The following is a 144,179-nucleotide window of genomic DNA, read 5'->3' as shown; positions in this document are numbered from 1 at the left end:
AGGTCCTGCTGCAACTGTATAGGGTATTGGTGAGGCCGCACCTGGAGTACTGCGTGCAGTTTTGGTCACCTTACTTAAGGAAGGATATACTAGCCTTGGAGGGGTTACAGAGACGATTCAAGAGGTTGATTCCGGAGATGAGGGGGTTACCTTATGATAGATTGAGTAGACTGGGTCTTTACTCATTGGAGTTCAGAAGGATGAGGGGTGATCTTATGGAAACATTTAAAATAATGAAAAGGATAGACAAGATAGAGGCAGAGAGGTTGTTTCCACTGGTAGGGGAGATTAGAACTAGGGGGCACAGCCTCAAAATACGGGGGAGCCAATTTAAAACCGAGTTGAGAAGGAATTTCTTCTCCCAGAGGGTTGTGAATCTGTGGAATTCTCTGCCCAAGGAAGCAGTTGAGGCTAGCTCATTGAATATATTCAAGTCAGATAGATAGATTTTTAACCAATAAGGGAATTAAGGGTTATGGGGAGCGGGCGGGTAAGTGGAGCTGTGTCCACAGCCAGATCAGCCATGATCTTGTTGAATGGCGGAGCAGGCTCGAGGGGCTAGATGACCTACTCCTGTTCCTAATTCTTATGTTCTTATATTATCTGCCATGTTGCTGGCTGCTTTTTCTATGCAGCATTGAGCTGGAAGGCGGCTTATTCAAAAGCATTTTGAGCGTAATCAAAGAGCTCGCAGACATTATGGGGAGGAGGTCTTACCCCCAACGAGTTTACAGGGAACAGCGCTCATATCTATAGCTGTCTTGGGCACGGTGCTTACGAAGGCTGCGCTTCTGAAAAGAGGTGGTCATAGAGATATGTCAGCTGATAAATGCAGACCTACAGCCGACCTGCAGCAACAGCACTGCACTGCCTGTCGAGGTGAAGGTGACTGCGGCATTGGCCTTCTATGCCTCCGGCTCCTTTCCGACATCAGCAGGGGACATATGCTCCATCTCACAGTTCGTTACACGTCGCTGCATTCGCCAGGTGACTGCTGCACTGTATGCACGCAGGATGGACTTTATAAAGCTCCCAATGACCAACGAGGCACAGAATGAGAGGGCTGTGGGTGTTGCATGAATTGCTGGCTTCCCCAAGATTCGGGGTCATTGACTGTACGCACATCGCCCTGCGAGCACCTTTAGAAGAGCCAGAGGTTTACCGAAAGAGATTCCACTCCCTGAACGTACAGATCGTTTGTGAACATACTCAGCACATCATGGCAGTCAATGCCCAGTTTCCAGGGAGCATCCATTCTGCACTTATTTTGCGTGTGAGCAGTGTCTCTGATCTGTTTGAGCGTCAACCAATGGCCAGAGCTGGATGCTTGGGGACAAAAGTTACAGCCTCGCCACCTGGCTCATGTCGCCCCTCCAGAACCCTCAGACACAAGCCGAGCATCATCATCGTAGGCAGTCCCTCGAAACGACGATGATTTGCTTCCACGCCAAAAAGTGATAAGTTCCCAGGTCTTTCAATGAAGGACCTAATATTCCAGATCCCGGACTACATCCTGAAGGGTGGAAGATGCCTGTGGGTGGATTGTTTTAACGTGGGGTGGCCGTTGCACACCAGCCACCACACGGGATTGTCAGAGCTAGGTCTTGGTCCAGTGGCAAGGGTTAACCAGGACGACTGGAGACCTGCTCTGCTGCACGGGCCTAGTGTGCTCACATATCGCAGTGTGGGCTGGGCCCGTGCTGCCCCTGAGCCCTTGCCTCTTCTGGGCCCCGAACTCACGCCTCTCCTGGGCCTCGATTATGTCCCTCGACAATCTCTCGCCGCTCCTGCTGTACCTGCTCACGCTCCAATCACCGACCTGGACCTTGATGATGTCACTCTTCGCTGCCGTCGCCCTCCTGCACCAGCTCGCGCTGTCACGCTGCCCATGGCCGCCGCTTGCCGCTCCTTTTATGGCCCCGACCTGCCGCTGATGTTCTCTCGCAGGTTGGGGCCGCCACGCTGACCATGGCCGCCGCTCCAAGCCGAACATCGCTATCATGACAGCCATATAACCACACACAACATTGTCAAAAAGACAATTGGCGTGCTCAAGCACTTCCGATGCCTGCAACTCTGGAGGCTGCCTGCAATACTCCCCTCAGCAGGTCTCTGAGTTCATTGCGGCGTGCTGCATGCTACACAACTTAGCCTTCATGAGGGGACAGGAATTGCCACTGGGGACTGCAGGACCATCTCAGGAGAGAGGGGAGGAGGACAAGGAGCCTGGCGATGAACCCATGCCACCACCACAGCTGAGGCCTCGTGGAGCTTTCGTTGTTGCAAAAGTCTTCCATCAGCAGCTGATAAATCAACACTTTGCTTGATGAGTGAACGGCACGTTTCATCGTTGTTTGGTCACTGTCCCTCCATGTTGATTATTCCACCTCTTATTCTGCAAATGAGACTGAGACACTGCACAAGAATGGTAAAGGTGAACAAAAGAATTTATAAAACATTTGTAAATTTATGAAACATTTGTACATTTTGAAACTTTGTAAACTTCAATTTTGAAAGTTAAATAAATTTTTAACGAGCACAATTTGTAAAATTTTATAAAATAACGAAAACAGGAAAACTACGGCCAAACAATAACCCCTGCACCGAACTTCTTTTCACTATGGCCACCTTTTCCCACCTGATCTTAAACCACCCCCCTCCCCTCGCAGCAAGGCGGGCAGAGCGCTGCTATTTTGGGGGAGAGACAATGGAGACTCTATTGGACCCCCTGGAGAAGCTCGGGGTATGGAAGGCCCGGCTTTTGAGTGGGAAGGCTCTTGTTTGGCCTCCCCACTCCCAGGTGCTGTTGGTCTGGGTGGTACGACACTGGGGACTGCAGTGCCAACAGTCGAGACCATCACTTGCCGCGGGGCATTGACCGCCTCGGTGTTCTCCCAGATCGCAGCAGCAATCTGCGACATGCTCGCCCTGATGTCTCGCAGATTGTGCCGTAATGTTGGCTGAAATGCCACCCAGGGCCTGGAGGAGCTCGCTGTCAAGTTCGACACTCTCCCTTGACAGTCCCACCATGTCACCATGTGTGTCTGCCTGTCTTTCAGCAGACCGGCTTTGCTGACTCAACCTCCGCAGAGACGGCATACGGGGTTCAACCGTGGGGGTGCGTTGCTGCACACCACTTGGACCCGCTGCCTCGGATTGGGCGAAGCCTCCGAGGAACTTGCGACTCAGCTAAAAAACATGCTGACTACATCGCCCCCTGCACCCCAGCATCCCCATCCCTACCAACCCCTCCATCTCACCTTTCCCAGCACCATCTTCACCCCCACCCCCCCGGCAACAGCTTCATGATGTTATTCCTCCCATGCAGGGTCCTCAGTGTGGCCCTCCTCTTCCTCCTCGACCCACACACGATGGACTGAGGTGGAGGTTTGCATAGGACGATGTGGAACCTCAGAATCCTCACCTGCAAAATAAAAACAACATACGAGTGGTTAGCAGCAGGGGAGGGGGCAGGGTGACATGAGGAAGGTCACATCACGCAGGCTTACTTGAAGAACCACCACTACTGCATTATATGTGGTCGAGAGACACTGCATCACATTGCCCCAACCTTAGTCTGCAGACACAGCATTACATGTCCCTAACCTAGCTCGGGGATTTTTCAGGACTTACCGTCAGTTCGGAACATGGGCTCAGCATCCATAGAAACAGATAAAATAGGTGCAGGAGTAGGCCATTTGGCCCTTCGAGCCTGCACCACCATTCAATAAGATCATGGCTGCTCATTCCCTCAGTACCCCTTTCCTGCTTTCTCTCCATACCCCTTGATCCCTTTAGCCATAAGGGCCATATCTAACTCCCTCTTGAGTATATCCAATGAACTGGCATCAACAACACTCTGTGGCAGGGAATTCCACAGGTTAACAATTCTCTGAATGAAGAAGTTTCTCCTCATCTCAGTCCTAAATGGCTTACCCCTTATCCTTAGACTGTGACCCCTGGTTCTGGACTTCCCCAGCATCGGGAACAAACTACTCGCATCTAACCTGCCCGTCCCATCAGAATCTTGTATGTTTCTATGAGATCCCCTCTCATTCTTCGAAACTCCAGTGAATAAAGGCCTAGTTGATCCAGTCTCTCCTCATATGGCAGTCCAGCCATCCCTGGAATCAGTCTGGTGAACCTTCGCTGCACTTCCTCAGATTAGGAGACCAAAACTGAACACAATATTCCAGGTGAGGCCTCACTAAGGCCCTGTACAACTGCAGTAAGACCTCCCTGCTCCTATACTCAAATCCCCTAGCTATGAAGGCCAACATACCATTTGCCTCCTTAACCGCCTGCTGTACCTGCATGGCAACTTTCAATGACTGATGAACCATGACCCACAGGTCTCGTTGCACCTCTCCTTTCCCTAATCTGCCGCCATTCAGATAATATTCTGCCTTTGTGTTTTTGCCCCCAAAATGGATAACCTCACATTTATCCTCATTATACTGCATTTGCCCACTCACCTAACCTGTCCAAGTCACCCTGCAGCCTCTTAGCATCCTCCTCACAGCTCACACCGCCACCCAGCTTATTGTCATCTGCAAACTTGGAGATATTACACTCAATTCCTTCATCTAAATCGTTAAAGTATATTGTAAAGAGCTGGGATCCCAGCACTGAGCCCTGCAGCACTCCACTAGTCACTGCTTGCCATTCTGAAAAGGACCCGTTTACCCAACTTTCTGCTTCCTGTCTGCCAACCAGTTCTCTATCCACGTCAGTACATTACCCCCAATACCATGTGCTTTGACTTTGCACACCAATCTCTTGTGCGGGACCGTGTCAAAACCTTTTGAAAGTCCAAATACACCACATCCACTGGTTCTCCCTTGTCCACTCTGCTAGTTACATCCTCAAAAAATTCCAGAAGATTCGTCAAGCATGATTTCCCCTTCATAAATCCATGCTGACTTGGACCGATCCTGTCACTATTTTCCAAATGCACTGCTATTTCATCCTTAATGATTGATTCCAATATTTTCCCCACTACTGATGTCAGGCTAACCGGTCTATAATTACCTGTTTTCTCTCTCCCTCCTTTTTTAAAAAATGGTGTTACATTAGCTTCCCTCCAGTCCATAGGAACTGATCCAGAGTCGATCGACTGTTGAAAAATGATCACCAATGCATCCACTATTTCTAGGGCCACTTCCTTAAGTACTCTGGGATGCAGACTATCGGGTCCCAGGGATTTATCGGCCTTCAATCCCATCAATTTCCCTAACACAATTTCCTGCCTAATAAGGATATCTTTCAGTTCCTCCTTCTCACTAGACCCACTGTCCCCTAGTACATTCGGAAGGTTACTTGTGTCTTCCTTCGTGACACAGAACCGTTCAATTGGTCTGCCATTTCTTTGTTCCCCACTATAAATTCACCTGAATCCGATTGCAAGGGACCTACGTTTGTCTTCACTAATCTTTTTCTCTTCACATATAAGCTTTTGCAGTCAGTTTTTATGTTCCCTGCAAGCTTCCTCTCTTACTCAATTTCCCCCCTCTGAATTAAACCCTTAGTCCTCCTCTGTTGAATTCTAAAATTTCTCCCAGTCCTCAGGTTTGTTGCTTTTTCTAGCCAATTTATATGCCTCTTCCTTGGTTTTAACACTATCCTTAATTTCCCTTGTTAGCCACGGTTGAGCCACCTTCTCCGTTTTATTTTTACTCCAGTCAGGAATGTACAATTGCTGAAGTTCATCCATGTGATCTTTAAATGTTTGCCATTGCTTATCCACCGTCAACCCTTTAAGTATCCTTTGCCAGTCTGTTCTAGCCAATTCACCCCTCATACCGTCGAAGTTACCTTTCCTTAAGTTCAGGACCCTAGTTTCCAAATTAACTGTCACTCTCCATCTTAATAAAGAATTCTACCATATTATGGTCACTCTTCCCCAAGGGGCCTCGCACAACAAGATTGCTAATTAGTCCCTTCTCATTACACATCACCCAGTCTAGGATGGCCAGCTCTCTAGTTGGTTCCTCGACATATTGGTCTAGAAAACCACCCTAATATACTCCAGGAAATCCTCCTCCACCGCATTGCTACCAGTTTGGTTAGCCCAATCAATATGTAGATTAAAGTCGCCCATGATAACTGCTGTACCTTTATTGCACACATCCCTTATTTCTTGTTTGATACTGACCCCAACCTCACTACTACTGTTTGGTGGTCTATACACAACTCCCACTAGCATTTTCTGCCCTTTGGTATTCTGCAGCTCCACCCATACAGATTCCAAATCATCCAAGCTAATGTCTTTCCTTACTATTGGATTAATTTCCTCTTTAACCAGCAACGCCACCCCGCCTACTTTTCCTCTCTGTCTATCCTTCCTGAATGTTGAATACCCCTGGATGTTGAGTTCCCAGCATTGGTCACCATGTCTCCGTGATGCCAATTACATCGTATCCGTTAACTGCTATCTGCGCAGTTAATTCGTCCACCTTATTCCGAATACTCCTTGCATTGAGACACAGGGCCTTCAGGCTTGTCTTTTTAACATACTTTGACCCTTTAAAATATTACTTACTCTCATGACCCTGCAATGGTGATTCCACCTTTTCCTGCATTGTTGGTAGTCCCTGGGCATGACATCAACTGAGGAAACCTCCTTAGCAACACAGATCCAAAATCTGCTTATCACGGCTGGGGGCGGGGCTGACTTCGACCCCTCCTATTAAACTCCCCCAATCTACTCTTAATTGTGGTGATCAATGCTTCATTGCCATCGGAACTAAATCTCCTGGCCTTCTGCCTGCTATGATCACCCTGTCTGTGTAAAATGGCAGATTACGAGCTGGGCGTATCGCGCATGCGCACCCTGACACCTGACCAGGATCGCTGGGCCGGGGGGGAAATATCACAAGAAAAAAAACCAGCAAGGGAAAAAAAAAATGTGCATGCGCAGCAGGTCGGTTTATTTTCCAGATCGCTGATTTCAGCTCTGGCCGGATTTTAGCGCTATAGCTAATCACTGTTTGCCGAATTTTGCAGCCTCCGGCCATAGCGGTGGTCCAGCGCTTTAAAAAAAAATCAAAAGCCACAATTATCGCCCAAAAACCAGTCCCAGTGCTAATTATGGAATTTCTAGCCCTAAGACTTAAAAATATACATATATAAAAAGTAGATATATCAGTGTTTATCAGATATCACACCCTCTCCAATGTTTATCAGATATCTCACCCTCTCCAATGTTTATCAGATATCACACCCTCTCCAATGTTTATCAGATATCTCACCCTCTCCAATGTTTATCAGATATCACACGTTTATCAGATATCTCACCCTCTCCAATGTTTATCGGATATCTCATCCTCTCCAATGTTTATCAGATATCTCACCCTCTCCAATGTTTATCGGATATCTCACCCTCTCCAATGTTTATCAGATATCTCACCCTCTCCAATGTTTATCGGATATCTCACCCTCTCCAATGTTTATCAGATATCTCACCCTCTCCAATGTTTATCGGATATCTCACCCTCTCCAATGTTTATCAGATATTTCACCCTCTCCAATGTTTATCAGATATCACACGTTTATCAGATATCTCACCCTCTCCAATGTTTATCGGATATCTCACCCTCTCCAATGTTTATCGGATATCTCACCCTCTCCAATGTTTATCAGATATCTCACCCTCTCCAATGTTTATCAGATATCTCGCCCTCTCCAATGTTTATCAGATATCTCACCCTCTCCAATGTTTATCGGATATCTCACCCTCCAATGTTTATCAGATATCTCACCCTCTCCAATGTTTATCAGATATCTCACCCTCTCCAATGTTTATCGGATATCTCACCCTCTCCAATGTTTATCGGATATCTCACCCTCTCCAATGTTTATCGGATATCTCACCCTCTCCAATGTTTATCGGATATCTCACCCTCTCCAATGTTTATCGGATATCTCACCCTCCAATGTTTATCAGATATCTCACCCTCTCCAATGTTTATCAGATATCTCACCCTCTGCAATGTTTATCAGATATCTCACCCTCTCCAATGTTTATCAGATATCTCACCCTCTCCAATGTTTATCGGATATCTCACCCTCTCCAATGTTTATCAGATATCTCACCCTCTCCAATGTTTATCAGATATCTCACCCTCTGCAATGTTTATCGGATATCTCACCCTCTCCAATGTTTATCAGATATCTCACCCTCTGCAATGTTTTTCAGATATCTCACCCTCTCCAATGTTTATCAGATATCTCACCCTCTCCAATGCAAATTAAAGGCAGTTGGTTGTAGCATTGGAAAAAACTGTCCTGGAACATAAAGTACTTGAGCCACAATGTCTCCCAGTTCCCAGAAACAAAACTAATGTTCCTAGCTCATGCCTAAATAGTTATTAACCTTCGATTGAACTCTGCCAGTGTTTACTTAACAGCAATTATAACTTGTAGACTCACAGAGACACACCCAGAATAATGCATTGTATTTTGACATGGCGTACTGCTTGCACTGTGCACACTCTCTGGCTTAATGTGAGCAGAATGCCGGGAGAGATTTGCTCAGTATTTGAGGAAAAGAGTGTTTGAAGACCAGGCCCTCAAAACTGCCACCAAGCTCATGGTCTACAGGGCTGTAGTAATACCCGCCCTCCTGTATGGCTCAGAGACATGGACCATGTACAGGAGACACCTCAAGTCACTGGAGAAATGCCACCAACGATGTCTCCGCAAGATCCTGCAAATCCCCTGGGAGGACAGGCTCACCAACATCAGCGTCCTCGTCCAGGCCAACATCCCCAGCATTGAAGCACTGACCACACTTGATCAGCTCCGCTGGGCAGGCCACATTGTTCGCATGCCTGACACGAGACTCCCAAAGCAAGCGCTCTACTCAGAACTCCTTCACGGCAAGCGAGCCCCAGATGGGCAGAAGAAACGTTACAAGGACACCCTCAAAGCCACCCTGATAAAGTACAACATCCCCACTGACACCTGGGAGTCCCTGGCCAAAGACTACGCTAAGAGGAGGAAGTGCATCTGGGAGGGCGCTGAGCACCTCGAGTCTCGTCGCCGAGAGCATGCAGAAACCAAGCGCAGGCAGCGGAAGGAGCATGCGGCAAACCAGTCCCACCCACCCTTTCCCTCAACCACTGTCTGTCCCACCTGTGAGAGTCTGTGGCTCTCATATTGGACTGTTCAGCCACCTAAGAACTCACTTCAGGAGTGGAAGCAAGTCTTCCTCGATTCCGAGGGACTGCCTCATGATGATGATAATGATGATGAATAAAAGCAAATTGTCCAACACCGTTGCACCTTCTATACTCAAATTTCACTTTTTCTTTTTTTTTTTAAAAAAAGCAATCATTTGCAATTTACAGAGAAATGACCCCAGCAACAAGAAAGAAAAAAGAAAGTAAGACTTACATTTCTATAGCGACTTCCATGACCACCGGACATTGGGACTTTACAGCCAATGAGCTAGTCTTTAAAGTGTAGTCACTGTTGTAATGTGGGAAATGCGGCAGCCAATTTGCGCACAGCAAGCTCCCACACACACAATGTGATAATGACCAGATAATCTGTTTTAGTGATCTAGAAAGGGACACAGGAGACATTGTTTCAAACTTCTGATAAACACTTAGTAATCATGCCTTTCGGATGAGACGTTAAAACCGAGTCCTCGTCTGCTCTCTCAGGTGGACGTGGAAGATCTCGTGACCAGTATTTCGAAGAAGTGCAGGAGTTTTCCCCGGTGTCCTGGCCAATATTATTCCCTCAATCAACATCACTGAAACAGATGTTCTGTCATTTATCATATTGTGGGAACTTGCTGTGCACATTTTGGCTGCCGCGTTTCCCACATTACAATAACGACTACACTCCAAAAGTACTTCATTGGCTGTAAAATGCTTTGGGACGTACTGAGGTCTATTATAAATGGATATTTTTTTTTAAGAAAACAAGTTTGAAACAACCCAGGCATTTCAGTGTGAACATAATAAATATGAGCAGGAGTCGGCCATTCGGCCCCTCGAGCCTGCTCCGCCATTCAATACGATCATGGCTGATCTAATCTTGGCCTCAACTCCACTTCCCCGCCAGCTCCCCATAACCCTTGACTCCCTTATTGTTCAAAAATCTGTCCATGTCCACCTTAAATATATTCAATGACCCAGCCTCCACAGCTCTGAGGCAGAGAATTCCACAGATTTACAACCCTCTGGGAGAAGAAATTCCTCCTCATCTCAGTTTTAAATAGGTGGCCCCTTATTCTGAGACTATGCCCCCCTAGTTCTAGATTCTCCCATGAGGGGAAACATCCTCTCTGCATCCACCCTCTACAGTATCCAAACTGGTATATCTGTTTTGGAGGAAGACGCAGGGGACTCCTGCACTACCTTCCTACTCCTGCTCTGAATCAGAATCAAGCCGCCTTAGAATCTTAAACGTCTCAATAAGATCACCTCTCATTCTTCTAAACTCCAATGAGTATAGGTCCAACCTGCTGAACCTTTCTTCATAAGATAGCCCCTTCATCTCCGGAATCAACCATGTGAACCTTCTCTGAACTGCCTCCAATGCAAGTATATCCCTCCTTAAATACGGAGACCAAAACTGTACGCAGTACTCCAGGTGTGGCCTCACCAATACCCTGTACAGTTGTAGCAAGACTACCCTATTTTTATACTCTATCCCCTTTGCAATAAAGGCCAACATTCCATTGGCCTTCCTGATTACATGCTGTACCTGCATACTAACTTTGTGTTTCATGTACAAGGACCCCCAGGTCCCTCTGTACCGCAGCATTTTTTAATCTCTCTCCATTTAAATAATAATTTGCTTTTTTATTTTTCCTACCAAAGTGGATAACCTCACAGTTTCCCATATAATATTCCATCTGCCAAATTTTTGCCGACTCACTTAGCCTATTTATATCCGTTTGCAGATTCTTTGTATCCTCTTCACAATTTGCTTTCCCACTCATCTTTGTATCATCAGCAAACTTGGCTACATTACACTCGGTCCCTTCATCCAAGTCATTAATATAGATTGTAAATAGTTGAGGACCCAGCACTGATCCCTGTGGCACTAGTTACAGTTTGCCAACCTGAATATTACCCATTTATCCTGACTCTCTGTTTTCTGTTAGTTAGCCAATCCTCTATCCATGCTAATATATTACTCTCAACCCTGCGTTCTAGAGCATTCTCCAGTGTTCGAGCGTTCATCCTCTCTCTCTCGCTCCACCAAGATTGATGTGACAAGAAGAAGGACCAGCTGAACAATCGAGACCAACTGGAAAAGTAAAAGAAAGAAGTAAAAAGAAATTGAAGTGTGACGTCACAGCGAAGAGGGTAAGTGATTGGCTGGCTGATTGGTGAGTAGTTTTTCTTTTCTCTTTATCTTTTTTTCTTTATCTTATCAGTAAGAAACCTTTAGCATTTTTGCAAAATTAAGTTAATTTATGGGTTGAGTCGTGGCACGAGAGCCCAGACCCATGTCATGCTCCTCCTGTGCTATGTGGGAAGTCAGGGACACTTCCAGTGTCCCTGACTACTATGTGTGCGGGAAGTGTATCCAGCTGCAGCTCCTGACAGACTGCATTGCGGCACTGGAGCTGCGCATAGATTCACTTTGGAGCATCCGCGATGCTGAGGATGTCGTGAATAGCATGTTTAGTGAGTTGGTCACACCGCAGGTAAAGGTTACTCGGGCAGATAGGGAATGGGTGACCATCAGGCAGAGCAGGAGTAGGAAGGTAGTGCAGGAGTCCCCTGCCGGTCATCTCCCTCCAAAACAGATATTCCACTTTGGATACTGTTGGGGGAGATGACTCATCAGGGGAAGGCAGCTTTAGCCAAGTTCATGGCACCATGGGTGGCTCTGCTGCACAGGAGGGCAGGAAAAAGAGTTGGAGAGCTATAGTGGTAGGGGATTCTATTGTAAGGGGAATAGATAGGCGTTTCTGCGGCCGCAATTGAGACTTCAGGATGGTATGTTGCCTCCCTGGTGCAAGGGTCAAGGATGTCTCGGAGCGGGTGCAGGACATTCTGAAAAGGGAGGGTGAACAGCCAGTTGTTGTGGTGCATATAGGTACCAATGATATATGTAAAGAAACAGGATGAGGTCCTACAAGCTTAATTTAGGGAGCTAGGAGTTAAATTAAAAAGTAGGACCTCAAATGTAGTAATCTCAGGATTGCTACCAGTGCCACGTGCTAGTCAGAGTAGGAATAGCAGGATAGTGACTTGAGGAATGGTGCAAGAGGGAGGGATTCAAATTCCTGGGACATTGGAACTGGTTCTGGGGGAGGTGGGACCAGTACAAATCTGACGGTCTGCACCTGGGCAGGACCGGAACCGATGTCCTAAGGGGAGTGTTTGCTAGTGCTGTTGGGGAGGGTTTAAACCAATATGGCAGGAGGATGAGAATCTATGCAGGGAGACAGAGGACAGAGGGAAGTAAAATGGGGGCAGAAGCAAAAGGTAGGAAGGAGATAATGAAAAGTGGAGGGCAGAGAAATCAAGGGCAAAAATCAAAAAGGGCCACATTACAACATAATTCTAAAAGGACAAAGTGTTAAAAAAACAAGCCTGAAGGCTCTGAGTCTCAATGCGAGGAGCATTCGTAATAAGGTGGATGAATTAACTGCACAGATAGCTGCTAACGCATAGGATATTCTTGGGATTACGGAGACATGGCTCCAGGGTGACCAAGGCTGGGAACTCAACATCCAGGGATATTCAATATTCAGGAAGGAGAGACAGAAAGGAAAAGGAGGTGGGGTAGCGTTACTGGTTAAAAAGGAGATTAACGCAATGGTAAGGAAGGATATTAGCTTGGATGATTTTGAATCTGTACGGGTAGAGCTGCGGAATACCAAAGGGCAGAAAACGTTAGTGGGAGTTGTGTACAGACCACCAAACAGTAGTAGTGAGGTTGGAGTTGGCATCAAACTGGAAATTAGGAATGCATGCAATAAAGGTACAGCAGTTATCATGGGTGACTTTAATCTACATATAGATTGGGCTAACCAAACTGGTAGCAATACTTTGGAGGAGGATTTCCTGGGGTGTATTAGGGATAGACCAATACGTTGAGGAATCAACTAGAGAGCAGGCCATCCTAGACTGGGTGTTGTGTAATGATGGGGGATTAATTAGCAATCTTGTTGTGTGAGGCCCCTTGGGGAAGAGTGATCATAATATGGTAGAATTCTTCATTAAGATGGAGAGTGACACAGTTAATTCAGAGACTAGGGTCCTGAACTTAAGGAAAGGTAACTTCGATGGTATGAGACGTGAATTGGCTAGTATAGACTGGAGATTGAGGGTTGACGGTAGATAGGCAATGGCAAACATTTAATGATCACATGGATGAACTTCAACAATTGTACATCTTTGTCTGGCTTAAAAACAAAACGGGGAAGGTGGCTCAACCGTGGCTAACAAGGGAAATTAGGGATAGTGTTAAATCCAAGGAAGAGGCATATAAATTGGCCAGAAAAAGCAGCAAACCTGAGGACTGGGAGAAATTTAGAATTCAGCAGAGGAGGACAAAGGGTTTAATTAGGAGGGGGAAAATAGAGTATGAGAGGAAGCTTGCAGGGAACATAAAAACTGACTGCAAAAGCTTCTATAGATATGTGAAGAGAAAAAGATTAGTGAAGACAAACATAGATCCCTTGCAGTCAGATTCAGGTGAATTTATAATGGGGAACAAAGAAATGGCAGACAAATTGAACAAATACTTAGGTTCTGTCTTCACTAAGGAAGACACAAATAACCTTCCGGAAGTACGAGGGAACTGAGGGTCTAGTGAGAAGGAGGAACTGAAGGATATCCTTATTAGGCGGGAAATTGTGTTAGGGAAATTGATGGGATTGAAGGCTGATAAATCCCCAGGGTCTGATAGTCTGCATTCCAGAGTACTTAAGGAAGTGGCCCTAGAAATAATGGATGCATTCGTGGTTATTTTCCAACATTCTATAGACTCTGGATCAGTTCCTATGGATTGGAGGGTAGCTAATGTAACCCCACTTTTTAAAAAAGGAAGGAGAGAGAAAACAGGGAATTATTGACCGGTTAGCCTGACATCGGTTGTGGGGAAAATGTTGGAATCAATTATTAAAGATGTAATAGCAGCGCATTTGGAAAACAGTGACAGGATCGGTCCAAGTCAGCATGGATTTATGAAAGGGAAATCATGCTTGACAAATTTTCTAGAATTTTTTGAGGATGTAACTAGTAGAGTGGACAAGGGAGAACCAGTGAATGTGGTGTATTTGGACTTTCAAAAGACTTTTGACAAGGTCCCAGACAAGAGATTAGTGTACAAAATTAAAGCACATGGTATTGGGGGTAATATATTGACGTGGATAGAGAACTGGTTGGCAGACAGGAAGCAAAGAGTCGGAATAAACGGGTCCTTTTCAGAATGGCAGGCAGTGACTAGTGGGGTACTGCAAAGTTCAGTGCTGGGACCCCAGCTATTTACAATATACATTAATGATTTAGATGAAGGAATTGAGTGTAATATCTCCAAGTTTGCAGATGACACTAAGCTGGGTGGCGGTGTGAGCTGTGAGGAGGATGCTCAGAGGCTGCAGGATGACTTGGACAGGTTAGGTGAGTGGGCAAATGCATGGCAGATGCAGTGTAATATAGTTAAATGTGAGGTTATCCATTTTGGTGGCAAAAACAGAAGGCAGAATATTATCTGAATGGTGACAGATTAGGAAAAGGGGAGGTGCAACGAGACCTGGGTGTCATGGTACATCAGTCATTGAAAGTTGGCATGCAGGTACAGCAGGCGGTGAAGAAGGCAAATGGTATGTTGGCCTTCATAGCGAGAGAATTTGAGTTGTTCAGGGCCTTTGTTGAGGTCACACCTGGAATATTGTGTTCAGTTTTGGTCTCCTAATCTGAGGAAGGACATTCTTGCTATTGAGGGAGTGCAGCGAAGGTTCACCAGAATGATTCCCGGGATGGCAGGACTGACATATGAGGAAAGACTGGATCGACTCGGCTTATATTCACTGGAATTTAGAAGAATGAGAGGGGATCTCATAGAAACATATAAAATTCTGATGGGATTGGACAGGTTAGATGCAGGAAGAATGTTCCCGATGTTGGGGAAGTCCAGAATCAGGGGTCACAGTTTGAGGATAAAGGGTAAGCCATTTAGGAGAATTGTGAACCTGTGGAATTCTCTACCACAGAAAGTTGTTGAGGCCAGTTCGTTAGATATATTGAAAAGGGAGTTAGATGTGGAACTTACGGCTAAAGGGATCAAGGGGTATGGAGAGAAAGCAGGAATGGGGTACTGAAGTTGCATGATCAGCCATGATCATATTGAATGGTGGTGCAGGCTCGAAGGGCCGAATGGCCGATTCCTGCACTGACTTTCTATGTCTCAGTGAAGATCTTCCCTCCACAACCACCAACCTCATAGTTCCCCAACCCCACACAGCTCGCTTCTACCTCCTTCCCCAGATCCACAAACAGGACTTCCCATCGTTTCAGCCTCTTCTTGCCCCACGGAACTGATTTCTTCCGATCTCAACTCTATTATTTCTCCCCTTGTCCAATCTCTTCCCACCTACATCCGCGACTCCTCCGACCCCCTCCGTCACTTTAACAGTTTCCTGGCCCCAACCGTCTCCTTTTCACCATGGGCGACCAATCCCTCTACACTTCCATCCCCCACCAGGGCGGCCTGAGGGCGCTCCGCTTCTTCCTCGAGCAGAGGCCCAACCAGTCCCCATCCCCCACCCGGCTGAACCTGTTCTCACATCGAACAACTTCTCCTTTAACTCCACTCACTTCCCCCAAATTAAAGGTGTTGCTATGGGAACCCGCATGGGTCCTAGCTATACCTGCCTTTTTGTGGGATATGTGGAACATTCTTTGTTCCAGTCCTACTCTGGTCCCCTCCCTCACCTCTTTTTCCGGTACCTTGATGACTCTGTCGGTGCCGTTTCCTGCTCTCGCCCTGAACTAGAAAATTTCATTCACTTTGCATCCAATTTCCACCCTTCCCTCTCCCTCACATGGTCCATCTCCGACTCTTCCCTTCCCTTCCTCGACTTCTCTGTCTCCATCGACCAGTATCCTCTATAATCCCACTGACTCCCACAGCTCCCTGGACTGCACTTCCTCCCACCCCACATCCTGTAAGGATTCCATTCCATTCTCCCAGTTCCTCTGTCTCCATCGCATCTGCTCTGACGATGTCACCTTTCACACTACTTGTGCTTCTAACATGTCTTCCTTTTTCCTCAACAGAGGTTCCCCTCCACCCTCGACCGTGCCCGTTCTATTTTCCGCACTTCTGTCCTCACCCCTTCCCCTCCCTCCTAGAACCACGGCAGGGTTCCCCTTGTCCTCACCTTTCACCCCACCAGCCTCCACGTTCAACGGTCATCCGCCATTTCCGTCACCTCCAGCGTGATCCCACCACCAATCACATCTCCCCCTTCCCTCCCCTCTCAGCGTTCCGAAGGGACCGCTCCCTCTGCGACACCCTGCTCCATTCCGCAGTCACCCCCAACACCCCCTCCCCTTCCCACAGCACCTTCCCGTACAAGCGCAGGAGATGCAACACCTGCCCTTTTACCCCCTCCCTTCCCACTATCCAGGGCCCCAAACACTCCGTCCAGGTGAAACAGCTTCTTGCAATGTAGTATACTGTATTCGCTGCTCACTGTGGTCTCCTCTACACTGGGGCGACCAAGTGTAGATTGGGTGACTGCTTTGCAGAACACCTCCGTTCAGTCTGTAAGTGTGGCCCTGAGCTTCCGGTCGCCTGTCACTTTAATTCCCCGCTCCACTCCCACTCTGACCTCTCTGTCCTCGGTCTCCTACACTGTTCCAATGAAGCTCGAGGAACAGCACCTCATCTTTCGTTTAGGCCCTTTACAGCCTTCTGGACTCAACATCCAGTTCAAGAATTTCAGGCCATAACCTCGGCCCATCTTTGGCTCCCTCCCCCTCCCCCACATCTTATGTTTTTTTCTTATTTCTTTTTTTTCTCTTTGTCTCTAATGGCAGCTGGTCATTACCCTGCCATTCACTCCCTATCCAGACTAACCTTTTTCTAACCTCTATCATTACCATTTAAATTTGGCCCATCATCCCTTTTGTCTCTCTAATCTCTCCTGCCTTCCACTCGATCACAGACCTTCCCGTTTGTTCTTTCATCCCCTCCCCCTTTCAGTGCAGGTTAAGAATCTGTTCTTTTCGAACACTCTCCAGTGTTGACGAAGGGTCATCGACCCGAAACAGTAACTCTGCTTCTCTCCACAGATGCTGGCTGACCCGCTGGCTGATCCAGCATTCTCTGTTTTAGAAACATAGAAACTAGGTGCAGGAGTAGGCCATTCGGCCCTTCGAGCCTGCACAGCCATTCAATATGATCATGGCTGATCATGCAACTTCAGTTCCCCATTCCTGCTTTCTCTCCATACCGCTTGATCCCTTTAGCCGTAAGGGCCACATCTAACTCCCTTTTGAATATATTTAGTGAATTGGCCTCAACAACTTCTGTGGTAGGGAATTCCACAGGTTCACAATTCTCTGAGTGAAGAAGTTTCTCCTCATCTCGGTCCTAAATGGCTTACCCCTTATCCTTAGACTGTGTCCCTGGTTCTGGACTTGGCCAACATCGGGAACATTCTTCCTGCATCTAACCTGTCCAGTCCCGTCAGAATGTTAAATGTTTCTATGAGATCCCCTCTCATTCTCCTAAATTCCAGTGAATATAAGCCTACTTTCTTCATGTGTCAGTCCTGCCATCCCGGGAATCAGTCTGGTGAACCTTCGCTGCACTCCCTCAATAGCAAGAACGTCCTTTCTCAGATTAGGAGACCAAAACTGTACACAATATTCAAGGTGTGGCCTCAGCAAGGTCCTGTACAACTGCAGTAAGACCTCCCTGCTCCTATACTCAAATCCTCTTGCTATGAAGGCCAACATGCCATTTGCCTTCTTCACTGCCTGCTGTACCTGCATGCCAACTTTCAATGACTGATGTACCATGACACCCAGGTCTCATTGCACCTCCCCATTTCCTAATCTGTCGCCATTCAGATAATATTCTGCCTTCCTGTTTTTGCCACCAAAGTGGATTACCTCACATTTATCCACATTTTACTGCATCTGCCATGCATTTGCCCACTCACCTAACCTGTCCAAGTCACCCTGCAGCCTCTTAGCATCCTCCTCACAGCTCACACTGCCACCCAGTTTAGTGTCATCTGAAAACTTGGAGATATTACACTCAATTCCTTTGTCCAAATCATTAATGTATATTGTAAAGAGCTGGGGTCCCAGCACTGAACTTTGCAGTACCCCACTAGTCACTGCCTGCCATTCTGAAAAGGACCCGTTTATTCCTACTCTTTGCTTCCTGTCTGCCAACCAGTTCTCTATCCATGTCAATACATTACCCCGAATACCATGTGCTTTAATTTTGCACATTAATCTCTTGTGTGGGACCTTGTCAAAAGCCTTTTGAAAGTCCAAATACGCCACATCTACTGGTTCTCCCTTGTCCACTCGACGAGTTACATCCTCAAAAAATTCTCGAAGATTTGTCAAGCGTGATTTCCCTTTCATAGATCCATGCTGACTTGGACCGATCCTGTCACTGTTTTCCAAATGCGCTGCTATTACATCTTTAATAATTGATTCCAACATTTTCCCCATGACCGATGTCGGGCTAACCGATCTATAATTCCCTATTTCCTCTCTCCCTCCTTTTTTAAAAAGTGGTGTTACATTAGCTACCCTCCAATCCATAGGAACTGATCCAGAGTCTGTAGACTGTTGGAAAATGACCACCAATGCATCCACTATTTCTAGGGCCACTTCCTTAAGTACTCTGGGATGCAGACTATCAGGCCCTGGGAATTTATCGGCCTTCAATCCCATCAATTTCCATAACACAATTTCTGACTAATAAGGATTTCCTTCAGTTCCTCCTTCTCGCTACACCCTTGGACCCTAGTATTTCCGGAAGGTTATTTGTGTCTTCCTTAGTGAAGACAGAACCAAAGTATTTGTTCAATTGATCTGCCATTTCTTTGTTCCCTGTTATAAATTCACCTGATTCTGACTGCAAGGGACCTATGTTTGTCTTCACTAATCTTTTTCTCTTCACATATCTATCGAAGCTTTTGCAGTCAGTTTTTATGTTCCCAGTAAGCTTCCTCTCATACTCTATTTTCCCCTCCTAATTAAACCCTTTGTCCTCCTCTGCTGAATTCTAAATTTCTTCCAGTCCTCAGGTTTGCTGCTTTTTCTGGCCAATTTATATGCCTCTTCCTTGGTTTTAACACTATCCCTAATTTTTATTTACTTTAGCTATTTGTTTCCTTTTTATATCCCCGTAGAAGCTCTTACTGTCTGTATCAAGTTGCTTGCTAGTTCACTCTCATAATCTATCGTCTCTCTCTCTCTTTATTATCTTTTTAGTTGTCCTTTGCTGGTTTCGAAAAATTTCCCAATCCTCTTGTCTACCACTAATCTTCACAACATTGGATGTGTTTGTTTTCAATTTGATACCATCCTTTACTTCCTTAGCTAGCTACAGATGCCTTTCTTTCTCACTGGAATATAACTTTGCTGAGAGTTATGAAATATCTCCTTAAATGTTGGCCACTGCACTCACTGTGTGAGTTCGGACCTACCTGCCAGGCTAAACTTTTACCCACAGTACTAATCTGTAAATGTTCCTTGCCGAAGGGTGATTAAACTCTGAGTGACCTGATTAAAGGAATTGGTAGGGTAGGTGGAAAGAATCAATTTCCTCAGGTGGGAGGGGGATGGGGTGGGGCGGGGCAAGTCCAGAACAAGGGGGCATAACCTTAAAATGAGAGCCAGGCCATTTAGGGATGATGTCAGGAAGCACTTCTTCACACACAGGGCAGTGGGAATCTGGAACTCTCTCCCCCAAATGCTGTTGAGGCCGGGGGTCAATTGAAAAATTTATAACCTAGATTGATATGTTTTTGTTAGGTAAGGATATTAAGGGATTTGGAATCAAGGCGTAGATGGAGTTGAGTTACAGATCAGCCATGATCTAATTGAATGGCGGAACAGGTTCGAGGGGCTGAATGGCCTCCTCCTATCCCCTATGTTACTCACTCTGTTTACTTTATAGCAGTTAGACTTTGGATCCTTAAAGCGACATAGCTTCGCAGAATAATACATTGTAGATCATATGGTACAACTTTCCACATAAGCTGTGCTGGTTCCGCAAAGAGTGTGTGTCATTCACTCTCTAGGCAGTACTGAGGGAGTGCTGCACTGTCGGAGGTGCCGTCTTTCAGCTGAGATTTTAAACCGAGGTCCCGTCTGCTCTCTCGGGTGGAAGAAGAGCAGGGGAGTTAACCCCCGGTGTCCTGGGGCCAATATTTATCCCTCAATTGACATCAGTAAAAAAGATTATCTGGTCATTATTGCTGTGTGTGGGAGCTTGCTGTGCACAAATTGGCTGCCGTGTTTCCAACAGTGACTACACCTCAAAAATGCTTCATTGGCTGTAAATCATTTTGGGACATCCTGAGGTCATGAAAGGGCCTGTAGAAATACAAGTCTTTTAGATGGTCACAATCAAAATGTCACACCTTGTTGCAAATGTAAAAAAAAAATTGTTTTTAAGACGATGTCTGTTATTTATTTACAAACTGCTTCTCTGGCTAGAGGAATGACCACCACGGTATACAACCAGCTACAATTATCTACATTAAGAGCAGTGGTTTTAGTCATAGTGATGGGCCAAATTGGCAGCTAACCTAAACATCACACCATGCTTCATGCTCCAGGCCGGCCCTGAGCCATGCCATGGGAGGGCAACTCGTGCTGTACATATTTTAACTTTGCTTTTTAAAAAAAAAAAGCATACCTGGTCTTTGGCTTCATAAATAGTGACTGAGAGTCCAAAATCAAGGAGGTTACGCTGAACCTTTACAAATCACTGGTGAGGGCCCAGCTGGAATATTGTGGCCAATTCTGGCACCGCACTTTAGGACGGATGTCACGGCCTTGGAGAGGGTGCGGAGGGAGATTTACCAGAATGGTGCCAGGGATGAGGGACTTCAGTTATATGGATAGTTTGGGGTTGTTTTCAGAGCAGAAAAGGTTAAGGGGATAGTAAGAGATGATCAAAAATTAAGAGTGGGTTTGATAAAGTAAACAAGATGCAACTGTCCCCGGGGGCAGGAGGGTGGGTAACCGGAGGGCACGGATTGAAGGTAATCGGCAAATGAACCAGAGGTGGAGATGGGGAGAATGTTTTTACGCAGCGAGTTGTTGTGATTGGGAACGCGCTGCCTGAAAGGGCGGTGGGAGCAGATTTAACAGTAACTTTCAAACAGGGAATTGGATAAATATTTGAAGGGGAAATTTTGCCGGGCTGTGGGGAAAGAGCAGGGGGGAGTGGGACTGATTGGATCGCTCTGTCACAGAGCCGGCACAGGCTCGATAGGCCGAATGGTCGTCTCCTGTGTTGTATGATTTTAACTTCATTAACTGAGACTCTCAGCCAGATCAGTAAATTGCTTCAATTGAAACACCCATAATTTGAACAACTTATTTATGCATTTGCAAGTCTGTCTCTTTAGATGCCTGTCGTGCCAACTGTAAAGGATCCTCTCCATTACCGCAGCTAATTAAGTCTTCCTCCCTGTTCCCCAGTGGTTTGGATAATTGGGGCTAGTCTGCATCTTCACTCAGCTCCAGTATTGCACTAAGGATGGTACAGTACAGGGTGAGTGCTCCCGACTGCTAGGAATTGGGATTGACTGCAAGACTCAGCACTTACTCCTTCATACAGTCCTGTTTGCTGCAATTGTGCAACATTAACAATTTGCATTTCCTACAGCGACTTTAATGTCGCACAACATCCCAAGGCCCTATCAAAGAAATATTTGACACCGAACCATATATTGGGACAGGTGACTAAAAGCTTGGTTGAAGAGGGAGGTTTTAAGGAGCATCTTAAAGGAGGAGGGAACGGTATCAAGGTGGAGAGGTTTAGGAAGAGAGTTCCAGAGCTTAGGGCCCAGGCAACTGAAGACACGGCCACCAATGGTTGGGCGATTATAATCGTGGATGCTCAATAGGGCAGAATTAGAGGAGCGCAGAGATCTTGGAGGGTGGTAGGACTGGAGGAGGTTAAGAGATAGAGAAGGTGGGTGAGGGCTAAGGAGGGACTTGAAAACGAGGATGAGAATTTGAAACGAAATCGTCATTTGCAGAATGAATACCTGGAGTGTGCGGCTGGTTTCAGCCTGATTGCAGCTGGACTAACCATATCCTGCCCGCTATCGCTTCTCCGCCTCATCTGTGGCCTTTGATACTATCGCTCAGGACCACTGCCAAACCCCGCAAATATGCTCTCTGATTCCAGCTTTGGGTCCACGATTGTTGTTGTGTTGCCTGACTGCCAACCGGATGTCAAGCTGTGGATGATCCAGAACTTTCTCCAACTCCCTTCTCTCTTCCACCACCCCAATGCCCCCCACCCCCTCCCCAGCCCATCCCACTCTTCAGCCTGCCCACCACAATAAGCTCTGGAATTCCCTCCCTAAACCTCTCTGCTTTCAGTGTCAGCTGTGGCTCAGTGGGAATCACTCCAGGTCCCACTCCAGGGACTTGAGCACAAAAATCTAGGCCGACACTCCCAGTGCAGTACTGAGGGAGTGCCGCACTGTCGGAGGGGCAGTACTGAGGGAGTACCGCACTGTCGGAGGGGCCAGTGCTGAGGGAGCGCTGCACTGTCAGAGGGGCAGTACTGAGGGAGTGCCGCACTGTCGGAGGGGCAGTACTGAGGGAGCGCCGCACTGTCGGAGGGGCAGTACTGAGGGAGTGCCGCACTGTCGGAGGGGCAGTACTGAGGGAGTACCGCACTGTCGGAGGGGCCAGTGCTGAGGGAGCGCTGCACTGTCAGAGGGGCAGTACTGAGGAGTGCTGCACTGTCGGAGGGGCAGTAGTGAGGGAGTGCTGCACTGTCGGAGGGGCAGTACTGAGAGAGCGCCGCACGGTCGGAGGGGCAGTGCTGAGGGAGTGCTGCACTGTAGGAGGTGCCGTCTTTCGGACGAGACATTAAACCGAGGCCCCATCTGCTCTCTCAGGTGGACGTAAAAGATCCCATGGCACTATTTCAATGAAGAGCGGGGGAGTTATCCCCGGTGTACAGGACAATATCTATCCCTCAATCAACATCATAAAAACAGATTATCTGGTCATTATCACATTGCTGTTTGTGGGAGCTTGCTGTGCGCAAGTTAGCTGCTGCATGTCCCACATTACAACAGTGACTGCACTCCAAATGTATTTCATTGGCTGTAAACTGCTTTGAGATGCCCGGTGATTGTGAAAGGTGCTATATAAATGCAAGTCTTTCTTTTATTTCTCTACCTCTCTTTCCTCCTTCAAGACACTCCTTAAAACCTACCTCTTTGACCAAGCTTTTGGTCACCTGTCCTAATATCTCCCTGTGAGACTCGGTGTCTATTTTTGTCTGCAGATGTTCCCCTGAAGCACCTTTGGGATGTTTTATTACGTTAAGAGTGCTGTATAAATGTGCATTGTTGTTGCAATGACTGCATTTACCTGAGACAGTTGCATCAATTTATCTTTCCCCTTGGAATCATAGAAATTTACGGTGCAGAAGGAGGCCATTCCGGCCCTGCGTGTCCGCGCCGGCCGACAAAGAGCCGCACGGCCCTCGGTCAGCAGCCCTGAAGGTTACATATAAACCCATGAACAATGACAGAAAGGCAAAGAGCACCGGGCCCAACCAGTCCGCCTCACACAACTGCGACACCCCTTATACTGAAACATTCTACACTCCACCCCAACCGGAGCCATGTGATCTCCTGGGAGAAGTAGAAGCCAGATAAAAACCCAGGCCAATTGGGGAAAAAATCTGGGAAAATTCCTCTCCGACCCAACCAGGTGATCACCCTGGCCGTATTCGATTCCCTGCAGTACTTACCATCGTATCTGCGCCGGCCAACAAAAGGTCATCCAGTCTAATCCCAATTACCAGCTTTAGGTCCGTAACCCTGCAGGTTATGGCACTTCAAGTGCCCATCCAAGCATATGGTGAGGGTTTCTGCATCCATCATCCTTCCAGGCAGTGAGTTCCAGACCCCCACAATCCTTTTTGTGAAGAAGCCGCCCCTCAAATCACCTCTGAACCTTCCACCAACCACCTTAAAACTATGCCCCCTCGTAATTGACCCCTCCAACAATGGGAATAGGCCCTTGCTATCCCCAAATCCAGGCTCTTCTGTAGGTTGCTGCTTGTGGGAGCTTGCTGTGCGCAAGTTGGCTGCTGCGTTTCCCACATTGCAACAGTGACTACACTTCAAAAGTACATCATTGGCTGTAAAGTGCTTTGAGATGCCCGGTGGTTATGAAAGGTGCTATATAAATGCAAGTTACTGGAAACTTGCAAGTTACCCCATTGGAAACATCCTTCCAGTCACAAAAACATCCTTAAAACATTACCCTTTGCTTCCTACCTCTAAGCCAATTTTAAAACATAAGAACATAATAAATAGGAGCAGGAGTGGGCCATACGGCCCCTCGAGCCTGCTCCGCCATTCAATACGATCATAATTGATCCAATCATGGACTCAGCTCCACTTCCCTGCCCGCTCCCCATAACCCCTTATCCCCTTATCGTTTAAGAAACTGTCTATTTCTGTCTTAAATTTATTCAATGTCCCAGCTTCCACAGCTCTCTGAGGCAGTGAATTCCACAGATTTACAACCCTCTGAGAGAAGAAATTTCTCCTCATCTCTGTTTTAAATGGGCGGCTCCTTATTCTAACATCGTGCCCTCTAATTCTAGTCTCCCCCATCAGTGGAAACATTCTCTCTACATCCACCTTGTCAAGCCCCCTCATAATCTTATACGTTTCGATAAGATCACCTCTCATTCTTCTGAATTCCAATGAGTAGAGGCCCAACCTACTCAACCTTTCCTCATAAATCAACCCCCTCATCTCCGGAATCAACCTAGTGAACCTTCTCTGAACTGCCTCCAAAGCAAGTATATTCGTAAATATGTAAACCAAAACTGCACGCAGTATTCCAGGTGTGGCCTCACCAATACCCTGTATAACTGTAGCAAGACTGTCCTGCTTTTATACTCCATCCCCTTTGCAATAAAGCCAAGATTCCATTGGCCTTCCTGATCACTTGCTGTACCTGCATACTATCCTTTTGTGTTTAACGCTCAAGTGCCCCCAGGTCCCGCTGTACTGCAGCACTTTGCAATCTTTCTCCATTTAAATAATAACTTGCTCTTGATTTTTTTCTGCCAAAGGGCATGACCTCACACTTTCCAACATTATACTCCATCTGTCAAATTTTTGCCCACTCACTTAGCCTGTCTCTCTCCTTTTACAGATTTTTTGTGTCCTCCTCACTTGCCATTTTGCCCTCTATCCCATGATCTTTAACCTTCATGACCAGTCTGCCATGTGGGACCTTATCAAAAACTTTGCTAAAGTCCATATATACTACATCATACGCACTACCCTCATTGACCCTCCTGGTTACAGCCTGGAAAAATGTAATCAGGTTAGCCAAACACAATCTTCCCTTAACAAATCCGTGTTGACTGTCCCTAATTAGTCCTTGCCTTTCTAAATGTAGATTTGTCCTTCAGGACTTTTCCGAATAATTTTCCCACCACTGAGGTTTGGCTGACAGGCCTGTAATTACTCGGCCTATCCCTTTCTCCTACAAGGGCACTACATTAGCAGTCCTCCAGTCCTCTGGCACCATGCCCAAATCCAAAGAGGACTGGGAAATGATGGTCAAGGCCTCTGCTATTTCCTCTTTTACTTCATTCAACAGCCTGGGATGCATTTCATCCGGGCCTGGGTACTTATCAACTTTCAAAGCTGCTAAACCCCTTAATGCTTCCTCTGTCACTATATTTATTTCATCCAGAATATCACACTCCTCCTCGATAGCAGTATCTGCATTGCCCCTTTCCTTTGTGAAAACTGATGCAAAGTATTCGTTAAGAACCCTACCAACATCTTCCACCTCCACACAAAGATTACCCTCATGGTCTCTAATAAGCCCTACCCTTTCTTTAGTTATCCTCTTACTCTTAATATATTTTATAGAACATCTTAGGGTTTTCCTTAATTTTACTGGCCAAGAATTTTTCATGCTCTCTCTCAGCATTCCTAATATCCTTTTTAATTTTACCTCTGAACTTTCTATATTCCTCCAGGGATTCTACAGTATTTAGCCGTTGGTATTTGACATAAGCTTCTCTTTTTTTCTTTATCCTCTCCTGTAAGTCCCTAAACATCCAGGGGGCCCTAGAATTGTTATTCCCAGCCTTTTTCTTTAAGGGCACATGTTTGGCCTGAGCCTTCCAGATCTCCTCCTTGAATGCCTCCCACTGTTCCTGTTTGGTATCTGTAAAGCATGCACTCCCGTGTTCCGCCACCAGTGAGCTCATCCCCTGAAGTCCCAAGGGATCCCACCCTTGGGAGCACTGTATATAAGCCGGCCTCTAAGGCCTGTTCCTCACTCTGGAGTGTCTTATTAAAGACTGAGGCCACTGTTACTCTAACCTCCCTGTGTGCAGTCTCATCTGTGTTAGGAACACAATAGTTCCGACACTGATTTACCCACAAGTAACTGTTTCCAGTCCACTGCCGCCAAATCACTTCTCAACTTAGCAAAGTTAGCTTTTCCCCAATTTAGGACTTTTATTCCTGGTCTATCCTTGTCCTTGTCCATAACTAACTTGAATCTGACTGAATTATGGTCACTGACACCCAAGTGCTCTCCCACTAATGCCCCTTCAACCTGCCCAGCTTCATTCCCCAAAACTAGATCCAAAACCACCCCCTCTCCTGTTGGGCTTGTTACATACTGACTAAAAAAATTTCTTTTGAATGCATTTTAAGAATTCCACGCCCTCTATACCTTCACATTATATTTGTCCCAATCAATATTAGGATAGTTAAAATCCCCTACTATTATAGCCCTTGGCTTTTGGACTTCACAGAAATTTGCCTACATATTTGCTCCTCTATCTCCCTCTCACTGTTTGGGGGTCTATAATACACGTCCAGCAGTGTGATCGCCTCTTTTTTTGTTTTTCAGTTTGACCCATATGGCCTCATTTAGAAACATAGAAAATAGGTGCAGGAGTAGGCCATTCGGCCCTTCTAGCCTGCACCGCCATTCAATGAGTTCATGGCTGAACATTCAACTTCAGTACCCCATTCCTGCTTTCTCGCCATACCCCTTGATCCCCCTAGTAGTAAGGACCTCATCTAACTCCTTTTTGAATATATTTAGTGAATTGGCCTCAACAACTTTCTGTGGTAGAGAATTCCACAGGTTCACCACTCTCTGGGTGAAGAAGTTCCTCCGCATCTCGGTCCTAAATGGCTTACCCCTTATCCTTAGACTGTGACCTCTGGTTCTGGACTTCCCCAACATTGGGAACATTCTTCCTGCATCTAACCTGTCTAACCCCGTCAGAATTTTATATGTTTCTATGAGGTCCCCTCTCATTCTTCTGAACTCCAGTGAATACAAGCCCAGTTGATCCAGTCTTTCTTGATAGGTCAGTCCCACCATCCCGGGAATCAGTCTGGTGAACCTTCGCTGCACTCCCTCAATAGCAAGAATGTCCTTCCTCAGGTTAGGAGACCAAAACTGTACACAATACTCCAGGTGTGGCCTCACCAATGCCCTGTACAACTGTAGCAACACCTCCCTGCCCCTGTACTCAAATCCCCTTGCTATGAAGGCCAACATGCCATTTGCTTTCTTAACCGCCTGCTGCACCTGCATGCCAACCTTCAATGACTGATGTACCATGACACCCAGGTCTCTTTGCACCTCCCCTTTTCCTAATCTGTCACCATTCAGATAATAGTCTGTCTCTCTGTTTTTACCACCAAAGTGGATAACCTCACATTTATCCACATTATACTTCATCTGCCATGCATTTGCCCACTCACCTAACCTATCCAAATCGCTCTGCAGCCTCACAGCATCCTCCTCGCAGCTCACACTGCCACCCAACTTAGTGTCATCCGCAAATTTGGAGATACTACATTTAATCCCCTCATCTAAATCATTAATGTACAGTGTAAACAGCTGGGGCCCCAGCACAGAACCTTGCGGTACCCCACTAGTCACTGCCTGCCATTCTGAAAAGTCCCCATTTACTCCTACTCTTTGCTTCCTGTCTGACAACCAGTTCTCAATCCATGTCAGCACACGACCCCCAATCCCATGTGCTTTAACTTTGCACATTAATCTCTTGTGTGGGACCTTGTCGAAAGCCTTCTGAAAGTCCAAATCTACCACATCAACTGGTTCTCCCTTGTCCACTCTACTGGAAACATCCTCAAAAAAATTCAAGAAGATTTGTCAAGCATGATTTCCCTTTCACAAATCCATGCTGACTTGGACCTATCATGTCACCTCTTTCCAAATGCGCTGCTATGACATCCTTAATAATTGATTCCATCATTTTACCCACTACCGATGTCAGGCTGACCGGTCTATAATTCCCTGTTTTCTCTCTCCCTCCTTTTTTAAAAAGTGGGGTTACATTGGCTACCCTCCACTCGATAGGAACTGATCCAGAGTCAATGGAATGTTGGAAAATGACTGTCAATGCATCCGCTATTTCCAAGGCCACCTCCTTAAGTACTCTGGGATGCAGTCCATCAGGCCCTGGGGATTTATCGGCCTTCAATCCCATCAATTTCCCCAACACAATTTCCCGACTAATAAGGATTTCCCTCAGTTCCTCCTCCTTACTAATCCTCTGACCCCTTTTATATCCAGAAGGTTGTTTGTGTCCTCCTTCGTGAATACCGAACCAAAGTACTTGTTCAATTGGTCTGCCATTTTTTTGTTTCCCCGTTATGACTTCCCCTGATTCTGACTGCAGGGGACCTACATTTGTCTTTACTAACCTTTTTCTCTTTACATATCTATCGAAACTTTTGCAATCCGTCTTAATGTTCCCTGCAAGCTTCTTCTCGTACTCCATTTTCCCTGCCCTAATCAAACCCTTTGTCCTCCTCTGCTGAGTTCTAAATTTCTCCCAGTCCCCGGGTTCCCCGTAGTGATACCCGCCCTCCTCTATGGATCTGAGGCATGGACGATGTATAGAAGGCACCTCAAGTCGCTAGAGATATATCACCAACAATGTCTCCGCAAGATCCTGCAAATCCCCTGGAAGGACAAGCGGGCCAACATCCGTGTCATCGTCCAGGCTAACATCCCCAGTATTGAAGCACTGACCACATTCGATCAGCTTCGCTGGGCAGGCCACATAGTTCGCATGCCAGATACGAGACTCCCTAAGTAAATGCTTTATGTGGAGCTCCGTCATGGTAAACGAGCCAAAGGAGGACAGCGGAAACGTTATAAGGACACTCTCAAATCCTCGCTGGTAAAGTGCGACATCACCACTGACACCTGGGAGACCCTGGCCGCAGACAGTCCATCCGAGATGACATTGAGCTCTTTGAGTCTCGACGCAAGGAGCGTGAAGAGGTCAGGCGCATGCAGCGGAAGGAGCGCGCGGCAAACCAGCCCCACTGACCCCTTCCCCCGACGAATGTCTGTCCCACCTGTAACAGGGTCTGTGGCTCTCGTATCGGACTGTTCAGCCATCAAAGAACTCACTTTGGGAGTGGAAGCAAGTCTTCCTCGATTCCGAGGGACTGCCTATGATGATGAAAGAGAGAGAGAGAGAGAGTGAGTGGGAATAGAGAGAGAGAGAGTGGGAATATAATATATATATATATTATAGAGAGAAAGTGGGAATAGAGAGAGACTGGGAATATATATATATATATATATATATATATACATGTGTAGAGATGTGTAGAATAGAGAGATAGACAAAGTAGAGACTAGGACCAGATGGAGTTTGGGAATGGAGAGAGAGTGTGAGCACAAACAGAGGGAAGGGGAGAGGCTGGGATTAGCGCCACTAACATTGGGAATAGTGGGAGGGAGGCGGGCTGAGCTTGGGATTTTCGGAAGAGAGGCGAGAGCGGCAGGGAGAGGGAGCCCGAGAGAGGGAGAGGGAGCTGGGAGCGGCGGCCAGACACAGTGCGAGCAGCGAGAGGGAGAGAGAGAGAGACCGGCTCTGTCTCTGTCCCGGCCCCGGGGTAAACCTGTTGCTGTGGGCTTTGTGAGAGCAGACGCTGCAGCCTTTCCCCTTTCCCCCCCGCAATTCTAACTTTCCCCCACCGGAGTCCCTTTAAAGCGAAGTGGGAAAAGTTTGGTGCAGAGAGCTGCGTTTCATTGTATCTGTTTTTTGGATGGTTTATTTGCTGCTGTAATTGGGGTTTGTGTTGGAGTTGTGCTCCCGCTGTGTTTGTTGTGACGGTGCCGGGCAGGATGAGGAATGCCGAGGAGGTGGATGGCTATGAGGGAGAAGCCTCCAGCTCCTCCATGATGTCCGGAGCCAGCAGTCCCTACCAGCCCACCACCGAGCCGGTCACCGCCACACACCGGCTGGCCGTCCGCTGTGACACCGACTACCTGCGCTCCGTCTTCGGCATCCTTAAGCTGCTGGAAGTGGTGAGTGACTTACTGATCCCTCTGCTATATCTCACGGTACACACACACACACAACATGCACTTGTGGGAGGTGGGCTCAACAAAAACAGGCCTACATCTTCCCATTTAGCTGTTATGGATACTTGCATCCAGAAGTCCGAGCAATTTACAGCACAGAAGGAGGCCATTCAGCCCATCGCGTCAGCCCCAGCTCACTGCACAGCGCCCGCGCCTCTGAGCCAGAGGGTTTGCGGGTTCAAAGTCCCACTCCAGAGACTTGAGCGTGTACAGCTAGGCTGATAGTCCCAGTGCAGTGCTGAGGGAGCGCTGCACTGTCGGAGGGGCAGTGCTGAGGGAGCGCCGCACTGTCGGAGGGGCAGTACTGAGGGAGCGCCGCACTGTCGGAGGGGCAGTACTGAGGGAGCGCCGCACTGTCGGAGGGGCAGTACTGAGGGAGCGCTGCACTGTCGGAGGGGCAGGACTGAGGGAGCGCCGCACTGTCGGAGGGGCAGTACTGAGGGAGTGTTGGAGTGGCGCAATGTCGGAGGGGCAGTACTGAGGGAGTGCCGCACTGTCGGAGGGACAGTACTGAGGGAGCGCCGCACTGTCGGAGGGGCAGTACTGAGGGAGCGCCGCACTGTCGGAGGGGCAGTACTGAGGGAGCACCGCACTGTCGGAGGGGCAGTACTGAGGGAGCGCCGCACTGTCGGAGGGGCAGGACTGAGGGAGCGCCACACTGTTGGAGGGGCAGTACTGAGGGAGTGTTGGAGTGGCGCAATGTCGGAGGGGCAGTACTGAGGGAGTGCCGCACTGTCGGAGGGACAGTACTGAGGGAGCGCCGCACTGTCGGAGGGGCAGGACTGAGGGAGCGCCGCACTGTCGGAGGGGCAGTACTGAGGGAGCGCCGCACTGTCGGAGGGGCAGTACTGAGGGAGCGCCACACTGTTGGAGGGGCAGTACTGAGGGAGCGCCACACTGTTGGAGGGGCAGTACTGAGGGAGTGTTGGAGTGGCGCAATGTCGGAGGGGCAGTACTGAGGGAGCGCCGCACTGTCGGAGGGGCAGGACTGAGGGAGCGCCACACTGTCGGAGGGGCAGTACTGAGGGAGCGCCACACTGTCGGAGGGGCAGTACTGAGGGAGCGCCACACTGTTGGAGGGGCAGTACTGAGGGAGCGCCGCACTGTCGGAGGGGCAGTACTGAGGGAGCGCCGCACTGTTGGAGGGGCAGTACTGAGGGAGCGCCGCACTGTCGGAGGGGCAGTACTGAGGGAGTGCCACACTGTCGGAGGGGCAGTACTGAGGGAGCGCCACACTGTTGGAGGGGCAGTACTGAGGGAGCGCCGCACTGTCGGAGGGGCAGTACTGAGGGAGTGCCACACTGTCGGAGGGGCAGTACTGAGGGAGTGTTGGAGTGGCGCAATGTCGGAGGGGCAGTACTGAGGGAGCGCCGCACTGTCGGAGGGGCAGTACTGAGGGAGTGCCGCACTGTCGGAGGGATAGTACTGAGGGAGCGCAATGTCGGAGGTGCCGTCTTTCAGGTGAGCCATTAATCCGAGGCCCCGTCTGCTCTCTCGACTGGGCATGAAAGATCCCATGGGGACTATTTCGAAGAGAAGAAGGGGAGTTATTCCCGGTGTCCTGGGGCCAATAAGATCCCTAAAATAGATTATCTGGGTCATTATCACATTGCTGTTTGTGGAATATTGCTTTGCACAAATTCTACATTATAACAGTGATGACCATTGTTCCCTTTAATTATGTTTTGGGTGTGTTGTTCCTTTAAGGGGCCGCGCAGCCCATTCCCTGTGCCGTGCCTGAGGGATTTAAAGACCGGTGATCCGGCTGCGCGGGAGCAGAGCGATGTCTGACCGCGCAACTTAACGGGAATGTTGGTGACTGCACAGAAAAATAAAACGCTGCCCCCGCCCCGCCCCCCCAATAACTCAGGGGCAATGGCCTGCTTTAGCTGAAGCCAAGTCAATGCTACACACAGCAGAGCTGAAGCCTTGGACCATCCTGAACTATGGCTGGGAGCTGGCTTTACCCCGATGATCACTGAGGGACCTACATGTGCAATAATGTTTAGCAGTGAAACTTGCTCGAAATGCCTTGCAGAGTTGGGGCCAGTTTCTGCGTGGCGAGATGGGAATTGGTGCCGATGCTGGTTTTCCCAATCCCTTCCTCCTGCCGGTCTGTTTATTTCCTTTTCCTGCGTTATCTGGAATTCCCACCGGCTGCTGGTAAAAGTTACTGATGTCGCTCGATGTACGGGGAGCTGGGGACAAAACGGCTTGAAATAGTTTATCTTCCTATTTGAAGCCCTCGCTTGCTCAGTTTGATCAATGTTCCCTGCTGGCACCGTGCTGCAGTCTGAGGCCGATTATATTGTTGCAGCACCCGGCCTTGGAACATTTCTCCGACAAGACACTTGGTCTCGCTACCACCCACCCTTCGAAAGAGCTGCTTAAAAACTCTTTGATTTGGCCCCCCCCCTTTGATCTGACTTCACCCCTTTTGTATTTCTTCAGTTTTCTGCCACGTTGGGATCTCCGAAACAGTTTTAATAAGAAGCGAATTCGAAAGAAACAGTTTTAATAAGAAGCACCTTTCACAACCTCAGGAAGTCCCAAAGCGCTTTACAGCCAATGAAGTACTTTTGGAGTGTGGTCACTGTTGTAATGTGAGAAACGCGGCACCCAATTTGCGCACAGCAAGCTCCCACACACAGCAATGTGATAATGACCAAATAATCTGTTGATTGAGGGATAAATATTGACCAGGACACCTGGGATAACTCCCTTGTTCTTCTTAGAAATAGTGCCGTGGGATCTTTTACATCCACCTGAGAGGGCAGACGGGGCCTCGGTTTAACGTCTCATCTGAAAGACGGCACCTCTGACAGTGCAGCACTCCCTCAGTACTGCACTGGAGTGTCAGCCTAGATTTTTGTGCTCCAGTCCCTGGAGTGGGACTTGAACCCACGACCTTCTGACTCAGGCGAGTGTGCTGCCCACTGAGCCACAGCTTTGCCCAGGACACCGGGGAGAACTCCCTTACTCTTCATAGACATGCAAATCTTTACAATGCTGGTGCACATTTGTGAATTGGGTTGGATCAGTCCTCGGGTGGTGGGTCCCACCAGCTGAAAGATATGCCTGCCTCCTTTTTTTAAACCATTGTTTAGTCTCTGTGTTGTAAGGCTGTAACCCCCGCCCCCCCCTGCCCCTCTCCTCCCAACACCCGCACCGCTCGGAGCAGTCAATTACACAACTCTCTTGTCATGAGTTACGGAGAATTTGTGGCTTGCAAGCATTTTGGTTTGTTTATTATTGAGGAATGTAGTGTTTGGGCCAAGTCACACCATGCAGAACATGGCCATGGTTAAACGGAACAGCAGGGAACAATCACGGAGCAATGGTTAGACGAGAAGCTTTGAGTATTAGGGAGCCTGTCGAATGTAGAATGAAAGAAAGGTTGAGGGTCTCTGAAACTTGAAACCCTGAACCTGAATGGACTCCAAGTTGCAGGAACTGTTCACGCCTCAGTTGTTGGTATTGTATTCAGATTGGGTCTAATTTCAAATGTGGCACAATAAGTTGTGTGTAAACCTGTTGGCACGGTGCCCAGAGTGGCGCGATTGACCTGACGGAGTGGCATTGGCTGCTCCGGTTCTGTGGGACTCACTGAGAATCTGTCATGAGTCCTGAGGTTATGGCGACATATCTTTAACAGTGCTGGAGTTGACTGTGCAAGTCTGACTCTCGGCCTTTGGACGATGCTCCTGTAAACACCATCCTACCCCCACCCTTCCTTCTCCCGCTGTTGGCGCGCGATTTGCAATTGTCTCTTGCAGCCATGGCCCAATGGCTCTCTCTCTCACTCCTGTGTCATGAGGTTGTGGGTTCAAGCCCCACTCCAGACACTTGAGCACAAAATTTAGGTCGTCAATCCCAGTGCAGTGCTGAGGGAGGGCAGCACTGTCGGAGGTGCCGTCTTTCAGATGAGACATTAAATCGAGGCCCTGTCAGGTGGACGTAAAAGATCCCATGCCACTTTCCATGGGAGCTTGCTGTGCGCTAATTGGCTGCCGCGATTCCCACATTACATCAGTGACTGCACTTCAAAAAGTACTTCATTGGCTGTAAAGCGCTTTGGGACGTACAGTGGTTGTGAAAGGTGCTATATAAATGCAAGTCTGTCTGTCTTTTCGCCTGCACTAACACTACTGTGGAACTCCGTACCTCCATCAGTCTTCGTTCTTCCATTGTAAAGCTGTTGCTGAGTTCAGTGAGGTAGATGAGCTGGGTTTTAAAGCATTCAGATTGTAGGATGAAGGGGAGACTGAGTGTGGTAATGTAGGGATTGAGAGTTCAAGTCCCACACCAGGGACTTGAGCACCAAAATCGAGGCCAACACTCTTTGCTGAGGGAGCGCTGCACTGTCGGAGGGGCCGTCTTTCGGATGAGGCAGATTGTGGGATAAATATTGACTCGGACACCGGGGAGAGCTCCCCCGCTCTTCTTCAAAATAGTGACATGGGATCTTTTACATCCACCTGAGCGAGCAGACGGGCCCTCGGTTTAACGTCTCATCTGAAAGACGGCTGGTAGCTCGGTGTCAAATTGTTTTGTCTTATGATGCTCCTGTGAAGCGCCTTGTTACATTAAAGCTCTATAAAAATGCAAGTTATTGTTGAAGATCTGTGTGCATTACCCTCCGCGTGCGGTGGTATTTGGGTCACTGTTAGTAGAGTCTGGTTATTGGCATTGTGCACCACTATGGCCACTATCGCCCAGCGATAGTACAGTTGCATCAGCTGTGGCCCAGTGGGTAGCATTCTTGCCTCTGAGTCAGAAGGTTGTGGATTCGAATCCCACTCCAGGGCCTTGAGCACAAACAATTTAGGCTGACACTCCAATGTTGTCGGAGGTACTGCATTGCTGGAGGTGACGGTAATCTGAGGCCCCGTCTGCTCTCTCAGGTGAACGTAAAAAATCCCATGGCGCTATTTCGAAGAAGAGCAGTGGAGTTATCCCCGGTGTTCTGGGGCCAATATTTATCCCTAAACCAACATTTTAAAAAGTGACCTGGTCATTTATCTCATTGCTGTGTGTGGGAGCTTGCTGTGCGCAAATTGGTTGCCGTGCCTCCTGCATTACAACAGTGACTACACTCCAAAAAGCACTTCATTGGCTGTAAAACACTTTGGGACATCCTGAGCGCGTGAAAGGCGCTATAGAAATTCAAGTGATCAGCCATGATCTTATTGAATGACGGAGCAGGCTCGAGGGGCCGAATGGCCGACTCCTGCTCCTATTTCTTATGTTCTTATGTAAGTCTTTTAGTTGAGAGTGAACCAGAAATCTAATGGCTTCAGATGACGTGTGGGAATACAATCGGCCAAAGTGAGCAGCATTTGGCTTTACACTGGACGTCCGGCTCCAGCGATTGGGTTAACCAGAAACCGGAAGGCAAACATCCTTTTTCTGATGGTGCATTGTTAAACTCTTTTGTATTCTTGTGTGAGTGGGGCAGTTTGACGCCTATACACAGAAGTTTTCAAATGGCTTGTTCCCCACATTCTGTTTGGGACAGGTTACAGTATGGCTGCTTCGAGAGGGCTGACTGTAGTTAGCAGTGGTGCATCGTGGATGGGGCAGACTGCGCTAGGGCCATAAATCTAAGTCTTTCTTTAAGACACTCCTTAAAAACTACCTCTTTGACCATCATAGGCAGTCTCTCGAAATCGAGGAAGACTTGCTTCCACGATATAAAAGTAAGTTGTCAGGTGACTGAACAGTCCAATACAAGAATTACAGACCCTGTCACAGGTGGGACAGACAGTGGTTGAGGGAAGGGGAGGGTGGGACTGGTTTGCCACACGCTCCTTCCGCTGCCTGCGCTTGGTTTCTGCACGCTCTCGGCGACGAGACTCGAGGTGCTCAGCGCCCTCCCGGATGCACTTCCTCCACTTAGGGCGGTCTTTGGCCAGGGACTCCCAGGTGTCGGTGGGGATGTTACATTTTATCAGGGAGGCTTTGAGGGTGTCCCTGTAACGTTTCCTCTTCTCACCTGGGGCTCGCTTGCCATGTCGAAGCTCCGCATAGAGCGTGTCGGGCATGCGGGCGATGTGGCCCGCCCAATGGAGCTGGTCGAGCGAGGTCAGTGCTTCGATGCTGGGGATGATGGCTTGATCGAGAACACTGATGTTGATGCGCCTATACTGCCAATGGATTTGCAGGATCTTGCGGAGACATCGTTGGTGGTATTTCTCCAGCACTATGAGGTGTCTGCTGTATATGGTCCACGTCTCGGAGCCATACAGGAGGGCGGGTATCACTAAAGCCCTGTAGACCATGAGCTTGGTGCCAGATTTGAGGTCCTGGTCTTCAAACACTCTCTTCCTCAGGCGTCCGAAGGCTGCACTGGCGCACTGGAGGCGGTGTTGGACCTCGTCGTCGATGTCTGCCCTTGCTGATGTTTTTGCTCACCTGCTCTAATATCTCCTTATGCGGCTCGGTGTCAAATGTTTTGTCTCATAACACTCCTGTGAAGCGCCTTGGGATGTTTTACTGCATTAAAGACGCTATATAAATACAAATTGTTGTTGTAATAAGGAATTCTTTAGCCAGAGAGCGGTGAGAATGTGGAACTCACTACCATAGGGGGGGGTTGAAGCGGATAGTATAAGGGAAGCTAGATAAACACATGAGGGAGAAAGGAATAGAAGGATATGGAGAGGGGTGGGAGGGGGCTGGTGTGGAGCATAAACCCCGGCACGGAGCGCTGGGGCTGTTCCTGTGCTGTCGATACTGTGTAATCTTTTGTCGGATCTTGTGTTTGATAGGGACACAGAAGTGTAACTGCGTGTGTTCGGTATAATGAGCCGAGGTGCATTCAGATGCAAGAATTGATAGAAGAGTGTATAAGAGAAAGATAATTCGTGCGTACAGTAATTATATGCAAAACACACTTGTGCTCGAATTTACCCGATCTTTTACACCAGTTATTCACTTCTCTGGTTACAGACACAGGAAGTTCCATTCCTGTTTCTCTCTAACTCTCTCTCTCTCTCTCTCTCTCTCTCACTCTCTCTCACCCTATTTCTAATTCTCTCTGTCCCTAACTCTCTGTCTCCAGCTCTCCATATTTCTGTCTGTTTCCAACTCGCTATCTCTCTCTCTATCTCTCTCCTAGTTGCGTTTCCCGTTCTCTCTCGGGTCGATGACCTTGCCTCAGAAGCGGAAGTTAGAGATGTAACAGGTTGTAGGTTCAGAGCCAAGAAAGGGGAGGGGAGGAAAGAACAAAAGGGAGGGTCTGTGGTAGGGTGGAAGGCAGGAGAGATTAAATGACAAAAGGGATGATGGGGCGAGGCAAAAGGAGATGGTAACGGGGCAAGTAAAGTAACAAAGGATGGGTCTGCAGGAGGTGTAATAGGAATGGCAGAATCAGCACCAGAACCTGCTGTTGGAGAAAATGGACTTTGATCCAAAGTTGTCAAACTCAATTGTGAAGCCGATAGGCTTTCACATGTTCAGTCCTCCACTACAACAACAACATAGCGCCTTTAACATAGTGAAACATCCTAAGGAGCTTTAAAAGAATCATAGAATCATAGAAACTTACAGCACGGAAGGAGGCCATTCGGCCCATTGTGTCCGCGCTGGCCGACCAAGAGCTACCCAGCCTAATCTCACTTTCCAGCTCTCGGTCCATAGCCCTGTAGGTTACGGCACTTCAGGTGCACACCCAAGTACTGTTTAAATGTGGTGAGGGTTTCTGCCTCTACCACCCTTTCAGGCCGTGAGTTCCAGACCCCCACCACCCCCCTCTCTGGGTGAAGAAATTTCCCCTCAAATCCCTTCTAAACCTTCCTCCAATTACATTAAATCTATGCCCCCTGGTTGTTGACCCCGCTGCCAAGGGAAACAGGTCCTTTCTATCCACCCTATCCAGGCCCCTCATAATTTTATACACCTCAATCAGGTCTCCTCTCAGCCTCCTCTGTTCCAAAGAAAACAGACCCAGTATCTCCAATCTTTCCTCATAGCCAAAATTCTCTAGTCCAGGCAACATTCTTGTACATGTACAATAAAACAAAAGTGTTATAAAATAAAATTTGACACCGAGCCATATAAAGAGATATTAGGACAGGTGACCAAAAGCTGGGTCAAAGAGGTGGGTTTTAAGGAGCATCTTAAAGGAGGAGAGAGAGGTTTAGGGAGGGAGTTCCAGAGCTTGGGGCCCAGGCAGCTGAAGGCATGGCCATCACCATCACCATATGATGGAGCAAAGGAAATCAGGGATACTCGAGGGCAGAATTAGAGGAGCGCAGAGATCTCGGGGGCAGGGGTGGTTGTGGAGCTGGAGGAGGTTACAGAGAGGGGTCTCCAATATTTTTGTAACTAGTAAATAAAACTGATCGGGGGTGGAGGGGAATCCCAGACTGTTTACACTTTTTAACAACCCTATGATTTTCTCCCGGGGTGTCTGGGAGATTTATCTTTGAAACAGCCTGGTTTATGAATTGATTGTCTGAACAGTTCCAACCTTTAAGCTGGGTGTCGACACGCTGTGGTTTAAAGGTTTATTCCCACTTGTTGTCTGACAGCGAGAACTCGAGTGATGATCCCACTCCCATTCTCCTCCCTGCCCCCCCCCCCCCCTCGCTGGGAATTTGGGAGAAGGGGCAGGGAGCCTATTCAGCTTGAAAATGAATGACTCTAAACGTGCAAACTTTAACCTTTTATTGTTTTGTTTATATAAAAATGGGGTAGAACTGGTCAGACCGGTTCGGTCTCCTGCAGTAACTTCTGGCTGTCTGGGCCCGACGGTGAGACTGAACCGGCTCATCCTGTCTCTCCAGCTCACCCGGGTTTTTTCTCAGAGTGGAGGTGAGGATAAATATTTGCACCACAACCGCTCGGTACCCGGGGGGTTTAAGAGCTGTAAACAAGAAAGATAGAAGTTGCATTTGAAGAGCGCCTTTCACGTATGGAATAGAATGTTGGCCTTTGTCAGCTGTGCCAGCCAGTGACTCAGTGGGCAGCACCCTTGCCTCTCAGTCAGTAGGTTGTGGGTTCAAGTCCCACTCCAGGGACTCGAGCACAAAAATCTAGGCTGATGCTCCCAGTGCAGTGCTGAGGGAGAGCTGCACTGTCAGAGGTGCTGTCTTTCAGTTGAAGCGTTAAACCGAGGCCCCGTCTGCTCTCTCAGGTGGATGTAAAAGATCCCATGGCACGATTTTGAGGAAGAGTAGGGGAGTTACCCCCGGTATCCTGGTGCCAATATTTATCCCTCAATCAACATCACTAAAACAGATTATCTGGTTATTATCACATTGCTGCTTGTGGGAGCTTGCTGTGTGTGTATTGGCTGCTGTGTTTCCCACATTACAACAGTGACTACCCTTCAAAAGTACTTCATTGGCTGTAAAGCGCTTTGAGACGTCTGGTGGTTGTGAAAGGCGCTATAGAAATGTAAATCTTCCATTTCTTTTCTTTATCTCGAGGGCTGGAGTACAACGGAGTGTAAGTTATGTTGGGCTGATAATAGACCCCACCTGGACACTGTGTTCAGTTCTGGGCAACACATGTCAGGAAGGGTATGTTGACCTTGAAGAGGGAACAGCGCAGATTCCCAGAATTAGACCGGGGCTGAAAGGGTTAAATTATGAGGATGGGTTGCACAGACTGGGCTTGTATTCCCTCGAGTGTAGACGATTCAGGGGTGATCTAATTGAGGGGTTTAAGATGGAGTTTAATGGATTTGATTGGGTATACAGAGAGAAGCTATTCCCTCTGGTGGGGGAGTATAGAACAAGGGGGCGTTACCTTAAAATCAGAGCCCGGCCGTTCAGGGGTGATGTTATGAAGCACTTCTTCACACAAAGGGCAGTGGGAATCGGGAACTCTTTGCCCCCTCCCCCTCCCCCCCCCCCCCCCCCAGAAAGCTGCTGAGGCTGGGGGTCAATTGAAAATCAAAACTGGGATTGATCGATTTTTGTTTGGTGTGGGTATTAAGGGTTACGGAACCAAGGCGGGCAGATGGAATTAAGATACAGATCAGCTGTGATCTAATTGAATGGCGGGGCAGGCTCGAGAGGCCGAATGGCCTCCTCCTGTTCCTATGTACATCGAAGTGTCTGCCTAGATTATGGGACTTGAACTAATGATCTACTAACCCTGGGATAAGTGTGTGTTATCAGCTGAGCCGAGCTGACATTTACAGAAATATGTTCATTCAATCTCCGCTTACATTGTCAAATCCCAATTTCTGTGACATTCCCTTCACCCTCTGTCGAGTTGTCAGTTTAATGTGCTCCACGAGATCGAATGAACTGCTTGACCTATTTTTGCCTTGGTGAACTTGGAACATAAGAACAATAGAAATAGGAGCAGGAGTCAGCCATTTGGCCCCTCTAGCATGCTCCGCCATTCAATAAGATCATGGCTGATCTGATCTTGGACTCAGCTCCACTTCCCCGCCCACTCCCCATAACCCTTCACTCCCTTATCGCTCAAAAATCTGTCTATCTCCGCCTTAAATATATTCAATGACCCAGCCTCAACAGCTCTCTGGGGCAGAGAATTCCACAGATTTACAACCCTCTGAGAGAAGAAATTTCTCCTCATCTCAGTTTTAAATGGGCGGCCCCTTATTCTAAGACTATGACCCCTAGTTCTAGTCTCCCCCATCAGTGGAAACATCCTCTTTGCATCCACCTTGTCAAGCCCCCTCATAATCTTATACATTTCCTTGCTTTCTCTCCACCCCTCCACCTCTCTACCTCTCTACCTCTCTCTCCTCCTTCAAGACGCTCTTTAAAACCAACCTCTTTGACCAAACTTTTGCACCTGTCCTGATTTCTATTTATGTGACTCGGTGTCAACGGTTTTGTCTCATAACACTCCTGTGAAGCGCCTTGGGATGTTTCACTGTGTTAAAGGTGCTCTATAAAGAAAGAAAGACTTGCATTTATATAGCGCCTTTCACAACCACCGGACGTCTCACAGCCCTTTGCAGCCAATGAAGTACTTTTGGAGTATAGTCACTGTTGTAATAAAAGTATTTCATTGGCTGTAAAGGGTTTTGAGATGTCTGGTGGTCGTGAAAGGCGCTATATAAATACAAGTCTTGTTATTTTACTGAGAGCAGTTGCCTTAAGGTGACAGGCCACGTTCAGAGCTGAGGCTGATGTCCATGCTCCAAGCCCGAGACTACCAGCCCCTGGAAGCTCATCTGGTGCTTTCAAAAGTATTCTTCCTTTTGTTTTCCTTTCCCCTCTCGATGTCGCACTGAGTTTTTGCACACGATCTCCAAATTAACTTTGTATCTGGCAAAACGATGTCGAATAAAAAAAAATGCTCAGAAAATGCTGGAAACACTGGGCGGGTCGTGCAGCGTCTGTGGAGAGAGAAACAGAGTTAACGTTTCAGGTCGATGACCCTTCATCAGAACTGGAAAAAGTTAGAGATTTAATAGTTTCTAATCAAGCGCAGAGGCGGGAAAAGAGAGGGAGGAACCAAAGGGAAATCACTTTTTCCAGTTCTGACGATGGGTCACCGACCCGAAACATTAACCTTGTTTCTCTCTCCTCAGACGCTGTCTGACCCGCTGAGATTTCCAGCATTTTCTGTTTCTGTTTCAGATTTCCAGCATCTGCAGAGTTTTGCTTTTATTTTAGTAGTGTGGATGTAGTCTTTGCAATCTCTGTTTGTATCTGTAAGATAATCTCGAGCTGTTTAATGTTCGGGTGGTTCATGTGGTGGGCGGAGATGGAGGTGATTCATTGAAATGATAGCGTGATTTTCCAATTGCGTGCTCCTGCCACAGGCCACCCTTGCCGGAAGTGCCTAATGGCAAATGATGTGCGCCCAGCAACAACAACTTACCTTTATATAGCACCTTTAACAAAAACTTGCTTTTATACAGCACCTGTAATCTAGTAAACCACCCCAAGGCGCCTCACAGGAGCGATAGCGAGCAAAATTTGACTTCGAGCCACATAAGGAGATAATTCGGACAGGCTTGGTCCAAGAGGTAGGTTTTGAGGGGCATATTGAAGGAGGAGAGAGAGGTAGTGAGGCGGAGAGGTTTAGGGAGGGAGTTCCAGAGTTTGGGGCCCAGGCAGCTGAAGGCACGGCTGCCAATGATGGAGCGATTATAATCAGGGATACTCAAAAGGCCAGAATTGGAGGAGCGCCGATATCGTGGGGTGGAGGGGGTTGTAGGGCTTGTGGAGATTACAGAGATAGGGAGGGAGCGATTTTGATGAAGGGTTTGGACGACAAGGATGAGAATTTAAACTTGAGGCATTGCCGGACCAGGAGCCGATATAGGGCAGTGAGCACAGGGGGTGATGGGTAAACGGGACACAGGTCAGTGAGCACAGGGTGATGGGTAAACGGGACATGGGGCACAGGGGGTGATGGGTGAGTGGGACTGGGTGTGAGTTAGGACACGGGGTCAGTGAGCACAGGGGGTGATGGGTGAGTGGGATTGGGTGTGAGTTAGGACACGGGGTCAGTGAGCACAGGGGGTGATGGGTGAGCGGGACTGGGTGTGAGTTAGGACACGGGGCAGTGAGCACAGGGGGTGATGGGTGAGTGGGACTGGGTGTGAGTTAGGACACGGGGTCAGTGAGCACAGGGGGTGATGTGTGGGTGGGACATGGGGCAGTGAGCACAGGGGGTGATGGGTGAGTGGGACTGGGTGTGAGTTAGAACACGGGGCACAGGAGGTGATGTGTGAGTGGGACTTGGTGTGAGTTAGGACACGGGGCAGTGAACACGGGGTGATGTGTGAGTGGGACTTGGTGTGAGTTAGGACACGGGGTTAGCGAGCACAGGGGGTGATGGGTGAGCGGGACTATGGGGTGAGTTAGGACACTGGGCAGCGAGCACAGGGGGTGATGTGTGAGCGGGACTTGGGGCGAGTTAGGACACGGGTCAGTGAGCACAGGGGATGATGGGTGAGCGGGACTTGGTGTGAGTTAGGACACGGGGTTAGCGAGCACAGGGGGTGATGGGTGAGCGGGACTATGGGGTGAGTTAGGACACTGGGCAGCGAGCACAGTGGGTGATGTGTGAGTGGGACTGAGTGCGAGTTAGGACACGGGTCAGTGTGCACAGGGGGTGATGGGTGAGTGGGACTGGGTGCGAGTTAGGACATGGGGCAGTGAGCACAGGGTGATGGGTGAGTGGGACTTGGTGTGAGTTAGGACACGGGGCAGTGAGCGCAGGGGGTGATGGGTGAGTGGGACTGGGTGAGAGTTAGGACACGGGGCAGTGAGCACAGGGGGTGATGGGTGAGTGGGACTGGGTGTGAGTTAGGACACGGGGCAGTGAGCACGGGGTGATGTGTGAGTGGGACTGGGTGCGAGTTAGGACACGGGGCAGTGAGCACAGAGGGTGATGGGTGAGTGGGACTGGGTGTGAGTTAGGACACGGGGTCAGTGAGCACGGGGTGATGGGTGAGCGGGACTGGGTGTGAGTTAGGACACGGGGCAGTGAGCACGGGGTGATGGGTAAACGGGACTGGGTGTGAGTTAGGACACAGGGCAGTGAACACGGGGTGATGGGTAAACTGGACTGGGTGTGAGTTAGGACACGGGGCAGTGAGCACGGGGTGATGAGTAAATGGGACTGGGTGTGAGTTGGACACGGGGCAGTGAGCACGGGGTGATGGGTAAACGGGACTGGGTGTGAGTTAGGACACAGGGTCAGTGAGCACAGTGGGTGATGTGTGAGTGGGACACGGGTCAGTGAGCACAGGGGGTGATGTGTGGGTGGGACATGGGGCAGTGAGCACAGGGGGTGATGGGTGAGTGGGACTGGGTGTGAGTTAGAACACGGGGCACAGGGGGTGATGTGTGAGTGGGACTCGGTGTGAGTTAGGACACGGGGTCAGCGAGCACAGGGGGTGATGGGTGAGCGGGACTCGGGGTGAGTTAGGACACTGGGCAGCGAGCACAGGGGGTGATGTGTGAGTGGGACTGGGTGCGAGTTAGGACACGGGTCAGTGTGCACAGGGAGTGATGGGTGAGTGGGACTGGGTGCGAGTTAGGACATGGGGCAGTGAGCACAGGGTGATGGGTGAGTGGGACTTGGTGTGAGTTAGGACACGGGGCAGTGAGCGCAGGGGTTGATGGGTGAGTGGGACTGGGTGAGAGTTAGGACACGGGGCAGTGAGCACGGGGTGATGTGTGAGTGGGACTGGGTGCGAGTTAGGACACGGGGCAGTGAGCACAGGGGGTGATGGGTGAGTGGGACTTGGTGTGAGTTAGGACACGGGGCAGTGAGCACAGGGGGTGATGGGTGAGTGGGCCTTGGTGTGAGTTAGGACACGGGGCAGTGAGCACGGGGTGATGTGTGAGTGGGACTGGGTGCGAGTTAGGACACGGGGTCAGTGAGCACAGGGGATGATGGGTGAGTGGGACTTGGTGTGAGTTAGGACACGGGTCAGTGAGCACAGGGGGTGATGGGTGAGCGGGACTGGGTGTGAGTTCGGACACCGGGCAGAGAGCACAGGGGGTGATGTGTGAGCGGGACTTGGTGCGAGTTAGGACATGGGTCAGCGAGTACAGGGGGTGATGTGTGAGTGGATCTTGGTGTGAGTTAGGACACGGGTCAGTGAGCACAGGGGGTGATGTGTGAGCGGGACTTGGTGTGAGTTCGGACACGGGTCAGTGAGCACAGGGGGTGATGGGTGAGCGGGACTGAGTGTGAGTTCGGACACCGGGCAGAGAGCACAGGGGGTGATGTGTGAGCGGGACTTGGTGCGAGTTAGGACATGGGTCAGCGAGCACAGGGGGTGATGTGTGAGTGGGTCTTGGTGTGAGTTAGGTCACGGGTCAGTGAGCACAGGGGGTGATGTGTGAGCGGGACTGGGTGTGAGTTAGGACACGGGGCAGCGAGCACAGGGGGTGATGTGTGAGTGGGACTTGGTGTGAGTTAGGACACGGGGCAGTGAGCACAGGGGGTGATCGGTGAGTGGGACTCGGTGCGAGTTAGGACACGGGGCAGTGAGCACAGGGGGTGATAGGTGAGTGGGACTCGGTGTGAGTTAGGACACGGGGCAGTGAGCACAGGGGGGTATGTGTGAGCGGGACTGGGTGTGAGTTAGGACACGGGGTCAGTGAGCACAGGGGTGATGGGTGAGTGGGACTTGGTGTGATTTAGGACACGGGGCAGTGAGCACAGGGAGTGATGTGTGAGCGGGACTTGGTGTGAGTTAGGACACGGGGCAGCGAGCACGGGGTGATGTGTGAGCGGGACTCGGTGCGAGTTAGCACACAGGGCAGCGAGCACGGGGTGATGTGTGAGCGGGACTTGGTGCGAGTTAGGACATGGGGCAGCGAGCACAGGGGGTGATGGGTGAGTGGGACTTGGTGTGAGTTAGGACACAGGGCAGTGAGCACAGGGGGTGATGGGTGAGCGGGAATGGGTGTGAGTTAGGACACGGGGCAGTGAGCACAGGGGGTGATGGGTGAGTGGGACTCGGTGCGAGTTAGGACACGGGGCAGTGAGCACGCGGTGATGTGTGAGCGGGACTTGGTGCGAGTTAGGGCACGGGGCAGTGAGCACAGGGGGTGATGTGTGAGCGGGACTTGGTGCGAGTTAGGACACGGGGCAGTGAGCACAGGGGGTGATGTGTGAGCGGGACTTGGGGCGAGTTAGGACACGGGTCAGTGAGCACAGGGGGTGATGGGTGAGCGGGACTTGGTGTGAGTTAGGACACGGGGTTAGCGAGCACAGGGGGTGATGGGTGAGCGGGACTATGGGGTGAGTTAGGACACTGGGCAGCGAGCACAGGGGGTGATGTGTGAGTGGGACTGAGTGCGAGTTAGGACACGGGTCAGTGTGCACAGGGGGTGATGGGTGAGTGGGACTGGGTGCGAGTTAGGACATGGGGCAGTGAGCACAGGGTGATGGGTGAGTGGGACTTGGTGTGAGTTAGGACACGGGGCAGTGAGCGCAGGGGGTGATGGGTGAGTGGGACTGGGTGAGAGTTAGGACACGGGGCAGTGAGCACAGGGGGTGATGGGTGAGTGGGACTGGGTGTGAGTTAGGACACGGGGCAGTGAGCACGGGGTGATGTGTGAGTGGGACTGGGTGCGAGTTAGGACACGGGGCAGTGAGCACAGAGGGTGATGGGTGAGTGGGACTGGGTGTGAGTTAGGACACGGGGTCAGTGAGCACAGGGGGTGATGGGTGAGCGGGACTGGGTGTGAGTTAGGACACGGGGCAGTGAGCACGGGGTGATGGGTAAACGGGACTGGGTGTGAGTTAGGACACAGGGCAGTGAACACGGGGTGATGGGTAAACTGGACTGGGTGTGAGTTAGGACACGGGGCAGTGAGCACGGGGTGATGAGTAAATGGGACTGGGTGTGAGTTGGACACGGGGCAGTGAGCACGGGGTGATGGGTAAACGGGACTGGGTGTGAGTTAGGACACAGGGTCAGTGAGCACAGTGGGTGATGTGTGAGTGGGACACGGGTCAGTGAGCACAGGGGGTGATGTGTGGGTGGGACATGGGGCAGTGAGCACAGGGGGTGATGGGTGAGTGGGACTGGGTGTGAGTTAGAACACGGGGCACAGGGGGTGATGTGTGAGTGGGACTTGGTGTGAGTTAGGACATAGGGCAGTGAGCACAGGGGGTGATGTGTGAGTGGGACTCGGTGCGAGTTAGGACATGGGGCAGCAAGCACAGGGGGTGATGTGTGAGTGGGACTGGGTGTGAGTTAGGACACGGGGCAGTGAACACGGGGTGATGTGTGAGTGGGACTTGGTGTGAGTTAGGACACGGGGTCAGCGAGCACAGGGGGTGATGGGTGAGCGGGACTCGGGGTGAGTTAGGACACTGGGCAGCGAGCACAGGGGGTGATGTGTGAGTGGGACTGGGTGCGAGTTAGGACACGGGTCAGTGTGCACAGGGAGTGATGGGTGAGTGGGACTGGGTGCGAGTTAGGACATGGGGCAGTGAGCACAGGGTGATGGGTGAGTGGGACTTGGTGTGAGTTAGGACACGGGGCAGTGAGCGCAGGGGTTGATGGGTGAGTGGGACTGGGTGAGAGTTAGGACACGGGGCAGTGAGCACGGGGTGATGTGTGAGTGGGACTTGGTGCGAGTTAGGACACGGGGCAGTGAGCACAGGGGGTGATGGGTGAGTGGGACTTGGTGTGAGTTAGGACACGGGGCAGTGAGCACAGGGGGTGATGGGTGAGTGGGCCTTGGTGTGAGTTAGGACACGGGGCAGTGAGCACGGGGTGATGTGTGAGTGGGACTGGGTGCGAGTTAGGACACGGGGTCAGTGAGCACAGGGGATGATGGGTGAGTGGGACTTGGTGTGAGTTAGGACACGGGTCAGTGAGCACAGGGGGTGATGGGTGAGCGGGACTGGGTGTGAGTTCGGACACCGGGCAGAGAGCACAGGGGGTGATGTGTGAGCGGGACTTGGTGCGAGTTAGGACATGGGTCAGCGAGTACAGGGGGTGATGTGTGAGTGGATCTTGGTGTGAGTTAGGACACGGGTCAGTGAGCACAGGGGGTGATGTGTGAGCGGGACTTGGTGCGAGTTAGGACACGGGGCAGTGAGCACGGGGTGATGTGTGAGTGGGACTGGGTGCGAGTTAGGACACGGGGTCAGTGAGCACAGGGGGTGATGGGTGAGTGGGACTTGGTGTGAGTTAGGACACGGGTCAGTGAGCACAGGGGGTGATGGGTAAGCGGGACTGGGTGTGAGTTCGGACACCGGGCAGAGAGCACAGGGGGTGATGTGTGAGCGGGACTTGGTGCGAGTTAGGACATGGGTCAGCGAGCACAGGGGGGTGATGTGTGAGTGGGTCTTGGTGTGAGTTAGGACACGGGTCAGTGAGCACAGGGGGTGATGTGTGAGTGGGACTTGGTGCGAGTTAGGACACGGCTCAGCGAGTACAGGGGGTGATGTGTGAGCGGGACTCGGTGTGAGTTAGGACATGGGGCAGTGAGCACAGGGGGTGATGGGTGAGTGGGACTTGGTGTGAGTTCGGACACGGGTCAGTGAGCACAGGGGGTGATGGGTGAGCGGGACTGAGTGTGAGTTCGGACACCGGGCAGAGAGCACAGGGGGTGATGTGTGAGCGGGACTTGGTGCGAGTTAGGACATGGGTCAGCGAGCACAGGGGGTGATGTGTGAGTGGGTCTTGGTGTGAGTTAGGTCACGGGTCAGTGAGCACAGGGGGTGATGTGTGAGCGGGACTGGGTGTGAGTTAGGACACGGGGCAGCGAGCACAGGGGGTGATGTGTGAGTGGGACTTGGTGTGAGTTAGGACACGGGGCAGTGAGCACAGGGGGTGATCGGTGAGTGGGACTCGGTGCGAGTTAGGACACGGGGCAGTGAGCACAGGGGGTGATAGGTGAGTGGGACTCGGTGTGAGTTAGGACACGGGGCAGTGAGCACAGGGGGGTATGTGTGAGCGGGACTGGGTGTGAGTTAGGACACGGGGTCAGTGAGCACAGGGGTGATGGGTGAGTGGGACTTGGTGTGATTTAGGACACGGGGCAGTGAGCACAGGGAGTGATGTGTGAGCGGGACTTGGTGTGAGTTAGGACACGGGGCAGCGAGCACGGGGTGATGTGTGAGCGGGACTCGGTGCGAGTTAGCACACAGGGCAGCGAGCACGGGGTGATGTGTGAGCGGGACTTGGTGCGAGTTAGGACATGGGGCAGCGAGCACAGGGGGTGATGGGTGAGTGGGACTTGGTGTGAGTTAGGACACAGGGCAGTGAGCACAGGGGGTGATGGGTGAGCGGGAATGGGTGTGAGTTAGGACACGGGGCAGTGAGCACAGGGGGTGATGGGTGAGTGGGACTCGGTGCGAGTTAGGACACGGGGCAGTGAGCACGCGGTGATGTGTGAGCGGGACTTGGTGCGAGTTAGGGCACGGGGCAGTGAGCACAGGGGGTGATGTGTGAGCGGGACTTGGTGCGAGTTAGGACACGGGGCAGTGAGCACAGGGGGTGATGTGTGAGCGGGACTTGGGGCGAGTTAGGACACGGGTCAGTGAGCACAGGGGGTGATGGGTGAGCGGGACTTGGTGCGAGTTCGGACACGGGTCAGTGAGCACAGGGGGTGATGTGTGAGTGGGACTTGGTGCGAGTTAGGACACGGGGCAGTGAGCACAGGGGGTGATGTGTGAGCAGGACTTGGTGTGAGTTAGGACACGGGGCAGTGAGCACAGTGGGTGATGGGTGAGCAGGACTCGGTGCGAGTTAGGACACGGGGCAGCGAGTACAGCGGGTGATGGGTGAGTGGGACTCGGTGCGAGTTAGGACACGGGGCAGCGAGTACAGGGGGTGATGGGTGAGTGGGACTTGGTGCGAGTTAGGACAGGGGGTGATGGGTGAGTGGGACTCGGTGCGAGTTAGGACACAGGGCACAGGGGGTGATGGTGAGCGAGACTTGGTGTGAGTTAGGGCACAATCAGTGAGCACAGGGGGTGATGGGTGAGTGGGACTCGGTGCGAGTTCGGACACGGGACAGCGAGTACAGGGGGTGATGGGTGAGTCGGACTCGGTGCGAGTTAGGACACGGGGCAGCGAGTACAGGGGGTGATGGGTGAGTGGGACTTGAAGCGAGTTAGGACACTGGGCACAGGGGGTGATGGGTGAGTGGGACTCGGTGCGAGTTAGGACATGGTGCACAGGGGGTGATGGTGAGCGAGACTTGGTGTGAGTTAGGACATGGGGCACAGGGGGTGATGGGTGAGCGGGACTCGGTGCGAGTTAGGACACGATCAGTGAGCACGGGGTGAGTTAGGACATGAGTTGCTGAGTTTGGGATGATTTCAGGTTTACGGAGCGTGCAAAGCGGGGGTGCATTGGAATAGTCGAGGGGAGGTAATTATGGCAGGGATAAGTGTTTCAGGAGCATGTGATCTGAGATTTCTCCCTTCCTATTGGCCCAGTGAGTGCTGACGACATTTGCAGTGCCCCCGGGTTGTGTTAAAACGACTTTATACTGAATCTCGCTCAGAGCGCGACAACACCAAATTATCGTCCAGTATCGATCTGCCCTCTGCAGACAGAGTGGCATGACTGTTGTTGGCAACGGCCAGGAGATGGATTGAAGCCAGCCCAGTGCATTGTGGCAATCTTTGTCATCTCAAGTGGAGGTAAAAGATCCCATGGCACTATTTCGAAGAACAGGGGAGTTCTCCCCAGTGTCCTGACCAATATTTATCCCTTAACCAACATCACTAAAACGGATTATCTGGTCATTATCATATTGCTGTGTGTGGGAGCTTGCTGTGCGCAAATTGCCTCCCGTGTTTCCCACATTACAACAGTGACTACACTCCAAAATGTACTTCATTGGTTGTGAAGCTCTTAAGGGCATCCTGAGGTTGTGCAAGGTGCTATATTTAAGGAGGGATGTACTTGCATTGGAGGCAGTTCAGAGAAGGTTCATGAGGTTGATTCCCGAGATGAAGGGGTTGTCGTATGAAGAAAGGTTGATCCTATACTCCTTGGAGTTTAGAAGAATGAGAGGTGATCTTATTGAAACGTATAAGATTCTGAGGGGGCTGGACAAGGTAGATGCAGAGAGGATGTTCCCCCTCATGGGGGAATCTAGAACTAGGGGGCATAGTTTCAGAATAAGGGGTCGCCCATTTAGAACTGAGATGAGGAGGAATTTCTTCTCTCAGAGGGTTGTAAATCTGTGGAATTCTCTGCCCCAGAGAGCTGTGGAGGCTGGGTCATTGAATATATTTAAGGTGGAGATAGACAGATTCTTTAATGATAAGGGAGTCAAGGATTATGGGGAGCAGGGAAGTGGAGCTGAGTCCATGATCCGATCAGCCATGATCTTATTGAATGGCGGAGCAGGCTCGAGGGGCCGTATAACCTACTCCTGCTCCTAATTCTTATGTTCGTGTGTATATAAATGCAAGTACTTTCGTTTCTGTTGAGACTGGAACATGCGTATTTTCTACAATGATTAGATTTCTTTCAAGCTGTTCGAAGAAGTTTAGTCTGGAGATGGTGAGGAATTTGTTGGACACGTATCTCGAGTCCAGTCACGCTTTCTGCCTTCTGATCTTGTCACATGAACAAATCGATTATCCTCGCTCTCTCCTTGTGACACCGAGCCATGAAGCAATAGTTACTGTGTAATCAACCCCCTGGCATTTCAGAATCCTTATTCTCATCAGCATTGGCTGAGAGGGCTGGCTACTCAGCATTTGCCAGCCTCTGTCTTTATTGCTGATTCATGCTAGTGTACGTTACATTAAAACATCACGGCTCAGTCTGCCATCTGTCTGATTAAGGCGTCTTTGTGTTATTTCCATGCACTCAACTCCAAACTGGCACATGAAAGAAAGATTGCATTTATCTAGCGCTTTTCATGACCACCAGACTTCGTAAAGTGCTTTACAGCCAATTAAATACTTTTTGGAGTGTGGTCACTGTTGTAATATAGGAAACGCGGCAACCAATTTGCACACAGCAAGCTCCCACAAACAGCAATGTGATAACGACTGGATAATCTGTATTTGTTATGTTGCTTGAGGGAAAAATATTGGCCAGAACACCGGGGATAACTCCCCTGCTCTTCTTCAAATAGTGGTATGGGATATTTTACGTCCACCTGAGAGAGCAGACGGGGCCTTGGTTTAACGTCTCATCCGAAAGATGGCACCTCCGACAGTGCGCCGCTCCCTCAGTACTGCCCCTCCGACAATGCGGCACTCCCTCAGTACTGCCCCTCCAACAATGCAGCGCTTCCTCAGTACTGCCCCTCCAACAATGCAGCGCTTCCTCAGCACTGCCCCTCCGACAGTGCAGCGCTCCCTCAGTACTGCCCCTCCGACAATGCGGCACTCCCTCAGTACTGCCCCTCTGACAGTGCGGCGCTCCCTCAGTACTGCCCCTCCAACAATGCGGCGCTCCCTCAGTACTGCCCCTCCGACAATGCGGCACTCCCTCAGTACTGCCCCTCCGACAGTGCAGCACTCCCTCAGTACTGCCCCTCCGACAGTGCGGCACTCCCTCAGTACTGCCCCTCCGACAATGCAGCACTCCCTCAGTACTGCCCCTCCGACAGTGCGGCACTCCCTCAGTACTGCCCCTCCAACAATGCAGCGCTTCCTCAGCACTGCCCCTCCGACAGTGCGGCGCTCCCTCAGTACTGCCCCTCCGACAGTGCGGCGCTCCCTCAGTACTGCCCCTCCGACAGTGCGGCACTCCCTCAGTACTGCCCCTCTGACAGTGCGGCGCTCCCTCAGTACTGCCCCTCCAACAATGCAGCGCTCCCTCAGCACTGCCCCTCCGACAGTGCAACGCTTCCTCAGTACTGCCCCTCCGACAGTGCGGCGCTCCCTCAGTACTGCCCCTCCGACAGTGCGGCGCTCCCTCAGCACTGCCCCTCCGACAGTGCGGCGCTCCCTCAGTACTGCCCCTCCAACAGTGCAGCACTCCCTCAGTACTGTAAGGGGTGGTTTGCAGGGGGTCAGCTTTCCCTTCTGACCTTATATGAGCGGTTCCGAATCGCTCCCACACCCTTTGTTTCCAGACACTGGAATTATGAAGGGACTGTGACAGACTTGGACAGACAATCGGTTTCAAGGTAGGAAGCAGGTATGGCTTTATTGTGTTTAAAAATAAGTAAAAGGCACACCTTTAATAACACACACAGACCAATACACACTGAGGGGTACAACACATTGAATAAAATGTCAAATTACAGCCTGTGGGGAAAAGAATACAGCTTAAACTCTCAATGGGGTAAAGAGGAGAATGCAGATACATTTACACAAGTTATCCCAGCCTCCCCGCTCCCAATTCCCCTAACTAACTAAGTTATAGCTCTGTGGGTTCAGGGGCTATGCTCACCAATCCCTTTAGACAGTTGCCGGTGAATTGCAGTTTTGGGGTTCGCTGCACTTGGCCTTCTAGGCGAGCCGTACCCCGGATTGAGGAGAGGACTTCGGACTGCGTAGTCTTCGGTTGGGGTGAGTCCGTTGATGCGGTAAGTTGCGTTTTGGATGTATGGGGTCAGTACCCACTTTCTTTGGTTAGGAATAGTTTTAGTTAGTCCCTTTTGGTAATTTCTCCCCCGTTGGTCGTTCAGAAGTAGATTGTAGAGCGGTTGTCAATTTGGTTGCTGACAACCTTCCGTTTCATGGGCCTCGTGATCGGTCAGTTCCTGATCAGTTCTGGTAGTTTCCTTCACTATTCCATTTCTTCACTGTAGAGGAAGCAGGCTGCTTGTGTCTGTGTCTGTGTTCCAGTCTGTGTCTGTGTTCCAGTCTGTGTCTGTGTTCCAGTCTGTGTCTGTGTTCCAGTCTGTGTCTGTGTTCCAGTCTGTGTCTGTGTTCCAGTCTGTGTCTGTGTTCCAGTCTGTGTCTGTGTTCCAGTCTGTGTCTGTGTTCCAGTCTGTGTCTGTGTTCCAGTCTGTGTCTGTGTTCCAGTCTGTGTCTGTGTTCCAGTCTGTGTCTGTGTTCCAGTCTGTGTCTGTGTTCCAGTCTGTGTCTGTGTTCCAGTCTGTGTCTGTGTTCCAGTCTGTGTCTGTGTTCCAGTCTGTGTCCGTGTTCCAGTCTGTGCGAGTTCCAGTCTGTGTCTGTGTTCCAGTCTGTGTCTGTGTTCTGTTCGAGTCTGCGAGTTCCAGTCTGTGTTCTGTTAGTTTTTCCTTGTAAAACTGGGGGATCGATATATCCAAAAAAAGGCTCCGTTATCTCCCATCAAATCTCTTGGGCTCTGTTTAAACTATTCTGTCCATTGATTTTCAGATGTCTCCTTTGTCAGCAGTAACTCAATTAGGGTGTGAGAATGTGCTATCACTGGGTTTGCATTGTTTTAGGATTGTCCAGTTTCCTGACCATGATTTCCATTGTGCTTGATTGGGTAATTCGATTATCTCTTAGGGGGTTAATTGCTTCAGAGGTTGGCCCCAGCTCCTGTATTTGGTAACTCTTTTTCGCAGCCAAAATGTTGTAGAATCTTAAAATTGATATGTTCCTTCCCATAGATGTTTAGGGGATCTCAAGCTTCTGTAATTTAGGTCCATTTTGAATTCCCTTTCCTATGAGTCCAAACACTTGGGGGGGGGGGGGGGGCAGGGGGTCTCCATGAATGCATTCCCTTTAATCCACCGCAGGCTCCGTCTGCCCCTTTAAACTCATTTTAAAAGCCCAGAAAAGGATTCTTCTCCTCTGCAGGGGAAAGGTACCTGGAATCTTTGCGAGATATTGGTAAATTCTACAGTACTGCCCTCCAACAGTGCGGCGCTCCCTCAGTACTGCCCCTCCAACAGTGCGACGCTCCCTCAGTACTGCCCCTCCGACAGTGCGGCGCTCCCTCAGTACTGCCCCTCCGACAGTGCGGCGCTCCCTCAGTACTGCCCCTCCGACAGTGCGGCGCTCCCTCAGTACTGCCCCTCCGACAGTGCGGCGCTCCCTCAGTACTGCCCCTCCGACAGTGCGGCGCTCCCTCAGTACTGCCCCTCCGACAGTGCGGCGCTCCCTCAGTACTGCCCCTCCGACAGTGCGGCGCTCCCTCAGTACTGCCCCTCCGACAGTGCGGCTCTTCCTCAGTACTGCCCCTCCGACAGTGCGGCGCGCCCTCAGTACTGCCCCTCCGACAGTGCGGCTCTCCCTCAGTACTGCCCCACCGACAGTGCAGCACTCCCTCAGTACTGCCCCTCCCGACAGTGCAGCACTCCCTCAGTACTGCCCCTCCGACAGTGCAGCACTCCCTCAGTACTGCCCCTCCGACAGTGCGGCTCTCCCTCAGTACTGCCCCTCCCGACAGTGCGGCACTCCCTCAGTACTGCCCCTCCGACAGTGCGGCGCTCCCTCAGTACTGCCCCTCCGACAGTGCGGCGCTCCCTCAGTACTGCCCCTCCGACAGTGCGGCTCTCCCTCAGTACTGCCCCTCCGACAGTGCGGCACTCCCTCAGTACTGCCTGCCCTCTCCCTGCTCCCTGTAATCACAGTAGAACACTGCAGATCTCCCGGGTTTGGCGGTACCTGCACTTCTCGCGCTGAGTGACTCCCGCAGAGCCCAGCCCTAGATGAGGCTGTGTGTGAGTGCGTGTCTCTGTGTCTCTGTCTGTGAGAGTGCGTGTCTCTGTGTCTCAGTCTGTGTGAGAGTGCGTGACTCAGTCTGTGTGAGAGTGCGTGACTCAGTCTGTGTGAGAGTGCGTGACTCAGTCTGTGTGAGAGTGCGTGACTCAGTCTGTGTGAGAGTGCGTGTCTCTGTGTGTCTATCTGTGTGAGTGCGTGTCTCTGTGTGTCTATCTGTGTGAGTGCATATCTCTGTGTCTGTCAATGTGAGAGTGCGTGTCCCTGTCGGTGTGAGAGTGCGTGTCCCTGTCGGTGTGAGAGTGCGTGTCTCTGTGTCTGTCTGTGTGAGAGTGCGTGTCTCTGTGTCTGTCTGTGTGAGAGTGCGTGTTTCTGTGTCTCTGTGTGAGAGTGCGTGTCTCTGTGTCTGTCTGTGTGAGAGTGCGTGTCTCTGTGTCTCTATCTGTGTGAGTGCGTGTCTCTGTGTCTGTCGGTGTGTGAGTGCGTGTCTCTGTCTGTCTGTGTGAGAGTGCGTGTCTCTGTGTCTGTCTGTGTGAGAGTGCGTGTCTCTGTGTCTCTATCTGTGTGAGTGCGTGTCTCTGTGTCTGTCGGTGTGTGAGTGCGTGTCTCTGTGTCTGTCGGTGTGAGAGTGCGTGTCTCTGTGTCTCTATCTGTGTGAGAGTGCGTGTCTCTGTGTCTCTGTGTGAGAGTGCGTGTCTCTGTGTCTGTCGGTGTGAGAGTGCGTGTCTCTGTGTCTGTCTGTGTGAGAGTGCGTGTCTCTGTCTGTGTGAGTGCGTGTCTCTGTCTCTGGTGCACGATGAGCACAGATGCAACCTCTCCCTCTTCCAAGTCTGGAATTCCGATGGACCGAATCACTTCCCGCTCAGTCCCATTGTGTAGAATTGCTGATGCAGGAATGAGCACTCCCCAATGATCAGAGGCTTGTGGCTGCACCGTGTGTCATTGATTGGCTGCCAAATATCACCAGGCCAAGTGCGTGAGGGATGTCTGAACTCCAGCATTCTCCCTCTGTGCAGCCTGTGCTTTTTGGTAAAGTTGCTGAGAGATAATACAGGGAGCGATTGGGGAAACAACCATCTGAGAGTCCCAGTGGTCTGGCCCGTGTCCAGCTTTCACTTGACAAAGTTTATCGGTGTGGAGCTGGATGTTTCTCTTATCTTCACTTCCTCTTAAAGTGCCGAGGTTTCATTGTAAGGGCAGAGATTAGTCGGGTGCATCATCTGGTGGTGGCCATGGCTCAGTGGATATCACTCTCGCCTCAGGGTCACAAGGTTAGAATCATAGAAATTTACAGCATGGAGGGAGGCCATTCGGCCCATCGTGTTCATGCCGGCCAACCAAGAGCTATCCAACCTAATCCCACTTTCCAGCTCTAAGAACATAAGAACATCAGAAATAGGAGCAGGAGTAGGCCATTTGGCCCCTTGAGCCTGCTCCGCCATTCAATAAATTCAGGGCTGATCTGATCTTGGCCTCAACTCCACCTCCCCGCCCGCTCCCCATAACCCTTCACTCCCTTATCGTTCAAACATCTGTCTATCTGCGCCTTAAATATATTCAATGACCCAGCCTCCACAGCTCTCCGGGGCAGAGAATTCCACAGATTTACAACCCTCTGAGAGAAGAAATTCCTCCTCATCTCAGGATAAGGGGCTGCCATTTAAAACTATGAGTGGAAATATACTCTGCATCCACCTTGTCAAGCCCCCTCATTATCTTGTATGTTTCGATAAGATCACCTCTCATTCTTCTGAATTCCAATGAGTATAGGCCCAACCTACTCACCCTTCTTCATAAGTCAACCCCCTCATCCCTATATGTTACGGCACTTGAGGTGCACATCCAAGTACTGTTTAAATGTGGTGAGGGTTTCTGCCTCTACCACCCTTTCAGGCAGTGAGTTCCAGACCCCCACCACCCTCTGGGTAAAGAAATTTCCCCTCAAATCCCCTCTAAACCTCCTAACAATTACTTTAAACCTATGCGCCCTGGTTATTGACCCCTCTGCTAAGGGAAATAGGGCCTTTCTATCCACTCTAAATAGACCCCTCATAATTTTATACACCTCAACAAGGTCTCCCCTCAGCCTCCTCTGTTCCAAAGAAAACTACGCCAGCCTATCCAATCTTTCCTCACAGCTAAAATTCTCCAGTCCAGGCAACATCCTCGTAAATTTCCTCTGTACCTTCTCCAATGCAACCACATCTTCCCTGTAATGTGGTGACCAGGTTGTGGGTTCAATGGTGTTTCATTTTTTTTTTCCTCAACGAAATGAGGGATGTCAGTGCTGGGCGATAAAATTGGAAATTGTAACCATTTCTCACACTCCGTGTCAGCATCAAACACTCCAGGGCAGGTACAGCACGGGGTTAGATACAGAATGAAGTTCCCTCTACACTGTCCCATCAAACACTCCCAGGGCAGGTACAGCACGGGGTTAGATACAGAATGAAGTTCCCTCTACACTGTCCCATCAAACACTCCAGGGCAGGTACAGCACGGGGTTAGATACAGAATGAAGTTCCCTCTACACTGTCCCATCAAACACTCCCAGGGCAGGTACAGCACTGGTTAGATACAGAGATCATCCCAATGTGCTTCTCGGGATGCTGATGTAAAGCAGAAGTAGGACAGGTGACCAAAAGCTTGGTGAACGGTATATTTTATGGAAGGTCACAGGTTAAGAGAGAGGTGGGGAGATTTAGGGAATAATTTCTAGAGCATCGGAGATGGATACTGAAGGCACGGCTGTCAACCCTGGGGCGAAAGGAAGGGGAATGCATAAGAACCAGATTTGCAGGCTGGGAGAGATTGGGAGGGTTGTTGGGCTGGAGGAGGTTACAGAAATTGGGAGCGGCGAATCCATGTAGGGATTTAAAGATGGGGATGAGGATCTTAAATTGAAGACTTTGGGGACAATGTAGGTCAGTGAGCACAGGGGGTGATGGGTGAGCGGGACTCGGTGCGAGTTAGGACACGGGGCAGTGAGCACAGGGGGTGATGGGTGAGCGGGACTCGGTGCGAGTTAGGACACGGGCAACGAGCACAGGGGGTGATGGGTGAGTGGGACTGGGTGCGAGTTAGGACACAGGTCAGTGAGCACGGGGTGATGGGTGAGTGGGACTCGGTGCGAGTTAGGACACGGGGCACTGAGCACAGGGGGTGATGGGTGAGCGGGACTCGGTGCGAGTTAGGACACGGGCAACAAGCACAGGGGGTGATGGGTGAGCGGGACTGGATGCGAGTTAGGACACAGGTCAGTGAGCACAGGGGGTTATGGGTGAGTGGGACTCGGTGCTAGTTAGGACACGGGGCAGTGAGCACAGGGGGTGATGGGTGAACGGGACTCGGTGTGAGTTAGGACACGGGGCAGTGATCACAGGGGGTGATGGGTGAGCGGGACTGGGTGCGAGTTAGGACACAGGTCAGTGAGCACAGGGGGTGATGGGTGAGTGGGACTCGGTGCGAGTTAGGACACGGGGCAGTGAGCACAGGGGGTGATGGGTGAGCGGGACTCGGTGCGAGTTAGGACACGGGCAACGAGCACAGGGGGTGATGGGTGAGCGGGACTGGATACGAGTTAGGACACAGGTCAGTGAGCACAGGGGGTGATGGGTGAGTGGGACTCGGTGCGAGTTAGGACACGGGGCAGTGAGCACAGCGGGTGATGGGTGAGTGGGACTGGGTGCGAGTTAGGACACGGGGCAGCGAGCACAGGGGGTGATGGGTGAACGGGACTCGGTGTGAGTTAGGACACGGGGCAGTGATCACAGGGGGTGATGGGTGAGCGGGACTCGGTGCGAGTTAGGACACGGGGCAGTGAGCACAGGGGGTGATGGGTGAGTGGGACTGGGTGCGAGTTAGGACACGGGGCAGTGAGCACAGGGGGTGATGGGTGAGCGGGACTCGGTGCGAGTTAGGACACGGGTAACGAGCACAGAGGGTGATGGGTGAGCGGGACTGGGTGCGAGTTAGGACACAGGTCAGTGAGCACAGGGGGTGATGGGTGAGTGGGACTCGGTGCGAGTTAGGACACGGGGCAGTGAGCACAGGGGGTGATGGGTGAGCGGGACTCGGTGCGAGTTAGGACACGGGCAACGAGCACAGGGGGTGATGGGTGAACGGGACTGGGTGCGAGTTAGGACACGTGCCACAGGGGTGATCGGTGAGCGGGACTCGGTGCGAGTTAGGACACGGGGCACGGGGTGATGGGTGAGCGGGACTCGGTGTGAGTTAGGACACGGGGCACAGGGGGTGATGGGTGAACAGGACTCGATGCGAGCTAGGAAACGGGGCGGTTGGGGGTGAGGTGGGCAGGGTTTTGGAAGAGCTGAAGTTTGCAGAGTGTGGAGGATGGGAGGCTGGCCAGGAGAGTGTTGGAATAGTCCAGTCTGGAGGTGACTAAGGTCTGGTTGAGGGTTTCGGCAGCAGATGAGCTGAGGCAAGGTTGGAGACGGGCGATATTGCACAGTTGGAAGCCGGTACAGCAAGCAATTAGGAAGGGAAATGGTACGTGAGCCTTTACTGTAAGGCGGTAGGAGTGTAAGTAAGGAAGTTTTGCTGTAATTATATAGGGCTCAACCATCACTGCTCCAAGGAGAACAACCCCAGCTTCTCCAGCCTATCCACGTCACTGAAGGCCCTCATCCCTGGAATCATTCTTATAAATCTCCAGTGCACCCTCTCTAAGGCCTTCACATCCTTCCTAAAGTGCAGTGCCCAGAATTGGACCGAATACTCCAGTTGGGGCCGAACAAGTGTTTTATAAATGTCCATCATCATTTCCATGCCTCTATTCATGAAGCCCAGGGTTCCATAAGCTTTTCAAACTGCTTTCTCAACCTGCCCTGCTGTGTCACTTGGGAGTGGATATTTGGGCTTGCTTCAAGAGGTGCGGTATAACTGGGGCATCAATTTTTAAAAATTGTTCTCAGGATGTGTGCGATTTTGGTAAGGACGTGTCGAGCATTGATCACCCATCCCCATTGCCCTGAGGCGATTAAGAAACAACCGTGTGGGGGGGGATTCTGGAGTTATGTGTAGGGGGGGGGCTGGAGTTACGTGTAGGCCAGGGGCTGGAGTTACGTGTAGGGTGGGGGGGTGCTGGAGTTACGTGTAGGGTGGGGGGGGCTGGAGTTACGTGTAGGCCGGGGGGGCTGGAGTTATGTTTTGGGGGGGGGGCGGTGTTGTGCTGGAGTTATGTGTTGGCCAAGGCCTGGTAAGGACAGAAGATTCCCGTCCCTGAGGGACATTGGTGAACTTAGTGTTTTTGCAACAATTTCTAAAAATAAAGGCAATCTCAATCACTAAGGAGGTGGTACTCAGTAAGATAATGGGACTAAAGGCAGATAAATCCCCTGGACCTGATGGCTTGCATCCTAGGGTCTTAAGAGAAGTAGCGGCAGGGAGAGTGGATGCATTGGTTGTAATTTACCAAAATTCCCTGGATTCTGGGGAGGTCCCAGCGGATTGGAAAACTGCAAATGTAACATTCCTATTTAAAAAAGGAGGCAGACAAAAATCAGGTAACTATAGACCAGTTAGCTCAACATCTGTGGTTGGGAAAATGTTGGAGTCCATTATTAAAGAAGCAGTAGCAGGACATTTGGAAAAGCAAAATTTGGTCAGGCAGAGTCAACATGGATTTATGAAGGGGAAGTCATGTTTGACAAATTTGCTAGAATTCTTTGAGGATTTAACAAACAGGATGGATAAAGGGGAACCAGTGGATGTGGTGTATTTGGATTTCCAGAAGGCATTTAACAAGGTGCCACATAAAAGGTTACTGCACAAGATAAAAATTCACAGGGTTGGGGGTAATATATTAGCATGGATAGAGGATTGGCTAACTAACAGAACAGAGAGTCAGGATAAATGGTTCATTCTCTGTTTGGCAACCAGTAACTAGTGGGGTGCCACAGGGATCAGTGCTGGGACCCCAACTATTTACAATCTATATTAACAACTTGGAAGAAGGGACTGAGTGTAACGTAGCCAAGTTTGCTGAGATACAAAGATGGGAGGCAGGGCAATGTGTGAGGAGGACACAAAAAATCTGCAAAAGGACATAGACAGGCTAAATGAGTGGGCAAAAAATTTGGCAGATGGAGTATAATGTTGGAAAGTGTGAGGTCATGCACTTTGGCAGAAAAAAATCAAAGAGCAAGTTATTATTTAAATGGAGAAAGATTGTAAAGTGTTGCAGTACAGCGGGACCTGGGGGTACTTGTGCATGAAACACAAAAGGTTAGTATGCAGGTACAGCAAGTGATCAGGAAGGCCAATGGAATCTTGGCCTTTATTGGATGGAGTATAAAAGCAGGGAAGTCTTGCTACAGCTATATAAGGTATTGGTGAGGCCACACCTGGAATACTGTGTGCACTTTTGGTTTCCATATTTATGAAAGGATATATTTTGGAGGCAGTTCAGAGAAGGTTCACGAGATTGATTCTGCAGATGAGGGGGTTGAGTTATGAGGGAAGGTTGAGTAGGTTGGGCCTCTACTCATTGGAATTCAGAAGAATGAGAGGTGATCTTATCGAAACGTATAAGATTATGAGGGGGCTTGACAAGGTGGATGCAGAGAGGATATTTCCACTGATGTGGGAGACTAGAACTAGAGGGCATAATCTTAGAATAAGGGGCCGTCCATTTAAAATTGAAATGAGGAGAAATTTTTTCTCTGAGGGTTGTAAATCTGTGGAATTCACTGCCTCAGAGATCTGTGGAAGCTGGGACGTTGAATAAATTTAAGACAGAAATAGACAGTTTCTTAACCGACAAGGGAATAAGGGATTATGGGGAGCAGGTGGGGAAGTGGAGCTGAGTCCATGATTGGATCAGCAATGATCTTATTAAATGGCGGAGCAGGCTCGAGGTGCCGTATGGCCGACTCCTGCTTCTATTTCTTATGTTCTTATGAAATAAGGAGAATGTTTTTACGCAGCGAGTTGTGATCAGGAACGCGCTGCGTGAAAGAGCGGTGGGAGCAGATTCAATCGTAACTTTCACAAGGGAATTAGATAAATCGAATCAGAACGATACAGCGCTGAGAGAGGCCGTTCGTCCCATCGAACCTGTGCCGGCTCTGTGACAGAGCGATCCAATCAGTCCCACTCCCCCCGCTCTTTCCCCACAGCCCTGTGAATTTTTCCCCTTCAAGTATTTATCCAATCCCCCTTTGAAAGTCACTATTGAATAACTTGCTTGTCAATTTTTTTCCCTCATCTCCCCCTCTGGATCGTTTGGCAATTATCTTAAATCTGTGTCCCTCTGGTTACCCCCCTCCAGCCCCTGGAACAGTTTCTCCTTATTTACTCTATCAAAATCTTTCATAACTTTAAACACCTTTTTCACATCTCCTCTTAACTTTCTCTGCTCTAAGGGAACATGCACTTGAAGGGGAAAGATTTGCCGGGCTGTGGGGAAAGAGCGGGGGGAGTGGGACTGATTGGATCGCTCTGTCACAGAGCCGGCACAGGCTCGATGGGCCCAATGGCCTCTTGCTGAGCTGTGTGATTCCATGATAATCCGGCAGCTTTCCACGGTCCTTTTATCTGGTGCCAGCCTGCCAATCACAGATTTAATGGATTCCGTTTCCTAGCTTGCCCGGGTGGGATTTTACCCCTGACTGTGGGTACCTGGATTAGGGCCAAAAGTGTAGGGAAGTGTGTCAGTTGTGGCTCAATGTGTAGCACACTCGCCTCTGAGTCGTAAAGTCATGGGTTCAAGTCCCACTCCCTCTGCACTAGTGGACGGGCAGTACTGAGGGAGTGCTGCACTGTCGGAGGGGCAGTACTGAGGGAGTGCCGCACTGTCGGAGGGGCAGTACTGAGGGAGCGCCGCACTGTCGGAGGGGCAGTACTGAGGGAGTGCTGCACTGTTGGAGGGGCAGTACTGAGGGAGCGCTGCACTGTCGGAGGAGCAGTACTGAGGGAGCGCCGCACTGTCGGAGGGGCAGTACTGAGGGAGCGCTGCACTGTCAGAGGGGCGGTACTGAGGGAGCGCCGCACTGTCGGAGGGGCAGTACTGAGGGAGCGCTGCACTGTCGGAGGAGCAGTACTGAGGGAGCGCCGCACTGTCGGAGGGGCAGTACTGAGGGAGCGCTGCACTGTCGGAGGAGCAGTACTGAGGGAGCGCCGCACTGTCGGAGGGGCAGTACTGAGGGAGCGCTGCACTGTCGGAGGGGCAGTAATGAGGGAGCGCCGCACTGTCGGAGGTGCCGTCTTTTGGATGAGATGTTAAACTGAGGCCCCGTCTGCTCTTTCAGGTGGACGTAAAAGATCCCATGGCACTATTTCAAAGAAGAGCAGGGGAGTTATCCCTGTTGTCTTGGGGCCAATATTTATCCCTCAATCAACTTCACTAAAACACATTATCTGGTCATTATCACATTGCTGTGTGTGGGAGCTTGCTGTGCGCAAATTGGCTGCCCTGTTTCCCACATTACAACAGTGACTGCACTCCAAAAATACTTTATTGGCTGTAAAGCGCTTTGGGAAGCCCGGTGGTCGTGAAAAGCGCTATATAAATGCAAGTCTGTCTTTCTTTAAAGGATTGCTGGGTGGGGGAAGGGATTTGCAGTGACTGGTTTTTAAGGCTGCGTTTATTTGTCGTTGATGTTTTTCACAGCTGGGTACAAGTTTCACGGTCGTTTGTTCAGCTTCTTGTCAATAATGGACTGCTGATTATTTCCTGGTCGAGTTTAAGTGTTGACTTCCCGATTGTTAATCTTTCAACATGAGCGTCCCACGCCCAGCTAACTCGCTCCCGGCCCTTGTGGCATGGCACAACCGAATCCTGGCAAATCCGTGACCTTCAGCCTTGGATACAACGAGCGGGCAAGGTGGGGCCATCCCCCTGGCAAACAGCACCGAGTGTGACAAATGAAGCCTGCCTGGGTCATTCGCTGGGCTGGGCTGTTACTGGGTATCAGCTGATGCAGTGGCAGGGGCACCGGGACTGGTCTCGGTGACCCAGGGGGATTGGGGTTGGGGGGGGGGGGTGGAGAGAGAGTAGGTCAATCAGGGCCATCCCTGATCACTGTGCAGAAACCCGTACCGCGGCGTGCGTGTTGGGGGGCGCGGTGGGAGGATGGGGTTGGTTGAAGACACGATCAGGCCTCACAGTCGAATATCCTGCCCATGCTCATCTCTGAAGGGTGGTCACCTGGGTGAAATACCCGAGAGCGACCAATACTCATTGAACCAGGAACATGAATCATTGACTTCTGGAGAGGAGAGGAGAGAGATGAGAAACTTTGCTGTAGGTGATGGGCAGCAGGGGCAGGAGATGTTGCGCAAAGGGCACGTTCTCTGGATCCACTGGCTGGAATATAATCCACTGGGTGTAATATAATACACTGGGTGTAATATGATCCACTGAGTGTAATATAACTCATTGGGTGTAATATAACCCACTGGATCCACTGGGTGTAATATGATTCACTGGGTGTAATAGGGACCATGAGGGTAATCTGTGTGGAAGCAGAAGATGGTTCTTAATGAATACTTTGCATCTGTTTTCACAAAGGAGAGGGGCAATGCAGATATTACTATCAAGGAGAAGTGTGAAATATTAGATGAAATAGTGAGAGAGGAAGTATTAAGGGGTTTAGCTGCTTTGAAAGTGGATAAATCCCCAGGCCCGGATGAAATCTATCCCAGGCTGTTAAGAGAAGCAAAAGAGGAAATAGCAGAGGCTCTGACCATCATTTTCCAATCCTCTCTGGCTACAGGTGTGGTGCCAGAGGACTGGAGGACTGCTAATGTGGTACCTTTGTTTAAGAAGGGAGAAAGGGATAGACCGAGTAATTACAGGCCAGTCAGCCTAACCTCAGTGGTGGGAAAATTATTGGTAAAAGGTCCTGAGGGACAGGATAAATCTTCATTTGGAAAGACACGGATTAATCAAGGACAGGCAGCATGGATTTGTTAAGGGAAGGTCGAGTCTGTCTAATTTGATTGAATTTTTCGAGGAGGTAACCAGGAGGGTCGATGAGGGCAGTGTGTATGATGTAGTGTATATGGATTTTAGCAAAGCTTTTGATAAGGTCCCACATGGCAGACTGGTCACAAAAGTAAAAGCCCATGGGATCCAAAATTGGTTCAGAGGCAGGAAGCAAAGGGTAATGGTTGAGGGGTGTTTTTATGACTGGAAGGATGTTTCAGTGGGGTTCCGCAGGGCTCAGTACTGGGTCCCTTGCTTTTTGTGGTGTATATCAATGATCTAGACTTGAATATTGGGGGTATGATTAAGAAGTTTGCAGATGATACTAAAATTGGCCGTGTGGTTGATAATGAAGAAGGAAGCTGCAGACTGCAGGAAGATATCAATGCACTGGGCAGGTGGGCAGAACAGCGGCAAATGGAATTCAATCCAGAGAAGTGTGAGGTAATGCATTTGGGGAGGGCTAACAAGGCAAGGGAATACACATTAAATGGTCAGACAATGAAAAGTGGAGTGCAGGCCCACAGATCCCTGAAAGTAGCAGGCCACGTAGATAAGGTGCTTAAGAAGGCATATGGAATACTTGCCTTTATTAGCCAAGGTATATAATATAAGAGCAGGGAGATTATGCTTGAATTGTATAAAACGCTGGTTAGGCCACAGCTGGAGTACTGCGCGCAGTGATGGTCACTGCATTACGTGATTGCATTGGAGAGGGTACAGAGGAGCTTAGCGAAGATGTTGCCGGGAGTGGAGAATATTAGCTATGAGGAAAGATTGGATAGGCTGGGGTTGTTTTCATTGGAACACAGGAGGTTGAGGGGAGACCTCACTGAGGTGTATAAAATTATGAGGGGCCTAGATAGAGTGGATAGGAAGGGCCTATTTTCCTTAGTAGAGGGGTCGACAACCAGGGGGTATAATTTTAAAGTAATTGGTAGAAATTTTAGAGGGGATTTGAGGGGAAATTTCTTCACCCAGAGGGTGGTGGGGGTCTGGAACTCACTGCCTGAAAGGGTGGTAGAGGCAGAAACCCTCACCACATTTAAACAGTACCTGGATGTGCACCTACAGGGCTACAGACCGAGAGCTGGAAAGTGGGATTAGGCTGGGTAGCTCTTTGTCGGCCGGTGTGGACACGATGGGCCGAATGGCCTCCTTCTGTGCTGTAAGTTTCTATGATTCTATGAATATAACCCACTAGATCCAAATGCAAGTACCAGAAGGTGAGGATAGAGACTTTCAAATCTGGTCATCCTTGGCTCTGTGCCTAACCTCGCACATTCCCTGTCCAATACACCAACACCCAGCAGGATTTCCTCTCTGTATATTCGTGCAAAGGTCCAATGGCGAAAGACATACTACAGGTGGCTGTGTGTTTAGGAAACAGTAGCCTTTGTTCTCGAGTCGCTCGCCTAAAGTCCGACACCCGTTACTGAGGGCACCACCAATGTCAATCGTGTGGGAGAGAGAGGACCAAGTAACTCCGACATGGGGGCTCAGTGAAGCCGAGTTCATGTCTGCAAACCCTGTAGGTTGGAGGAGGAAGGAAGGCCCGCTGTAAAACCTCGGAGAGGTGCTTCACAGGAGCGTTATCGGACAAAACTTGACAGCGAGCCAGAGAAGGATTCATTAGGTCAGGTGACCAAAAGCTTGGTCAAAGAGATAGGTTTTAAGGAGCGACTTAAAGGAGGAGGGAGAGGTAGAGAGGCGGGGAGGTTTCGGGAGGGAGTTCCAGAGCTTGGGGCGCAGGCAGCTGAAGGCACGGCCACCAATGGTGGAACGATGGAAATCGGAGTTGCTCAAATGGCCAAGATTGGAGGAGCGCAGAGATCCCGGGGTGTTGGGGGGGTGGGGGGGAGCGTGGGAGTTGCAGAGCTGGAGGAGGTTAGAGCGATAGGGAGAGGGCAAGGCCATTTGAACACACGGATGAAAATTTTAAAATCGAAGTGAATGGGGAGAAATATTTTGGCCTCACTCCCAACAAGAGAGTTTAGTAGAATAAGAGGTGATCTAATTGAAGCATCCAAGATTCTGAAGGGGATTGATGGTAGATGCAGGGAGGATGTTTCCCCCGGGCCGGAGAGTCTAGAACCAGGGGTCACAGTCTCAGGATAAGGGGTCGGCCATTTAGGACTGAGATGAGGAGGAATTTCTTCACTCAGAGGGGGGTGAATCTTTGGAATTCTCTGCCCCAGAGGGTTGTGGAGGCTGGGTCACTGAATATATTCAAGGCTGAGATCGCTAGATTTTTGGAATGGAGGGATATGGGGATCGGGCAGGAAAGTGGAGTTGAGGTCGAAGATCAGCCGTGATCTTATTGAATGTCGGAGCAGGCTCGAGGGGCCGAATGGCCGATTCCTGCTCCTATTTCTTATGTTCTTAACAACCGTTCAAACCAAACTTAATTTTAAAAATGTTAATGTGAAGTCAATTCAGAGGGATGACATGGGAGAGGTGTTTCTTGTGCACACAGTCTATGGCCAGACACTGTGCAGAGTACAGCTACTGCAAATCCCCTCAATGGCCCGCGATGAGTTCTCCTCACTGACTGCCAGCTGTTTTCTCTCTCTTTCCCCACCTCGGTCTCTCTCACACCATCTCAGTCCTTACTTCCTGCCTCTGCCGGGCATTGATCCAGTTGTGTATCATGTCTGGGTATAAAGTGCAGTATCACTTCATTCCTTTAAAAATACAACACGATTTCAGATTGTGTGGGAAGGTGGTTCTCCTCCGTGTTAAAGAATCCTCAGTGACTGAATCGGGCGTTCCCGGTTTGTAGATCTGTTATTTGAGTCATTCTTGGGTGATTCAGAGAGGGGGAAATGAGGAAATTATTATTTTACGCAGCGAGTTGTGATCGGGAACGCGCTGCCTGAAAGGGCGGTGGGAGCAGATTCAATAGTGAACCGGGAATTGGATAAATACTTGAAGGGGGGAATATTTGCAGGGCAGTGGGGAAAGACCGGGGTGAGTGGGACTGATTGGATCGCTCTGTCACAGGGCCGGCACAGGCTCGATGGGCCCAATGGCCTCCTCCTGCACTGTAAGGTGCTGCGATTCACTGACTGGTTCCCAGCCTGTGTGAGGAACAGACTCGAGCTCTCTGCGTGACATCTCTGCTCTCGGCTTATTAGAGGTTGCTGTTCCCATAGCGACAGGAGCTGTTCCAGGTGGGTTATTTTGGTGAAACACTGGAGCTTTTGGTCAGACATTCCGTGAGAATCCAGTGCGATACGTGATCCATTCGTTCAACATTACTGTAGATTATACAGCGTGTCTGTGTATATAGATATATGGATATGTAACTGTTAGTTTACTACATGTGTATATATATATATGTATATTACAGCGCGTAAAAAAAAAACTAAAGACTTAGATTTTTATAGCGCCTGTCACGACCATCAGACGTCTCAAAGCGCTTTACAGCCAATGACATACTTTTGGAGTGTACTCACTGTTGTAATGTGGGAAATACAGCAGCCAATTTGTGCACAGCAAGCTCCCACAAACGGCAATGTGATAATGACCAGATAATCTGTTTTAGTGATGTTGGTTGAGGGATAAATATTGGGCAGACATCTGCAATGAAATAGACACGTATTGAGAGATCCAAATAACTTGCAAGGTTACTGGATCGATGAAAAAATTTAGCACCTTAAGTCCCAAAGTGTAAATTAGTTTTGAAGTGTAATGGCTCTTGTGTGGGCACAGCAAGATCCCACAAACCGTACAGGGATCAAGGACCAGCTCATCTGTTGTGACCCTAGACCTCAAATGTGGCGGGGCCCCACGGCCAGCCACTGTCCCACGGCCGGTCACTGTGTCTCCAGGGCCGGTCACTGCAGGGCCCCAGGGCCGGTCACTGCGGGGCCCCACGGCCGGTCACTGCGGGGCCCCACGGCCGGTCACTGCGGGGCCCCACGGCCGGTCACTGTGCCACGGCCGGTCACTGCAGGGCTCCTGGGCCGGTCACTGCGGGGCCTCACGGCTGGTCACTGTGTCCCCACGGCTGGTCACTGTGTCCCCAGGGCCGGTCACTGCAGGGCTCCAGGGCCGGTCACTGCAGGGCCCCAGGGCCGGTCACTGCAGGGCCCCACGGCCGGTCACTGCGGGGCCCCACGGCCGGTCACTGCGGGGCCCCACGGCCGGTCACTGCGGGGCCCCACGGCTGGTCACTGTCCCACGGCAGGTCACTGTGTCCCCAGGGCCGGTCACTGCAGGGCTCCAGGGCCGGTCACTGCGGGGCCCCACGGCTGGTCACTGTGTCCCCAGGGCCGGTCACTGCGGGTCCCCACGGCCGGTCACTGCGGGGCCCCAGGGCCGGTCACTGCGGGGCCCCAGGGCCGGTGACTGCGGGGCCCCAGGGCCGGTGACTGCGGGGCCCCAGGGCCGGTGACTGCGGGGCCCCAGGGCCGGTGACTGCGGGGCCCCACTGCGGGGCCCCAGGACCGGTCACTGTGTCCCCAGGGCCGGTCACTGCGGGGCCCCAGGGCCAGTCACTGCGGGGCCCCAGGGCCGGTCACTGCGGGGCCCCAGGGCCGGTCACTGCGGGGCCCCAGGGCCAGTCACTGCGGGGCCCCAGGGCCGGTCACTGCGGGGCCCCAGGGCCGGTCACTGCGGGGCCCCAGGGCCAGTCACTGCGGGGCCCCAGGGCCAGTCACTGGGACCCACCGCAACAGATGAATATTTAATTCCTGGAGACCCCAGGACAATGCCGGACGGTTGGCCGGTGACCAGAGGCACCATGTTGCTCCGATTCCACTGTTCCGGTGATATCGTTGCAGCTCCAGCCGCTGAAAGTGTGACGGGCATCTTCCCTGAGAGGATTGGCCTACTGACCTGTACAGGCTGTCTCAGTTAATGCCCTTCGCTGGTAAATTATTTCACAACTCTCTAATCCTTTCGGAGAAAAATATTCTGCCTGACTACATCATTTATGAGATTTTAATTTTTAACTCGCGTGTATGATGACAGGTGGCACAGACTGAGCTTGCATTGCTTGAGTTCGGTAGATTGAGGCGTGATTTAATGGAGGTGTATAAAATGTTAAAAGGATTGGATAGGATAGAGAGAGAGAAAGTATTTCCTCTGGTGAAGGAATCTTAAAGTTAGAGCCAGGCCATTTAGAAAAAGGACTTGCATTTATATAGCGCCTTTCATGACCTCCGGATGTCCCAAAGCACTTTACAGCCAATGAAGTACTTTTGGAGTGTAGTCACTGTTGTAATGTGGGAAACGCAGCAGCCAATTTGTGCACAGCAAGCTCCCACAAACAATAATGTGATAATGACCAAAACCAAATAAGGTATCTTTATACCAATTTTCCTAAGCTAGAGGAGCTGGAAGCACCTATCTGGCTGGATCTAGCCTGTGGTACATGTTGGTAAACCCCGAAGACGCTGAATCTGTACTTTGCCGTGTAACTTAATAAACAAAATACAGTAGATCCTGTTACGTTTTTTGTAACGTTGATTGAGGGATAAATATTGGTCCCAGGACACTGGGGAGAACTCCCCTGCTCTTCTTCAAAATAGTGCTCTGGGATCTTTTACATCCACCTAAGAGAGCAGACGGGGCTTCGGTTTAACATCTCCTCCGAAAGACGGCACCTCTGACAGTGCAGCACTCCCGCAGCACTGCCCCTCCGACAGTGCGGCACTCCCTCAGCACTGCCCCTCCGACAGTGCGGCGCTCCCTCAGCACTGCCCCTCCGACAGTGCGACGCTCCCTCAGCACTGCCCCTCCGACAGTGCGACGCTCCCTCAGCACTGCCCCTCCGACAGTGCGACGCTCCCTCAGCACTGCCCCTCCGACAGTGCGGCGCTCCCTCAGTTCTGCCCCCCTGACAGTGCGGCGCTCCCTCAGCACTGCCCCTCCGACAGTACAGCACTCCCTCAGCACTGCCCCTCCGACAGTGCGGCGCTCCCTCAGCACTGCCCCTCCGACAGTGCGGCGCTCCCTCAGTACTGCACTGGGAGTGCCAGCCTGGGTTTTTGTGCTCAAGTCCCTGGAGTGGGACTTGAACCCACAACCTTCTGACTCCGAGGCGAGAGAGCTGCCCACTGAGCCACAGGGAACATGAGGATAGATCCCCACAGTGACAGTTTGAGAATTTTAATTCAGTTTTCTTAAATAAAACAGATCTGGAAATAATAATAAACTAGGGTTTATTTCTGGAGGAATAGAATTGAAAATTAGTGAAGTTATGCTGAACCTGTATCGAACCTTGGTTAGACCACACTTCGAGCACTGCGTACAGTTCTGGTCGCCATATTATAAAAAGGTTATCGAGGTTATGGAGAGGGTTGCAGAGATTTGCAAGGATGATACCAGAAATGTGAGGGTATACATATCGGGAAAGAATGAACAGGTTGGGTCTCTTTTCTCTTGCTGAGGCTGAGGGGAGACATAGACATAGAAAATAGGTGCAGGAGGAGGCCATTCGGCCCTTCGAGCCTGCACCGCCATTCAATGAGTTCATGACTGATCATGCAACTTCAGTACCCCATTCCTGCTTTTTCTCCATACCCCTCGATCTCTTTAGCCACAAGGGCCACATCTAACTCCTTTTTGAATATATTTAGTGAATTGGCCTCAACAACTTTCTGTGGTAGAGAATTCCACAGGTTCACAACTCTCTGAGTGAAGAAGTTTCTCATCTCAGTCCTAAATGGCCTACCCCTTATCCTTAGACTGTGACCCCTGGTTTTGGACTTCCCCAACATCAGGATCATTCTTCCTGCATCTAACCTGTCCAGTCCCGTCAGAATTTTATATATTTCTATGAGATCCCCTCTCATTCTTCTAAATTCCAGTGAATATAAGCCTAGTCGATCCAGTCTTTCTTCATATGTCAGTCCTGCCATCCCGGGAATCAGTCTGGTGAACCTTCGCTGCACTCCCTCAATAGCAAGAATGTTCCTCAGATTAGGAGACCAAAACTGTACACAATATTCCAGGTGTGACCTAATAGAGGTCTTTAAAATTCTGAAAGGTTTTGATACAGTGGCTACAGAGCGAATGTTTCCACATTTCACCCTACATAAACTAGAGGTGATCCAAAACTCATGCACGTGTCCTAACTCTAACCAAGTCCTGCTCACAGTCACCTCTGTGCTCTCTGACCAACATTGGCTTCCAGTTAAGAAATGCCTCGATTTCAAAATTCACATCCTTATTTTCAAATCCCTCGATGGCCTCGCCCCTCCCTATCCCTAATCTCCTTCAGCTCTTTCCTCCTTCAAGACGCTCCTGAAAATCTACTTCTTTGACCAAGCTTTTAGTCACTTGTGCTCATTTCTATTTGAGTGGCTCAGTGTAAAATTTTTATCTCATAATACTCCTGTGAAGTGCCTTGGGATGTTTCACTATGTTAAAGGCGCTATATAAATACATGTTGTTGTTCAACTTCTCAAAGGTAACTATAGACGGGCAATAAATGCCGGCCTTACCAGCGCCGCCCACATCCGGAGAATGAATATTTAGAAAAGCTCTCCCAGTGCCGCTCAGTGTTAGGCACCTTGCAACGTTTACTACATTAAGGACGGTGTACGATTCCCCATTGTGGCCTCGTCCCTCCCCTACCTCCCTGAGCAACAGCTGTGCCCAAATTGTCGCTTTCAAATTGAGTGCGTGTTTGGAGTTCACGCTTGTTGGGTAAACGTTGCCCTCCTGACGTTAACCGGCACCGAGCAGTTTGAGGCAGCCATGCTCCACACGGCACTGACTGCAGCTTGTGAGCACCGTACTGAGCTCGGGTTTTATTTGTACAATCAATGTCCCCCTTCCACATACCTCTCTGATGGGGAAGTGCTCTTAAAATACACGTTGCTCTCTCGGCAAAAGGTCATGGGTTCAAGTCCCATGCCAGAGGCTTGAGCACAAAATCTAGGCTAACACTCCAGTGCCAGTGCTGAGGGAGTGCCGCACTGTCGGAGGGACAGTACTGAGGGAGTGCCGCACTGTCGGAGGGACAGTACTGAGGGAGTGCCGCACTGTCGGAGGGACAGTACTGAGGGAGTGCCGCACTGTCGTAGGGACAGTACTGAGGGAGCGCTGCACTGTTGGAGGGGCAGTACTGAGGGAGTGCTGCACTGTTGGAGGGGCAGTACTGATGGAGTGCTGCACTGTCCAAGGTGCCGTCTTTCGGATGAGACGTTAAACCGAGGCCCCTGTCTGCTCTCTCGGGTGGATGTAAAAGATCCCGTGGCATTATTTTGAAGAAGAGCAGGGGAGTTCTCCCCGGTGTCCTGAGGCCAATATTTATCCCTCAATCAACATCACTAAAACAGATTATCTGGTCATTATCACATTGCCGTGTGTTGGAGCTTGCTGTGTGCAAACTGGTTGTCGTGTTTCCCACGTTACAACAGTGACTACACTTCAAAAAGTACTTCATTGGCTGTAAAGTGCTTTGGGATGTCCTGATGTTGTGGAAGGTGCTGCAGAATGCAATTTGTTTCTTTCTCGTGGTTCAGGTGTGGTAACTGACCAGAGCTGCCTGTTCCCGCTCCCTGAATTGTGTTACTATAGGAACCTGTCGGGCTGGAAGCAGCATGTCCCGGTGTACTGAGTGTCGCTGTATCGAGACACTCTGGCTGTTCGTGCAGCGGTAATTTGAGCAATTTAATTTTTTTAATGCTTAACAGTGGGATCAGTGTTCGTCTAATGAGCAAATCCCAGCGGGCCGGATTGGACCCATCCCCCTCCTTCAGCCTCGACGAGGGATCGCCGTTCAATCTCCGTTTACAGAGAGCAGCAAGTGTGTCGGGGGTCAAAATGATCGCATTAAATATGCAGAGATAATACATCATTAAATCTTAATGACTCCTCTTTCACTTTAAGTATAGCTCAGTGTACGGTCTTTTGAAGCCTCCTTGCTATAATGGCCTCACATCTGTTTGTGGAGGCAGTTTAATTCATTGCCGCACTGGCACAGTCTTGGCCACACACTCGGTCTCGCCCAGGCTCGAATGTTTGCTATGCTCGGTGCCTGCAGAGTTCTTGTGTGTGGCTGTAGACCATTGCCTTGTTAATGAGCAACCGGTCTCCTTTGTCAGGCCCCGTCTGCTCTCTCTCAGCTGGATGTAAAATCTCCCACAGCACTATTTCGAAGAAGAGCAGTGGATTTGCCCCTCCCCTGGTGTCCTGGGGTCAGTATTTATCCCTCAACCACCCTCACAATGAAAAATACAGATCAGAAACTGAACGAGGCCAATCGGCCCGTCGTGTCTGTGCTGCTCTTTAAAAGGATCTGGTCATTCGTGCAATGTATTTGCTTCGTGGGTTCTTTGCTGAAGAATTCACAGCAACACATTGCTATTAAGAACTAGTTGGTTTATTAACAAAGGTTTAACAATCACACTACACATTACCAGTTCATCCACCAGGCTCACAACCACCTGCCCCATCATGGATCCCCCGAACTCAACTGGCTGGGGTTTTATTGAGTCTTGTGAACATCACGTGACTGGCTAAGCCACTCCCAACTCAACAGCTCGACAACTATTTTTGATAATCAAGTGCCCCCTGGTTAAAGGAGGGCACTAAAACCGACACATCAAACAAATTAAACTTTGACATTAAACTTAAATCAAATTAAAATTTGGTTGCCGGGGGTGATGATGCACTCCAGTCCCTCCGGCGCCCACCTCTTGTGGAAGGCCGCGAGCGTACCGGTGGACACCGCGTGCTCCATCTCCAGGGACACCCTGGCTCGGATGTAACCGCGGAAGAGAGGCAGGCAGTCAGGCTGAATGACCCCCTCGACCGCCCGCTGCCTGAACCGGCTGATGGCCCCCTTGGCCAGGCCCAGGAGCAGTCCTACGAGGAGGCCTTCGGACCTGCCCGCTCCCCTCCGCACAGGGTGCCCAAAGATCAGGAGTGTGGGACTGAAGTGCAACCAGAATTTGAGGAGTAGCCCCTTCAAATATTGAAAGAGGGGCTACAACCTCGCACCTTCAACATTACACATGGAGCATGGACTCCTCCAGACTGCAGAACTCTAAAGGCCTCATCACTGGATGGGCTCGAAGCAGCTACCTTTAGATTAACAGCCGAACGCATTAACCGATTGCACTATAGAGACTGACACATCAGCTCTACAAACCCGTGAACATACTCACAGGTGCACAAATTACAATTATCTCATTATTGTTTTGTGGGAGCTTGCTGTGCGTTAATTGGCTGCCACATTTCCTACATTACAACAGTGACTACACTTCAAATAGTACTTCATTGCCTGTAAAGCACTTTGGGGTGTGAAAGGCGCAATAGAAATGCAAGTTCTTTCTTGTAACCTTCTCCAGTGGGTTTTGCATTTGCACTGCCAGATTTAACTGAGTAAATTCATCGAGAACACTGAGCATTTGGCCGAGGTGGTGAGGGATGCCCGTCCCTTATGACACTGTACCCAAAAATAAGTCTAAAACAACAAATTACATTTATATAGTGCCTTTAACGTAGTAAAACGTCCCAAGGAGCTTCAAAGGAGTGATTATGAAACTAAATTTGACACCGAGCCACAGAAGGAGAAATTAGAATAGGTGAGCAAAAGCTTAGTCAAAGAGGGAGGTTTTAAGAACAGTCATAAAGGAGGAAAGAGAGGTAGAGAGTGAGACGGAGAGGTTTAGGGAGGGAGTTCCAGAGCTTGGGGCCTAGGAAACAGAAGGCACGGCCACCGATGGTTGAGCGATTACAATCAGGAATGCTCCAGAGAGCAGAATTAGAGGAGCGCAGACATGTTGGGAGGGGGGGTTTGTGGAGCTGAGTCCAAGATCAAATCAGCCGTGATCTTAGTGAATGGCGGAGCAGGCTCAAGGGGCCAAATGGCCGATTCCTGCTTCTATTTCTTATGTTTAGAGGTAAGGAGGGACAAGACCATGGAGGGATTTTAAAATCGAGGCGCAGCTTAACCGGGAGCCAATGCGCACAGGGGGTGATGGGTGAGTGGGACTCGGTGCGAGTTAGGACACGGGGCAGTGAGCACAGGGGGTGATGGGTGAGTGGGACTCGGTGCGAGTTAGGACACGGGGCAGTGAGCACAGTGGGTGATGGGTGAGCGGGACTCGGTGTGAGTTAGGACACGGGGCAATGAGCACAGGGGATGATGGGTGAGTGGGACTCGGTGTGAGTTAGGACACGGGGCAGTGAGCACAGCGGGTGATGGGTGAGTGGGACTCGGTGCAAGTTAGGACACGGGGCAGTGAGCACAGGGGGTGATGGGTGAGCGGGACTCGGTGTGAGTTAGGACACAGGTCAGTGAGCACAGGGGGTGATGGGTGAGTGGGACTCGGTGCGAGTTAGGACAGGGGGTGATGGGTGAACGGGACTCGGTGTGTGTTAGGACACAGGTCAGTGAGCACAGGGGGTGATGGGTGAGCGGGACTCGGTGCGAGTTAGGACAGGGGGTGATGGGTGAACGGGATGTTGCGAGTTAGGACACGGGCTGCCAGGTTTTGGGAGTGTCAGCCCGGAATGGGACTTTAGCCGAAGACTGTGTGACTCACTAGGCGAGAGTGCGACCCACTGAGCGAAGCCAGAAATACACCTGCTCTAAACGTTTTCCCAATCTTGTAGCTTTCTGTTATTGTAGAATGCGAGGGTAGGAGGAGGGAGTTCGGCCAGTGGTATCTGCTCGCTCCGTGTCGAAACTCTCATCCAGTTACCCTGCTCTCTCCCTGGACCCTGAAGTATATTCCTCGCAGTTTATCGAAATCCCTCTGAAGTATTGAGATTGAGTTGGCCGGGCCCCGAAGCCCTTTGCGATCGATAAGATTCCAAATTCTCGTGTGAAAACGATTTGAATTCAGTTGTAAAATAAAATCGGGAAATAAAAATCAGCAAGAAGCTTGTCGGATTGTCGTAAGAACCCAACTGGGTCACAGGAAGCCAGTTTTTCCCTCCCTGCCTTGGGACGGTGAGGACAGTTATTGTAGTCGTGTCTCCGTTTGGACTCGGTACAAAAGCAGGAATTGGATCTGGAAACGTCCTGGGTTGGGGATTTTCCAGTGAGATGTTTCCCACTGAGCGATTTGTGCCTTAACGGATAGCCTACATACCCATATGCTCGCACAACAGTCTGCCAGGGCCGGGGAAATGGTGCAGAATATCGATGTTCTGTCTTACATGAACGTCATAAGAAATCATTTGTCAGTGGGGGCAAAACCTAGTTTGATTTCAACAAACCTGGCAGTAAATGACTGAGCGGTGAAAATATTGGTTATATTCACGGAGGGAAAACCTGGCTGTCCTTACACAATCTGGGCCTCCTATATACGTGACTCCAGTCCCACAGGTTGACTCATAACTACCTGTTGATGTGGCCGAGTGCGACACTCGGGACTACCAGCACTTCAACAAGAAGTGGACCCCACCACTTCTCGAAGGCAGTTGGGGGTCAGGCAATAAACATTGGCCCTCCTTCCAAGTCTCTGCCCCCCCCCCCCCGATTGAAAGAAAGACTTGCATTTATAAATCATCATCACAGGCAGTCCCTCGGAATCGAGGAAGACTTGCTTCCACTCTAAAAGTGAGTTCTCAGGTGACTGAACAGTCCAATACGGGAATTACAGTCTCTGTCACAGGTGGGACAGACAGTGGTTGAGGGAAGGGCAGGGTGGGACTGGTTTGCCGCACGCTCCTTCCGCTGCCTGCGCTTGGTTTCTGCATGCTCTCGGCGACGAGACTCGAGGTGCTCAGCGCCCTCCCGGATGCACTTCCTCCACTTAGGGCGGTCTTTGGCCAGGGACTCCCAGGTGTCAGTGGGGATGTTGCACTTTATAAGGGAGGCTTTGAGGGTGCCCTTGTAACGTTTCCTCTGCCCTCCTGGGGCTCGTTTGCCGTGTAGGAGTTCCGAGTAGAGCACTTGCTTTGGGAGTCTCGTGTCGGGCATGCGGACAATGTGGCCCGCCCAATGGAGCTTGCCTTTCATGATCACTGGACATTTCAAAGTGCTTTACAGCCAATGAAGTACTTTTGGAGTGTAGTTACTGCGGCAGCAATTTGCGCACAGCAAGCTCCTACACACGTGATAATGATCCAGATAATCTGTTTTTTTTTTGTTATATTGATTGAGAGATAAATATTGGTCCCAGGACACCGGGGAATAACTCCCCTGCTCTTCTTCGAAATAGTGCCATGGGATCTTTTACATCCACTTGAGAGGGCAGAGGGGGCCTCGGTTTAACGTCTCCTCCGAAAGACGGCCCCTCCGACAGTGCAGCACTCCCTCAGTACTGCACTGGGAGCGTCAGCCTAGATTTTATATGTGCTCAAGTCCCTGGAGTGGGACTGGAACCCATGACCTTCTGACTCCGAGACGAGAGTGCTACTCACTGAGCCATAGCTGACACAGCGGGGATCACCTGTCATTATTTACCTTCCCAAAACCTTCCAAATACTTCTGTTTCGACAGCCCTCTCTTGCCGTTCATTGATCCACGTAATACTGCCCTAATTTATCAGCCCCCTGGATCCTCTCATTGCCCCGAGAATCCCCGGCTGACCTTTCCCTTGGCTGTTGACCTCGAGTCACTGCTGGAACTGACGGCACGGACTGGTTGGGCCGAATGGCCTGAGTCTGTGCCCTACGTTCTCTGTAAATGGAACCTAAGTAAGGCCTGGTACCAATTCTTCATCATTTCCTCCCCTTGTTTTATTCCACATTACAACAGTGACTACACTCCAAAAGTACCTCAACAACAACAGTTTGTATTTTTATAGCGCCTTTAACGTAGTGAAATGCCCCAAGGTGCTTCACAGGAGTATTATGAGATAAAAATTTGACACCCGATCGCCTAAGTATAAATTAGCGCAGGTGACCAAAAGCTTGATGAAAGAGGTCGGTTTTAAGGAGCGTCTTGGAGGAAATGGAAATGGAGGCGGAGAGGTTTAGGGAGGGAGTTCCAGAGCTTGGGGCCCAGGCAGCTGAAGGCACGGCCACCGATGGTGAGCGATTATAATCAGGGATGCTCAGGAGGGCAGAATTGGCTGTAAAGCGCTTTGAGACGTCCGGTGGTTGTGAAAGGTGCTATAGAAATGCACGTATTTTGTTTTCCACGCCCCTGGTGCATCAACAGAACCATTTAAATTTAGCCCAAAAACAGCGCTTTTTTTTTTCTTCCCAGGAATGTCCTTCAATTAAACACTCTCAATCTCGAACTAGCAGTTTATTTTCTTTCCTGTGTGGAATGTTCCGAGCCGGGCTTAAGTGCGAATTGTTTGATCACGTCGAGTTAATCATTCTCTTCCCCTTCTTACTAAACCTTCAACTACACATCGCTCTCCTGATTCTGCACATTGAAGCCTGGCTGTGCATGTAATGGGTCACATCCCAGTCTGCACCGAGAATAAAACTCCACTCTGGTCAGGGAGGTCACAAAAAATCAGCCTACTCCCCCGCCCCCAACACCCTGCGAAGATATCATAACTAGTTATTGTTCAGGGGGGATGGGAGTGTGTTTTCTCTGAAGGTGTTGTCGCTTGGATTTTCCAAATGAATCCGGGTTAACCATTTAAATTTAACCCCTAAACAGAAGGTGTTTCTTCTCCCTGGAAAGTCCTTCGATTGTCCCGGGGCCAATATTTATCCCTCAATCAACATCACAAATACAGATTATCTGGTCATTATCACGTTGCTGTTTGTGTGCGCACTGGGTCTGTGCAGCAGAGCAGGTCTCCAGTCGTCCTGGTTAACCCTTGCCACTGGACCAAGACCTCGCTCTGTCAAGCCCGTGTGGTGGCTGGTGTGCAACGGTCACCCCACGTTAAAACAATCCACCCACAGACATCTTCCACCCTCTCAACATGTAGTTCGGGATCTGGAATGTCAGGTCCTTCATTGAAACATCCCTTTTTGGCGTGGAAGCAAGTCTTCCTCGCTTTGAGGGACTGCCTATGATGATGCTGTGTGTGGGAGCTTGCTGTGCGCAAATTGGCTGCTGCATGTCCCACATTACAACAGTGACTACACTCCAAAAACTACTTCATTGGCTGTAAAGTGCTTTGAGATGTCCGGTGGTCGTGAAAGGCGCTATATAAATGCAAGTCTTTCTATTTTTTTGAATAGTATTCGAGAATTCTCCGCTAAATGTCATTTGTCAGAGAGAATTATTTGGCCGTGCTGTTCGAGGGAAATTGGAGCAACCCTACAGGAGTCCTGCCCTTTGTCCCACTCGTTGTCTCTGTGACCCAGCTTTTGGTCACCTGTCTGAATATCTCCTTATGTGGCTCGGTGTTAACCATTTTGCTTTGTAATCATTCCTGTGAAGTGCATTGGGATGCTTTACTGTTAAAGGCACTATCTAAATGTAAGTTGTTGTTGGGGTGGGATGGGGGTGGTCAATTCCTCACCTGTAATAATGTGCATTTATATAGCGCCTTTAATGTACTGAAACGTCGCAAGGCACTTCACAGGAGCCATTTTAAACACCAAGGGAATCGAGGGATATGGGGATCGGGCGGGAAACATAGAAAATAGGTGCAGGAGTAGGCCATTCGGCCCTTCGAGCCTGCACCACCATTCAATATGATCATGGCTGATCATTCCCTCAGTACCCCTTTCCTGCTTTCTCTCCATACCCCTTGATCCCTTTAGCCGTAAGGGCCATATCTAACTCCCTCTTGAATATATCCAATGAACTGGCCTCAACAACTCTCTGCGCTAGGGAATTCCACAGGTTAACAACTCTCTGAGTGAAGAAGTTTCTCCTCATCTCAGTCCTAAATGGCCTACCCCTTATCCTAAGACTGTGACCCCTGGTTCTGGACTTCCCCAACATCGGGAACATTCTTCCTGCATCTAACCTGTCCAGTCCCGTCAGAATTTTATATGTTTTTATGAGATCCCCTCTCATTCTTCTAAACTCCAGTGAATAAAGGCCCAGTTGATCCAGTCTCTCCTATGTCAAACCTCCGTGCTCCTATATTCTAAACCCCTAGCTATGAAGGCCAACATACCATTTGCCTTCTTCACCGCCTGCTGTACCTGCATGCCAACAAGTGGAGTTGAGGGTGTAGATCAGCCATGATCTTATTGGATGGCAGAGCAGGCTCGAGGGGCCGAATGGCAGACTCCTGTTCCTAATATGTTCTTGTGTAAAACATGAGTTGTCAGTTTTGCATCTCAGCAGTCGTTTGACCTTGGACAGAATCTGTTTGACCGAGCCCTCTGAGTCTGTGTGTGAGTTACTGGCTGCTGTTTATTGTGTGATTAATGTTCAACTGGGACCTGCTGGTTGGTTGCTCAGAGACGGAGAGGCACGAGGTGTATTTACTGCTCAATTTGCAACGCCTTTGGACTTAAATCTCTCTCAGTGAATCAGTCGCAAAGTCGCAGGGTCTGTGCTGATCCTGCAGCATATTGCAGAATAAAGTGTTCCAAACACACAGGCCCCTATGTTTCACAGGGCTTGCTGGAGTGTAGTTCTACCCATGTGTGTGTGTGGGAGTGTAGGAGTGGGTGTGTGGGTGAATGTGGGTGTGTGGGTGAATGTGGGTGTGTGGGTGAATGTGGGTGTGTGGGAGTGTGTGTGTGGGAGTGTGTGTGTGGGAGTGTGTGTGTGTGGGAGTGTGTGTGTGTGGGAATGTGTGTGTGTGTGTGTGTGTGGGAGTGTGTGTGTGTGTGTGTGTGTGTGTGTGTGTGGGGGAGGGAGTGTGAGTGAGTGTGTGTGTGGGGGAGTGAGTGAGTGTGTGTGTGGGGGAGTGAGTGAGTGTGTGTGTGGGGGAGTGAGTGAGTGTGTGTGTGGGGGAGTGAGTGAGTGTGTGTGTGGGGGAGTGAGTGAGTGTGTGTGTGGGGGAGTGAGTGAGTGTGTGTGTGGGGGAGTGAGTGTGTGTGTGGGGGAGTGAGTGTGTGTGTGGGGGAGTGAGTGTGTGTGTGGGGGAGTGAGTGTGTGTGTGGGGGAGTGAGTGTGTGTGTGGGGGAGTGAGTGTGTGTGTGGGGGAGTGAGTGAGTGTGTGTGGGAGTGAGTGAGTGTGTGTGTGGGGGAGTGAGTGTGTGTGTGTGGGAGTGAGTGTGTGGATGTGGGAGTGAGTGTGTGTGTGGGTGTGTGTGGGAGTGGGTGTGTGTGTGTGTGGGAGTGAGTGTGGGATTGAGTGTGTGAGTGTGGGATTGAGTGTGTGAGTGTGGGATTGAGTGTGTGAGTGTGGGATTGAGTGTGTGTGTGTGGGATTGAGTGTGTGTGTGTGTGTGGGATTGAGTGTGTGTGTGTGTGGGATTGAGTGTGTGTGGGATTGAGTGTGTGTGTGTGGGATTGAGTGTGTGTGTGTGGGATTGAGTGTGTGTGTGTGGGATTGAGAGTGTGTGTGGGATTGAGTGTGTGTGTGTGTGTGGGAGTGAGTGTGTGTGTGTGTGGGAGTGAGTGTGTGTGTGTGTGGGAGTGAGTGTGGGAGTGAGTGAGTGTGTGTGTGGGAGTGAGTGTGTGTGTGGGAGTGAGTGTGTGTGTGTGTGTGTGGGAGTGTGGGATTGAGTGTGTGTGTGGGATTGAGTGTGTGTGTGGGATTGAGTGTGTGTGTGGGATTGAGTGTGTGTGTGGGATTGAGTGTGTGTGTGGGATTGAGTGTGTGTGTGGGATTGAGTGGGTGTGGGTGTGTGTGGGTGTGGGTGTGTGTGGGTGTGTGTATGTGTGGGAGTGAGTGAGAGTGAGTGGGAGGGTGTGTGTGTGTGGGTAGGTGTGTGTGTGGGAGTGAGTGTGTGTGGGAGTGTGTGTGTGTGGGATTGAGTGTGTGTGTGGGATTGAGTGTGTGTGTGGGAGTATGTGTGTGTGGGATTGAGTGTGTGTGTGGGATTGACTGTGTGTGTGTGAGTGTGGGTTTGAGTGTGTGTGTGGGAATGAGTGGGTGTGGATGTGTGTATGTGTGGGAGTGAGTGAGTGTGTGGGAGTGAGTGGGAGGGTGTGTGTGGGTAGGTGTGTGTGTGTGGGTAGGTGTGTGGGAGGGTGTGTGTGTGTGTGTGTGTGTGTGTGTGAGGGAGGGAGGGTTTGTGTGTGTGAGGGAGGGAGGGTTTGTGTGTGTGAGGGAGGGAGGGTTTGTGTGTGTGTGTGAGGGAGGGTTTGTGTGTGTGTGTGTGTGAGGGACGGAGGGTTTGTGTGTGTGAGGGAGGGAGTGTGTGAGGGAGGGTTTGTGTTTGTGTGTGAGGGAGGGAGGGTGTGTGTGAGGGAGGGAGAGAGAGAGAGAGTGTGTGTGGGAGTGAATGTGGGTTGCTGGAGGAGGTTAAGAGAGATAGGGAGGGGACGAGACCATGGAGGGATTTGAAAGCAAGTGCTGGTAGGAGTGGCAGGCTCCTGCCCTTGAAGGACATTCACTGAAACCAGTTGAATTTTTACAACAATGCTACCAGCTCTATGCAATTGATTTTTTTTATAACTTCCTGCTGTGGGATTTGAACTCGCGACCTTTGGGCTGCTGGCAAATCATTTCTGTGTGAGCGTCGGCAGGATATTTTACCGTGCACAGTCTGGAGCAGGCAACCTTTCCTTCCCCCTCTCCTCCTCTCTAGCTCAGCGCACTGCCCTCTACGTGTCTCCCAAGTTGAGGTCAGCTAACTGACCCCTGACCTCTGCCCTCAGAGTTAATCTCAGCTGACCCTACATTTCAACTTCAGTCCGTTCTGTCAGTGTCTGGCGTCCTGTAACAGGCCCTGGTGCCCGTGGGCTCCAGGGAGAGGGTGGGCCGGGGCGAGAGGAGTGGCTGGGAGAGGAGGGAGAAAACTTGCCAAACATTCCACCCCTCCAGATTGAACTCGGCCGTATTATTGAATCTGAGAAACCTTCTAATTGTGAAGCACAAACTAGATTTAACGCTGGTGATGGCTGGTGTGGAAAGGCCACCACACGTTAATAAAATCCAGGCACAGGCATCTTCCACCCTTCAGGATGTAGTTCGGGATCTGGAATATTAGGTCGTTCGTTGAAAGACCTGTGAACTCATCCCTTTTGGCGTGGAAGCAAGTCATCCTCGATACGAAGGGCTGCTTATGATGATGAGATTTAACACTGTCAGCTGCATAATGACTTAGTTAATGAATACTTGTATCGGACTTTGATTAGATCACATTCGGAGCACCGTGCACAGTTCTGATCTCCATGTCACTAAAAAGGACTCCGAGGCTGTGCAGAGGGTGCAAGAACGATTTACAAGGACGATACCAGAACTGAGAGGTTACCCATCAGAAAAGACTGGACATGTTATGTATATAACTATGTAATACTTGCCACTAGAGGGCGCAACTGTTGGAGTCCCAATGGTCACCTGCACACACGTGCAGGGTCAGTATAAAAGGCTGGCTGCCATGTTCTTTAGGCACGCTGGAGTTGTAATAAAGAAGACTAAGGTCACACTAAGTTTAGCTCACAGCCTCGTGGTGTCTAAGGATTAGGGGTAAGCCATATAGGACCGAGATGAGGAGAAACTTCTTCACCCAGAGTGTTGTGAACCTGTGGAATTTCACAGAAAGTTGTGGAGCCCAGTTCGTTGGACATATTCAAAAGGGAGTTAGATATGGCCCTTGCATCTAAAGGGATCAAGGGGTATGGAGAGAAAGCAGGAATGGAATACTGAGGTTGAATGATCAGCCATGATCATATTGAATCAGTTCCTATGGACTGGAGGGTAGCTAATGTAACACCACTTTTTAAAAAGGGAGGGAGAGAGAAAGCGGGAAATTATAGACCGGTTAGCCTGACATCATTGGTGGGGAAAATGTTGGAATCAATTAAAAAGGATGAAATAGCAGCACATTTGGAATCGTCCAAGTCAGCATGGATTTATGAAAGGGAAATCACGCTTGACAAATCTTCTGGAATTTTTTAAGGATGTAACTAGTAAAGTGGACAAGGGAGAGCCAGTGGATGTGGTGTGTTTGGACTTTCAAAAGGCTTTTGACAAGGTCCCACACAGGAGATTGGTGTACAAAATTAAAGCACATGGCATTGGGAGTAATATACTGACGTGGATAGAGAACTGGTTGGCAGACAGGAAGCAGAGAGTCGGGATAAACGGGTCCTGTTCAGAATGGCAGGCAGTGACTAGTGGAGTGCCGCAGGGCTCAGTGCTGGGACCCCAGCTCTTTACAATATACATTAATGATTTAGATGAAGGAATTGAGTGTAATATCTCCAAGTTTGCAGATGACACTAAACTGGGTGGCGGTGTGAGCTGTGAGGGGGACGCTAAGAGGCTGCAGGGTGACTTGGACAGGTTAGGCGAGTGGGCAAATGCATGGCAGATGCAGTATAATGTGGATAACTGCGAGGTTATCCACTTTGGGGGCAAAAATGCGAAGACAGAATATTATCTGAATGGTGGCAGATTAGGAAAAGGGGAGGTGCAACGAGACCTGGGTGTCATGGTACATCAGTCATTGAAAATTGGCATGCAGGTACAGCAGGCGGTGAAGAAGGCAAATGGTATGTTGGCCTTCATAGCTAGGGGATTTGAGTATAGGAGCAGGGAGGTCTTACTGCAGTTGTACAGGGCCTTGGTGAGGCCTCACCTGGAATATTGTGTCCAGTTTTGATCTCCTAATCTGAGGAAGGACGTTCTTGCTATTGAGGGAGTGCAGCGAAGGTTCATCAGACTGATTCCCGGGATGGCTGGACTGACATATGAGGAGAGACTGGATCAACTGGGCCTTTATACATTGGAGTTTAGAAGGATGAGAGGGGATCTCGTAGAAACATATAAAATTCTGACGTGACTGGACAGGTTAGATGCGGGTAGAATGTTCCCGATGTTGGGGAAGTCCAGAACCAGGGGATGCAGTCTTAGGATAAGGGGTAAGCCATTTTGGACTGAGATGAGGATAAACTTCTTTACTCAGAGAGTTGTTAACCTGTGGAATTCCCTTCTGCAGAGAATTGTTGATGCCAGTTCATTGGATATATTCAAGAGGGAGTTAGATATGGCCCTTACGGCTAAAGGGATCAAGGGGTATGGAGAGAAAGCAGGAAAGGGGTACTGAGGGAATGATCAGCCATGATCTTATTGAATGGCGGTGCAGGCTCGAAGGGCCGAATGGCCTGCTCCTGCACCTATTTTCTATGTTTCTATACACAACAGAACAAGCTGGGGCTCTCCTTACTGGATAAGAGAAGGCCGAGGCTTGACCTGATGACCAGTAAACCCAATAGGGAATTCAGGGGAAAGCTCTTTACCCAGAGAGAGGTGAGAATGTGGAACTCGCTGCCACAGGGAGGGGTTGAGGCGAATAATATCGATGCATTTAAGGGGAAGGTGGATAAACACATGAGGGAGAAAGGCATAGAAGGCTATGGTGAAGGGATGAGATGAGGTAGGGCAGGAAGAGGCTGATTGGAACGTAACAGAAATACCAATTACTTACATTTATATCGTGCTTTAATGTGGGAGGAAGTCCCAAGTCGCTTCACAGGAATTTTACCGTGTAAATTTGAAACTGAGTCGAAGAGATGTTAGGGCAGAAGAGGTGGGTTTTAAGGAGCGTCTTAAAGGAGGAGAGAGAGGTTTAGGGAGGAAGTTCCAGAGCTTGGGGCCCAGGCAGCTGAAGGCACGGCCACCAATGGTGGAGTGATGAAAATTGGGGATGCGTAAAAGGCCAGAATTGGAGGAACGCAGAGATCTCGGGGGGGGGGGGGGGGTTTGTGGGGCTGGAGGAGATGGTAGAGATAGGGAGGGGTGAGGAGGGATTTGGAGACAAAGGATGCGAATTTTAAAGTCGAGGCGTTGCTCAACACTTGAAGAAGATTATAATCTGGAGTGTGCAGTGAGCAGCCAGATATCAGAGCCGATGTCCATCTCCGGACCCTTGCACAAACCTGGCTGTGTTCCGAGGGATTTTCGGACCAGCACCCGAGGAGGTGGCCCCTTTCGCTGTGCGCCCCCATGCTCAACCCCCCAACACTCACCCTTCCTCTCCTGACCGTGTTTCTAGATGTTGGGCCACAGCTGCCTCTGTACCCATCTCACTGGGCATTATTTGTGTGTGCTGATCAGAGACTGACGTAATGGCACTCTGTGTGATTAAACAAAAAAAAATGAAGGACTTGCTTTTAACAGCGCCTCTCATGACCTCAGAACGTCCCAAAGTGCTTTGCGGCCAAAAAAATACTTTTGAAGTGTAGTCACTGTTGTAATGTAGGAAATGCGCCCGGTAAGATCCCATCAAAAAGGAATAATGTGATAAGGACCGGATAATTTGTTTTAGTCTTTTGGATGAGACGTTAAACCGAGGCCCCGTCTGCTCTCTCAGGTGGATGTAAAAGATCCCATGGTACTGTTTTGAAGAAGAGCAGGGGAGTTATCCCCAGTGTCCTGCGCCAATATTTATCCCTCAATCAACATCATTAAAACAGATTATCTGGTCATTGCTGTGTGTGAGAGCTTGCTGTGCACAAATTGGCTGCCGCGTTTCCCACATTACAACAGAGACTACACTCCAAAAGTACTTCATTGGCTGTAAAGCGCTTTGAGACGTTCGATGGTCGTGAAAGGCGCTATATAAATGGAAGTCATTTTTTTTTGTGTGATCATTGAGGGATAAATATTTGCGCAGAGCACCGGGGAGAACTCCCCTGCTCTTGTATAGTGCCGTGGGAACAGTAAACATGTTTTCCTTCAGGAATGAAGTGGTGAGCAAAGTGGCTGCTGAGAAAGTCAGCGATGCCCACACATACTTTTCCTGCTGTATTAAAAGGGAATTATATTTACAAATCCCTCCATGGCCTCGCTCCCTCACTGGCCCAGCAACCTCCTCCAGCCCGAACACCCTCCGAGATCGCTGCGCTCCTCCAATTCTGGCAACTTGTTCATCCCCGTTTTAATCGCTGCACCATCTGTGGCCGTGCCTTCTGTTGCCTGGATCCCAAGCTCTGGAACTCCCACCCTAAACCTCTCCGCCTCTCTACCTCGCTTTCCTCTTTTAAGTTGCTCCTTAAAACCGACCTCTTTGACCGAGCTTTTGGTCACCTGTCCTAAGATCTCCTTATGCGGCTCGGTGTCAAATTATAGAAGCAGAGAAAATAGGTGCAGGAGTAGGCCATTCGGCCCTTCTAGCCTGCACCGCCATTCAATGAGTTCATGGCTGAACATGCAACTTCAGTACCCCATTCCTGCTTTCTCACCATACCCCTTGATCCCCCGAGTAGTAAGGACTTCATCTAACTCCTTTTTGAATATATTTAGTGAATTGGCCTCAACAACTTTCTGTGGTAGAGAATTCCACAGGTTCACCACTCTCTGGGTGAAGAAGTTTCTCCTCATCTCGGTCCTAAATGGCTTCCCCCTTATCCTTAGACTGTGTCCCCTGGTTCTGGACTTCCCCAACATTGGGAACATTCTTCCTGCATCTAACCTGTCTAACCCCGTCAGAATTTTAAACGTTTCTATGAGGTCCCCTCTCATTCTTCTGAACTCCAGTGAATACAAGCCCAGTTGATCCAGTCTTTCTTGATAGGTCAGTCCCGCCATCCCGGGAATCAGTCTGGTGAACCTTCGCTGCACTCCCTCAATAGCAAGAATGTCCTTCCTCAGGTTAGGAGACCAAAACTGTACACAATAGTCCAGGTGTGGCCTCACCAAGGCCCTGTACAATTGTAGCAACACCTCCCTGCCCCTGTACTCAAATCCCCTCGCTATGAAGGCCAACATGCCATTTGCTTTCTTAACCGCCTGCTGTACCTGCATGCCAACCTTCAATGACTGATGTACCATGACACCCAGGTCTCTTTGCACCTCCCCTTTTCCTAATCTGTCACCATTCAGATAATAGTCTGTCTCTCTGTTTTTACCACCAAAGTGGATAACCTCACATTTATCCACATTATACTTCATCTGCCATGCATTTGCCCACTCACCTAACCTATCCAAGTCACTCTGCAGCCTCATAGCATCCTCCTCGCAGCTCACACTGCCACCCAACTTAGTGTCATCTGCAAATTTGGAGATACTACATTTAATCCCCTCGTCCAAATCATTAATGTACAATGTAAACAGCTGGGGCCCCAGCATAGAACCTTGCGGTACCCCACTAGTCACTGCCTGCCATTCTGAAAAGTCCCCATTTACTCCTACTCTTTGCTTCCTGTCTGACAACCAGTTCTCAATCCATATCAGCACACTACCCCCAATCCCATGTGCTTTAACTTTGCACATTAATCTCTTGTGTGGGACCTTGTCGAAAGCCTTCTGAAAGTCCAAATATACCACATCAACTGGTTCTCCCTTGTCCACTCTACTGGAAACATCCTCAAAAAATTCCAGAAGATTTGTCAAGCATGATTTCCCTTTCACAAATCCATGCTGACTTGGACCTATCATATCACCTCTTTCCAAATGCACTGCTATGACATCCTTAATAATTGATTCCATCATTTTACCCACTACCGATGTCAGGCTGACCGGTCTATAATTCCCTGTTTTCTCTCTCCCTCCTTTTTTAAAAAGTGGGGTTACATTGGCTACCCTCCACTCGATAGGAACTGATCCAGAGTCAATGGAATGTTGGAAAATGACTGTCAATGCATCCACTATTTCCAAGGCCACCTCCTTAAGTACTCTGGGATGCAGTCCATCAGGCCCTAGGGATTTATCGGCCTTCAATCCCATCAATTTCCCCAACACAATTTCCCGACTAATAAGGATTTCCCTCAGTTCCTCCTCCTTACTAGACCCTCCGACCCCTTTTATATCCGGAAGGTTGTTTGTGTCCTCCTCAGTGAATACCGAACCAAAGTACTTGTTCAATTGGTCCGCCATTTCTTTGTTCCCCGTTATGACTTCCCCTGATTCTGACTGCAGGGGACCTACGTTTGTCTTTACTAACCTTTTTCTCTTTACATATCTATAGAAACTTTTGCAATCCGTCTTAATGTTCCCTGCAAGCTTCTTCTCGTACTCCATTTTCCCTGCCCTAATCAAATCCTTTGTCCTCCTCTGCTGAGTTCTAAATTTCTCCCAGTCCCCGGGTTCGCTGCTATTTCTGGCCAATTTGTATGCCATTTCCTTGGCTTTAATGCTATCCCTGATTTCCCTTGATAGCCACGGTTGAGCCACCTTCCCTTTTTTATTTTTACGCCAGACAGGAATGTACAATTGTTGTAGTTAATCCATGTGGTCTCTAAATGTCTGCCTTTGCCCATCCACAGTCAACCCCTTCAGTATCATTCGCCAATCTATCCTAGCCAATTCACGCCTCATACCTTCAAAGTTACCCTTCGTTAAGTTCTGGACCATGGTCTCTGAATTAACTGTTTCATTCTCCATCCTAATGCAGAATTCCCCCATATTATGGTCACTCTTCCCCAAGGGGCCTCGCACAACGAGATTGCTAATTAATCCTCTCTCATTACACAACACCCAGTCTAAGATGGCCTCCCCACTAGTTGGTTCCTCGACATATTGGTCTGAAAAACCATCCCTTATGCACTCCAGGAAATCCGCCTCCACCGTATTGCTTCCAGTTTGGCTAGCCCAATCTATGTGCATATTAAAGTCACCCATTATAACTGTTGCACTTTTATTGCATGCACCCCTAATTTCATGTTTGATGCCCTCCCCAACATCACTGCTACTGTTTGGAGGTCTGTACACAACTCCCACTAACGTTTTTTGCCCTTTGGTATTCTGCAGCTCTACCCATATAGATTCCACATCATCCAAGCTAATGTCCTTCCGAACTATTGCCTTAATTTGCTCCTTAACCAGCAATGCTACCCCACCTCCTTTTCCTTTTATTCTATCTTTCCTGAATGTTGAATACCCCTGGATGTTGAGTTCCCAGCCCTGATCATCCTGGAGCCACGTCTCCGTAATCCCAATCACATCATATTTGTTAACATCTATTTGCACAGTTAATTCATCCACCTTATTGCGGATATTTGATAATGGCTTCTGTGAAACTTTTTGGGAAGTTTTACTATGTAAAGGGGCTGTATAAAGCACTGATCACACTCGACCAGCTCTGCTGGGCGGACCTCATCGTCTGCATACCCAAGATAACGGCAAGCGATGCCCAGTTGGGCCAAGGAAACGTTTCAAGGACACCCTCAAAGCCTCCCTGATAAAATGCAACATCCCCACTGACACCTGGGAGTCCCTGGCCAAAAACCGCCGTAAATGGAGGAAGAGCATCCGGGAGGGCACTGAGCACCTCGAGTCTCGTCGCCGAGAGCATGCAGAAACCAAGCGCAGGCAGCGGAAGGAGCGTGCGGCAAACCTGTCCCACCCTCCCCTTCCCTCAACCACTGTCTGTCCCACCTGTGACAGAGACTGTAATTCTCGTATTGGGCTGTTCAGCCACCTGAGAACTCACTTTTAGAGTGGAAGCAAGTCTTCCTCGATTCCGAGGGACTGCCTGTGAATGAATGAATAAATACAAGCTTTACTAGTTTACCAAGGACAGCGATTGAGGCAACACACAGGTGTGCACAACAAGGGAGAGTCACAGAGTGGTGAGGCTTATTCGGAAGGAACAGCTGGATACCAGTGCTGTGAGAGAATTCATTAACCTCGAGACTAAAAGGAGATGTGGAATAAAGAATAACCAGGACATGCTGGTCCAGTGCCTCTGAAGAGAGAGAAAGTGAACGTTCACGTTCCAGGTGTATGCTGACCCTGCGTGAGAACTGTCCTGCCGGCTCCCTGCACTGACACTCTGGGAACTGCTGCCCCTTTCCAGAATTTTCCAGCTTCTGTCTCGGGGGAACGGTTGAAAATCACAGTCCCAAATCGAAGATGTAAAATGCTGAGCTCCGTGAATAGTGGCGCATTTACACACTCGGCTTCCCCGTGTCCTAACTCGCACCAAGTCCCGCTCACCCATCACCCCCTGTGCTCACTGCCCCGTGTCCTAACTCGCACCGAGTCCCGCTCACCCATCACCCCCTGTGCTCACTGCCCCGTGTCCTAACTCGCACCGAGTCCCGCTCACCCATCACCCCCTGTGCTCACTGCCCCGTGTCCTAATTCGCACCCAGTCCCACTCACCCATCACCCCCTGTGCTCACTGCCCCGTGTCCTAACTCGCACCCAGTCCCGCTCACCCATCACCCCCTGTGCTCACTGACCGGCGTCCTAATTCGCACCCAGTCCCACTCACCCATCACCCCCTGTGCTCACTGCCCCGTGTCCTAACTCGCACCGAGTCCCGCTCACCCATCACCCCCTGTGCTCACTGCCCCGTATCCTAACTCGCACCGAGTCCCACTCACCCATCACCCCCTGTGCTCACTGACCCCGTGTCCTAACTCGCACCGAGTCCCACTCACCCATCACCCCCTGTGCTCACTGACCTGTGTCCTAACTCGCACCAAGTCCCACTCACCCATCACCCCCTGTGCTCACTGATCTACATTGGTTCCCAGTCCAGCAATCTTGATTTTTAAATTGCCATCCTGGTGTTCCACCATTGGCGGCCGTGCCTTCAGCTGCCTGGGTCCCAAGCTCTGAAATTCCTTTCTATGTTACAACAGTGACTACACTTCAAAAGTACTTCATTGGTTGTAATGCAGGTCGTTCTGAGATCGTGATACAAATGCAAGTCTTTTCTTTTTCCCTGAACCTCTCTACCTCGCTTTCCTCCTTTAAGATGCTCCTCAAAACCTACTTCTTTGACCAAGCTTTTGGTCACCTGTCCTAATATTTTCTTTTGTTGCTCTGTGTTGAATTTTGTTTGCTAATCGTTCCTGTGAAGTGCCCTGGGGTGTTTTACTGTATTAAAGGTGCTATATAAATACAGGTTGTTGTTGTTGAGGTGTCACCTGTGGCTCTGTGAATAACACTCTCGCCCCCGAGTCGGAAAGTCATGGGTTCAAGTCCTGCTCCAGTTCGGGGGAGGCTCCAGTTCTGACTTTGAATCCGAGTGTTCCACCACCAGAGGTATATTGAAATGTAGGTGTGTAGCCCTGCTTTGTAGGCGAGCGTTATGTAACGTGGAGATGGGTTAATCATCCAGCCAAGGTGCCTTTATTTAAGGTCACGCCCGGAACTGTTTACTTGGTGCAATTTTTAAAAAAAGATTCTCGGTATGTGGGTGTTGCTGGGAAGGCTGCCATTTAATGCCTGACCCTTAGGTGCCCTTGACAAGATGGTGGTGAGTCTTATCATAGAATCTTGGAAAAATTACGACACAGAAGGAGGCCGTTCGGCCCATCATATCCGTACTGGTCGAAAAGGAGCTACCCATCCTAATCCCACCTTCCAGCACTCGGTCCGTAGCCCTGAAGGTCACGGCTGTAATGTCTGCCCCTGTGAAGATGCGCTCAGGTTGAGTTGGGAGTGGCTTAGCCAGTCATGGGATGTTCACAAGACTCAATAAAACCCCAGCCAGTTGGGTTCGGGGGATCCACGATGGGGCAGGTGGTTGTGAGCCTGGTGGATGAACTGGTAATGTGTAGTGTGATAAACCTTTGCTGATAAACCTTTTCTAATAAACCAACTAGTTCTTAATAGCAATATGTTGCTATGAATTCTTAAGCAAAGAACCCATGAAGCAAATGCATTACAACACCTCTTCAAGTGCACATCTAGGTACTGTTTAAATGTGGTGAGGGTTTCTGCCTCTACCACCCTTTCAGGCAGTAAGTTCCAGACCCCCACCATTTCTCCTTTCTTATCTCCCCTCTAATCCTTCTACCAACTACTTCAAATTATGCCCCCTGATTATTGACCCCTCTACTAAGGGAAACATCTCAATTAAATCTCCCCTCAGCTTCCTCTGTTCCAAAGAAAACAACCCCAGCCTATCCAATCTTTCCTCATAGCTAAAATTATCCAGTCCTGACAACATGCTCGCAATTCTCCTCTGTACCCTCTCTAGTGCAATCACATCTTTCCATTGTGGTGACCAGAACTGCACGCAGTACTCCAGGTGTGGCCTAACTAGTGTTTTAACATAACCTGCTCTTGTATTCTATGCCTCGGCTAATAAAGGCAAGTATTCCGTAAGTTGTGAGGAGGATGCAAAGGGGCTTCAAGGGGATATATACAGACTAAGTGAATGGACAAGAACATGGCAAATGGAATATAATGTGGAGAAATGTGAAGTTTAAAATAGAAAAGCAGAGTATTTTTTAAATCGTGAGAGATTGGGAAATGTTAGTGTTCAGAGGGACCTGGGAGACCTTGTACACCGATTACTGAAAGTTAACATGCAGGTACAGCAAGTGATTATCAAGGCAAATGGTATGTTAGCCTTTTTACAGAGGATTTGAGTATAAGAGTAAAGATGACATTGCAATTATATCGGGCCCTGGTGAGACTGCACCTGGAGTACAGTTTTGGTCTCCTTACCTAAGGAAGGATATACTTGCCATAGAGGGAGTGCAACGAAGGTTCACCAGACTGATTCCTGGGATGGGGGCATTGTCCTATGAGGAGAGATTGAGTAGACTAGGTCTATATTCTCTTAGAGTTTAGAAGAATGAGAGGTGATCTCGTTGAAACATACAAAATTCTTACAGGGATTGACAGGGTAGATGCAGGGAGGATGTTTCCCCCCGGGCTGGGGAGTCTAGAACCAGGGGTCACAGTCTCAGGATAAGGGGTCGGCCATTTAGGACTGAGATGAGGAGAAATTTCTTCACTCAGAGGGTGGTGAATCTTTGGAATTCTCTGCCCCAGAGGGCTGTGGAGGCTCAGTCTTTGAGTATATTCAAGACAGAGATCGATAGATTTTTGAACATTCAGTGAATCGAGGGATATGGGGAAAGTGGAGTTGAGGTCGAAGATCAGCCATGATCTTATTGAATGGCGGAGCATGCTCGAGGGGCCGAATGGCCTGCTCCTAATTCTTATGTTCTTATGCAAAAGCAAAATACTGCTGATGCTGGAATCTGAAATAAAAGCAGGCAATGCTGGAAATCTCAGCGGGTCAGGCAGCGTCTGTGGAGAGGAAGACTCTGTTTAATTCTGTTCCTCTCCACAGATGCTGCCCAACCTGCCGAGATTCCCAGCATTCTTATGTTCTTATGCCTTTTGATCACCTAATTGACCTGTCCTGCTACATTTAAGGATCTGTGGACATGCACTCTGTTCCTCTGTTCCTCCACACCTCTCCGTCTCCTTCCATTTAATGTGTGTTCCCTTGCCTTATTAGCCCTCCCCAAATGCATTACCTCACACTTCTCCGGATTGAATTCCATTTGCTACTGTTCTGCCCACCTGACCAGTGCATTGATATCTTCCTGCAGACTACAGCTTTCTTCTTCATTATCAATCTCACGGACAATTTTTGTATCATCTGCAACTTCTTTATCATGTCCCCGACATTTAAGTCTAAATCATTAATATACACTGTAAAAAGCAAGGGACCCAGTACTGAGCCCTGCGGAACCCCACTGGATACAGCCTTCCAGTCACAAAAACACCCATCAACCATTACCCTTTGCTTCCTGCCTCCGAGACAATTTGCCCCTCTCCCTTGGATTCCATGGGCTTTTACTTTTTTGATCAGCCTGCCATGTAGGACCTTGCCAAAAGGCCTTGCTAAATTCCATGTAGACTACATCAAACTCTCTGCCCTCATCGACCCTCCTCCCTGACGCCCGATTGGCTCGGCAGGTGGTCTGTGGGAGTCGGGTATATGTTAATGATGGAAATGCGGTTTGATCAAACTGAGTGTCTCGCTGGGATACTCCAGCAAGCAGTTAACAGTCAACCAGGTTGGTGTGAGACTGGAGTCACATATAGGCCCAGAGTGGGTAAGGACAGCAGCTTTCTTTCCCTACTGGGACGTTGGTGAACCAGTTGGGATTTTTACTGTTATACTGTTGCCAGCATGTTACATGCAAATTAAAAAAAAAAACTGAATTCAAATTCTCAAACGAACTTGCGGGGAATTTGCATCGGGTGACGTGTGATCGGCTCGGCAGATGGTCTGTGGGATTCGGGTCTATTTTAATAATGAAAATATGCTGGAGATATCGGATGTCTGAAACTGGTTAAATGACATGAACCCTCAGTAAACCGTCGAAATCGAGAGAGAAGGAAAAGACAGACTTGCATTTATATAGTGCCTTACACGACCACTGAACGCCCCAAAGTGCTTTACAGCCAATGAAGTATTTTTGAAGTGCAGTCACTGTTGTAATGTGGGAAACATGGCTGCCCGTCCGACAGTGCGGCGCTCCCTCATTACTGCCCCTCCCTCAGTACTGCACTAGTGTGTCAAGCCTATATTTTTAAAACCCTGACGGAGCGCCGCACTGTGGGAGGGGCAGTACTGAGAGAGCGCCGCACTGTCGGAGGGGCAGTACTGAGGGAACGCCGCACTGTCGGAGGGGCAGTACTGAGGGAGTGCTGCACTGTCGGAGGGACAGTACTGAGGGAGTGCCGCACTGTGGGAGGGGCAGTACTGAGAGAGCGCCGCACTGTCGGAGGGGCAGTGCTGAGGGAGTGCTGCACTGTCGGAGGGACAGTACTGAGGGAGTGCTGCACTGTCGGAGGGACAGTACTGAGGGAGAGCCGCACTGTGGGAGGGGCAGTACTGAGAGAGCGCCGCACTGTCGGAGGGGCAGTACTGAGGGAGTGCCGCACTGTCGGAGGGGCAGTACTGAGGGAGTGCCGCACTGTCGGAGGGACAGTACTGAGGGAGCGCCGCACTGTTGGAGAGGTAGTACTGAGGGAGTGCCGCACTGTCGGAGGGGCAGTACTGAGGGAACGCCGCACTGTCGGAGGGGCAGTGCTGAGGGAGTGCCGCACTGTCGGAGGGACAGTACTGAGGGAGCGCCGCGCTGTCGGAGGGACAGTACTGAGGGAACGCCGCACTGTCGGAGGGGCAGTGCTGAGGGAGTGCCGCACTGTCGGAGGGACAGTACTGAGGGAGCGCCGCACTGTCGGAGAGGTAGTACTGAGGGAGCGCCGCACTGTCGGAGGGGCAGTGCTGAGGGAGTGCCGCACTGTCGGAGGGGCAGTACTGAGAGAGCGCCGCACTGTCGGAGGGGCAGTACTGAGGGAACGCCGCACTGTCGGAGGGGCAGTGCTGAGGGAGTGCCGCACTGTCGGAGGGACAGTACTGAGGGAGCGCCGCACTGTCGGAGAGGTAGTACTGAGGGAGCGCCGCACTGTCGGAGAGGTAGTACTGAGGGAGCGCCGCACTGTCGGAGGGACAGTACTGAGGGAGTGCCACACTGTCGGATAGATTCCAGTGGGTCAGGTTGACGTTACGGGTTCTGTATCACCCTTGGGAGAAAAGGCAAGGAGGGAGAGAGGGAGTTTTTCCCAGTGTCCTGGGCCAACAAGAACAAGTTAATTGGCCGTTTGTCTCATTGTGGATTGTTGCAGTGAAGAGAATGCTGCCTGTGCCAATTGTATTTCAAAGTCACTCACTGTGTGCGCAGCATTTCGGGAGGTGTGATTGGACGCTGTGTGTGTTCTTTGGTTAATTGGGAGGGTGGGGGGGCGGGGGTGATGGGTACCCATGTCCTGGGCCAGAGAACGGCCATTTTGGGAGAAGGGGGGGGAGACAATTGGAGGGGAGGGGGTGAAGACTGAGGGTTCGAGGTAGCCCAGCCCGGGCCGTTCGCTCGTATTTGTCTGCTGGCATTTGCATGTGCCACGTTATTCAGTGTGAAATGGGAAGGGTTTGTGTGACTAGAACCTGTGGAACTGTTCAAACATCTGAGAGCAGCAAGGCTTTTGTTGTTGAGAAATTAACTCTGCGCCGTGCTTCTGTGCAATGGAGAGCTGCCCAGTTGCTGCCGATTCAGACTCCAAACTCCCCTCGCGATCCTAACAACTGTAATCTTCCAACCAGTCGCCAAATCCAGATTTCTACATAGCAACAGGAGGAGCCCATTCAGCCCCTCCAGCCTGTTCCGCCATTCAATTAGATCATCTGTAGCTTGACTCCATTTGTTTTTTATTTGTTCCTGGGATGTGGACGTCGCTGGCAAGGCCGGTATTTATTGCCCATCCCTAATTGCCCCTTGAGAAGGTGGTGGTGAGCCGCCTTCTTGAACCGCTGCAGTCCGTGTGGTGAAGGTGCTCCCACAGTGCTGTTAGGGAGGGAGTTCCAGGATTGTGACCCAGCGACAACAAGTTAATTGAGCTGCTGCCTCTCTCTCTCCCTCCCTCTCTCTCTCTCTCTCTCTCTCTCCCTCCCTCTCTCTCTCTCTCTCTCTCTCTCTCTCCCTCCCTCTCTCTCTCTCTCTCTCTCTCTCTCTCTCGTGTTGTTGGAGCTGCACTCATCCAGGCGAGTGGAAAGTATTTCATCACACTCCTGACTCGATTTCAAACTTCTCATCCAGAGAGAAACAGAGTTAATGCTTCAGGTCGATGACCTGAAACATTAATGTCAGAAACGTTAACTCTGTTCGCTCCACAGATGCTGCCTGACCCGCTGAGTATTTCCAGCGTTTCCTGTTATTTTATATTGTTGAACTCGATGTTGAGTCCTGGAGGCTGTGAATGGCCTGATCGAAAGATGAGGGGGATTGACAGGGTAGATGCAGGGAGGATGTTTCCCCCGGGCTGGGGAGTCTAGAACCAGGGGTCACAGTCTCAGGATAAGGGGTCGGCCATTTAGGACTGAGCTGAGGAGGAATTTCTTCCCTCAGAGGGGGGTGAATCTTTAGAATTCTCTGCCCCAGAGGGCTATGGAGGCTCAGTCATTGAGTATATTCAAGGCTGAGATCAATATCGAGGAATATGGGGATCGGGGGGGGAAAGTGGAGTTGAGGTAGAAGATCAGCCATGATCGTATTGAATGGCGGAGCAGGCTCGAGGGGCCGAATGGCCGACTCCTGCTCCTATTTCTTAACCTTTGAGCTTCCTTAGAACAGTGTAGGAGGCCGAGAACAGGGAATTAAAGTGGGTTAATCACAGCCGAGGATCTGAAGGCTTGCTTGACCTTTAACCGTTGAGCTGTATTGAAGAGCCCCTCCCTGGGTTCTGTGTCCGGCAGCAGACCCCAGTGTGATGGGTGAAGGATGCGCACAGAACGGTGTGGTTTGCTCTATGGCGGTTATTGCCTCGCTTGCCACAGTGCCACCTCCATTCACTTATGTCTGTGTAATGTCCCTCAGACACACCCCAGTGGGCCCCCACACACAATCCATTGAGCAAAGTGACCATGAAACCACCGTTTTAAAAATAACAACTGGTTCACTGTCATCCTAGTCGTACTCTCTTGGTCTGGCCTTAAAAGCAAGACTTGCATTTCAACAGCGCCTTTCACAACCTCAGGATGTCCCGAAGCGCTTTACAGCCAATGAAGTTTAACGTCTCATCCGAAAGACAGCGCCTCTGACAGTGCGGCACTCCCTCAGTACTGCCCCTCTGACAGTGCAGCACTCCCTCAGTACTGCCCCTCCGACAGTGCAGCACTCCCTCAGTACTGCCCCTCTGACAGTGCGGCGCTCCCTCAGTACTGCCCCTCCGACAGTGCGACGCTCCCTCAGTACTGCCCCTCCGACAGTGTGGCGCTCCCTCAGTACTGCCCCTCCGACAGTGCGCCGCTCCCTCAGTACTGCCCCTCCGACAGTGCGGCGCTCCCTCAGTACTGCCCCTCCGACAGTGCGATGCTCCCTCAGTACTGCCCCTCCGACAGTGTGGCACTCCCTCAGTACTGCCCCTCCGACAGTGCGCCGCTCCCTCAGTAGTGCCCCTCCGACAGTGTGCCGCTCCCTCAGTAGTGCCCCTCCGACAGTGCGGCGCTCCCTCAGTAGTGCCCCTCCGACAGTGTGCCGCTCCCTCAGTAGTGCCCCTCCGACAGTGCGGCGCTCCCTCAGTACTGCCCCTCTGACAGTGCGACACTCCCTCAGTACTGCCCCTCTGACAGTGCGACACTCCCTCAGTACTGCCCCTCCGACAGTGCAAATCCCTCACCATCCTGGTTGAATGTTATGCACCTTCTGAAGTTGTCTAGCAAGCCACTCGTTTGTAGATGGATTTCTTTCAGAAAATATCTTTTTGGGGACACAGTATGAGAGTAATGTGAGTCGTGCCGTGTGGTGAGTCTCTGAGCTCGGGAGGAACACGGGACTTTGGTCCTGTGGTTTCCAAAGCTCTCCCCCACTGGGGGTTTTCCTCCTGTCTGGGTCTGTTGTAGATACTGTGATAGAGATTGATCGCTGTGATTGGTTAATGACTCCATTATCGTATCTAAGGGATGGTAGAAGATGAACAAGATGCAGCATACGATGAGAGGGCCCTCCGTTGAGGGGGCAGGCTTCACCAGCGGTTCAGCAGGAAGGGATATCACCAGCTTCCAACTACATGGAATGTACAGCAAAGGAACAGGTCATTCGGACCAACTGGTCTGTGCTGGTGTGTCCTCCCCACGAGCCCCCTCCCACCGCTCTGTATCCAGCCCTCTCATCGTATGCTGGGCCTGATGTTCGCGTATTGGTCTGAGCCAGTGGTCAAATGCCACCAGTACGGTAAAGAACGAATGGACCTCAATTTTCATGGTCATATTGTTTGCATAAATACAAGATAGTCACTAATAAATCCAACAGGGAAATAAGGAGACATTTCTTTAGGGGTGGGAATATAGAACAGGCTACCACAGGGAGTGTTTAAGGCGAATAGTATCCATGTTTTCAACTAGCCGCGTACATGCAACAACAACTGGTATTTATATAGCTCCTTTTATGTAGTAAAACGTCCCAAGGTGCTTGAGTTGATCAGAGAATAGGGAGTAGAAAGATACGCTGAGAGGAGGCGGATGGAACAGGATGCGACGTGTGTGGAGCATAAACACTGGCACAGACTAGATGGGCCGAATGGCCTGTTTCTGTGCTGTAAATTCTATGTCGGATCGTTCTATTCCTTTCTCCCTCATGTCATCATCATCATAGCTGGTCCCTTGTATCGAGGATGACTTGCTTCCACACCAAAAGGGATGAGTTCACAGGTGTTTCAATGAAGGACCTAATATTCCGGATCCCGAACTACATCCTGAAGGGTGGAAGATGCCTGTGGGTGGATTTTTTTAACGTGGGGTGACCGTTGCACACCAGCCACCACACGGGCTTGACAGGAGTGAGGTCTTGGTCCAGTGGCAAGGGTTAACCAGGACAACTGGAGACCTGCACACATATCGCAGTGTGGGCTGGGCCGTGCTGCCCCTGGGCCCCTGACTCACGCCTCTCCTGGGCCCCGATCATATCCCTCTGCGAACTCTCGCCGCTCCTTCGCCCCGACCTCGCCGCTCCTGCTGTACCTGCCCACACTGCAGTCAGCCGTTGCCCTCCTGCAGCAGCACGCGCTTCTCCCTGCAGTGGTACACCGCCTCACACTGCTCCCTCTGATGGCCCCAGCCTGCTGATGGTCTTGCAGGCCGGGACTGCGTTGATTTCCGTGCGGCAGTCCCTCATGTATTTATCTATTGTCCCTTTAAATGCATCTATTGGGGATGTGCAGGAGGCTAGAATTGGAGGAGCGCAGACATCTCGGGCGGTTGTGGGGCTGGAGGAGGTCACAGAGATAGGGAGGGGCGAGGCCAGGGAGAGATTTGAAAAAGAGACGAGAATGTTTATAAGTTCAGAAGATCTGAATATTAGCATTGGTAAAGTCGAGAGAAAGATGGAAGGTTGTGACTGGAAGAGTGGTTGTAGGTGAGAGTCTATCTGACGAACTTGTCCAGGAGTAGAAGGGAGGTTAAGTTCGATGAAGAGACTATGCAACACAGGGAGGAGGAAGGGTGCATCGGACACGACCGTTGGAGTTTGAGAGCAACAAGAGAGAACAGTTGAGAGATGCAGTAACTGTAGTCTCCAACGATGTCTCCGCAAGATCCTGCAAATCCCATGGGAGGACAGACGCACCAATGTTATTGTCCTTGACCAGGCCAACATCCCCAGCATTGAATCACTGACCACACTCGATCAGTTCCGCTGGGCAGGCCACATAGTTCGCATGCCAGACGTGAGACTCCCAAAGCAAGCGCTCTATTCGGAACTCCTTCATGGCAAGCGAGCCCCAGGTGGGCAGAGGAAACGTTACAAGGACATCCTCAAAGCCTCCCTGATAAAGTGCAGCATCCCCACTGACACCTGGGAGTCCCTGGCCAAAGACCACCCTAAATGGAGGAAGAGCATCCGGGAGGGCGCTGAGCACCTCGAGTCTCGTCGCTGAGAGCATGCAGAAACCAAGCGCAGGCAGCGGAAGGAGCGTGCGGCAAACCAGTCCCACCCTCCCCTTCCCTCAACCACTGTCTGTCCCACCTGTTACTGAGACTGTAATTCCCATATTGGACTGTTCAGTCAGCTGAGAACTCACTTTTAGAGTGGAAGCAAGTCTTCCTCGATTCCGAGGGACTGCCGATGGTGATGATGGTGAGTTGTGTGAATGAGGCGGGGAACAATGGGGCTGGAGTTCAGAAGATTGAAACGTGATCATTGAAATGTATAACATTTTTTAGAGGGCTTGACAGGGTAGATGCAGGGAGGATGTTTCCCCCGGGCTGGGGAGTCTAGAACCAGGGGTCACAGTCTCAGGATAAGGGGTCGGACATTTAGGACTGAGATGAGGAGGAATTTCTTCACTCAGAGGGGGGTGAATCTGGAATTCTCTGCCCCAGAGGGCTGTGGAGGCTCAGTCTCTGAGTATATTCAAGGCTGAGATCGACAGATGTTTGGACTTGAGGGGAATTGTGGGATGTGGAGATCGGGCGGGGAAGTGGAATTGAGGTCACTGATCAGCCATGATCTCATTGAATGGTGGAGTGGGCTCGAGGGGCCACGTGGCCTACTCCTGCTATTTATTATGTTCTATCAGGGCTGTGATCGGGAACAACGCACTTGTGATTTTAAAGAGCTTGTTTTTCCTTTCAGGTCTTGGCGTTGATCGCCTTCATCTGCATCGAGACAGTGAAGGAGTGTTTGCCGTGCGGGGGTCTGTATTTCTTCGAGTTTGTGAGCTGCACTGCGTTCGTGGTGACCGGTCTCCTACTCCTGATGTTCAGTCTGAACCTTCACACTAAAGTGCCGCAGATCAACTGGAACCTGACGGTGGGTGTACCTAATATCACAACTCGTGTTTGATGGAGCTGGCATTCGGCTCTGTTGCAGGCTGTCCAATGGTGTTTCTCGGGTGCACTCCAATAGAGCGACCCTGCACCATGTCGACACCGTCTTTCTGTTTTCCACACTTAGCACTGTCATTATCCCCAAACTTTTTCATTCTTGTCCTCAAAGGTAATAGCTCGAAGAATCATGCAATTTTCCAGCACGGGTTAGATACAGAGTAATGCTCCCTCTACACTGTCCCATCAAACACTCCCAGGGCAGGTACAGCACGGGTTAGATACAGAGTAAAGCTCCCTCTACACTGTCCCATCAAACACTCCCAGGGCAGGTACAGCACGGGGTTAGATACAGAGTAAAGCTCCCTCTACACTGTCCCATCAAACACTCCCAGGGCAGGTACAGCACGGGGTTAGATACAGAGTAAAGCTCCCTCTACACTGTCCCATCAAACACTCCCGGGGCAGGTACAGGGGGTTAGATACAGAGTAAAGCTCCCTCTACACTGTCCCATCAAACACTCCCAGGGCAGGTACAGCACGGGTTAAATACAGAGTAAAGCTCCCTCTACACTGTCCCATCAAACACTCCCAGGACAGGTACAGGGGGTCAGATACAGAGTAAAGCTCCCTCTACACTGTCCCATCAAACACTCACAGGGCAGGTACAGGGGGTTAGATACAGAGTAAAGCTCCCTCTACACTGTCCCATCAAACACTCCCACGGCGGCAGGTACAGGGGGTTAGATACAGAGTAAAGCTCCCTCTACACTGTCCCATCAAACACTCCCAGGGCAGGTACAGCACGGGGTTAGATACAGAGTAAAGCTCCCTCTACACTGTCCCATCAAACACTCCCAGGGCAGGTACAGGGGGTTTAGATACAGAGTAAAGCTCCCTCTACACTGTCCCATCAAACACTCCCAGGGCAGGTACAGGGGGGTTAGATACAGAGTAAAGCTCCCTCTACACTGTCCAATGATGTTTCTTGGATGAATTCCAATAGAGCGACCCTGCACCATGTCGATACCATCTTTCTGTTTTCCACACTTAACTATCCTGTGGCCTCTCAGAATGCAGAAGCAGAACCATAGAAATTTACAGCACGGAAGGAGGCCATTTTGTCCCATCGTGTCCGCTCCGGCCGACCAAGAGCTATCTAGCCTAAGCCCACTTTCCAGCTCTCGGTCTGTAGCCCTGTCGGTTACGGTACTTTAAGGGCATATCCAGGTACTTTTTAAATGTAATGAGGGTTTCTGCCTCTAACATCCTTTCAGGCCGTGAGTTCCAGACCCCCACCACCCTCTGGGTGAAAAAATGTCCCCTCAAATCCTCTCTAAACCTAGCAATAACTTTAAATGTACAAGAACTTGCGCGGAGAGTCTCCCATGACACACAGCTGCCCCACGACGACACAAATTCACCAAGTCAACACTCTTTTCAATCCAGTCAAAACTTACAGACCATAAAATACATTTCAAAATATTTCTCATCCAATGTTTTTCGACTTCTCAAATGGTAGACGGTAGAAACACACGGAGGCCATTAAGTCTGTCAATGTTTGTCCCACAGCTAGCTCCGGGTCAGAGTTCCAGCCACGTTCCCCAATTCTTTCCCCATACCCCATGATATTTTCCAAGTATTTGTCTAACGCCCTCAAACACCGGGATTGACTCAACGTCCAACGCCAGTTGTTGGGACCCCGTTCTCTCAGTTGATGTAGAGAAACGTGGAGCGATGGGACTGAAGTGTTGTCGTTCCTCTTTATCAGAAAAATTATTTGCTTAAAACAAGCTCCAGGGGTTGGGTACTGACCGGTGGGAGAGCGGGTTCAATCCATCCTAGAATGATACAATACAAAACAACTTGCATTGATATAGCGCCTTTAACCTGGTGAAACATCCCAAGGCGCTTCACAGGAGTGTTATCAGATTAAAAAATTTGACACTGAGCCGTATAAGTAGAAATTTTCGAGGTTACCAAAAGCCTGGTCAAAGAGGTAGGTTTTAAGGAGGAAAGAGAGGGAGAGAGGCGGAGAGGTTTAGGGAGGGAGTTCCAGAGCTTGGGGCCCTGGCAACAGAAGGCACGGCCACCAATGGTGGAGCGATTATAATCAGGGATGCTCAGGAGGGCAGAATTAGAGGAGCGCAGACATCTCGGGGGGGGTTGGACAAGATTACTGAGATAGGGAGGGGCGAGGCCATGGAGGGATTTGAAAACAAGGATGAGAATTTAGAAATCGAGATGTTGATTAACCAGTGCAGAAGGAGGCCATTCGGCCCATCGAGCCTGTGCCGGCTCAGTGACAGAGCGATCCAATCAGTTCCACTCCCCCCGCTCTTCCCCCACAGCCCTGCAAACTTAACCAATTCCCGTTTGAAAGTAACTATTAAATCTGTTTCCCCTGCCCTTTCAGGCAGCGCGTTCCCGATCATCATAACTCACTGCAAAAAATGTGTCCTCAAGTGGCCTCCGATTCTTTTGCTCGTGGCCTTTGTCTCCTCTGGTTACTGACCTTCCGACTGGTGGAAATGGTTTCTCCTCATTAACTCTATGAGCCGTAGCTCAGTGGGCAGCACCCTCGCCTCTGTGTCAGAAGGTCGTGGGTTCAAGTCCCGCTCAGAGACTTGGGCACAAAATCTAGGCTGACCCTCCCAGTGCAGTGCCGAGGGAGTGCTGCACTGTCAGAGGGGCAGTACTGAGGGAGTGCTGCACTGTCGGAGGGGCAGTGCTGAGGGAGTGCTGCACTGTCGGAGGGGCAGTGCTGAGGGAGTGTTGCACTGTCGGAGGGGCAGTGCTGAGGGAGTGCTGCACTGTTGGAGGGGCAGTGCTGAGGGACTGCTGCACTGTCGGAGGGGCAGTGCTGAGGGAGTGCTGCACTGTCGGAGGGGCAGTGCTGAGGGAGTGCTGCACTATCGGAGAGGGAGTGCCGCACTGTCGGAGGGGCAGTGCTGAGGGAGTGCTGCACTGTCGGAGGGGCAGTACTGAGGGAGTGCTGCACTGTCGGAGGTGCCTTCTTTCAGATGAGACGTTAAACCGACGCTCCGCCTGCTCTCTCAGGTGAACGTAAAAGATCCCATGGCACTATTTTGAAGGCGAGCAGGGGAGTTATCCCCGGTGTCCTGGCTAATATTTATCCCTCAATCAATATATCACATTGCTGTTTGTGGAATCTTGCTGTGCACAAATTGGCTGCGCATTTCCCACATACACTCCAAAAGAACTTCATTGCCTGTGATGCGCTTTGAGACATCCGGTGGTCGTGAAAGGCTCTCTAGAAATGCAAGTCTTTTCTTTTTTCTATTAAAATCCTTCATGATTTTGAACACCTCTATCAAATCCCCCCTTAGTCTTCTCTGTTCTAAGGAGAACGACCCCTGCTTCTCCAGTCTAACTGAAGTCTTTCACCCCTGGTACCATTCTAGTAAATCCCCTCTGCACCCTCTCTAAGGCCTTCACATCCTTCCTACAGTGCGGGGCCCAGAATTGGACACAATACTCCAGCTGGGGCCTAACCAGTGAATTATAAAGGTTCATCATAACTCCTTGCTTTTGTACTCTGTTCATAAAGCCACGGATGCCTTATGCCTTTTCAACAGCCTGTCCAACTTGTCCTAAGAAATCGGAGCAGGAGTCGGCCATTCAATCATGGCTGATCTTCGACCTCAACTCCATGTTCCCGCTTTGGAATTCTCTGCCCCAGAGAGCTGTGGAGGCTGGGTCATTGAATATATTTAAGGTGGAGATAGACAGATTTTTGAGCGATAAGGGAGTGAAGGGTTATGGGGATCGGGCGGGGAAGTGGAGCTGAGTCCATGATCAGATCATCCATGATCTTATTGAATGGCGGAGCAGGCTCGAGGGGCCAAATGGCTGACTGCTGCTCCTATTTCTTATGTTCTCATGATGGCTCACCATTTTGGGCAAGTCCATCACGGTAATAGCAGCAGATCGGTATATCTTGGTCCCCACTCCTGCTGCACGCAGTAAGTTTATATCATTTGAGCAGCTCATCTCCGAGAGATCTCATCCTAAAGTAACATCTCAGAGTAAGGTAGCACAGTGGTTATGTCACTGGACCAATAATCCAGAGGTGTGGACCAATGATCAGGAGACATGAGTTAAATCCCACCACAACAGCTGGGGAATTTAAATTCTGTTAATTTAGTATCGGTAACGGTGACCATTAAACTACTGGATTGGTGTAAAAACCCATCGGGTTCACTAATGTCCCTTTAGGGAAGGAAATCTGCCGCCCTTCCCCGGTCTGGCCGATTTGTGACTCCAGACCCACAGCGATGGGGTTGACTATTACCTGCCCTGAGACGGCCCGGCGAGACACTGCGTTGTAACAAACCGCTGCAACAAAGCCAGCTCTGTGGGAGCACCTTCACCACACGGACTGCAGCGGTTCAAGAAGGCGGCTCACCACCACCTTCTCAAGGGGCAATTAGGGATGGGCAATAAATGCCCGCCTTGCCAGGAACAAATCATTTTTTTTTTAAATTCTAATTCTAATGTGTGGCAGCTCCAGGAATGCAGCACTCCCTCGGCACTGCACTCAGACACGAGTGGGGGATGGGATGCAGAGAGGGGACGGAGGGAAAGGCAGAGAGACGGAGAGTAAGGTTCAGAATTCCAGTTGAGATGAAGGCGCTCCCCCTTGGTGAGACCACCCAGATTGATTTCACATCGGCCCCTCCCAGCTCCAAGGCACGTGTACAATGGAGCGTCTTATCCTTGTTTGCGAGAGCACTATCTTTAATCTTAGTCGGAGACCAGTGACTCCGGGGCTGATCTGTGGGCTGTCATTTTGGTTGGAATGGAATTCCTGCAGTGATGGACTGAAAGGGGCAATCTGGGTTAGTGTGGGCTGGAAACACTCCGTCTCTCCCCTCACCCCTCCCCGGCTCTGCGATTGGAGCATCACTGCTTCCTACCGCCCTGTATTCTCTGCTCTTCCCATTGGAACAGCTGCCTGTTCACTTGGTGCTGATGTGCTTGGCTTTGAATCCTTTCCAAGGCATAACTTTTCTCAGGTTTGATGTCTGGCCATGGGTTTTCAGCACTTGGTCACACTGTGCTGGATTCCTTGTCAGTAAACCTGGCGTCAGTGCTCTTTGAGTTCTGCACACGGCCCCGTAATCCATGGGCCCGTCTCGCTCGCTCGCTCGCTTGCTCTCTCTCTCTCTCTCTCTTGCCCTCTCTCTCTGTCCCCCTCTCTCTCTCTGTCCCTCTCTCTCTCTCTGTCCCTCTCTCTCTCTCTGAGCCCCTCTCTCTCTCTCTCTGAGCCCCTCTCTCTCTCTCTCTGAGCCCCTCTCTCTCTCTCTCTGAGCCCCTCTCTCTCTCTCTATCCCCCTCTCTCTCTCTCTGTCCCTCTCTCTCTCTCTGAGCCCCTCTCTCTCTCTCTGAGCCCCTCTCTCTCTCTCTCTGAGCCCCTCTCTCTCTCTCTCTGAGCCCCTCTCTCTCTCTCTGTCCCCCTCTCTCTCTCTGTCCCTCTCTCTCTCTCTGAGCCCCTCTCTCTCTCTCTGAGCCCCTCTCTCTCTCTCTCTCTCTCTCTCTCTCTCTCTCTCTCAGCCCCCCTCTCTCTCTCAGCCTCTCTCTCTCTCTCTGAGCCCCTCTCTCTCTCTCTCTCTCTCAGCCCCCTCTCTCTGTCAGCCTTCTCTCCCCCTCTCTCTCTCTGTCCCCCTCTCTCTCTCTGTCCCCCTCTCTCTCTCTGTCCCCCTCTCTCTCTCTGTCCCCCTCTCTCTCTCTGTGCCCCTCTCTCTCTCTCTCTCTCAGCCCCCCTCTCTCTCTCAGCCCCTCTCTCTCTCTCTCAGCCCCTCTCTCTCTCTCTCTCTCAGCCCCCCTCTCTCTCTCTCAGCCCCTCTCTCTCTCTCTCTCTGTCAGCCCTTCTCTCTCTGTCACCTCTCTCTCTCTCTGTCAGCCTCTCTCTCTCTCTCTCTCTCTCTCAGCCCCTCTCTCTCTCTCTCTGTCAGCCTCTCTATCTCTCTGTCAGCCTCTCTATCTCTCTGTCAGCCTCTCTCTCTCTCTCTCAGCCTTTCTCTCTCTCGCTCATAAGAAATAGAAGCAGGAGTCGGTCATACGGCCCCTCGAGCCTGCTCCGCCATTCAATAAGATCATGGCGGAGCAGGCTCAACTCCACTTCCCCGCCCGCTCCCCATAACCCTTTACTTCCTTATCGCTCAAAAATCTGTCTATCTGCGCCTTAAATATATTCAATGACCCAGCCTCCACAGCTCTCTGGGGCAGAGAATTCCACAGATTCACAAACCTCTGAGAGAAGAAATTTCTCCTCATCTCAGTTTTAAATGGGCGGCCCCTTATTCTGAGACTATGTCCCCTAGTTCAAGTTTCCCCTATGAGTGGAAATATCCTCTCTGCATCCACCTTGTCGAGGCCCCTCATTATCTTATACTTTTCAATAAGATCACCTCTCATTCTTCTGAACTCCAATGAGTATAGGCCCAACCTACTAAACCTATCTTCATAAGTCATCCCCCTCATCTCCGGAATCAATTTACTGAACCTTCTCTGAACAGCCTCCAATGCAAGTATACCCCTCCTTAAATACGCAGACCAAAACTGTACGCAGTGCTCCAGGTGTGGCCTCACCAATACCCTGTATAGTTCTAGCAGGACTTCTCTGCTTTTATACTCTATCCCCCTTTGCAATAAAGGCCAACATTCCATTGGCCTTCTGATTACTTGCTGTACCTGCATACTAACTTTTTGTGTTTCATGCACAAGGTTCCCCAGGTCCCTCTGAACTGCAGCACTTTGCAATTTTTCTCCATTTAAATTATAATTTGTTTTTCTATTATTTCTGCCAAAGTGGATAATCTCACATTTTCCCACATTATACTCCATCTGCCAAATTTTTGCCCACTCATTTAGCCTGATATCCCTTTGCGGATTTTTGTGTCCTCCTCACAATTTGCTTTCCCAACCATCTTTGTATCATCAGCCAACTTGGCTACATTACACTCGGTCCCTTCATCCAAATCATTAATATAGATTGTAAATAGTTGGGGTCCCAGCATCGATCCCTGCAGCACCCCACTAGTTACCAACCCGAGAATGAAACATTTATCCCGACTCTCTGTTCCCTATTAGTTAGCCAATCCTCTATCCATGGTAATATATTGCCCCCAACCCCGTGAACTTTTATCTTGTGCAGTAACCTTTTATGTGACACCTTATTGAATGCCTTCTGGAAATCCAAATACACCACATTCACTGGTTCCCCTTTATCCACCCTGTCCGTTACATCCTCGAAGAGCTCCAGCAAATTTGTCAAACATAATTTCCCCTTCATAAAACCATACTGACTCTGCTTGATTGAATTATGCTTTTCCAAAAGTCCCGCTCCTGTTTCCTTAATAATAGACTCCAGCATTTTCCCAACCACAGATGTTAGGCTAACTGGTCTATAGTTTCCTGCTTTCTGTCTGTCTCCTTTTTTAAATAGGGGCGTTACATTTGTGGTTTTCCAATCTGCTGGGACCTCCCCAGAATCCAGGGAATTTTGGTAGATTACAACCAATAGAAAGATAGAAATTTACAGCGCAGAAGGAGGCCATTCCGACCCATCGTGTCCGTGCCGGCCGACAAAGAGCCGCACGGCCCTCGGTCAGCAGCCCTGAAGGTTACATATAAACCTATGAACAATGACGGAAAGGCAAAGAGCACCCAGCCCAACCAGTCCGCCTCACACAACTGTGACACCCCTTATACTGAAACATTCTACACTCCACCCCAACCGGAGTCATGTGATCTCCTGGGAGAGGCAAAAACCAGATAAAAACCCAGGCCAATTTAGGGAGAAAAAAATCTGGGAAAATTCCTCTCTTACCCATCCAGGCGATCGTCACTAGTCCAGGAGATCACCCTGGCCGTATTCTATTCTCTACAGTACTTACCATTATATCTGCGCCGTCCAACAAAAGGTCATCTAGTCTAATCCCAATAACCAGCTCTAGGTCTGTAACCCTGCAGGTTATGGCACTTTAAGTGCCCATCCAACCATCTCTTAAAAGTGGTGAGGGTTTCTGCATCCACCACTCTTCCAGGCAGCGAGTTCCAGATCCCCACAACACTCTGCGTAAAAAAGCCCCCCCCTCAAATCCCCTCTAAACCTTCCACCAACCACCTTAAAACTATGCCCCCTCATAATAGACCCCTCCACCAATGGAAATAGGTCCTTACTATCCACTATGTCCAGGCCCCTCAATATTTTGTACACCTCAATGAGGTCTCCTCTCAACCTCCCCTGTTCCAATGAGAACAAATCCAGCCTATCCAATCTGTCCTCATAACTAAGATTCTCCATTCCAGGCAGCATCTTAGTAAATCTCCTCTGCACTCTCTCTAGTGCAATCACGTCCTTCCTATAATATGGCGACCAGAACTGCACGCAATACTCCAGCTGTGACCTAACCAAAGTATTATACAATTTAAGCATAACCTCCTTGCTCTTATATTCTATGCCTCGACCAATAAAGGCAAGCATTCCGTATGCCTTCTTAACCACCTTATCCACCTGGCCTGCTACTTTCAGGGATCTGTGGACAAGCACTCCAAGGACCCTTTGTTCATCTACACTATTAAGTGGCCTACCGCTTAATGTGTATACCCTTTCCTTATTAGCCCTCCCAAAGTGCATCCCCTCACACTTCTCTGAATTAAATTCCATTTGCCACTGCTCTGCCCACCTGACCAGTAGATTGATATCCTCCTGCAGCCCATGACTTTCCTCTTCATTATCAACCACACAGACAATTTTAGTGTCACCTGCAAACTTCTTAATCATACTCCCTATATTCAAATCTACATCGTTGATATACACCACAAAAAGCAAGGGTCCCAGTACTGGGCCCTGCGGAACCCCACTGGAAACTTCCTTCCAGTCACAAAAACACCCATCAATCATTGCCCTTTGCTTCCTGCCTCTGAGCCAACTTTGGATCCAACTTGCCACTTTGCCCTGTATCCCATGGGCTTTAACCTTCGTGACCAGTCTACCATGTGGGACCTGGTCAAAAGCCTTGCTAAAGTCCATATACATTACATCATAAACACTGCCCTCATCGACCCTCCTGGGTACCTCCTCAAAAAATTCAATCAGGTTAGTCAAACACGATCTTCTCTTAACAAATCCGTGCTGACTTTCCCTAATTAACCCTTGCCTTTCCAAATGTAGATTTATCCTGTCTTTCAGGACTTTTTCCAATAATTTTCCCACCACTGAGGTTAGGCTGACAGGCCTGTAATTACTCGGCCTATCTCTTTCTCCCTTCTTAAACAAGGGTACTAGATTAGCAGTCCTCCAATCCTCCGGCACCAAAGAGGACTGGACAATGATGGTCAAGGCCTCTGCTATTTCCTCTCTCTCTCCCACTTTCTCTCTCTCTCTCTCTTTCTCTCTCTCTCTCTCTCTCTCTCTCTCTCTCCAGCGTGGTTCTCTGCCAGCCCGCTCATGGTTTATAACCACAGTTTGAGGAGTGCTGTGTTTCATCTCCTCAATCTGCACAGCAAAAAATTCTCCGTCACTTGATCGTAACCCCTGACGCGTCCGAGGGTGAGGAAGGGAGACAATCGGACAGGATTCCTACTCCCCATCGCTATCCAATCACTGCTGGGAGGAGTGCCTTATGTGGCCATTGGACGAGGATGGGATCCTCAACTGGCATGATGCCTCCCATAGAGGAACTGCCTGTCAAAACTTGGTGATAACACGTGATGGATAGGGCAGTGTGGCTGGTGACCATCTTACTGTTACCCCCTAGGTGGGGGAAAATGAGTGTGTGCTTCACTGGCCTGGCTGTTCCTCATGCAATATCTATGCCCCCCCATCCAACACACTAGTTACACAGGTGACCCTAGTACTGGCTGTAGACTGACTGGAAGTACGTTGCCACACTGATATATTGCTCGACACGAGACTCCCAAAGCAAGCGCTCTACTTGGAACTCCTACACGGCAAGCGAGCCCCAGGTGGGCAGAGGAGATGTTACAAGGACACCCTCAAAGCCTCCCTGATAAAGTGCAACATCCCCACCGACACCTGGGAGTCCCTGGCCAAAGACCGCCCTAAGTGGAAGAAGAGCATCCGGGAGGGCGCTGAGCACCTCGAGTCTCGTCGCCGAGAGCATGCAGAAACCAAGCGCAGGCAGCGGAAGGAGCGTGTGACAAACCAGTCCCACCCTCCCCTTCCCTCAACCACTGTCTGTCCCACCTGTGACAGAGACTGTAATTCCCGTATTGGACTGTTCAGCCACCTGAGAACCCATTGTTAGTGTGGGAGCAAGTCTTCCTCGATTCCGAGGGACTGCCTATGATGATGACGACCTGAGTGATGTGCCCTATACAATGTCCTTTTTGCGTTTGGGGATATGATTGGTTACCTCGCCTACAACCTCCGACCCCTGAGAACAGCAACTTGCCCACAATGCACCCACGATGCAGATATGCTCAACGAGAATGGTTCCAGGATTTGGCGGACTTCAGTGACGTGGAGAGACTGGAGAAGCTGGGGTTGTTCTCCTTGGAGCAGAGAAGGTTAAGGGGGAGATTTGATCGAGGTGTTCAAAATGATGAGGGGGTTTGGATAGAGTGAATCAGGAGAAGCTGTTTCCAGGGGCAGGAGGGTGGGTAACCAGAGGAGCACAGATTGACGATAATCGACAAAAGACCCAGAGGGGGAGATGGGGAGAATGTGTTTACGCAGCGAGTTGTTGTGATCGGGAACGCGCTGCCTGAAAGGGCGGTGGGAGCAGATTCAATAGTGACTTACAAACGGGAATTGGATAAATAGTTGAAGGGGAAAACATTGCAGGGATATGGGGAAAGGACATAAGAAATAGGAACAGGTGTCGACCCCTCGAGCCCGCTCCGCCATTTAATAAGATCATGGCTGATCTGATCATGGACTCAGCTCCACTTCCCTGCCCGCTCCCCATAACCCTTCACTCCCTTATCATTCAAAAATCTGCCTTTCTCAGCCTTGAATATATTCAATGACCCAGCCTCCACAGCTCTCTGGGGCAGAGAATTCTAAAGATTCATGACCCTCTGAGAGAAGAAATTCCTCCTCATCTCCGTTTTAAATGGGTGGGCCCTTAATCTGAAACTATGCCCCCTAGTTCTAGATACCCCCTCGAGGGGAAACATCCTCTCTGCATCTACCCTGTCGAGCCTCCTCAGAATCTCATGCATTTCTGTAAGATAACTTCTCATTCTTCTGAACTCCAATGAGTATAGGCCCAATCTGCTCAACCATTCTTCATAAGACAACCCCTTCATCCCAGGAATCAACCTCATGAACCTTCTCTGAACTGCTCCAATGCAAGTATATCCCTCCTTAAATAAGGAGACCAAAACTGTATGCAAGAGGGAGTGGGACTAATTGGATCGCTCTTTCAAAGACTCGGCAGAGGCACAATGCGCCGAGTGGCCGCCTCCTGTGCTGTGAGCCTATGATTATGACTCTAACATAGTCCCACATTGACCCTCGCAATTTACCATCACAGAGCCTATTCTCTTGTCCCTCTTTTCTCTCTCCTCCATCCCCTGAAGGTGCTGACCCCTGGTGGTAGAATTCCATGCTTACCTGTTACCCTTTGGTGGCCATTCTTGACATGAGAAGCTGGACAGAGAGTCTTAGGCCGTTCATGAGTGGGCTACACCTGATCTGCACTGTAATGTGCCACTTAACAAGTTACACAGGATTACACGATATTTACGGCACAGAAACAGCCCATTCGACACCACCGCTCCGTGTCGGGGTTTATGCTCCACACCACCCCCCTCCCGCCCCTCTCCATCACACCCCATCACCATATCCTTCCATTCCTTTCTCCCTCATGTGTTTATCTACCTTCCCCTTAAATGTATGTATACTATTCGCCTCAATTTCTTTGGAATTCTCGACCTCAGAGAGCTGTGGAGGCTGGGTCATTGAATGTATTTAAGATGGTGAGAGACAGATTTTTGAACGATAAGGGAGTCGAGGGTTATGGGGAGCGGAAGTTGAGTCGAGGATCTGATCAGCCATGATCTTATTGAAGGGCGGGGCAGGCTCGAGGCGCCAAATGGCTCCTATTTGTTATATTTTTATACAACCCCTCCATGTGGTAGCAAGTTCTACATTCTCACCACTCTCTGGGTAAAGAAGTTTCTCCTGAATTCACTCTTGGATTAGTCAGTGACTCTCTTATATTGATGTCCCCTAGTTTTGGGTTCCACCACATATGGAAACACCTTCTCCACGTATACTCTATTGACTCCCTTCATAATTGGAAAGCCCTCCATCAGGCCAGCCCCTCAGCCTTCTCTCGGTTCTGGTATCATTCCTGCTGCGCAGGTCCCACAGCCTAAACTAACCTTGTGTGTCCGCTATAATTATACCCTATCGCGTCTGCCAAAAAAAAAAAGAAGATAAAAATGGCCCAAACCATCATGCCCATTACCGTGGCGATTAGCAGAACATTGATTGTTGAATTAAAAGATGACCCATGAGCAGGTCGAAGGGAGCTGGAGAACTGAGCATAATCTCAATAAACAGCAAGGAGTCAGCGGCCAGGATTAGTCCCAGCCCCCGAATTGATCAACGGTGACTCGGCCACAAGCAATCCAGCCCTTTGTTCTGCCCACAGAGCAGCTCAGATTGTGGTCCAGCACAGCTTGCAAACAGACAATATTAGGTCACAAGCCAGATATAAAGAGAATGAGGTCGTGACCATACGACAACCGAGCCTCTGCTTGGCTCAAAGCCGAGATCATCACGACCAGTATCGGGGAGGTCCTGATTCACTCTCTGGGCACTCGCCAGGGTGGAAGTGTCAGTAATGGGTCGGAGAGAAATTTCCCAGATTGTCTTTTCCCAAATTGGGGCCTGGGTTTTTTAATGTTTATTTGCCTCGCTCAGGAGATCACATGGTTTGGGGTGGGGGTGGGGTGTATGTGTGATACACAAGGTATCGCGATTGTGTGGGACGGGCTCGATGGACTGATGGTCTGTCATTGTACGTATGTTTCCGTATGTTCGTAACCCTTGGCGAGGAAAGCGATGTTTCACAGCGATCAGTACTGGGACCACTCTTTTTTTAAAAACGGATTCATTCACGCGATGTGGATGTCGCTGGGCTGGCCGGCATTTATTGCCCATCCCTAATTGCCCCTTGAGAAGGTGGTGGTGAGCCGCCTCCCTGAACCTTGTGACTTTGTTGTCGCGGTTTGGTACGACGGAGTGTCTCGCTTGCCATTTCAGAAGGCAGTTAAGAGTCAACCACATCGCTGTGGGTCTGGAGTCACATATCGGCCAGACCAGGTAAGGGCAGTAGATTTCCTTCCCTAAAGGGCATCAGTGAACCAGATGGGTTTTTACGACAATCCGGTAGTTTCACCATTACTCATACTGGCTTTTTAAAAAATTCCATATTTATTTAATTAACTGAATTTAAATTCCCCAGCTGCTGTGGTGGGATTTGAACTCGGGTCTCTGGATCATCAGTCCAGGCCTCGGGATTACTGGTCCGATGACATAATCACTAAACTACTGTACCCCTGCTCCATCTGCATACACGATGTGTAGTGTGATTGTTAAACCTTTGTTAATAAACCAACTAGTTCTCAATAACAATGTGTTGCGATGAATTCTTAAGCAAAGAGCCCATGCAGCAAATATATTGCAACTGTGAAAATGCAAACAAAGCACTGGGGTTCATTTCTAGAGGGACAGAATTGAAAAGCAGAGAAGTTATTTGCGCTTGTATCGAGCCTTGGTTAGCCCATAGCGTACTGCTCACAGTTCTGGGCTCCATCTCACAATATTACTAATTGACGTCTTTAATATTATGAAGGGGTTCGATAGGGTAGATGGGGAGAATGTTTCCACGTGTGGGGGAGACCAGAACTCGGGGCCATCAATATCAGACAGTCGCTAATAAATCCAATGGGGAATTCAGGAGAAGCTTCTTTACCCAGAGAGAGGTGAGAATGTGGAACTCACTGCCACAGGGAGGGGTTGAGGCGAATAGTATCGATGTATTTAAGGGGGAAGCTGGATAAACACATGAGGGAGAAAGGAATAGAAGGATATGGTGATGGGGTGAGATGAAGAGGGGTGGGAGGGGACTGGTGTGGAGCATAAGCACCGACACGGACCCTGCTGTACATTCTCTGCAACTTTATCAGCACAGAAATATCTGGATAAGATGTTGTGGGTAGAAAACCCTGTGTGTGAAATGTATATTGTTTAGTTTTACTTTAAATATAATCTGGAACCAGAGAGGAAATTCGTGCCTGACCAGTTTTAACTATCTTGAGTTTTCAGTTTACTTCCATGGAGAGCTGCTTGGAAGATAATATTTAAAAATAGCTCTTTGAGTTTGTGGGAGTTATTTGGCACGGCAAACTAGATGTTAGTTGATGCTCTGAAAAGTACAAACTGGACAACAGCTATTCCTGTACACAAAGACCCACAGTGTTATTTAAAGAGTTATATCAAACTTGTATTGAACCTTGGTTAGACCACACTCAGAGCATTGTGCACAGTTCTGGTCTCCGTGTTAGAAAAAAGGATATAGAGGCACTGACGAAAGTGCAAAAATGATTTACAAAGATGATACCAGAACTGAGAGGATATTCTTATCAGGAAAGGTTGAATAGGCCGGGACTCTTTGCTTTAGAAAAGAGAAGGCTGAGGAGTGACCTGATAGTCTTTAAAATGATTATTTTTTACTCATTCACAGGATGTGGGCATCACTGGCAAGGCCGGCATTTATTGCCCATCCCTAATTGCCCCTTGAGAAGGTGGTGGTGAGCTCCTTCTTGAACCGCTGCAGTCCGTGTGGTGAAGGTGCTCCCACAGTGCTGTTAGGGAGGGAGTTCCAGGATTTTGACCCAGCGACGATGAAGGAATGGCCGATATATTTCCAAGTCGGGATGGTGTGTGACTGGGAGGGGAACGTGGAGGTGGTGGTGTTCCCATGCACCTGCTGCCCTTGTCCTTCTAGGTGGTAGAGGTCGCGGGTTTGGGAGGTGCTGCTGAAGAAGCCTTGGAGAGTTGCTGCAGTGCATCTTGTAGATGGTACACACTGCAGCCAGGGGGCGCCGGTGGTGGAGGGAGTGAGTGTTGAAGGTGGTGGATGGGGTGCTGATCAAACGGCTGCTTTGTCCTGGATGGTGTCGAGCTTCTCGAGTGTTGTTGGAGCTGCACTCATCCAGGCAAGTGGAGAGTGTTCCATCACACTCCTGACTTGTGCCTTGTAGATGGTGGAAAGGCTTTGGGGAGTCAAAATTGTGAAAAGGTTCGATAGGGTAGACATAGAGAAGATGTTTCCACTTGTGAGAGAGTCCAAAACTAGGGACCATCAATATAAGATCGTCAGCAATAAATCCAATGGGGAATTCAGGAGAAACCTCTTTACCCAGAGAGCGGTGAGAATGTGGAACTCGCTGCCACAGGGAGGGGTTGAGGTGAATAGTATCGATGTATTTAAGGGGAGGCTGGATAAACACATGAGGGAGAAAGGAATAGAAGGATACGGTGATGGGGTGAGATGGAGAGGGGTGGGAGGGGGCTGGTGTGGAGCATAAACCCCGGCACGGAGCGGTTGGGCTGGAGATTCGATGTAATTCTGTGTACGAAGTTAAGAAGGAATCCAAAGATCAAAGGACAGACTTACACCAGGGTGTAGCCCAGTGGACTGTCGAGCAGATGGTGGATCTGTGCTTGGAGAAATGTCCCTATTTTAGTCGACGCGTCCAAATTACAAGCACGGGAACTGCTCTCGATCCCCCGGAACAGAAATGGTGAACAATGCTGAGCTGCTGGAGATATCCAAGGTATCCGGCTACCCTGCTCGACACAGGAAGTGAGCAGTGCTCTGAAACACCAGCCTAGGAACATCAGCAACTTGTATTTATATAGCGCCTTTAACGTAGTAAAACGTCCCAAACTACCTCACAGAAGCCACTCAAACAAAATTTGACACTGAGCCACATAAGGCAATATTAGGGCAGGCGACCAAAACCTGGTCAAAGAGGTAGGTTTAAGGAGCGTCTTCAAGGAGAAGAGAGAGGCGGGGAGGTTTAGGGAGGGAGTTCCAGAGCTTGGGGCCCAGGCAACAGAAGGCACGGCCACCGATGGTGGAGCGATTATAATCAGGGATGGTCAAGAGGGCAGAATTAGAGGAGCGCAGAGATCTTGGGGGGGGGGCTTTGTGGGGCTGGAGGAGATTACAGAGATAGGGAGGGGCAAGGTCATGGAGGGATTTGAAAACTAGGATAATAATTTTGAAATCGAGGCATTGCTTAACCGGGAGCCAATGTTGGTCAGCGAGCACAGGGGTGATAGGTGAGCGGGACTTGGCGCGAGTTAGGACATGAGCTGCCGAGTTTTGGATCACCTAGAGTTTGCATAGGATAGAATGTGGGAGGCCAGCCAGGAATGCGTAGGAGTAGTCAGGTTTAGAGGTAGCAAAGGAAGAGATAATTTAAGACAGATGTCAGGAAATCTTTCTCTATATAAAGGTTGATCGAACTGGAATGTGTTGCTGGCAGTAGTATTTAACTATAAGCTGGATGCTGTAATGGGAAGAGAGTACGGTTGATATATTTTTTTTTATTCGTTCATGGGATGTGGGCGTCGCTGGCAAGGCCGGCATTTATTGCCCGTCCCTAATTGCCCCTTGAGAAGGTGGTGGTGAGACGCCGCCTTGAACCGCTGTTCTTTGTAGCTGGTTGGTACAACTCATGAACCGAGAGACTTGAGCACAGAAAATCGTGGCTGACACTCCCAGTGCAGTACTGAGGGAGCACCGCACTGAGGGAGTGCTGCACTGTTGGAGGGTCAGTACTGAGGGTGCGCTGCACTGTCGGAGGGGCAGTACTGAGGGAGCACCACATTGTCGGAGGGGCAGTACTGAGGGAGTACCGCACTGTTGGAGGGGCAGTACTGAGGGAGTGCTGCACTGTCAGAGGGGCAGTACTGAGGGGGTGCTGCACTGTCGGAGGGGCAGTACTGAGGGAGCGCCGCACTGTCGGAGGGGCAGTACTGAGGGAGCACTACAGTGTCGGAGGGGTAGTACTGAGGGAGCGCCGCACTGTCGGAGGGACAGTACTGAGGGGGTGCTGCACTGTCGGAGGGGCAGTACTGAGGGAGCGCCGCACTGTCGGAGGGGCAGTACTGAGGGAGCGCCGCACTGTCGGAGGGGCAGTACTGAGGGAGCACCGCACTGTCGGAGGGGCAGTACTGAGGGAGCACCGCACTATCGGAGGGGCAGTACTGAGGGAGCACCGCACTGTCGGAGGGGCAGTACTGAGGGAGCACCGCACTGTCGGGGGGGCGGTACTGAGGGAGCACCGCACTGTCGGAGGGGCAGTACTGAGGGAGCACCACACTGTCGGGGGGGCGGTACTGAGGGAGCACCGCACTGTCGGAGGGGCAGTACTGAGGGAGCACTACAGTATCGGAGGGGTAGTACTGAGGGAGCGCCGCACTGTCGGAGGGACAGTACTGAGGGGGTGCTGCACTGTCGGAGGGGCAGTACTGAGGGAGCGCCGCACTGTCGGAGGTGCCATCTATCGGATGTGATGTTAAACCGAGGCTCCGTCTGCTCTCTCAGGTGGATGTAAAAGATCCCACGGCCACTATTTCGAAGAAGGGCAGGGGAGTTATCCCCGGTGTCCTGGACAATATTTATCCCTCAATCAACATAACGGCCCAGAGTCCTTACGGGGATGCAGAAGATGCAGTCACGTGTGACTGCTCAACCAATCCGCATGCGCTGAAAACCGGCTTTTCCGATCTATCAGGCTGGAGCTCGACAGATGATCCGTATCTCGGGAGCGAGAACATTTGCACGGGAAAGATTATGGGATTTACCCATATCGTGCCCAGCCAATGTCCTCAAAGCTCTTGCGCCTGATAAAAGCAGACACATCGCCTACTGTTACAGGGGCAAGAGTTTTAAAACATACAAAAATATAAGATTACATTTAAAAAACACATTTTATTTTTTAAAATCCTGCCCACGATATTAACTTTATTTTAAACCACAATTAAAAAAACTTTTTAGAAACTCGGAAAAAAATAATTTCTCTAAGATATTTATTAACTTTAATTTCAATTAATTTTAATTATGTGAGGTGTATTTTTTTATTTTTTATTTGGTGTTATTGTGTTTTTTTTTCTCAATTAATAGCAACAAGAATTTGTAGATACGGAGTTTCCGTTGCTATTAATTGAGAATACTGTCCCTGACTGGTTGAGCAGTCACACATGACTGCACCATCTCCGCGGGAAGAGAAGGTCTCCCGACCGGAATCCCGCGCTCCTCACGGACCACTGGGTACTTGCGTAGAAATGTTTCAGGTCGGAGGCAATTGCCCGCGGGAAGCCTCGGCAATTTCTGGGCCAACAAAAAAACAGATGATCTGGTCATTATCACATTGCTGTGTGTGGGAGCTTGCTGTGCGCAAATTGGTTGCTGCGTTTCCCACATTACAACAGTGACCACACTCCGAAAGTACTTCATTGACTGTAAAGCGCTTTGAGGTGTCTGGTGGTTGTGAAAGGCGCTATATAAAGGCAAGTCTTTCGTTTCCTCCAATCCACCCTTCCTTCCCTCCTTCCTAGTCGTTCTTTCCCTCCTTCCTTCCTTCCTTCCTAGGCCAGTAACATAGCCACTGCGGTACCGTACCGGGTATGGGCTGGTGATTCATCGGATGCTGCCTGGTATGGGAGAGTACACATACGAAGGATCGTCTTTTGTTTGAACAACGCAAAGCTCGGGGTGAAATTAGGAAGCACTTTGTCACACACAGCCTCGGGGAAATCTGGCACTCTCCCCACAAAGGGCAGTGAGTGCTGGGGGTCAGTGGTGATTTCCCAGGCTGAGGTTGATAGGTTTTTGTTGGGTAAGGGTATCGAGGGATATGGAGTTGAGGGGAGGATCAACAATCTGCTTATAAAAAAAAAGGGAAATGGGCTCGAGGGGCTGAATGGCCTCCCCCTGTTCCTGTGATGGTAACTGTTTAAAATTCAGAAAGAATGTGACAGGGATAGAGGCAGACTGATTCCAGTGGTTGAGGGGTCAAGAATGAGGAGCCAGAGAAGCAAGATTAAATGTAAGAGATTAAGGGCTGCATTTTCGGTTGTCTAACACCTCAGTTAGCGTCCAGAGGGAGCGTTGGAGCTTAACCACTGGGAACGCAGCATTTAGCGCCCGACCGAAAATTCGTTAGCGGCTCCCGGGGCACTAACCTGTAGCGCCTGGCTGCTGACGATCGCTCCGATCCTGACGTATTCCTCGTGCAACGCGCACGCTTGTGCCCCGGTCGGTAAATTAGGTCCGGAAAAACAGTCGCTAACTGGTGGCTACTTAAATGCCACTGGATCATAAGAACATACATAAGAACATAAGAATTAGGAACAGGAGTGGGCCATCTAGCCCCTCGAGCCTGCTCCGCCATTCAATAAGATCATGGCTGATCTGGCCGTGGGCTCAGCTCCACTTACCCGCCCTCTCTCCGTAACCCTTAATTCCCTTATTGGTTAAAAATCTATCTATCTGTGACTTGAATACATTCAATGAGCTAGCCTCAACTGCTTCCTTGGGCAGAGAATTCCACAGATTCACAACCCTCTGGGAGAAGAAATTCCTTCCCAACTCGGTTTTAAATTGGCTCCCCCGTATTTTGAGGCTGTGCCCCCTAGTTCTAGTCTCCCCGACCAGTGGAAACAACCTCTCTGCCTCTATCTTGTCTATCTCTTTCATTATTTTAAATGTTTCTATAATATCAGCCCTCATCCTTCTGAACTCCAACGAGTAAAGACCCAGTCTACTCAATCTATCATCATAAGGTAACCCCCTCATCTCCGGAATCAGCCTAGTGAATCGTCTCTGTACCCCCTCCAAAGCCAGTATATCCTTCCTTAAGTAAGGTGACCAAAACTGCACAAACCCGTGTGGTGGCTGGTGTGCAACGGTCACCACACGTTAAACAAATCCACGCACACGCATCTTCCACCCTTCAGGATGTAGTTCAGGATCTAGAATATTAGGTCCTTCATTGAAACACCTGTGAACTCATCCCTTTCATGTGGAAGCAAGTCATCCTCGCTTCGAGGGAACGTCTAATACTGCTACTACTTAAAGGGACGAGGAAACGCTTCCCTGGGAGGTCACAGTCAGTGCAAGGTTTACACACAGCACGGTGTGAGTCTCAGTAACAGTCAGTGCAAGGTTTACACACAGCACGGTGTGTGTCTCAGTCACAGTCAGTGCAAGGTTTACACACAGCACGGTGTGAGTCTCAGTCACAGTCAGTGCAAGGTTTACACACAGCACGGTGTGAGTCTCAGTCACAGTCAGTGCAAGGTTTACACACAGCACGGTGTGAGTCTCAGTCACAGTCAGTGCAAGGTTTACACACAGCACGGTGTGAGTCTCAGTCACAGTCAGTGCAAGGTTTACACACAGCACGGTGTGTGAAACTCCCAGTTTGCAGTGGCAGACAGACATAACCGAGCAGCTTGAAAACAAGTGATTTTGAAAACTTTAACGGGTGCATTACTACGCCACGCCTTTAAGAGCCGGCTTTTGCCGGGATTGCAGTCGGAGATTGGCGCATGGGCAATAGCTCAGTTAAATTTAGCGCTGGCATTTCCGTTAGTGCCCCCCCCCCCCCCACCAGCTCGGGTGTGCAAGGCCTAATTTATCGCTCTTCGCCCGATTCCGACAGATTTCTGGGCGGGGAGTGCAAGCTTTGTCAAGGCGCTAAAATTACCGCCCCAACTGAGGCGGGGCCGAATTTTTTCCCCTAACGACAAGAATTAGGAGCAGGTGTCGGCCATTCGGCCCCTCGGGCCTGCTGTACCATTCAGTAAGATCATGGCTGATCTTCGCCCTCAACTCCATCTTCCCGCCCGATCTCCATATCCCTTGACTCCCTTCATTCCCAAAAGTTTATCGAGCAGGAGAAACCTCTTCGCACAGAGTTGTGAGGCTGTGGGATCGACTGGTTGAGGCAGAGACTGTGTCAACATTCAAGAGGAGATTGATGGGTGGGCGAAGGAGATGGGATTGAAGGGGCATGGGAACCAAATGGGTAAACGGCTGTTTATTTGTGTGTATGGGTGTGTATGTCGCAGATTGTGTTTCTGTGTGTCTGTGCGCGTGAGGGTGTGTGTTGGAGATTGTGTGTATCTGTGTCTGTGCGTGGGAAGGTGTGTGTTTGTCTGTGTCTGAGCGTGTGAAGGTGTGTTTGTGTGTGTCTGTGCATGCGAGGGTGTGTGTTGGAGATTGTGTGTGTGTGTCTGTGCGTGTGAGGGTGTGTGTTGGAGATTGTGTGTGTCTGTGCGTGTGAGGGTGTGTGAAGGTGTGTGTGTCTGTGCGTGTGTGTGTGTGTGTGTGTGTGTGCCTGTGCGTGTGAAGGTGTGTCTGTGCGTGTGAAGGTGTGTGTGTGTGCGTGTGAAGGTGTGTGTGTGTCTGTGTCTGTGCGTGTGAAGGTGTGTTTGTGTGTGTGCGTGTGAAGGTGTGTTTGTGTGTGTGCATGTGAGGGTGTGTGTGAAGGTGTGTGTGTCTGTGCGTGTGAAGGTGTGTGCCTGTGCATGTGAAGGTGTGTGTGTCTCCGTGTGAAGGTGTGTGTGTGTGTGCCTGTGCGTGTGAAGGTGTGTGAGGGTGTGTGTGCCTGTGCGTGTGAAGGTGTGTGTGTGCCTGTGCGTGTGAGGGTGTGTGTGTCTGAGAGTGTGTGTGGATGGACACTGAACTTGACGATGGTGTGCCTCTGGCCAAAACTCCGACCAGCGCTCACTGAATGATGACCACTTGGTCAAGTGTGGACCACACTCGACACATTTGAGGGTGGGGACGGGGGGGAGAGGGGGGAGACTGAGGAGTGACAGCCAGTGACGATGAAGGAAACTGGAGAAGACATGAAGCGTTTTATGCAGTCCAGTGTGGGGGAGAGAGGGAACCACTCTGATATGTGAGGTGAGCCAGGAGATGATTCACTTGCACATTATTGTCGGGCGAAGTTTAAGGACATGTTCCTGTGCACACGTATTAAAGCAGGAACCACAAAAATGTCAACAATTCCGTTTGCGAGGTTTAAGATCCATGTGGTTAGTGTTTTATATGGAAGCACATTCCAGATGAGTTGTGCTGTACAGTTGGAACTCACTATAATCTGCAGATCATGTGCCTAAAGGCTTCTCCATCTTAGTTTAGATTTTAGGAATATTCTTCTGCAGCCTCAGAATCCACTAACGCAGGCCATTAGGTCCATTGAATCTTGTCCTTCCTCAATGGTATTCCCCACCGTCTCTCATCAAATGATCTCGGTCTCCTGACACACAGGCTCGCTCGACTGGAAACACTGACTCTCCATTGGCTCCTGTCCCGTATTTCTCATATGTGCAGAGTCTAAACAATCTCCACTGCCTTTTCTTTTTCAAGGCTAATTTCACACACCCCCCCTCCCCCACAGCACTGAGGGAGCGCTGCACTGTCGGAGGGGTGGTACTGAGGGAGTGCTGCACTGTCGGAGGGGTGGTACTGAGGGAGTGCCGCACTGTCGGAGGGGTGGTACTGAGGGAGTGCCGCACTGTCGGAGGGGTGGTACTGAGGGAGTGCCGCACTGTCGGAGGGGCAGTACTGAGGGAGCGCCGCACTGTCGGAGGGGCAGTACTGAGGGAGCACCGCACTGTCGGAGGGGCGGTACTGAGGGAGCGCCGCACTGTCGGAGGGGCGGTACTGAGGGAGCGCCGCACTGTCGGAGGGGCCGTACTGAGGGAGCGCTGCACTGTCGGAGGGGCTGTACTGAGGGAGTGCTGCACTGTCGGAGGGGCAGTACTGAGGGAGTGCTGCACTGTCGGAGGGGCGGTACTGAGGGAGCGCTGCACTGTCGGAGGGGCTGTACTGAGGGAGTGCCGCACTGTTGGAGGGGCAGTACTGAGGGAGTGCCACACTGTCGGAGGGGCAGTGCTGAGGGAGCGCCGCACTGTCGGAGGGGTAGTACTGAGGGAGCGCTGCACTGTCGGAGGGGCAGTACTGAGGGAGCACCGCACTGTCGGAGGGGCAGTACTGAGGGAGCGCTGCACTGTTGGAGGGGCAGTACTGAGGGAGCTCCGCACTGTCGGAGGGGCCGTCTTTTAGATGAGACCTTAAACCGAGGCCCTGTCTGCTCTCTCAGATGGATGTAAAAGATCCCACGGCACTATTTCGAAGAAGAGCAGGGGAGTTATCCCCGGTGTCCTGGACAATATTTATCCCTCAATCAACATCACTCAAAGAAATGATCTGATCTTGAAATTTGCTGTGTGTGGGAGCTTGCAGTTCATCATCGTTCCCTCAGCCCGGGAGTGGTCTTTCATTGTGAAATTACACACATGCACAAAACTTTCAGTGAGCCACACAGCCCGTTGAAGGGCCCCAAATTTAAACTGGGGGAAGATTATTCAGTCATTATCACCGTGCTGTTTGTGGGAGTTTCTCGTGCAAATTCGCTGCTGGGTTTCCCACATTACAACAGTGACGTCATTGGCTGTAAAACGCTTTGGGACGTCCTGAGGTAATGAAAGGCGCATTTACGTCTCATTCGCAAGATGGCACCTCCGACAGTGCGGCGCTCCCTCAGTACTGCCCCTCCGACAGTGCGGCACTCCCTCAGTACTGCCCCTCCGACAGTGCGGCGCTCCCTCAGTACTGCCCCTCCGACAGTGCGGCACTCCCTCAGTACTGCCCCTCCGACAGTGCGGCGCTCCGTCAGTACTGCCCCCGACAGTGCGGCACTCCCTCAGTACTGCCCCTCCGACAGTGCGGCACTCCCTCAGTACTGCCCCTCCGACAGTGCGGCACTCCCTCAGTACTGCCCCTCCGACAGTGCGGCCCTCCGACAGTGGGGCACTCCCTCAGTATTGCCCCTCCGACAGTGCGGCACTCCCTCAGTACCGCCCCTCCGACAGTGCGGCGCTCCCTCAGTACCGCCCCTCCGACAGTGCGGCACTCCCTCAGTACTGCCCCTCTGACAGTGCGGCATTCTCTCAGTACTGCCCCTCCGACAGTGCGGCCCTCCGACAGTTGGGCACTCTCTCAGTATTGCCCCTCCGACAGTGCGGCTCTCCCTCAGCACTGCATTGGAGTGTCGGCCTAGATTTTGTGCTCAAGCCTCTGGAGCTGGACTTGAACCAAAACCTTCTGACACAGAGAGGTGAAAGCGCTACCTGCTGTCACTGGCTGCGGTTGTGACCTTTGATTAAATGTTTGTAAGTACAGCTAACATTGTCGAGTAGAAGGGGGAAATCCTCATCAATTTGAGGTGATGCAAAACTCGACTGCCCCGTGTCCCAACTTGCACCGAGTCCCACTCACCCATCACTCCCTGTGCTCACTGACCCATGTCCTAACTCGCACCGAGTCCCACTCACCCATCACTCCCTGTGCTCGCTGCCCCGTGTCCTAACTCGCACCGAGTCCCACTCACCCATCACTCCCTGTGCTCACTGACCCATGTCCTAACTCGCACCGAGTCCCACTCACCCATCACCCCCTGCGCTCGCTGCCCCGTGTCCTAACTCACACCGAGTCCCGCTCACCCATCACTCCCTGTGCCCCATGTCCTAACTCGCACCGAGTCCCGCTCACCCATCACTCCCTGTGCTCCCTGTGCCCCATGTCCTAACTCACACCAAGTCCCGCTCACCCATCACCCCCTGTGCTCGCTGCCCCATGTCCTAACTCACACCAAGTCCCGCTCACCCATCACCCCCTGTGCTCGCTGCCCCATGTCCTAACTCGCACCCAGTCCCGCTCACCCATCACTCCCTGTGCCCCATGTCCTAACTCACACCAAGTCCCGCTCACCCATCACCCCCTGTGCTCGCTGCCCCATTTCCTAACTCGCACCCAGTCCCGCTCACCCATCACTCCCTGTGCTCGCTGCCCCGTGTCCTAACTCGCACCAAGTCCCGTTCACCCCTCACCCCCTGTGCTCGCTGCCCCGTGTCCTAACTCGCACCGAGTCCCACTCACCCATCACCCCCTGTGCTCGCTGACCTACATTGGCTCCCGGTTAAGCAACGCATCGATTTCAAAATTCTCATCCTTGTTTATAAATCCCTCCATGGCCCTCGCCCCTCCCTATCTCTGTAATCTCCTCCGGCCCCACAACCCCCCGAGATGTCTGCGCTCCTCTAATTCTGCCCTCCTGAGCAATTTCATTTTTAGTTGCCCCACCATCGGTGGCCGTGCCTTCAGCTGCCTGGGCCCCAAGCTCTGGAACTCCCTCCCTAAACCTTTCCGCCTCTCTCTTTTTCCTCATTTAGGACGCTCCTTAAAACCTCCCTCTGACCAAATCTGCCCTAATATCTCCTTATGTGGCTCGGTGTCAGGTTTTGTGTATAACACTGCTGTGAAGCCCCTTGGGATGTTTTACTATGTTAAAGGTACTATATAAATTCAAGTTGTTGTTGAAATCGGTTTCTGTAAGTCATTTCTTCCCCCTGTAGTCAATATTTGATCTGCTTGTTTCTCAGGATCTGATCAACACGGTGATCAGTGCTGTTGTCTTCTTCATCGCCGCCATCGTCCTGGCAGCCATGAATCACAAGAGGAAAGGGGAGATCGCTGCTGTGGTAAGTTACCCCGGGGTAGTCCCCAGCCCAAGGACCACAGGGTCCCGGGCAATGCTCCCACTAGGATGATCAGTCTCCCCAGTCACGGGCTCGGTCCATGCCCAGTAACGGGCTCGGTCCATGCCCAGTAACGGGCTCAGTCCATGCCCAGTAACGGGCTCAGTCTATGCCCAGTCACGGGCTCAGTCCATGCCCAGTAACGGGCTCAGTCCATGCCCAGTAACGGGCTCAGTCCATGCCCAGTAACGGGCTCAGTCCATGCCCAGTCACGGGCTCAGTCCATGCCCAGTCACGGGATCGTTCTATGCCCAGTAACAGGATCGTTTCCCCCCCCCCCAGTAACGGGATCGTTTCCCCCCCAGTAACGGGATCGTTCCATGCCCAGTAACGGGATCGTTCCCCCCCAGTAACGGGATCGTTTCCCCCAGTAACGGGATCGTTCCCCCCAGTAACGGGATTGTTCCCCCCCAGTAACGGGATCGGTCCAGGCTTCAATCTCCCCCCTATACTGACCACAGGATTCAAACCCCGGCCTGTATTGACCACAGGGTTCGCTGCCCGGCCTGAGTTCATTAATCACAGCATGGACCGGTGGCAGGAGCTGCAATTAGCTTCAGTGCCCCTGGGCGAGAAAGGTTAGTTTGGGAAAACAAGGCGGGCCTTTGCTCCTGGTCAAGAATCCCCGTTGGGTATGATGATCGGACTCAGCTGGTGTAATATATGCACCCATGAGGAGTTGTTGCATTGTGAGTGGCTTAGCCAGTCAAGTGATGTTCACAAGACTCAATAAAACCCCAGCCAGTTGGCTTTGGGGGATCCACGATGAGGTATGCTGTTGTGAGCCTGGTGGATGAACTGGTAATATGTAGTGTGATTGTTAAACCTTTGCTAATAAACCAACTAGTTCTTAATAGCAATGTGTTGCTATGAATTCTTAAACCAGAACCCATGAAGCAAATACATTACAGCTGTGATGGCCTTCACAGTCAAATAGCTGGCCAACTCGCACCATCTAAGCTTCCCTGTGAAGTATGGCGTTTTGTGTCAGGTGATACATTCACCTGTACCCCCTCGTCATGGGTTCACAAGAGGGCAGAGAAAGAGAAGAAAAAGACTTGCATTTCTATAGCGCCTTTCACGACCTCCGGACGTCCCAAAGCGTTTAACAGCCAATGCAGTACAAGTGTAGTCACTGTTGTAATGTAGGAGAATGATTGGTGTACTGAGTTTTTGGGCAGATGCCCTTAGAATCACACAGCACAGGAAGAGGCCATTCGGCCCATCGAGCCCGTGCCGGCTCTGTGACAGAGCGATCCAATCAGTCCCACTCCCCGCTCTTTCCCCACAGCCCTGTAAGTTATTCCGTTTCAACTATTTATCCAATTCCCAGTTTGAAAGTTACTATTGAATCTGCTCCCTCCGCCCTTTCAGGCAGCGCATTCCCGATCACAACAACTCGCTGCATAAAAACATTCTCCTCATCTCCCCCTCTGGGTCTTTTGCCGATTATCGTCAATCTGTGTCCCTCTGGTTACCCACCCTCCTGCCCCCGGGAACAGTTTCTCCTTATTTGCTCTATCAAACCACCCTCATCATTTTGAACACCTCGATCAAATCTCCCCCTGGAACTTCATCTGCTCCAAGGAGAACAACCCCAGCTTCTCCAGCCTCTCCACGTAACTGAAGGCCCTCATACCTCATCCTAAACACTCCCTCTGATTGGCCAGCCTTATATTTGGGGAGGTACTGAAGCAATTCATCGAGATTAATTTTGGTTCAGTTTCCAAGTTGTGTTAGGGAATAGGACCCTGTTAGTGTCAGGCTTGGCTCATTCTCGCGACCAGGAGATCCCAGCACATAATCCAGGCCGACAATCCCAGTGCAGTACTGAGGGAGTGCCGCACTGTCGGAGGGGCAGTACTGAGGGAGTGCCGCACTGTCGGAGGGGCAGTACTGAGGGAGTGCCGCACTGTCGGAGGGGCAGTACTGAGGGAGTGCCGCACTGTCGGAGGGGCAGTACTGAGGGAGTGCCGCACTGTCGGAGGGGCAGTACTGAGGGAGTGCCGCACTGTCGGAGGGGCAGTACTGAGGGAGTGCCGCACTGTCGGAGGGGCTGTACTGAGGGAGTGCCGCACTGTCGGAGGGGCAGTACTGAGGGAGTGCTGCACTGTCAGAGGGGCAGTACTGAGGGAGCGCCGCACTGTCGGATGGGGCAGTACTGAGGGAATGCCGCACTGTCGGAGGGGCTGTACTGAGGCAGTGCCGCACTGTCGGAGGGGCAGTACTGAGGGAGTGCCACACTGTCGGAGGGGCAGTACTGAGGGAGTGCTGCACTGTCGGAGGGGCTGTACTGAGGCAGTGCTGCACTGTCGGAGGGGCAGTACTGAGGGAGCGCCGCACTGTCGCAGGGGCCATCTATCGGAAGAGACGTTAAACTGAAGCCCTGTCTGTCTTCTCAGGTAGACGTAAAAGTTACCACGGCAATAAGAGTGGGGGAGTTCTCCCCGGTGTCCTGGGTCAATATTTATCCCTCAATCAACATCACTAAAACAGATTATCTGCTCATTATCACATTGCTGTGTGTGGGAGCTTGCTGTGCGCAAATTGGCTGCCCTGTTTCCCACATTACAACAGTGACTACACTCCAAAAGTACTTCATTGGCTGTAAAGCGCTTTGGGACGTCTGATGGTCGTGAAAGGCGCTATATAAACTCAAGTGTTTTAATGTTTGTTCCTGTGCTGCATGTTTTTGCTTTACGAGACGGACCAGCCCTTATTCTTTCTCCTCCCGTTCCTCCGGCAGGTGTTCGGGTTCCTGGCCGCAGGAGTCTATTCCGTCAACTCGTACTTGGCTTTCAAAATATGGAGGTTGAGCGCCCGGCGCCAGATGGCGCAGACCAGCGAGTATACGCGGGCTCGCTCCGAGTCCCGGGGAGAGGTGGAGACCCGGCCCGAAATCCAGCGGCTGGAAGGGTGAGGCGGGGGAAGGTGGCTCCTTCTCTATACGGCAGCGAGAGAGAGAGAGAGCGCGAGAGAGGGACTGCAGTCTGGAACACTGCCCTTTCATCCCCGCCGCTGAAGGAGCAGACCGCCAGCGTTTAAAGAGCAGATACGCTTCCCGTTTGATATAATATATAATATAAAAAACAGAAACGGCTGGAAACACTCAGCGGGTCAGGCAACATCTGTGGAGAGAGAAACAGAGTTAATGTTTCGGGTCAGTGACCCTTCGTCAGAACTGGAAAAGTTCGAGGTGTAACAGGTTCTTTCGGAAGTGCTGGGAAACGGGAAGGGGCGGTCTGTGATGGGGGGGGGAGGCAGGAGAGATTAGAGCGACAACAGGGGCATTGGGCCACACTCAGACGGTAATGGGACAAGTTCAACAAAAGCTGAGTCGCGACGGGGTGTGACTGGTGGAATCACCACCAGCTGCCCCGGGAAAGGTTTCCAATGTTATACTTTGGCGGGGAGCAGGTTACCCGCGGGGAGACGGAATAACCGGGATTTGGTGTCCTCTCGGGGCGGGCGTGGGGTGGGGGTGGGGGGGGGCTCGTGATTCCAAGCGATTTCTGAGGGAGGGGGGACAGTGGGTGGGAGAGGGGTGAGGGGAGGGCAGGGGGAGAGGGGACAGTGGGAGGGAGAGGGAATGGTGGGAGAGGGGTGAGGGGAGGGCAGGAGGAGAGGGAACGGTGGGAGGGAGAGAGGGGACAGTGGGAGGGAGAGGGCACAGGGGGAGGGGGAGAGGGGACGGGGGGATGGGAAGAGGGGACGGTGGGGGGGGTAGGGGCAGAGGGGGTGGGAGGGGGAGGGGTAGAGGGGACGGGGGAGGGGGAGAAGGGACGGGGGGGAGAGGGGACGGGGGGGCAGGGGGAGAGGGGACGGTGGGGTGGGGAGGGGCAGAGGGGGTTGGAGGGGGAGGGGTAGAGGGGACGAGAGAGGGGACGGGGGGGCAGGGGGAGAGGGGACGGAGACGGGGGAGGGAGAGGGGATGGTGGGGGGGTGGAGAGGGGTGGAGGGAGAAGGGACGGTGTGGGCAGGAGGGGGCATGAGGGGGGGAGGTTGGGTTGCCCTCAGTCACTCGCCCCCCCCTGCCTGCCGAGCGAGTGTGGAATCCAGTTTGTACAGACTGTGTGCGGTACAGCAAGAACCCTGGGAGCGGCGGAGCGTACGTTTGTTGAGTCTGGTTCCTGCCGGTCAGCGAGCTGTCGTGTGTGCACACAGATATCTCCCTCTCCTCAAACTCTGAAAATGAAGTCTTTGCACTGGATCACAATTTGAACGACTGCATCACCTGCGAACGTGTTTTCTTTCATGCATTCTGCAGAAGACAAAAATCCTTCAGCGACCTCCATCTCGTTTCTCCTCAAAGACGCCTTTTTTTTTTAAAAAAGACAAAATAAACAAACCTCCCAAAGATGATTTTTTGCGTACCGTTGTTTGTTGGTGCCTGTGACCAAACGTCGAAGGCGGCTACATCTTCCTTGACGTAACACGATTGTTGATTCGTAGAAGTATCGGACCGGAAAGGCCCCCGGTGGCGGGAATTTCGATCGCCATTAACCCGCTCGGATGATTTGAGTCGGTCTGGGTCAGGCCAGGGCTCCTGGTGCTGAAAGTGCTTTGTGTATATTTCGGATCCATTTCCTTTCTTTCCTGTGTTGATGCGTTTAGGAATTCTACACATGTACACGTCAATAACTGGGTATTTATTGCTCTGTTCGCTCGAAGCGGTTTCGGAATCCGAGCTTTTTCTTTACACAAAAAATACTGTTTGGTTTATCAGCAGAAATTTCCATCCTTTTGCCGGGGTTTCCTCTGTCACTGTGAGTCTGCCTGGGAATACCTTACAATGGTCACGGGTTAGCATAGCACTGACGCTCAACATCTGCTGTCAACAGCATTAACCTTGTACAGCAGGGTATCTGGGCTTGCTAGGCCCGATCACTTCATGCTATAGAGCGTCGAGACACTAAGGTTTGAATCCCAGTTCCCATTGAGCTGCAGCTAGTGCCAGCCATGGCTCAGTGGGCAGCTCTCTCGCCTCTGAGTCAGAAGGTCGCGGGTTCAGGTCCCAATCCCGGGACTTGAGCACAAAAATCTAGGCTGACACTCCAGTGCAGTGCTGAGGGAGTGCTGCACTGTCGGAGGGGCGGTACTGAGGGAGTGCTGCACTGTCGGAGGCACGGTACTGAGGGAGCGCCGCACTGTCGGAGGGGTGATACTGAGGGAGTGTAGCACTGTCGGAGGGGCAGTACTGAGGGAGTGTAGCACTGTCGGAGGTGCTGTCTTTCAGATGAGACATTAAACCGAGGCCCTGTCTGCTCTCTCAGGTGGATGTAAAAGATCCCAGGCCACTATTTAGACAAAGAGCAGGAGAGTTATCCCTGGTGTCCTGGTCAATATTTATCCCTCAATCACCATCACTAAAATCAGATTATCTGGTCATTATCACATTGCTGTGTGTGGGAGCTTGCTGTGCGCAAATTGGCTGCCGCGTTTCCCACATTACAACAGTGACTACACTCCAAAAAAAGTGCTTCATTGGCTGTAAAGTGCTTTGGGATGTCCTGAGGTTGTGAAAGGCGCTATATTAATGCAAGTTCTTTCTATATATGTTAAGTTGCTGATCCTAACAGTTCTGAATTAGGATTTAACCACCGGCTTGCCAACCGAGCCCTTTCCAAACCTCCAGGCCAAGCCAGCAGCCAGGAAATACACGGCGTTAGGGAGCGTTAGTGGGAGACTGTGGCTCCCAGGCTGGAGAGTTCGCAGGGGTAAGGAGAGTTCACAGTAGCACTGACACTCCCGTGAGTGTGACTGGTCAATCTGTGAGTGCATGTGTTGCCTCGAGGAAAGGAGACACACTGCTGACCCAACACTGGTGCCAGGACTCAGCAGGACTGCTCACACCCCCAGAATTTTCCCTGTGGCTTTTAACCATAAAAGATATCTTCATATATAAAAAAAAATTTGTTGCAGTCACAGCACTGACCTCAGTCTGGATGGGTAAAGAAAGTTGTACCTGGAGAGAGGGAGGAGATCGGAGCGGTTAGTTTACGAGGAGAGATTACACAAACTGGGGTTGTAGTCCCTGGAATTTAGAAGGTTAAGTGGTGATCTGATTGAAGATTTCAGAATATTTAGGGGAACAGAGAGGGTAGATAGAGAGAAACTATTCCCGCTGGTTGGGGAGTCTGGGACTAGGGGCAGAGTCTGAAAATTAGAGCCAGACCTTTCAGGAGTGAAATTAGGAAACACTTCTACACACACAGGGTGGGAGAGGTTTGGAACACTCTTCCGCAAAATGCAATTGACGCTGGGTCAATTGTTAATTTTGAAATCGGAGATTGATAGCTCTCTGTTAACCAAAGGTATTAACGGATAAGGGGCAAAGTGGGGTAGATGAGTTAGATCGCAGATCAGCCAGGATCTCATTGAAAGGCGGAACAGGCTCGAGGGGCCGAATGGCCTCCTCCTGTTCCTGTGTCCCAATGTGCGGCAGTGTTACATTTTCCACCACAAGGTGTCAGTGACGCACCACCACTCCTTGCCTGGGGTGAATGCAGGGGGGCGGGGGGGGGGGGGGCGGGGACTGGGGGGAGGGGGGCCGGGGGAACTGGGCGGAGGTGGCAGAGATGGCAAGTGGCTGCCCGTGAGTATATTATCACATCGCCCAATCACAATCCCTTTTGTTGGATATTTTTTGTGTTGCCTGTAAACCAAATAGTTTTTTTGAAGAAAAAATGTCCAAACATTCTAAGGCCAGGCTGTTGTATTGTGTACAATATCTGTGCTGGGGCGGGAGCTGAACATTGCTTGAAGTGTCACCAAATGTGCCTTTTACAGGGGCTAAAGAGCCTCTGACCATCGCAACCTTTTCTATAATTCATGCCCATGGATTGAGTTTATTGACCAGGTTACCAGTTAACGCTGTTGCTGCTTTACTGGATGGGGTACGGTCTGGGGACACGGTCTGGGGACACGGTCTGGGGACACGGTCTGGGGACACGGTCTGGAGGTACGGTCTGGGGGCACGGTCTGGGGGCACGGTCTGGGGACACCGTCTGGAGGTACGGTCTGGGGGTACGGTCTGGAGGTACAATCTGGAGATACAGTATGGGGGTACGGTCTGGAGGTACGGTCTGGGGGTACGGTCTGGGGACACGGTCTGAGGTACAGTCTGGGGGTACGGTCTGGGGGTACAGTATGGGGGTACGGTCTGGAGGTACGGTCTGGGGACACGGTCTGAGGTACAGTCTGGGGGTACGGTCTGGGGGTACAGTATGGGGGTACGGTCTGGGGGTACAGTATGGGGGTACGGTCTGGGGGTACGGTCTGGGGGTACGGTCTGGAGGTACGGTCTGGGGGTACAGTATGGGGGTACGGTCTGGAGGTACGGTCTGGGGGTACGGTCTGGAGGTACGGTCTGGGGGTACGGTCTGGGGACACGGTCTGAGGTACAGTCTGGGGGTACGGTCTGGAGGTACGGTCTGGGGGTACAGTATGGGGGTACGGTCTGGAGGTACGGTCTGGGGACACGGTCTGAGGTACAGTCTGGGGGTACGGTCTGGGGGTACAGTATGGGGGTACGGTCTGGGGGTACAGTATGGGGGTACGGTCTGGGGACGCGGTCTGGGGGTACGGTCTGGAGGTACGGTCTGGGGGTACAGTATGGGGGTACGGTCTGGAGGTACGGTCTGGGGGTACGGTCTGGGGGTACGGTCTGGAGGTACGGTCTGGAGGTACGGTCTGGGGGTACAGTATGGGGGTACGGTCTGGGGGTACAGTATGGGGGTACGGTCTGGGGACACGGTCTGGGGACACGGTCTGGGGACACGGTCTGGAGGTACGGTCTGGGGGTACGGTCTGGGGACACGGTCTGGAGGTACGGTCTGGGGGTACGGTCTGGGGGTACGGTCTGGGGGTACAGTATGGGGGTACGGTCTGGGGGTATGGTCTGGGGGTACGGTCTGGAGGTATGGTCTGGGGTTACAGTATGGGGGTATGGTCTGGGGGTACGGTCTGGAGGTATGGTCTGGGGTTACAGTATGGGGGTATGGTCTGGGGGTACGGTCTGGAGGTACGGTCTGGGGGTACGGTCTGGGGGTACGGTCTGGGGGTACAGTCTGGAGGTATGGTCTGGAGGTACGGTCTGGGGGTACAGTATGGGGGTATGGTCTGGGGGTACGGTCTGGAGGTACGGTCTGGGGACACGGTCTGGAGGTACGGTCTGGGGACACGGTCTGGGGGTACGGTCTGGGGACACGGTCTGGGGGTACGGTCTGGGGACACGGTCTGGGGGTATGGTCTGGGGGTACGGTCTGGAGGTATGGTCTGGGGTTACAGTATGGGGGTATGGTCTGGAGGTACGGTCTGGGGGTACGGTCTGTGGGTACAGTCTGGAGGTATGGTCTGGGGGTACAGTATGGGGGTATGGTCTGGAGGTACATGCTGAGGTACAGTTCCAGAAACAATCCCTCTCTATTAAAGGGGGGGGGGACGGGGGGGCGGTGTGCAGGGATCAGGGGCAATGACAGAATCCTACAATTTGGGGCATTTTTGATTTGCTGAGGCATCCTTTTTATTCCCTCCCTTCTCTCCTTAACCCCTCCCTTCTCTCCTTAACCCCTCCCTTCTCTCCTTAACCCCTCCCTTCTCTCCTTAACCCCTCCCTTCTCTCCTTAACCCCTCCCTTCTCTCCTTAACCCCTCCCTTCTCTCCTTAACCCCTCCCTTCTCTCCTTAACCCCTCCTTTCCCCCACGGGATAGAACTTCAGGAATGTGAGTGGGGGGGAGGGGGAAGGGGGAGTGTGTGGTGGGGAGGTCACTCCTGATCGACTGGACCAGTGACCCTGTGTCGGGGGTGGGGACAGGGTGATGTTCGGTGGTAATGCCCCCCGCGGTAGAATTGCTCCTGCCGTTTCTCGGCCAGTTTCACAAATATGTCCAGGACGGCTGCTTAGAGGAGGTACTGAGAGAGGTGGCTGTGGGGTGATATTGTCGCCTCGGGACTTTCAGTCACCGCAATAAACTGGGTTTCAGTTTACCCTGTTTATTTTTTTTTAATTAAACACCCCTCACACGAGATTCATTTCCCCTGGAATTTGCTGAGTTAATATTTCCGGGATTCCTGGTCCATGATGCTTTATTGGCTGGTGGGGAAACGGAGAACAGGATTGTGTTCCCCTTGTTTACAGGGGCAGAATTTTGAGGTGGGGGAGTAAAGACAAACGAGGTTTGTTGTGTATGTTGAGTGTGAGAGGTTGCAGCCCCTCTTCCAATATTTGAAGGGGCTACTCCTCAAATTCTGGCTGCACTTCAGTCCCACACTCCTGATCTTTGGGCACCCTGTGCGGAGGGGAGCGGGCAGGTCCGAGGGCCTCCTCGTAGGACTGCTCCTGGGCCTGGCCAAGGGGGCCATCAGCCGGTCCAGGCAGCAGGCGGTCGTTCAGCCCGACTGCCTGCCTCTCTTCCACGGTTACATCCGAGCCCGGGTGTCCCTGGAGATGGAGCACGCGGTGTCCACCGGTACGCTTGCGGCCTTCCGCGAGAGGTGGGCGCCGGAGGGACTGGAGTGCATCATCACCCCCGGCAACCAAATTTTAATTTGAATTAAGTTTGTTTATTTGTGGGTTTTATCAAAGGGGGCACTTGATTCATGGCTTTGACTTAAAATAGTTGTACTGAAGGCGATTGTGAATGTAAAAACCTTTTTTAAAAAAAGAAACAATACCAAGGATTGCCTGAGAATTTTTAAAGGTTGGTTTTAATTGTAACTGCGAGTTTCTTTGTCCCTATCCCGGGTTGTGGCAATTGGGTTTGGGGATTTATTCTCTCCCTGTTGCTCCTCACCCTTTAATAGCTTCTGTCCCGTCTCCCCCGAGCTGTATTTTTGTACGTGCTTAGACTCTGCGAGTTTTGTGGATGCCACTTGTCACTACAGATTCTTGCACCTCTCTGTGTATCCGCGTTAACAAATAAAACTGATTTTAATGACTGAGGGTGTTGTGTGACGGGCTGCTGGGGCTATTTGTGTGTGTTTTACGGGGGGGGGGGGGGGGGGGGCGGTTTATTTATTGCGAGGCTCTGTATATTTGCTTCCCTTTCTCTTTTTTGAGGGGCAGCACAGTTTACAAGCGGCCTCCCCTCCCCACCCCACCGTGTGTGAGCCCGGGCAGGCCATTCAACCAGGAAAGCCGAGCCCAATCCTGTCCCCGCCTGAGGGGAACGCAAGCGGACGCTCCAGCCAGGGTCGCTGGAGAGTGGGCACCCCCTCTCAGGTACAAATCTCTCTCGCTCTTGAGGTTAACAGTCGCAACCCAACTGGGACCAACTCACAGACTTCAATTTTCTCCTCTGATGTTGCAAGCTGCCTCAGTGGGGCATGGATCCATCTAGAAGGACGGTCAGCTGTGGCTCAGTGGGCAGCACACTCGCCCTCTGAGTTAGAATGGTTGTGGGTTCAAGTCCCACTCCAGGATCTTGAGCACAAAAATCTAGGCTGACACTCCCAGTGCAGTGCTGAGGGAGTGCTGCACTGTCCGCGGTGCCGTCTTTCGGATGAGACGTTAAACCGAGGCCCCGCCTGCTCTCTCAGGTGGATCCCACGGCACTATTTTGAAGAAGAGCAGGGAAGTTCTCCCCGGTGCCCTCAAACAACGTCAGTAAAAACAGATTATCTGGTCATTATCACATTGCTGCTTGTGGGAGCTTGCTGTGCGCAAATTAGCTGCCACGTTTCCTACATTACAACTGTGTACCACCAAAGCTGTCTCCGCAAGATCCTGCAAATCCCCTGGGAGGACAGAAGCACCAACGTTGGTGTTCTCACTCAGGCCAACATCCCCAGCATCGAAGCACTGACCACACTCGACCAGCTCCGGTGGGCGGGCCACATTGTCCGCATGCTCGATACGAGACTCCCAAAACAAGCGCTCTACTCGGAACTCCGACGCGGCAAGCGAGCCCCAGGTGGGGGCAGAAGGACAACCTCAAAGCCTCCTTGAAAAAGTGCAACATCCCCACCGACACCTGGGAATCCCCGGCCCAAGACCAGCTCAAAGTGGAGGAGAAGCATCCGGGAAGGCGCTGAGCACCTCGAGTCTCGTCGCCGGGAGCACGCGGACCCAAGCGCAGACAGCGAAAGGAGCACACGAGAACCCAAGCCCCCCCACCCACCCACCCGTCCGTCCCACCTGTGACAGAGACTGTGGGTCCCGCATTGGTCTCATCAGTCACCTGAGAACTCGGTGTTAGTGTGGGAGCAAGTCACCCTCGACTCCGGGGGACTGCCTGAGCGAGAGATAGACGGGGGAAGCTGGGGTTGTTCTCTTTGGAGCAGAGAAGGTTAAGGGGAGATTTTTTAGTTTGGGAGCAAGTCATCCTCGACTCCGAGGTATTGCCGAAGAAGAGTGACTATACTTCATTGGCTGTAAAGCACTTTGGGACGTGCTGAGTTTGTGACAGGCACTGTCTTTATGCTCCGTTTCTGGATTCACTCACGTGGAAACAGTCTTTGTGCACCCCGCCTATTGAACCCCTTTTTGTAATTTGAAAGACCTCGTTTACCCCTCCCAGCCTGCTCAGTCTTTCCTGACGGTTATAACCCCTCAGTTCTGGTATCATCCTTGTACATCTTTCTCCAATTGCTTCAATTTCCTTTTGACTTGCTTGTAAATTGGATGGTTTCCCCTTGAACTTGCTGTGAATTTAACACCACCTCCAAATGTAGCAATCCCACCATTGTGGGTGGGAAACCCAAACCTGCTGCAGGAACACCAATGGCCTCTAGTTGGCACTGTGGGCATGCACAGCACCGAGCTCAACAGAGCCCCCACCAGGCTCACTGAGGCACTGCAGCCACTGGCAACCTCACAGGGGCTATTTTCACCCCAGATTTCACCCCTTTTCTCTCCCCCCACCTCCACCCCCATAAGTCACGTTGAGATACAGATCCCTGGGCACGCATCAGTACCTCCTCTTGGAGTGTGACACTTAAGAGCAGGGGAGTTCTCCCTGGTATCCTGGAGCTAGCAGTTATCCTCAATCAACATCACTAAAACAGATTATTTTGGTCAGCACAATTCTGTTTGTGGGAGCTTGCTGTGCGCAAATTGGCTGTCGCGTTTCATTATAACAGTGACCACACTTCCAAAAAATACATCATCATCTGTAAAACGCTTTGGGACATCTCGAGTTGGTGAATGACAGTACAGAAATGCAGGTTCTTTCTGATTAATTCTAGGTCTCCTCCAAGTTAGTTGCCATCAATTGGGACAAAAACTTGGGCTCAGCACTCCTGGGCTGGGGAGAGCGAGCCAGCATTGCTGATCATTATTTAGTGACTGCTGCTGACAAGTAGTGTGTGTGCAGTACAGGCCAGGGGCCCGAGTGGCCTGTGTGTGTGCTGTAGAATCTCTCCGTGTAATTTCATGCAACTCTTTAAAAGTCAGCACTGCTGTCACAGTGCAGGAAACGAGCAAATCAAATCCTAGAGTCAGCCGTGGCTCAGTGGGCAGCAATCTCGCCACTGAGACAGAAGGTCGTGGGTTCAAGTCCCCTTCCAGAGAATTGAGCTCATAAATCCAGGCTGACACTCGCAGTGCTAAAGGAGTGCTGCACTGTCGGAGGGGCATTGCTGAGGGAGCACCGCACTGTCGGAGGGGCAGTACTGAGGGAGCGCCGCACTGTCGGAGGGGCAGTGCTGAGGGAGCGCCGCACTGTCGGAGGGGCAGTGCTGAGGGAGCGCCGCACTGTCGGAGGGGCAGTACCGAGGGAGTGCTGCACTGTCGGAGGGGCGGTACGGAGGGAGTGCTGCACTGTCGGAGGGGCAGTACTGAGGGAGCGCCGCACTGTCGGAGGGGCAGTGCTGAGTGAGCACCGCACTGTCGGAGGGGCAGTACTGAGGGAGCGCTGCACTGTCGGAGGTGCCGTTAAACCGGGGCACCGTCTGCTCTCTCAGGTGGAAGTAAAAGATCCTGCAGCACTATTTGAAGAAGAGCAGGGGAGTTCTCTGCAGTGTCCCAGCCAATAACTTTTCCCTCAACCAACATAATTTTTTTTTTAAGTGTGCTGTTTGTGGGAGCTTGCTGTGCGCAAATTGACTGCCACGTTTCCTACAATGCAACAGTGACCAACGTTCCCGCTAAGCTTTGCAAGTGGGTGCGTTCGGTTTGAATAGCCCGCGTGCCCCCCCCCCCCTCCAAAATAGTAGGAGGGGCATCAACCGACTACACTTCAAAAAGTACTTCTTTGGTTTAAAGTTCTTTGGGAAGTCCTTTGGTCGAGAAAGGCACTATAGAAATGCAAGCCTTTCTTACTTTCTTTTTTGTAATGGATAACCGGTCTGCCATTTAAAATAATATTGTGATTAAAATTGCGTTTTAAAATAAAGTTGAAACTATTTTGGTTTCGAGTTCCCAGTGACATCATGTTCCAACACTCATTTAAAAACTGAAAAAGCGAGCTGCACCTTCCCATTTCTCACAAGGGCCCAACTAGCTCTTGAAATCACTTCCCAATACTGGCCGGCACTAGGGGCAGTTTTAGGAACCTGTGGGCTGTTTCACTTCCTGCTCTTTATTCCTGGGCCCTTCGAACCAGAAAAATTCGGGAACAAACCACAGCGCTCAGCAAAAAGAAAAGTGAGGCCATCCTACCAAACGCAGGATGCTGGGGATAGGTTTAGTGACCCACGCTTCAAGACACTACTGAGGGAGTGTCGGAGGGGCAGTACTGAGGGAGCGCTGCAGTGTTGGAGGGGCAGCACCGAGGGAGTGCTGCACTGTCGGAGGAGCAGTACTGAGGGAGTGCTGCACTGTCGGAGGAGCAGTACTGAGGGAGTGCCGCACTGTCAGAGGAGCAGTACTGAGGGAGTGCCGCACTGTCAGAGGAGCAGTACTGAGGGCTGTCGTATTTCGGATGAGACATTAAACCGAGGCCCCGTTTGCTCTCTCAGGACGTAAAAGATCCCATGGCCCTATCAGGAAGAAGAGCAGGAGAGTTATCCCCGGTGTCCTGGCCAATATTTATTACGCAACCAACATCACTAAAAACAGATTATCTGGTCATTATCATATTGCTGTATGCAAATTGGCTGCCGCGTTTCCCACATTACAACAGTGCCTACACTCAAAGTACTTAAGTGGCTGTAAAGCACTTTGGGATGCCCTGAGGTGGTGAAGGCGCTATATAAATGCAGGGCTGTCTTTATTCCTGTATGGGTACAGACAGTGGGAGCCAACGAGCAAGGGAAAGAATTCCATTCGACATAGTGAGTGATGCTTACTCTTACGAACAGCTTGCAGTACAGTAAGTATCCAGGTACGTGTGACTGCAGTGTGGGAGACACTCCCACTGGCACTGCCCGAGGTGGCCCTTTCTCTATACAGTGATGTTATCTCAGGTCTTCATTTCTGCCCTGGGATCGGACTGGTCCAGTTTCAGTTCTGACGAAGGGAAGGGGTCTCAGATTCCTTTGGGGGATTGAACAGTCTGCCTGTCCAGATGACCCTTGCCTTCAGCTGGTTCTAATTTACTCCCATTTGGATCTATAGTGTTGCACACATTAAAAACTCTCTCAACACTTCCTTCTGGGATTCCAATAGACTTACATTCTGCAAGGTGTGCTCCAGCTGGCCTTTCCGCACAATTGCAAGCAGATATCACATTGCTCTCATACAAATGACCTCTGTGTTGAAGTGACGGCAGATATAAACCAGGTCTCACCTATTTCTTCAGCTGGAGCAGAGCAGCCTCTTAGCATCCCCCTCACAGCTCACACTGCCACCCAGCTTAGTGTCATCCCCCTCACAGCTCACACTGCCACCCAGCTTAGTGTCATCCCCCTCACAGCTCACACTGCCACCCAGCTTAGTGTCATCCCCCTCACAGCTCACACCGCCACCCAGCTTAGTGTCATCCCCCTCACAGCTCACACCGCCACCCAGCTTAGTGTCATCCCCCTCACAGCTCACACCGCCACCCAGCTTAGTGTCATCCCCCTCACAGCTCA

At 50.7% G+C, this 144,179-nt stretch overlaps 1 protein-coding gene across 1 annotated transcript; it reads left to right on the top strand.

Annotated features, from left to right (window-relative positions):
* Window positions 1–30,069: 30,069 nt before the first annotated feature.
* cmtm4 (CKLF-like MARVEL transmembrane domain containing 4) lies at window positions 30,070–132,653 on the top strand. Its single transcript, XM_070897045.1, has 4 exons — window positions 30,070–30,590; window positions 103,334–103,510; window positions 129,068–129,166; window positions 131,970–132,653. The coding sequence occupies exons 1-4, from the start codon at window positions 30,408–30,410 to the stop codon at window positions 132,141–132,143; spliced, it is 633 nt and encodes a 210-aa protein (XP_070753146.1). The 5' UTR covers window positions 30,070–30,407; the 3' UTR covers window positions 132,144–132,653.
* Window positions 132,654–144,179: the final 11,526 nt, after the last annotated feature.

Source organism: Pristiophorus japonicus, chromosome 13, assembly GCF_044704955.1.
Source record: "Pristiophorus japonicus isolate sPriJap1 chromosome 13, sPriJap1.hap1, whole genome shotgun sequence".
Lineage (NCBI taxonomy): Eukaryota > Metazoa > Chordata > Chondrichthyes > Pristiophoridae > Pristiophorus > Pristiophorus japonicus.
The sequence above is the reverse complement of the archived record's forward strand: the minus strand, read 5'-3'. Positions and strand labels throughout refer to the sequence as shown.

Coding starts and splice junctions, on each gene's coding strand:
- cmtm4 (XM_070897045.1), top strand. CDS start 30,408: ATGAGGAATGCCGAGGAGGTGGATGGCTATGAGGGAGAAGCCTCCAGC. Junction 30,591..103,333: donor TCCTTAAGCTGCTGGAAGTG/GTGAGTGACTTA, acceptor TTTTCCTTTCAG/GTCTTGGCGTTGATCGCCTT. Junction 129,167..131,969: donor AAGGGGAGATCGCTGCTGTG/GTAAGTTACCCC, acceptor TTCCTCCGGCAG/GTGTTCGGGTTCCTGGCCGC.